General features: G+C 55.7%; 2 protein-coding genes across 2 annotated transcripts; one reads left to right on the top strand and one right to left on the bottom strand.

Annotated features, from left to right (window-relative positions):
• Window positions 1–22,348: 22,348 nt before the first annotated feature.
• ACOX3 (acyl-CoA oxidase 3, pristanoyl) lies at window positions 22,349–70,426 on the bottom strand. Its single transcript, XM_082838967.1, has 18 exons — window positions 70,305–70,426; window positions 63,320–63,475; window positions 62,779–63,009; window positions 61,795–61,869; window positions 61,215–61,304; window positions 58,702–58,845; window positions 53,914–54,002; window positions 48,443–48,539; window positions 46,438–46,620; window positions 44,651–44,773; window positions 42,995–43,115; window positions 40,803–40,925; window positions 40,448–40,561; window positions 35,653–35,768; window positions 30,084–30,258; window positions 28,890–28,957; window positions 26,296–26,382; window positions 22,349–23,084 (listed from the first exon to the last, which is right to left on the bottom strand). Exons 2-18 carry the CDS (start codon window positions 63,461–63,463, stop codon window positions 22,965–22,967), a joined length of 2,100 nt encoding a protein of 699 aa, XP_082695093.1. The 5' UTR covers window positions 63,464–63,475; window positions 70,305–70,426; the 3' UTR covers window positions 22,349–22,964.
• A 3,908-nt stretch (window positions 70,427–74,334) lies between these two features.
• TRMT44 (tRNA methyltransferase 44 homolog) lies at window positions 74,335–99,132 on the top strand. The gene is made up of 11 exons (XM_082837854.1): window positions 74,335–75,538; window positions 77,182–77,296; window positions 80,198–80,417; window positions 82,341–82,409; window positions 83,210–83,317; window positions 84,626–84,697; window positions 87,794–87,900; window positions 89,192–89,375; window positions 91,266–91,668; window positions 94,050–94,166; window positions 98,671–99,132. Exons 1-11 carry the CDS (start codon window positions 74,836–74,838, stop codon window positions 98,898–98,900), a joined length of 2,328 nt encoding a protein of 775 aa, XP_082693980.1. The 5' UTR covers window positions 74,335–74,835; the 3' UTR covers window positions 98,901–99,132.
• The last annotated feature ends 41,390 nt before the right edge of the window (window positions 99,133–140,522 follow it).

Here is a 140,522-nt window from a genome sequence, read left to right as displayed (position 1 = left end):
ACTCTCCCAGCTGTGTTTTCTTCATCAAACCTCCGGATACCTGCTCTGGGCCCAAGGAGAGAGGGGCTCGGGGAAGTGGCAGGTGGCCTACCTGGGTCCTCAGCCTGCCTTGCATCAAATGTCGCTCTGGGCTAGCATGGGGGGCGCAGCCTCTGGGGTCCCGTGGTCGCCCCAGGACACGGGAGGAGGCGTGGTGATGCCCCATCCCCACCCCTAGGCCAGCCCACCTGCCGACGGTCCCGTCACTCCAGCCAAAGGCTGCCTCTGTCTGCCATTTCAGGCCAAAGGACCAGCCTGCGAATGTGCCAGCAGGTGCCCAGGCAGGACGGACATGCCTGGGAGGCTATGCCCAGGAGTGGCCCGCAGCCAGTGAGGGATGGCCGCCTGCAGGTGATGCCAGCTTCCTCATGCCTGGGTGGGACCACTAGAGGTGTGCTCCACAGTCTCCCAGGGGGCCGCACTGGGATTGAGCCCCAGGAGCCTGCAGCCATGATTCTTGATGCACCCCCCGTCCCCCACTCACTTCCTCACTCCCCTGTCAGGGGTCACTGGGGTCAGCCTCATCCCCTTCCCTAGTTTCCTCCACAAGGAGAAAAAGCTCAGTGACCCAAGACAGGGCAGGTCAAGCACACTAGGATACCAGGCAAAGGGGTGAGCACTGTGGGCCCAGGAAACCAGAGGGGGCTTCCTGGAGGAGGTGGCACCGGAGAAAGGCCTTAAAGCCAGAGCAGAGTCCAAGGAGCAATGCCCTCACAGTCCTTGGGCCTCCTTGGGGCCTTTCCGCTGCAGGCTCTGTGAACAGGGGACTTGACCGTGAGGAATTGCAGTTGGGCTTTTCGGCAGTATCTGTTCCATCATCTATTTCAAAAGCCTTTTAAGAGAAAGGACCCCAGCTGGAGAAATAATCCCCTCTCGGCCCATCCAGACCATAGAAAATGGATGCTTCCCAGGTGTTCCATCTCCACAGATGTAAAATGCAGAGAGGCCCAGACCCCAGGCCAGTCTGAGTTGAATTTCACTGTGGGACTATCTCTCCAGCAAAGCCCTTGGATGGGGCAGGCTGGGGGCGGGGTGCCCAGACACCGGGAAGGAGACGTATGACAGCTGGCCCCAGTGACACTCCTGGGTCCCGTCCAGCCAACTCCAAAAGGCTCTGCTGCTAAACTCCTCTGCCCGGCCCCTCTCTGCTTACTTTCTTTCTTTCTGCATTTATTTCTTTTAAAAAATATATAACTTCATTGCTCTTTTCTAATGTTAAAAGCAGCATATGCTCATGGCAGAAAAATCAGAAAAGCACAAGTAAAAAAATTAGATCACTCGTAATGTCAGGGTGCAGTGGCAGTATCTGCCGACTTTGGTGTGTCCTTCTAAGTCTTTTATCGACGTCCACAAAAGAACAGGCTGAGATTTTAATTGGCTCTCTATGAATCTATAGATCAAGTTGGGAAACTGACATCTTGACAATATAGAGGCTTCCTGTCCACGAACGTGAAATATCTCTCCGTTTATTCTCTGATGTTCGTCTTTTTCCTACGTCCGAATCATTGCATTGAGATCACCCTGTAGGTAAATTTCAGTCCCTCTTTCCCACTTCATATTATGTAACGTTAAGCCTTTCTTCAAGCACAGATGCGAATTCCTGCCTAATTTTCCGATATGTGGAGACACCAGAATGCACTAATCATCCCCCATTATTGTACCTCTAGGGTGTTTCCAGACTTGTTTTGAACTATAATAACAATAATGAAGAAATGCTTGTCTTCTGTTCACTGGAAACAGCTCACGCGCGCTCTGTCAGCTGTCCTTCTCGCCACGCAACCTGCACCCACCCTGTGTGATCACTGAGACCTGCTGTGAGCAGGGCCACTCAGAGCACAGAAAAGTCCTAAAAGCATGGGGTCAGGACAGGAGACCCCTTCACGATGCTCGACCAGCCTGAGGGCACGGGACTCAACTCCCCCTGGACATAGATCTTTCTGTTTCCCAAGCACCTCAGATTGATTCCCTTGGGGGCTCTTTGAGAATCTACACACCGTGGGCACCCTCAGAGCTCGCTGTTGACGAAGACCCTGAAACGTTACGACACGTCCTTCATCCTACTTTCCTGTGATTCCTTTGTTAATGAACCTTTTCCCGGCTATAACGTACATACAGAGAAGCTCTAATCATAAGGGGACAGCTGGTGACTTTTCACAAGGTGACCATGCCATGCACCCAGCCCCGGATCTGAAAGAGAACAGTACCAGGAATGCCTAGGGGTAACCTCTAGTCCAGGGGCTCTCGGCTGGGGCAGTGTTGACCCCGGGGCACGTCTGGCAAGGAATGCAGATGCTTTTTTTTTTTTTTTTTGCGGTACGCGGGCCTCTCACCGCTGTGGCCTCTCCCGTCGTGGAGCACAGGCTCCGGACGCGCAGGCTCAGCGGCCATGGCTCACGGGCCCAGCCGCTCCGCGGCATGTGGGATCTTCCCAGACCGGGGCACGAACCCGTGTCCCCTGCACCGGCAGGCGGACTCTCAACCACTGCGCCACCAGGGAAGCCCCATGCAGACGCTTTTGATTGTCACAATTGAGAGGGCGCTGCTGGTATCGAGTGGGCAGGGGCCAGGGACGCTGCTCAAAACTCTGTTCTGCACAAGTTGGTCCCCAAATGGAGGACTTTTCAGCCCCAGGTGTCCACAACCCTGAGTTTGGGAAACGCTGCTCTCGTCTATGCTGACTTCTAACTGCATAGACTAGTTCTGTCTGTCACTTAATTCAACAACCAAACCTGGTTCAATTTGGTCTTTCCAGAATCAGTTCACAGTTATCCATTCCTTCCCATCCTCCCCGATCTCTGAGTCCAGACTCTCCTGCCTGAGTGAGGATCAAGTCTCCCCAGCCCAGACTCGGACGGGGCCTGACTTAGAGGTCAGGAGCGAGCGAATGGAGGAACGATGCCGGCCCCATCAAGCGAACACTCCCCAGGGCTGGGACAGGTCACCAGGGTCCCACCTCTGAGCAGGACCCCAGTGCCAGGCAGGCCCCCAAGTCGGGTTCTAAAGAAACCCCAGGCCCCTGGGAGGAACAGCAATACCCCAAGGGAGGAGGGGTGGTCAGGGACTCTCCCACGCTGGGCACCCAGAGATGGACCCAGGAGGCCCGTGCCCCCCAGGAGCCCCTGTGCCGAGCCCGACCAGGAAGCAGTCAGGAGACCTGCAAGATAGTGACTCTGGCCAGTGGCTGGGGAGCAGCAGAGGCAGATGGAGAAGCGGGAGGAGTGTCAACCTGGGAGGAGGCCAGAACTGGGGAGACCAGGAGAGATGGGGGTGTCGTGAGGTCTCGGGAAAGCAGGAGGCTAGATGACGGTCCTGGGGGAGGGGGCAAGCCAGGCCCAGGATCTGGACGCCGGGAACAGGGGGCAGGCAGGCACACGGGGTGTGGGGGACAAGGGAGCCTGGAGGCTGCCCGAGCCCAGGTGCAGCTGAGCAGCCGGACCCCCCCCCCCATCAGGCTGCACCTATGATGCCCAAATCACCCCTCTGCACTTGCACATCCCCGAGAGCGGGCATCTCATTAACCTGGGCACTCACCCTAGTCCAGCCCTGCGTGAGCCACTGGGAACAAGGGTAGGGCCTCACCCTTCACCTCCTGAGCGCCAGACCCAGGAGGACGGCACCCTGCACGGAGCCGGCACACGAGGGAGCCGTGTGGTGGAGACACCCAGGACCTTCCGGGGTGTCAGCGTCTCCCCAGGAGCCGGCAGGGAGCAGAAGCGGGGGTGAGGGTTCGGAGGAGGGCAGGTTTCAGGCCCCCGTCCCCGTCAGCCGGGCTGCTGTGCAGACCGCAGGCTGCTTCTCAGGGCGCTGGAGGTGGCACGTTTGATGAGACTATGTTATTCTTCAAACCAGAAAGAAACAAATCGTATCTAAACAAAAATTAAAGTCTGAGAATACTTTAGCACTACAGCCCTCTGGGGAGAATTGCCCCTGGAACCAGAGATCAGACTCCCCAGCGTGAGATTAGACCAACTCCAGAACATCAAGGCCTGGAGTCCTGGACGCCTCGGCTGGCCCTCGCATTCTTTTTTTTGGCCGTGCCGTGCGGCACGTGGGATCTTAGTTCCCCGACCAGGGATCGAACCCGCGCCCCCTGCACTGGAAGCGCGGAGTCTTAACCACCGGACTGCCAGGGGAGTCCCCTGCCCTCGCATTCTAAACAGGTCCTTGCTGCCCAAACCATGCCTCCCAGCCCCCAGCCCACCCGCTACCTGGGGGGGACCAGCAAGGAAAGCGAGGAGCCCAGAGCAGCCCTGGAGGAGGCGCCGCTCGCAGGCCGACACCCGAGAGAGAGAGAGAGCCCGGCCTCCTTAAATGTGGCCCCTGGTGCCTCTCTCCCCTCGCCTGCCCCACCCTGGGCTCAGGCCTCGACCTTGACTTAGGGACCACAGAAGACAGCGACCTGTCACCTCCTCACCAAGTGAAAGGCTCCAGCAGGCTCCACACTCAGCCTGAGGCCCGTTGGTGGCATTTCAGGAGGTCACTAGGCCTGCTGTCATCAGAAGGCAGGGAAGGGCATCCCGGCCCCTCCACCCGCGGCTCTGAGACCCTGAATTGGTCAGTTTACTTCTCAGACCTCAGTTTTCTCATCTGTTAAATGGGTACGGGCTCTGCCCCCCAGGGTCACTATGAAGAGTCTCTGAGAGCACCCATGGGCGAGCCCCCCCATCCTCGTGACGTGAGCAGCAGGGTGAGTCTGAGGCGTGAACCACACACACACCCACCCCACCCAGATCCCACACCCAGCTCGAAGCAGACTCAGGAACTTCGGTCCCCTCTCTTAGGCTGGCCGGCTGGCCGTGGCAGTGGTCCTGCGGCTGGCAGCCCTGGGTGGGTGAGGTAGTGTCTGTGCCGGGCCCAGCTCTGGTGCCCGCACGATGAGGGTGCAGGAGTGGGGGGCTGGCGGTGCAGAGCGCAGGCCTTTGGGGAGACTCGGGGCACAGCAAGCTGGCTCCCCCAGGCAGGGGCCCAGGTGGAGGGCAGTGGGCCACCCCCCAGCCCCTTCCCCTCGTGGGACCACCCCCCACCTGTGCGGCAGGAGAGAGAACTGAGCTGGCCTCCTGCCCGGGGGACTGAGGGAGGTGGGCAGAAAGATGAGGTCACAGGGACAGAGGGCGTCACTTGTTTACAGTCAAACACCCATAGCCAGAGACACCGCGCGGACACACACGCAGTCCTGTGGACAGACGGCCCTGCACGGAGAGGGTTGGGCAGGTGGGGCCTCCGTCGTTAGCCGGCTGGCATGTCTGGACAGCAAGGAGGAGACACGTGCAAGCAGCGGGCTGTCAGGGCTTCAGCCACATGGCCCAGTAGGAGCCGTGCACAAGGCTCCCTGCTGGGCTCCGCCCGAGGGGCCCAGGCACGGCCAGGAGACTTGCACGGGGAAGGGGCCCAAGGGCGAACCTGGGTGGCCTCGGACCCACACACAGAGAGACCCCGAAGGCCTCAGAGGGACCACAGGCCTCGGTCTCCCTAGGGCACCTAGGGGACCAGATCACAGCCGTATCAACCACTCCTGGGTTTTTTTGTTTTGTTTTGTTTTGTTTTTTGTTGTTGTTGCTTTTGGTTTTTGGTTTTTTTGGCCACACCGTGCAGCTCGTAGGATCTTAGCTCCCCGACCAGGGATTGAACCTGCGCCCCAGCAGTGGAAGCGCAGAGTCCTAAGCGCTGGGAACTCCCAACCCCTCCTGTTTTAAAGCAGGAGCCACTAAGGCATGTTAAACGGGAGTCAGGGGTGACCAGGAGTGTGCCAGGTGGCCTGGCCTCCCCTGCAGCCCTGGGAGAGGGGGAGGCGGGCAGCTCTGGGGGCTGCAGTGGTGGGCAGCCAGGAGGTCACCAGCCAGCAAGTACACACACCCCTACTGAGCTCACAACCACACTAGGCGGACTCACAGGTTCCCACCCACTGAACTCACGCTCACACACACGCACACCCCGTGCAGTCCAAGCCCCAGGAAGACATGGGCGGCCCTCCTCTCAGCTCACCAGCAGGCACCGTATCCCCCACGCAACATCTGAGCCTCCGCCGCCCAGAGGAAGGGAGTGAGGACACCACGTCCACTTCAGCCTGGCGTCAGGACCTGTCCTCACCGCTCAGGACACGCACAGCCACCTCCCACCCAGAAGCTGCCGGAACCAAGGAGGTTGCCCTCAGACGACCCCTTGCCTGTGGTTGGCAGGAGGAGATAGAAGGAAGGGAGCAGGTTGGCCCGCCCACAGGTAAGATCAACGCATTGCAGCCCCTGAAGCACTGCTTGAGCACCATTTATGCACCAGGCCCAGTGCCTGTCCCACGAGACAGAAACTATGACTCACTGCTAACCAGGGGCTCCCAGGGCTGGTCTCCACCACTGGGGCAGCCGAGTTGGCACTGTGGGACTGCTGAGAGAAAAGAGAGCCCGTCTGAGAGGCACGGTGAGGCCTGGGCCCTGACAACACTGTCTGAGCCCTGGACCCAGCAGTGCCTGAACCCTGACCTGCACATAGACTTATCAGTCACTGAGTCAATCAGTCACCCTGTGGCTGAAGCTGGTTTGAGCTGTGTTTCTGCACCTTGTGACCAAGAGGGTCCAGATGAACCCAGTAAATGTCTTCTGAAGCGGAAAGTCATCATTTGAAGGCCTGTGTCCTGAGGAAGCACAGGGGTGCACCCACGTGCACCCCACTTAGCCCACGTGCCTACTTCGCCCAGGGCTGTACGACGACCTCCGTGGTGCTCAGTACTTTTGCTTTCGTGGCTTCCTTCCTTCATTAAAAAAATTAACATTATATTTTACAACTGTGTTGGTACAAGTATGAATGTGATCCAGGCCAGATTCATTCTTATGTATTTATTATTATTTTCACTTTTTATTCTGTTTTTAAAAAAATTAAAATTGACCATTTCCAGGGGCCCCTAGGAGCCTGTCAGGCCCTCAGGTATGTGGGCGCTATGTCCGCTGGAGAAGTCGGCCCTGACCGAGCCCAGCAGAGACTGGGGGCTTTGCCCACCCAGCCGTGCACCCTAAATGCGGGGCGAAGCTGACACAGAGGAAAACCGCCCTCCTGGCAAACTGTGTTCGTGGAGGGGGCAGGAGGGGGCAGAAACGCTGCTCAAAACTCCTGCAAAGGCACCAGTACACGAGGACCCCGCTGGCTTGGACCCGTGGAGAACCAGGGAGGGGAAAGTCCCGAGGACGGAGACCCGAGAGGCGTGACCCAGGAGACCCAGGCAGGCCTTGGGGACACAGAGGGAGCCCTCTCCCCAGCACCTGGCCAGGTACCCAGTGACCTCCTGGATCCCTCCCCCTATCAGCCCCACCTGCCCCATCCCAGTCACAGAAATCATTCTGGACACCACCCGCTCCCTCAACCCCACGTCCAGGAAATGCATACTGTCTGGCGGCCCCTGGGGTCCCCAGGGTAAGGGCCGGTTCCTTATTCCAGGGTTCCAGCCTCTGCCCATCTCTGCTTCGGGCCCATCCTCTGTAGCCGCGCTGACCTGCCTGCAAGAGAGGCTTCCGACGTGATCCTCACCCATGCCTGGAAGGCCCACGGGCCACCCGGTTCAGCGCCCGTGGCTCAGCCCAGGCCGGCTCACAGACCCTGAGCCCACGTCAGGCCCTCCTCCATCTCCTTTCTGGGAGGTGCAGGTCCCCTGGCTTGACCCTGGTGAGCTGACGGAACTTGGGCTGGGACGGTCCCAAGGGGACTGTAAGCCATGACGCTGCCCAACAGGGAGGGTAAGGGAGGTGACAAGTCCTAACGAAAAATCAGAGGGAGCGGGTGGCCCAGCCGTTCCTGGCGGGAGTCCCCCGCCTCCCAGAATGCCGCAGCTCCGGGTCGGGGACAAGGGGTCTGTGGTCTGCATCAGACTCCAGCTCCCTGGGGACAAGCCCGGCCCCTCTCTAAGTGGAGCCTCAAGGGCATGTATCCCAAGTGTTAGGCCCACCAAGGACCCCTGGCTCCTTGTCCGACGGTGAGCGTGAGGACCCCCTTGTGCCACTAAGTGCTTATCAAACTATACCTCGTTATTGCTTTAATTTTCAAAACAGCTCTCCTCTCCCCATTTTATAAGTGTGGAAACTGAGGCCCAAGGGATCAAGCCCCTAACCTTGGTTTACATGGCTGTGAGGGTGGCCCTGTGATTTTCACCTTCTAACCCATGCTCTAACCCAATCCAGCATGATCCCACTCAAACCCAAGGCAGACGGGAGGAGGGGACAGAGTCTGCCTCCCTCCGAGTGTCGCCTGCAGCATCGGGGGCCTCATGTGCTCCCCACTCCACCCCGAGTTGGGAGAGATGCACACAGTCAGCTACCTGAAGGGCCGCGGGGACCCCGGAGGGGGCTGATGCAGAGGCGGCTGAGCCAGGTGGGCGCTCCCGCGGGTGGATGGGAGGAGGACGCAGGTGCCCTGCTGCAGGGGACGATGGCGCTGGACGTTCCCCCTGCCAAGGGCCACTGCATGCCGGGCACTCCATGCAGCGTCCGCGGCCAGATCTACAGTACACAGACCCACAGGAGTAAGATTCGTGACAATAAGGTTCAGCCCCCTCACATCACAGTACCCACTGGCTCCACACTAGATAGCACCTAAAGCCAAGACTTACTCCTGTCAGCTCCCCCGGACATACATAAAACCAAGACTTGCTTTTGCCTGTTTGAAAGATGCAGGCGTGAGGGCCCAATGAGAGCGTTCACAATTATTTTTTTTAATCACTTTAATTTTTGAATAAGTAATGGAAGAGCAAAAGGTCACACATGAAGTATTAGGGATGGCTTTGGACTTGACAGCGGTTATACTATAGCAACTAGAAGATGATGGAGAAGTTCCTGCAAAATTGGCCTCTGCCCACCCTTTGCTGTAGGAAAATGATTTTCAAATTAGAATTTTATACCCAGTGCGATAGACTGAATATTTGTGTCCCCCACCCCCAAATTCACAGGTTGAAATCCTGAGCCCCAATGCGATGGTGTCGGGAGGTGGGGTCTCTGTGAGGTGATTGGGCCACGAGGGTGGAGCCCTCATGAGTGGGATTAGTGGTCTTATAAAAGAGACCCCAGAGAGCTCACACACCCCTTCCTCCACATGAGGACACAGCAAAAAGATGGCATCTACGAACTGGGAAGCTGGTCTCGCCGGACACCGAGCCTGTTGTTTCTAAGCTGCCCAGTCAATGGCATTCTGCTGTAGCAGCACAGACGCCCTGGGACAGCCAGCCCAACTGTCGATCGAGTGTAGGATGGCATGGACCTTTCCAGACAGTTGAACTCTCCCCTGCACTCTTGTTGGAAAGCCAGCAGACTACAGGCTCCCAAGACAAGGGAGTAAATCCAGACCAAGGAAGGTGCAGGACACCCAATGTGTCTGCGGTCTAGAGATGTAGACGAGAGGCAGAGGGTCTGAAGCTGGATTAAAATAAGCACATAAAGAAAAAAAACACAGATAAAACGACATAGCGATTGATAACTATAGGGGAAAAAGGTAAGGCAGGAAAAGGAATGATAGTATATTACCTGGCTCTGCCGTAGGCTCCGTTTACGTGATCGTGTGAATGTAACTGAAACCACGCTCTCTGCATCGCAGGGCTGGTGCTGGGAAGAGGTGGTAGGGGTAGGGGCAGCGGATGAGGGAAAATTTATGCCTCTTCTCCATAGGGGAAGTCAGTAGATCCTGATTCAGCTGAAAAAACAAGAAGGAGCAATACAAGAATGTTATTTAGGAATACAGGAGAAATACCAAAAGAATTACTTTTTTAGAAAAGAGGAAGTGACTGCCTCTGGGGAAGAATAACTGGGGTGGGTGGGGTGGGAGGTAGGGGTTGTTGTTTTTTTATAAGAAGCCCTGGGAATTATTTAACTCCTTAGATTATACACACATACAACTGTGATTTTAAAAGACTTAAGAAAAGGTTTTCCTGTGAGCTGTGGATAAGCGAGAGCTCAGACTGCAGCTGGAGGGAAGTTGGCCCGGGGAGGCGGATGGAGACCTTGCCTTGCCTGAGAGGTACGGGGGAGGGAGGACGAGTGAGAGGCAAGGGCCCTGGGTTCCCTGGTGGAGACGGGGATCTCAGAGACCACCAGGCAGTGTGGCGGGTACCCGCTCCATGGGGCACGTCCACCTCCCGTTGCAGGTCCGGAGGAAGAGCCTTGGCAGGAGGGCCCCGAGAGTCACAGCGGCCAGGCTGTGCGGGGTGGGACCCAGGGCTTCCCCACCTGGTCTTGCCTCCCCTTAGATCCTATCTGGAGACCCTTAGGGGAGGGGACACAGGCCTGGGCAACACAGGTGCCCCGAACTGAGCTGACTTGGCCGCCCTCAGGCCATCCCGGGGACTCTGTCCTCCCGTTTCCAGATGCAAAACGAACACCGGATTTTTGCCATTTGGAGGACGTGGGAGCGAGGGCCGAGATTCCTTTGTGCTCTGAGAAAAACACAACATCTGGCCCCTCTGTCCCCAGCGTGGGAACAAGCAGCGCTCAGAGCGTGTGGGCGTGCGTGCGTGCGTGCGTGTGAGCAGAGTCACGCTTCTAGGCCCCATCTGTCCTTCGGGCTTTAGGATCGTTTCCTCCATGTTGCTGGCAAATTCTGCAGTTCTGACAACAGCTGTGAATACTCCGCTTAGCCTCTGTGAGCCCCATGGCCACACAAAGGGTTCAGTCTGCCAGTCCCTAAACCTGCCCCCAGCAGTGACATGGGGGGTGGGGGGCCAGCTCAGGGGCCTCGATGTGCTGGGCCCGTGTCCTTGCTGCTCAGAGTGTGACCGCAGTTGGGCAGCTGGCTGTCACTTGAGAGCTTGTTGGACAGGGGGCTCGCCAGCGGCACCCCCAGATCTACCCACTCGGGACCCGCGCTCAAGCAGATACCTGGGAAGTTAAAGTTCACGGCTACCTGGTTTATAGGACTTAATGCACACCCCAATCATGTAAGGTTGGGGTGTCACCTGCGGGTGAGAAAAGTGAGGTTCAGTGAAGCTGGGTGACTGACCCCCCCTCACCCAGCCATGAGTAAACGCACTGGCCTTGACCCCAGGGCCGGGCCAGCTGGGTTCAGAAGGGCTGCCGGCTGGTCTGGACATGGCCTCTGGTGACATACAAGGGACACCAGCTGTCTGGGGCTGTTTGCTCAGCTGGAAGGTGGGGAGCGTCGGATCTAAGGGCACCTGCATCTCACACACGGTTATGAACCCGCGCTCCGCCGTGGGCCAGGCAGGCCTGGCCAGAGCCTCCGAGGGGTCAGACACACTCACAGGGGAGACAGGCGGTGGGCGGGCAAGGACCCAGGCGGCCTATCTGCCTCCTGACTCTGCTCCCGGCTGGCTGTGTGACACTAGGCAAGCGACCTGCCCTCTCTGTGCTTCAGGTTTCCTCCTCTGTGAATGGAGAGTAACTGGAGGTGAAATACTTTACTACCTGTAGGGTGCTTCCAACGGAGCCTGGCCAGACAAGCACTCTAGACTTGTTTCTTAAACAGATATTAAAGAGAAAGCACTAGGCCAAGTTCAGCTCAGGGGCAAGGGGAGGGGCGTGAGGGGGTGGTACCTAACAGCCAGAAGGGAGGTGGGATCAGGGGAGGCTTCTGGGAGGAGGAGACCCCCAGGCTGAGATCACCTGGGACAGAAGGAGCAGGGGTGAGGGTCTGGTGGAGAGATAGAAGACCAGGGGCCCCTCGGGGACGGGATGCACCCGGGAGCTGGCTGGTCCCAGCGGGGTGGGAACAGACTCCAGGGCAGGTGGGGAGAGATGAGGGAAGGCGGGCCTGCCGGACCCAGTGCCCACCTGGGGGATGAGATACCAGGTCCTCAAAGTCAGAAACGTTGCCCGACCCCTACGTGAGGTGTTTCCAAAGAGCTTCCTTTGTCTTGTAGAAAGAGCTGAATGAAGGACGTTGCTGGGAGTGAACGCTGGGCTGGGGTCTGGACTGCTGACGGCTGCAGCCCAGGGCGCAGCTCACGGGAAGGATCCCAGGCCACTGTGGACACAGAACCACACTCCATTACGGGCACCCCCTCTTTGGGCGCCCCTCCCAGCGTCTCTTCCTTCCCAGGTGGGGCAGGTGTGGACCGGGAGATGCCCGGGTGAAGGGCCCCGAGGCCCAGGGACACGAGCTCCGGACTGGGCAGGGGCAGGGAGTTCTGCAGGAGCGAGCTGGGCCACGCTGGTGGAGCTGGGGGACCAGAGTGACCCCTGGGAGCCCCAGGAAGCGGTGCCCGGGGATGCGGCAGACGACCAGGCTTCAGGGGAACGGCACCAAGCACGGACCTGTAGGTGGAAGGCTTCCCGCGCAGGGGATGCGCCCAGACCTGTCCAGCGGCATGTGTGTCTCCTGAACTGTCAGGAAGCGGACTCAGGACTCGTCACCTGTCCCAAGTCACAAGGTAACAAACGGCTGGGCTCAGGCCCATCCGAATCTGCCTCCTGGCCCCCCTCAAAGTCAATCTATCCCTTCAGGGTCTACCTCCTGGAGACTGTCACTGACCGGCTGTCACCCCTCTGTCTACCACCATCTGAAGCATCTGAACACCCGCAGACCTAGAACTTTCCCACCACCTCGCTCGGAGCCACCATCAGCTGGTGGGTCCCTGTGGGACCCTCTGCCTGTCTCCCTGCTTCCGCCCTTGCTGCCCGAGGCCTAGCCCTGCCCCGCCTTTACTTTCCCCAGAGCACACGGCACGCTCTGTTTACTGTTTACACTCTAATCTAATTGTCCCCACGGGGATGTCAGCGCCGTAGGAGCAGTGCTCTCTGATTTCTCCCTTAGTGCCCCCATCTTACAGCAGCATCAGAGAGGGGGCAGGCGCAGGCAGGGAGGCCAGCCGGGGGGCTGGGGCTCTGATGGAGAGAGTAGGGGTGCTGACCCAGGGGCCCAGGAGGGCTCCCCGGAGGAGGTGTGGCTCAGTCGAGTGGGCTTGCCTGTGCACCCTCAGTGACTTACATCAGCAGAGCCTCAGGAAGGACGCCTCGCCTCCCTGGTAATCAGGACGCCGCCGCTTCAAAGGAGCATCTGCAGAGGCCGGGCCCTGGCCACTCAGCTTTACGCCTCAGGAGTTATCAGGTACCCCATGCGGTAGCGCTCCGTCCTGCAAGTGTTAAACGGACGCTGTCATTCACATGCCAGCCTAGAGGAACCTGGAGGGGAACCACAAAGCCGACTTCCGCGAGAGAGCGCGTCTTCCACAAGAGCGCGTTTCCGCGAGAGAGCCGTCTGTGGAACGCAGGCGGGCCACCTGGGGCACGGATATGGGGAGGCAGAGCGAGGGTCGGTCTGGGAAGAGGAGCTGCTGGGAGGACGATGAAGGGAATGGTGTGGGAGGCAGAGGGAACAGCCTGTGCAAAGGCTCTGAGCAGGAGACCCCAGCTGCCCCTCTGTCCTCCCAGGGACCTGGCGGGATTGTGGGAGGACAGCCCTGGGCCCGCACACAGCAGTTGCAGCTGGAGGCGTGGGTGCAGGGCCCTGTCAGGTGGACTTTCTCCAGCGCAGCTGTTGGCTCTGCTCACGTGTCCGCCAGCGGCCTGGCAAACGTGCCGCTGAAACCCCACTCGGTTGTTCTGGTTTGGGTTTGGGTTTTTCTTTTTAAGGAAAAACAGCTGCAAGGCCAGGAGAGAATGGCCGTTCTGGAGAAACTTCCGATGCCACGGGCCCGGCTTATACACTCAGGGCCAGGCCCCAGAGCCACCCCCTCCCGCAGGCCTGGGGGAGGCCGTGCTGCCCCGTCCAGCAGGATGCCCACCCTGCCCTCTCAGGCCTCGGGCTCAGGCCGGCATGACATCGAGCTCCCTTCAGCCTTCTCAGACGAGGGCCTCCCGCCGAGCCCAGACCAGCCACTCAGTGTGCTCTGTGGAGCCCAGCTCGCCAGGCCGGGCTGAGCCCAGGGCCCGTGCACAGCTGCCCCAGCTGGGGCTCCACCCTGAGCATCTGCCAGGCCTGGGGCCGCCCCCCATGCCCCCAGAGCCCCAGATGGCACCGTCCCCCCCGCCGTGACCCTGCACAGCAGCAGCTGGTCACCACCTGCTAGACGTCTCACAGGAGCCCGGCCCACTATCTCCTCAAACCCTCACAGGAGCCCTGCCATGTAGGCGGGGCCGCCCCATTTTACAGGTGTGGAAACTGAGGCACCAGCGGTTCGTGTCGCTTGCCTGATCCCAGGAGTGGGGGTCGGGACCCCTGATGTCAACACACAAGTTCTCTCCCCTCCGGGTATCTGGGTCCAGCCTTTCTAGAAAAGGGGCGAGAAGCAGCGGGATTGGGGAAGAGGTACGGGCCCGGAAATACGGGCCTGGGATTGCAGGCTAGGCTCTGACGTCACCGCCGCCCGGAGAGGCTGGGGATGGAGTCCCCACCTCCCTCACCCTCCACCTCTGCTGTCCCACGACCAGTGCTGGAAACAGGGTCCCCACGTGCCTCTGAGATGAAGCGGAGAGGGAGGGGCTCTGGTGGGTGCCCTGGGGGGCGGAGGCAGGGGAAGGTCTCAGAGAGGGTCCAAGCCGGGCTGGCCAAGGGCTTGGTGAGCGGCCAGAGGTGACTGGGCTGCAGGGGCAAGAAGGGGAGAAGGGAGGGGGGCCGTGAAGGCTGCCATGAAGGACCCTGAATGCAGTCCAAGGAGCTCTCCTGTGGCCCCCAGAGGCGGGGAGTGCGGGGAGTCCTCTCCGTCAGGCCCAGGTGATGGGCACTGGCTCAGAGAGGTGCATGGGTGGGCATGGAGAGGAGGGGCTTCTGAGGGAGGGGGCACCCCGGGGCCTCGTCAGGACCAGGTCGCTAGGGGCCAGCGGTGACCCCAGGGTGTCTGGCTGGGGCTCCCACAGCTGTGCCCTGCCCTGGGGCGGGACCTGGGGAGCAGAGGGGTAAGCTGACCATAGCCACCGGGGTGGGTGAGATGGGACCCCGGGGCTCCCGGCCGGCGCAGCGCTCTCCACGTCCACCCTGCCTCCCTCTAGTCCTGGCCCACCTATTAAATTTAAATGTCCTGCAGCAGCAGTGCCTGCACTGGGAGGGTAAGCTGACAGCCGCACACCCAAGCCTCACTGCTGACTTGACAAATCGGGGTTTAACAAGTGTGAAAAGCAAACGTGTATGAGCCGGTAAACATCAAAAACGTGCATGGACCTCGACCCAGGAGTCCCACTCTGGGAGGGCACCGTATAATCCCAAATACACAGGGGAGGACACGCACATGACCTTGTCCAGCCCTCGCTGGGCCATTTGTCATGGGGGGAATCAGAAAACAGCCTTCACATCTGACCACAGGGAACTGGCTACAGCAACCGTGGCCCTGCGTGCTGGATGGAATATCACGCAGCCACTTGAAAAGATGGGTGTGAGCGCTGCACGGTGCCGTGGAGAACACTTAGAATCGAATCTTAACAGAGGAAACAAGAAAAACCACGTGAGCCCCGGAGTGTAACGACGTCCAGAAAACCCACCGCAGGTGCAGGTGCAGGTGCGGGATAGAACGGCCCACGATGAAGGATTTGCCGTTTGGAGACGTGTGGCTCAGGCCGTGGGGGGGTTCTCTTCCTTGAGCTGAGGATTTTATAGGATGTGTTTATATTGTTTTTCTGATTTTAAAAAGAACCCTTAACAGAGAGAGATGATGTCAGCTGGAAGGCCCAGGGTAGAGCTTTGAGTTCACACTCGCTCCTTTGGTAGACGGGGAAGCTGGGGTGCAGAGGGGAGGGGAGGTCCGCTCAGCCCCGTGGTGCCGCTCCAGCACGGGGGCCTCCCTCTCGCCCCCCCCCGCCCTCCGCTGGGCCGGGAGCTGTGGGGGCCCCCAGGGGGCCTGACCTGGAGGCAGGGATGGGGTGGGGGAGGGATTAGGAGACGCCCCAGGGAGGGGGAGAGTTCAGCACTCCCGGGAACCCGCTCTCCTCAACCCGGAACCACCTGCTTCCCCGACGCTGACAGGCAGGCAGGTGGGCTAGGCAGAGGGGCTTCCCAGAGCCTATCCCTCTCTTAAAACCTCCCCCAGAAACCCCACCCCCAAACTTCTGATTACACCTCACCGCCCAGACCCACCAGGCACGGTGTGCTGGTAACCCAGAACCAGACTGAAGTTTATTTCCTCACAGTCTTGGAGGCTGGAAGTCCGAGATCAAGGTGTGGGCAGGGTTGTTCCTTCCCTCTCTCCCTGGCTTGGAGACGGCCACCTTCTCCCTGTGTCCTCACAGGCTCACCCCTCTGTCCCTGTCTGTGTCCTAATCTCTTCTTACAAGGACACCAGTCATACTGGACTAAAGGCCTACCCTCAGGACCTCGTTTTCCCTTAATTACCTCTTTAAAGGCCCTAACTCCAAATGCAGTCACTCTGAGGTATTGGGGCTGGGGCTTCAACATATGGATTTGGGGACAGAATTCAGCCCAAAACACACAGCCGTCTCCAGCCGCAAGGGAGGCTGGGAAAGCAGGCCTGTCAGGCCCGGTCGCAGAGAGGAGACGACAGCTGTAAATCGCGCACACGTCGGTCCACGAACCAGCCCCGAGTCTGGTGAGAGGCTCACGAGAACCAGGAAGGCGGCCGCGGCCCTGCGTGTCTGCGTGACCCTTCGCGCCCGAGGCTTACTATTGATCCATTTAGGCTAGGATTTCTGTTACAATGCCGTGGTTTCACCTGGACTATGTTCGTGGGCTCTGCCGCGGTGGGAAGTTTGCACAAAGGTAGCAAGTCGTGAAATTCCATCAGCTTCCTTCACAGCCAGAGCTTCTGAAACTCCGCTGCTGTTGACAGAGCCCCTAGCTTGTGGCCGGCACGGCAGAGCGCTGGGAGCACAGAGGAGGGTCCCCGAGAGTGGCTTTCGCGAGGGTCCAGGGTAAGCCTGTGCAAACAGTCTGCGGAGGGGCTGGAAGGGGCGTTGGCTTGAGGGCAGGGGGAGCCCGGGGGAGACAGGAGTCGGGCTAGGTGGGGGTGCAGAGTGGAGGCGTGAGGCTGGGACAGAGGGACACTGGGCCAGAGCCATGAGCGGCTGCAGTGAGAAGGGAGGCGGGGCGGGTTCGCCCGGACATCTGGCGCGAGTCGATGCGTGGTCATCGTGGCTTAGTTAAATTTTTAAAAATTGCTTTAAGAGGCCCCATGGTGCCAGCACTGCAGGGCAATGGCGCTCCCTGCAGGTCCCCGTCCTGCTGCGTGGGGCCCTCTGTCTGCCTCTGCAGGCTCTCGGGGTGGAGGCACGCCTGCCCACTCACCACAGTCCTCCATCCTCCCGGCGCTGGCAGGGAGGGAGACACAGGCTGCCCGGCCCTGCCCACCCCGTCCTGACGCTGGCTCTGGGCTGAGCGCCCGGCAGGTCGGGACCCGAGGCAACAGGCCTTGTCACGTGACCCAGGGTGAGCCTCGTGGCCTCGCTGAGCACACCTACTGAAATCTGGGGGAGTGGGGGATTCAAGCGGTCGCTTAGCTCAGGGGCCTGGCGCAGCCTCGGCGCACCAGGTGGCAGACCGTCTGCTGCAGCTCAGCTCTGGGCCGGAGCTCGGTGGCCCCTGAGTGGTTAATGTACTGCCTGGCAGGAGGCTGGGAGTTCGCCAAAGGAGTTGTCAGAGTTTACCAGGGGGCCTCTCTTCCCTCGCTCGCCCTGGGGGCCTGGGCCGTCTTAGAAGCCCCCCCACTGCAGGCACCCCTGCCCGCCTCCCAGGGTTGGACCTGACCCACGGTCGGGCCGACTAACTGGACAGCCGTGACCTCACAGGGCGGCTCCCACAGTGCCCAGGGCTCGGTGATAAGGGACGGACAGGGTCCCGCATCTGGGATGGATCAGCCGCCCTGGACAGGCCGCGGGCCCCGGGTCAGGCCGTGCAGAGACCGCCTGGGCTGGAGAGCGGATGCCGCAGTGCAGGAGCGCGCGGCACAGCCGAGGGGAGCCGTGCGCAGAGGAGTAGCCTCCCCTGGCTGCCCTGGGTCAAGGGCTGTGTGTGGCTCTGCTAGATTTGGAAGTGCCAGGCGACCGTGCCGGTGGCAGATGTGCTGCATCTCCTCCACGCCCACTGCCTGGGTGCACACTGTGTCCCGGACGTTGCCCCCACAGCACCCAAGAGCCCGTCAGCCGCAGCAAAGGGCACCACGGCGGCCAGCCCCCTGCTGGGCAGTTCCGAGCACGGCGACCACGGAGCACCTCCACTTACCTGCTCAGAGACCAGCACACAGCAAAAGCTTAGCGGTGTTTGTTCAATAAATGGTGGATGTTGGGGAGGGGTTGGATGGAGGTGGGGGCGGGGCTAAGGGCGGTGGGGGCGGGGCTGGATGAAGGTGGGGGCGGGGCTGGGTGGAGGTGGGGGAGGGGTGGAGCTGGCTGGCGGGTAGGGTGCCCATGGCTGTTGGCTGCCCCAGTCCCGCTCATGGCTCTCCGAGCCCATCACCCTGGAGTATTCAAGGTTGCTTCAGGGAAGCGTGGGACCTGGTCCAAGGCTGAGATTTGTTGAGACCACTGTGGTCCTGGAGCAGAGCAAGGAAACCTCTCCCTGGTGACCGGACCGCGGGGGTGCTTCTCCAGCCTGGCTGTAGGAAGACGTTGTGCAAACACAGACCAGACACCGTCTGAGGCCTACAGCTGGGCAGGATGCCCGCACCTTCTTCCCTCCCGTCCCCACAAAGGGCTCTTGTGTCCCCCTGGCTGGGCCGGTGTCACCGCTTTCTGAGCAGTGTTGTCTCTGCTGCCTCTGGCCCCTGCGGGCCAGCCAGGCAGGGGTGGGGGGAAGGGGGTAGGCGTGGGGCAGGTACCATCGGCAGAGCTGTCACCGTCATCGTGGCTGCAGACGGAGAGGTGCCAGCAGGCCCCCAGGCCTCCCGCCTCCCCGAGGGCACCCCTGGGAGCAGGGCGTCTTCCTGGAAATGCCCACCCTCTCAGGGAGGATGTTTGCCTGGCCCCAGACCTGCGCTCCCCACGTGCGGCTCTCCCGACCTCAGGCTGCGAGCACCCCCTGGGGACCGCCCAGATGCCCGTGGTTCCTCACCATCCTGGGGAGGATCAATCATCCCAGATCACTCGCTTTCCACTCCTAACATGGTCACTAGTGTGACTCTGAACACCCGCCCACCCAGCGCGCCAGAGAGAACAAGCACACTGGTCCTGAGGCCCCTGCTACGGACGAAGGAACCTTCTGGAAGGACGATTTCACCACAGACCACCTGGACAGAACGCAAAGCAGCCGGTCTCCTCTTCCACCCTCTTCTTAGCGCACGACGGTTCTGCTGCCACCTTTGGACTCACAAAGTTAGCCCTGGAGGGGCTGCAGCCCCCAGCCCGGGAGCCCCTCCCCGAGGGACGGTGGAAGCACTTGGGACTGCAGGCTGGCCACCTGAGCTCTCGAGCAGCAGTGTCCTCACCTGGAAAATGGGGACGATCCCTACCTCTGGAATCGGACGTACACGGCCTGCAGTTTCTCCCCAGTGGCAGGCCAGTGCGCTCTGGAGCCGGGGAACCTGAGTCTGCTTCCCAGCCCCTGACTGTGGGCTGCCTGACCCGAGAGCCCACTTCCTCACTGTGGCCACCATCCCCGGGGCTGGTGGAAGAGAAAGGCAGGCAGGGGAACGCCGGCTGTGAGTCAGTGCCACCTGGACACCGGTCCCCAGGCCAGCCCTGCACACGTCTCCTCCTGGCTTCCCTTTCAATGTCCCACGCCAGCCAGCGCCCACATGCCCACGATTTCCCCGGAAACACACACACAGTCCCTGTCCCCTTAGCCTTTTCCTTCTGCGCAGCGGAAACACAGGCTGCAATCTGCACACTCTGGGCGCAGAGTGCCCGCTGCCAGAGGAACCCTGGACCAGCCACCAAGCCACCGGCTGAAACAGGTGGAATCATTTGGCCCGTCTGGGCTCACAGAGATCATACGGGAATGGGTCCTGTGCGCTTCCTTGCTTGGGCTTCCAAACCACAAAAACTGATTTCCTCACAGCCCTGCAGGCTGGAAGTCCAAGATCAAGGCGTGGGCAGGGTTGATTTCTTCTGAGGCCTCTCTCATTGGCTTGCGGACGGCCGTCTTCTCCCTGGGTCCTCACGTGGTTACCCCTCTGTGTGTGTCTGTGTGCTGACCCCTGCTTCTCATAAGGACACCAGTCTTACTGGATCAGGACCCACGTGTATGACCTCATTTTACCTTAATCACCTCTTTAAAGGCCCATCTTCAAGTACAGTCACATTCTGAGGTGCTGGGGGGAGGACTTTGGCATATGGATTTGGGGGGACACAGTTTGGCCATAACATCTTGCGTGGCCATTACTTTGGGGAAGAAGGACATCAAATCCAAGGTGCAGTAGCAGTGTGGTCACAAGGGAAACCCCCGGACTCCAAGTCCTCCCTGCTGAGCTCCGCCAATGCCGAGGACGCCCCTTCCCGGGGCTGCTCTTCCCACCCGGCCCTCCCTTCTGCATTCCCCTTCCCGTACGTTCTCGTGGAGGGTCAGCATCTCCTTGCTGAATGACCGAGGCTGAGCGTGACCACTGCTGCTTCCCTGGCCAAGTCGCGTTTGTGTTCACAAAGCCTTTATCCAGCGTTCTGTCATTTGATACATGATTTTCTACCTAGGAGTAGAAACACACTCCTTAAAAAAACACTTGGTTACTGAGACGGGCAAGTGAGTAGCTCTGGAAATAGCATTTGCTCATTTAATAGGGCTGGAGGGGAGCAGTGGCTTTGGCTTTTTTCCCCCTTGTGATGATTTTTAAAGAATTTCAACTGCGGTGATACTGCAAGATGAAAAACGGATTTTTCAGTGGCTGGTGGGCTCCGTCTGGTCACACTGTACTCCAGCATTATTTCCACAGCGGTCCACACATCCTGTCTGCTGTAGACGGGATGTCATTGGTCTTCGGTGTGAAGGACGTGCCCACCCCTCTGCTCACCTCTCCCTCCACGGAGCACCTCACTGGTGGCGCCCTGTGAGGGGCAGAGCTAGGAGACCACCCCTGGTCCCAGGGATCCAGAGGGGAGGCAGCCCCACCCAGGGTAGAGAGCCCTGGCTACTGCCTTGGAATGGGGCTGAGCAGGAGCCGCAGCCGGTACCGGAGCTGGAAAGGTGGGCGGGGGTCAGCATGGGCTCAAGGCAACAGCACAAGCCCCGGGTGGAGACAGGAAGGCCCGAACCTCACACGAGAAGGCGAGCAGCCCCACTCGGTGGAGTGACTGGGACCACAGCTGTACCTGCCATCGCTGGGCACTGGGGCCAAGATGGTGCTCCTTCCTTCAGCAGCCTCTAAATCCACCCCGATCATTCTTTTACTCATTCATTCATTCGCTTCTTCACTCATTCATTCATGAGTTTTTCATGCAACTCATTCACTCATTCATTCATCATTCCACCCACTGATCCCCCCATCCCCCCATCCACCCATCCATGCCCCTCCAGCACTTGCCAAGCACTTCCCGTGTGTGGCCTCGAGCTGGGAATTGGAAACAGGTGATTCAGACCTGGTCCCTGATCTCAAAGAGCTTCCAGACCAATGGGAAGACTGACTACAAGCCAGTCAGCGCTGTGCTGTCCAGGGAACCGGGCTATGCACGTGGTAAAGGCAGCATGTCACATAATTCCTGCTGGCAGACGACTGACAGTTCAGCAGGGCAACGGACAGCCCCCCCCCGGCTCAGATACCAGGTGGGAAGGGAGTCCGCTGCCAACACCACATCCGTGTCCACACAGAGGCCGCTGGTCGGTCAGGGAAGAGGGACACGCCAAGGAAGGACGGAGGGAGCCGGGGCTGGGACGCCACGTAGGCAGCCCTGGGACAGAGCAGATCGTCCGTGCGGCCCCTGGCCCTCAACGGCCAGGTGTTGAGGGCGCTCACAGACAAAGACCACGTGACAAGGGCTCCCCCGGAGGGCAGGCTTCTGTGCAGCCCAGTATTTGCAGAGAAGGGCCGGCCTGGAGCTCCTCCTGAGGCCCCGCTGGCCCCTGGTCCTCAGACAAGACCCTCCGCCCAGGCAAGAGGACTGGAGGCCGAAGGCAGAGCCGGTCCCGGGCACACACAGGAGGTGAGGGGGCCGCACCTGGTCAGCCTCCATCCTCCATCTCAGCCTCTTCGTGAGGCCACAGGACGGCCCCTCCCCTGCCCCCGAGGCCAGGGGCAACGGAGACGGGGTGTCGAGTGAGAACCCACCCACCAGCCATCGTCCTGACCTGGGACACTCGAGTGACAGGTGGAGACACCCATCAACCTCCTCCATCTGTCTCCCCCAGCCACCCCATCAGGGCGCTCAGGACCCGGAGAAACGCACTCCCACCCCCACCCGCGGAGCCAGGCAGCAATGGGTGTTCCATTGCCTGTAGGAACAAACCACTTCACGTAACAAAGTGACAAAGTACACAGCTGGGAGGGCGGAACTTAAGGATGACCAGACGTTCAAATCATTATGCATTTTTTTTTCCTTTGGAAACATTTCTTTGATGGAAGCTTCCAGTTCCACACAACAAAGTAATAAAACTGATTTTCTTTTCCTGCAAAATCTTCAACTATGTCATTCGGGTGGTCCATGGTGCAAATGAGTAAGGTCAGAATTTAATTACATGAGAAAGTCAAACCAGAGTGAACGAAGAATCAGACTGGCATCGTACAGGGCGTAGTGTTACAAGCACAGCCTTGTAAGAAAGCTCAGATGAAGGTAGAATATTGCCCGACCCGAATCGCCAACGACCAGTTTCACAAGCAGCATATGAAAATAGAACGTACAAAGCTCTAATTATCAAAAAGTGCTCAGTCCATCAGGAAGAAATGATCTTACAGGTTTTCTTTTCACCCAGCAAATCAGGATGGACCCAAATCAGCCCTGCCCTTCAGGCGTTACCCGTCCTGCTGGGACTCGGGGTGGGGGGCAGGCCAGGATGAGCCAGGCCCGCCTTGGGCTCCACGGGACGAGCAGCCGGGCAAGGGCAGAGCTGTGGGTTCGGAGAGCGGCAGCCGTCTCTGGGGCCTCCAGAACTTGAACTCGAGGTCCACGTCTTCACGGCTTCATCATGGTTAGCCAGTGCGGCTACAGCTTGGATTTCAAGCTTCCTATGACGGGCTTGTTGGCAGAGAATTCCGACCACCACGAGGCCCTCTCTAGCACCTTGCTTTGCTGAAGCACAGCGCTCCAGAGGTTCTTATAGAGCTGCAGAAAAGACAAACAGAACCTTGCTTTCCTGAAGCACAGCGCTCCAGAGGTTTTTATAGAGCTGCAGAAGATACATACAGAACACACATGTATGTAACAAGAAAGATTTTGAGTGTGCCAGTGCAACTGTGAACACCCAGGAAGTTCTCTCCGGTCACTCATGGAGACATTTTAAGATGATTTAAATTTAATCTATGTAAATCAGTCTTTGCGGGTAGAGAACAATTGAAAATGCAACTATGAAGGACAATAATGTGCACTTAACGATGAAGACATCCCGCTCGCCCTTTGCTTTGGGAATTCTCCTGGAAGGTGGATTCTGCAAGTCGACGTTTCTCTCGCACCCACGTGGCTGCTGGCTGGTAGGCGGCGGGGCAGCCCAGCAGCAGCGTGACGGCTTGTCCCCTGGGCCACAGGGCCTGGGCACGCACTGCCCCCTCTCTGCCTGCCCCGTCAGACTGTGCAGACCGGGCCAGCTAGCCGTCGCCTCAGGGCCCCCCAGGAGGAACTGCTCTCGGTTGTTATCTTCGAGGAAGGTCCTGAGCGTGGCGGGCAGCCGCCTGACGCCTCCCTGCTCCCAGCACGGCCAGCGTCCAGGCTGAGGTCCGTGGAGACAGGGAAGGGGCCGGTTTTGTATCTGGCTGATGCTGGCAAATGTTGCTTTTAAGAAGGCAGCCTCCCCCGCACCTGCTAAGCACACTCAGCGGTTCTGCCCACGCTCTGCTATTCTTGGCTTCCGGGGAGACGCAAGGACAGGCTTTGTCTCCACAGGTCATCAACCCGAGGCGACACTGCACCGCCTGGAGCGTTACGCTTCACTTACTGATGATCTCAATCTCCTACAGCTGTGCCTGCTCATCTAAAGTGAGTGTCTGGGGCGTCCCTGGCGGCGCAGTGGTTAGGAATCGGCCTGCCGATGCAGGGGACACGGGTTCGAGCCCCGGTCCGGGAGGATCCCACACGCCGCGGAGCGGCTGGGCCCGTGAGCCACAACGACTGAGCCTGCGCTCTATAGAGTCCGTGTGCCGCAACTACTGAGCCCGTGCGCCACACTACTGAAGCCTGTGTGTCAAAACTACTGAGCCCGCGCTCTAGAGCCTGCAAGCCACAACTACTGAACCCGCGCACCACAACTACTGAAGCCTGTGTGCTACAACTGAGCCTGCGCTCTACAGCCTGTGAGCCGCAACTACTGAGCCCACGTGCCACAACTACTGAGCCTGCGCTCTACAGCCCGTGCGCCACAACTTCTGAAGCCCGCGCACCACAACTACTGAAGCCCGCGCACCTAGGGCCCGTGGTCCACAACAAGAGGAGCCACCGCAGTGAGAAGCCCACGTGCCGCAACGAAGAGTGGCCCCCGCTCGCCGCAACTAGAGAAAGCCCGCGCACAGCAATGGAGACCCAACACAGCCAAAAATAAGTAAATAAATAAATTTATAAAAAGTAATGCCTGACATTAAAAATAAAATAAAATTTCTCACCTAGGAGCACCTAGTTCAAACCTCAGCCCTTAACACTAGGAGGAATGCACACTGTGTCAGGCACCCTGTTGGGTGAAGCCTCGGGCTGGCTCTGGTGTCAGCGTGGAACCCGGGGCCCCGGTATCGGGACAGGACGGGATGGGACGGCCCTCCCCTACTCCTCCGCCGCCCGCCTGCGAGCCAGGGCTGTGTTCTGCAGAGCCGCTCGGCGCTGCCTGTCAGGGCTAACGCTCCTGTGCACCTGTGTCGCAGAGGCCAGCCCCCTCCCGTGGGCTTGTCAGCACGTCGTCCTCGCGCTCCCACGGGGGCCCTAGCCAAGAGCAGGGTTCACTCTCTCCTGCCTTCCCTCCAGACGGTCCATCTCGGCCCCAATCCTGGCTCCGCTACAACCCGCCCGGCCCCTCTGGAGGCTGCGTTTCTCCCTGGCGAAGTGGACATGGTAACACACACCGTGAGCGGGGACACCCCGCCCAGCTGTGCAGCCAGAGGACGGCAGGCCCTCCACAGATGTACGGTCCCCACCGTCCTGATTCGATGGGGGACTCGTCCGAACTGCCCACCCCAGTGCCTGGTACTCCTGTCCCAACCCCAGGTGTGGCTTGGGCTGGTCAGAGGTCCAGGCGCCTGCGCCCCCAGACTGATTGCAGTGTCCCCTGGGGACAGACGGAGGGTTCCTAGCACCCTACGTTCAGTCTCCTGGGTCAGCAGAAGTCTCAGCAGAAAGAACACGACAGCCCTGGAACCTCAGCACGTGACTTCAACACTGTGAAATGCCACGTCTCCATGGAAACACAGGGACAACCACCCACAGGTGGTGGGAGGCACTGAGCAGACCCGCGGGTGTCGCCCAGCACGGGCGTCTCCACGTGGTGGAGGAGGTCAGGTAGGGACACCCGTGGGCACCGTGAGGGTCCCACAGCAGGACAAAGTGGGGCCACTCTTGGGGGTGCCCCTTCAGCTGGAGGCCGGAGAAGACCTCTCTGAAGAGGCGGCATTCCGCTTCGAATGAACACAAGTGCTCCGGCAACAGGAACCCAGGTGCAAAGGCCCTGGGGTGGGAAAGCGCCCAGTACGACGGAGAAACAGGAGGACAGTGAGACTTTAGTCCAGAGGGTGGGAGGGGCGCGGTGTGAAACGACCTTGGAGAACGGGGCAGAGGTCAGGCCGCGTGGGCTGGGGACGCAGGAAGGGATTTGGGTGCCATTTCAGGTGCAGGGCTCCATCAGAGCAGCTGTCTGGCAAGGTCTGCTTTCAAGCCATCGTTGTGGAGCGCGGGGAGGAGGCGCGAGAGAGGAGCTTGGGAAGCCACGTGCGGGCTGCCGGCGAAGCACAGGCAGAGGGCGAGGGGTTACGAGCCAGTGCCGTGAGCCGGTCAGAAGACCCGGGGGTGGAGAGGCTCCCAGGAGAGCGTGAAAAGAGCCAGACAGCTGCAGGGCCCCGAGCGTGGCACAGGCTCGGGCTGACCTCGGCATCACGGCCCAAGCGGGCGGCAATGCCATCCCCTTTCTCGGAGGAGGGTAGGCTAGGGGACGGCTAACCTGCCCGTGACCACCCCCACGTCTCCCAGCCACTCCCTCCCTGCTGCCCACGTGTGACCAGAGACTCCCGGGCCACGGCATCATCTCAGGCTCTGCAACGACTACCATCAGGCCCCAGAGAGCCCCCCGCTCGCGGTCCTGAGTGCAGCGGCCCCAGCCGCCATGGGAGGAGGCTCTGCTCTTTACCTCGCCGTCAGCTCTGCCGATCGGTGAGTTCAGGATGGAGTCAGGAGGGGCGATCACATCAACCAGGGCAACAGCATCGTCTTTCAGCTGTTGGAAAACAAAGTCCATACACTTGGCAACTCCCGGCATCTCCATGGCGACCACCGAGCAACAGAGCCTACAGCCCACTAGCAACGGTAACTCCAGCGGGCAGGCGCATGGGGCTCCGTTACTAAAGCGCTATCTTTTCATTGGCCTGGATTTTAGGTTCGCTGAGTGTGTGTCTGAATATTTTCACCATGTTGCTATCCACTCAAGACTTCCAATGTTTTATTTTTTTTCAACAAGGTACGGACAGCTCGTAAAACTGACGATTCTCTGGCTCATTAATTGGCAACTGTCTTCAGAGGTTTGTCTCTGAACCCTGACTTATCTGGGCAATTACTGTTCCAACAGAGGAAAATATGTCCGGAAAAAAATGTAAGAGAAAAAGCATTTATGAGCACCTGGAAAAGCCATCATTCCAACGCTCTTCGGTTCCCAGTAGTTTTATTACTCTCCCGTCCCATTATACAAATTATTCTTCAATATGACAAGTGGAATTTATATGAGAAGACTCCCAAGCATTTTCTTGAAATGCAAAAAACAATTTTCTTAAAATGACTGTGAAATGCCGTGGCTGAACTCAAGAGAACGCTGGAACGGGGGCGACTTGAACAACGTATGAAAGCAACCGTTGAGCAAAGAGTCACAAGAACAGGGAAGTGCAGCCCGCTCTGTGGTTCAGAGGCTGCTCCACGGCTCCGCACACCCCCGGCACCGCGGTGGGTGAGGGGAGACGAGCCTGGACCGGGGTCGGCCAACGTTTAATGTAGGGGGCCCACAGGAAAGAGCCCGGCTTTGTGGGCTGCAGGGTCTCTGTCTCACGCTCCCCTCTGCTGTGACGGTGAGGACAGCCCCACAGACGATGCCCAAGGGAATGGCTGGACCAGGGACGGAGCTGGCGCCCTCCACCCGGCCGACCCTGGCCTCCCCGAGTCAGGACGAGCCTGGATCTGCCAGGCAGCTCGGGCTGCATTATGGCCCAGGACCGCCAGCCACCAGCTCCGTGGTGTAAGTGTCACGTTTGAGAGCAAGGAAAACAATGGTTGTATTTTTTTTTTTTGCGGTACACGGGCCTCTCACTGTTGTGGCCTCTCCCATTGCGGAGCACAGGCTCCGGACGCACAGGCTCAGCGGCCATGGCTCACGGGCTCAGCCGCTCTGCAGCATGTGGGATCTTCCCGGACCAGGACATGAACCCGTGTCCCCTGCATCGGCAGGCGGACTCTCAACCACTGCGCCACCAGGGAAGCCCTGATGGTTGTATTTTTAATAATGGCAACTCACCACCTGTGGAACACACGAAGGAAGACCCCCTCCTGTTTAAGTAAATGTGGTCTGTGTACACAGCACGATCACAGAGACACCCTTACCCAGAGCCCACGTGGGGAGAGATGGGCGCTTAGGAAACAAACCCGGGGAGAGCCTTAATGTCAACCACAGAGGCATCACCTAGAACTACATCAACCTGAAAGCCCTGAAAGGGGAGAAACGGAGCGGCCTGTCGCCCGTCGTGTGAGACACTGGGCAAAATGCTGGGGACTTTGGTTCATGTCTTACCATCAAAAGTAGAGAAATGCCTCTAACTGCACCCCCCGATACGGCAGCCACAACACATGTGACTGTTTCATTAAAATTAAAGAAAACTGGACTTTCCTGGTGGTGCAGTGGTTAAGAATCCGCCTGCCAATGCAGGGATCATGGGTTCGGTCCCTGGTCCGGGAAGATCCCACATGCTGCAGAGCAACTAAGCCCGTGCGCCACAACTACCGAGCCTGTGCTCTAGAGCCCACGAGCCTCAACCGCTGAGCCCATGTGCCGCAGCTACTGAAGCCCGCATGCCTAGAGCCCGTGCTCCGCAATGAGAGAAGCCACTGCAATGAGAAGCCCCCACACCGCAACGAAGGGTAGCCCCCGCTCTCCGTAACTAGAGAAAGCCCGTGCGCAGCAACAAAGACCCAAGGCAGCCAAAAATAAATAAATAAAATATAAATAAATTGGTTTAAAAAAAATTAAAGAAAACTAAAAATCCTTGGTCACACTGGCCGCCATTCTAACAGCCCCAGGTGGCCAGTGGTGATGGTATGGGACAGCGCCGTCCCAGAACACGTCCACCCCCACACAAAGCTCCAGTGGACAGAGTGCCCTCAGAACGTGACGTGGCACTGGGGCCATCTGACTTTTCTGGGCGACAAAGGTAGAAGGATGCAATAAAAAAGGAAAATACCGTGAAACGAACTAAAATTGGAGGCTAACATGAAATGCTGGAGAGAATTATCGATATCGCTGTAAAAAATTATTAGAGCGAGCTGAATGTGTACAGATTCTACGACAGTCTCTGAAAGTGACGCTTCCTGAAATTTCTGACATAAGCACATTCTGTAAGTTTCCCGGCTGTGCTAACAGTTGCCCGCACACAAACGAGTGGGAAGCTAAGGTCAGTGAACGTTAATATACGGGTGATCGTGTGTAATGTGGAAATCGTATAAGGATATAAGGGGATTTCAACTCACCTGGGCACACAGGGCCAGGATGGCGTTCTCTACCGTTTTACCTGCCTGTTCACCAGAAAAGTAGCCACCTGTAAGCAGAGCGCTGGTTACTCTGGGTTCTGCTACCCTAACTCCCAAGTTACCCACAAATTGCAAACATGCTGAAACAGCTTTCCAAAAGAGCCCATTCTGTGTGAAAATGCCTCGCTACTGCTGCCCGAGCCCCGCTGCGACCCCTTCACAGAAAGGCACCGGCCAGGGCTGGGCTCCTGTGTCCCCCTTCCCGCCAGCTCACTGAGCTTGTGCTGGGGGTCAGAGCCGGGAGCTGGGGAGGCTGAAGCCCAGGAAGGCGGCCTCGGGGGGCTGGGGGGAGACCGCGGGGCAGGGCCGGCAGCAGGCAGAGCGCAGCGCGGGCGGTGGCAGGAGGCTGTGCCGGGGGCCGACAGGGGCTGCGGGCACACAGCTGCACCTGCGGGCATGTGGGCGTCTGTAGCCACCAGGGGCTGGGCACGAGACCCAGCCCCTCAGCCTCACCTCCTACAATGCGGTGGGCTGTGCCGTGCCGTCCAACAGGCCTAAAGAGGTGGCCCCGACTTTGCTGCGGGACTGGCTTTTGTCTGACTTTTGCCGCAGAGAACGGCGCCCGCTCACTCGGAGTGGGTGGGCGCCTCGCCCCACATCCCGCTGCTACCCGGGAGCCCTCGGGCACCACCTCCCAGGGGCAACACCAGCCCCAAGAGGGAAAACATGGGTTCCTGGCAAGGGGAAGGGGAAAAGTGTACTCCTCACACAGCTCAGATGTACGCACAGAACGTGAACAGATACACAGAATAGCTGTAGTGTTAACACGTCATGGGGGTGGTTGGGAAAAAACGTCTAAAAGCGCTCCTTGGGAGATAATAATGAAAATGAAGGCTGAGAAACACAGGTTTACCCCCTTCCCACCAATCTTCCAGGAATCAGGCCATTCATCACCGCCTCCAGGAAGCCCTCCCGGATCCCCAGTCTGGGCATTCCTGGGGGTGCTGCCCCAGCAACCCGGGCTCGGCCCTGTGGGCGCCACCCTGCTGCCGTGCTTTTCTTCATGTGGCCTCTGGGCTCCTCACTCAACGTGTGATGAGTGCTCAGAAAATGGCACGGAAGGAGCACCACACGGGGAAAGCACAGTCTCCTGCGTAAAGCAGAGGGCGCCCAGCTCCTGGGCAGGGGGCTCACCTCGGTAGAGCAGGGCCGTGTGCTGGTTCAGGGACCACAGGGCATAGAGAGCGCTGAGCCGCCCAAGCACAGCCCGCAGCGGGGGTGGCACGTCGGGCTGGTGCACGTGCTCGTGGAACCTCCGCACGACTGTGAGCTCCAGGAATGCCAGGGCCAAGGGGCGGCAGCAGTACACCTTCAACAGAACACAGCACACGGCGTTCGGACACACAGCAAGGTCTGCGTGCCAGCAGCATTAGTGCAGCAGGGGACGGACGGGGCCGGGCAGTGCCTCTGGGGAAGCACCACGGAAAGGCCTGCAGGAACACAAGCCCAGCTGCAGCGGCTCTGGACCTCAGGCCCGGCGACCTCTCTCAGCTCAGTCCCATCTGGGACGCGGGGTGACCCCACAGCCAACACACAGGCACGGCGGGCTTGTCCAGCGCGGCCAGTGGCGTCCCCAGGAGGTGGGCTCCCTGAGAGCACAAGGTCAATTCTCTTGTACCCGGGGCCACGGACAAGGCTACTCCGGGGACTCACCTGAGAGTGACATCAGCTCCTCCAAGGGCGTGGCCACGCCCCTGCCTCCCAAGTTTCTAAAGATCAGCCTTTCTCGCCCACTCTCCTATCACGTCCAGGAATAAGGCCACCACTGAACAGGGGCCAAGACGTGCAGCCGTTCCCGGCCGAGTTTGACTTGCGTGTGAGTTCTGATGCTGGCTTTGTGTGTGGAAGCAGGAAGTCACCACGGATCTTTCGGTCCCAGCTTTTGCTTCTTTAACCAATTTCCAAAACATCTGCTGCTAATCATTAGCTTTGCTCGTCAGCTTTTCTTTCCCCATCTCTAATTGATCGGTTTACTGCTTTTTTATTAGAACAATTATAGATGCATTCCTCACTTATTATAGTGAGCATATGTTGCTTGTGTAATTAAAAAAATAATCCAGCAAGGAGGTGACCGGGGACGGGGCAGGGTGAAGACCTTTATTCAGTGCCTGCCTACTTTGCCCCCGACCGTCGACCAGAATCAACAGACTGCGGTCCAGAGTGCGGTCCGGGGCGGGGCGCGGGGGGAAGGGGGTGCAGGCACCAAGGGGCAGGGGCTATGATTTCAAGGCCTGCTCTCGACTTTCAGAGCAAACACTGGGTCGGCCCTTGGTCACTTCCGAGGCCGAGGCTCTCCCAGGGCCTGCCCGAGACTAGGCGCCCTCAGGAGCAGATTCAAGGGGAGGACGCTTCCCCGGCCTCGTGCCAGTCTGCCTCGTCCGACCCAACACCCCGCTGGGCTTCTGAAGCTGCAAGGGCACACGTCCTGCGTCCCGTGTCCGGCCTGGACGGCCAGCCCGGGGCCTTCAGAGCGGCTTTGTCCCCTTCCCTCTCGCACACGCTGTGGTGTGTGCGCCCTTGGCTTTGGAGGGTGAGCGCTGGGGGAGGCTGGGGGAGGAGACCTCACAGGAGGGAAGCTGACGACGGAGGTGGGCAGGGAGTACCCCACCCTCACCCCAGGCCAGGCACTAAGCTCACAAGAGCCAGCAGTTTATCACCTTGATCCTCCCCGGACCCCACGGATGAAACAAGCTCACGCAACGGGCAAGAGGTGGAGACATAGCTGAACCCAGGCAGGCTGGCCCCAGTGTCCACCCCTTCACTACGTCGCTAGAGCGTGTCATTACAGGAACCACCCGCACCCCTAAACGTGCTCACGCGCTGTGGGCTCCGCTCTGCGTGAGGGCCCTTGCGAATCCCGGAGGCCAGGCTCAGAACTGAATCCAAACTCTCCGTGCTCTCCACTTTACTCTCTCCTGTTCAACCACGTGGATTTTCTAGTATGAAATCACACTGCGTTCATCTTATTTCCCCGTGCAAGTGGCGTACGTCCATTTCAGCTATGGCATCGGCTGGTGCAGGCCTGGTAAGGCAGCGCCACCTCTGACCTCGCCACCCGGAAAACACATCCTGAGCCCCGCTGAGCTCTGAGTCACTGACGCAGAAGTGATTCAGGGTTGAGGGGACCAGCTTCCAAATCCACTCGGCTTTTCCAGATGTGCACGTGTGGACAGGCGGTTTCCGCCCCAAGCCCAAGCTTCTTGGTCTGAAAAGAGGGGGCGTCAGGGTGCAGCCTCCAGCGCTGCCAGGAGGGGCATCAGACAGCATCTCACGTGTCCGGCACCTGCTCGGGGTCCTAGAAGCTGCTCTGTGATGGCGGCTGCTCTTCTACTCTGTCTCGATCCCAGGACTCGGACACGCGTGAAGCTGCTACGTGTGCTTCTGGAAATGTTCAGATGAGGCCATCGGCCACCTGGGGGACCTGGGCTTTGGGGGTCTGCCCCACCGCGACCTCTGCACCCAGGACGCCCGACGCAGCAGCGGGCTCAGGAGCCCACGTCTACTTCCCCACCCCACTCACTGGGCACCAGGGGCTGGCTGGCTGGCTCTCCTGGCCGCTCGTCAGGCCACCTGCCCTGCTGCCTGAGAACCTGCATTAATAGCCGTGGAGAACACAGTGCATGGGCAGCATATGTGCTGGGCCTGGGTGGTCACGTGGGTGCAGGGTGACGGCCACGCCAGGCCGTGGGCAGGCAGGAGGCGTCTGAAGGGAGACATGGCAGAGGCGAGATTCCACGAGCCACAGAGAACGGATCTGCTTCCGCTTCCCATCAGCTCCCCGCTCTAGACGGGAGGTTCCACTGACTCAGGGGTCCTTGACTGGGGCCGGTTTGCGCCCTGGGCATCTGGCACCGTCAGGAGACAGTTTGGTTGTCACGACTCGGGGGTGTTGTTGGCATCTTAGTGGGTACAGGCCTGGCGTACTGCTGGGCACCCCACAATGCACGGACAGGTCCCCCAAAATCACACAGCCCGAACATGCATAGGGGTGAGGACCTCACCGCAGCTCCCACGCCCTCCACTTCCCGCCCAAATCCTTACACGCAGTACCCGTCCTTGGCTTCTCCCGGACAGCCTGTCCTTGCCGCCAGCAGATCTGACCACGCTATTAACAGACAAGGGCCAGTGCCCACAAAGGGTCCTTATGGTGTCCACTCTGGGGCCGTGGTGGGGACAGAAACACGCAGGGGTGGTCCTACCCCCCATGGCACAAGCTGGTCCACACTCAATGTTTCTGCCGCTCTGTAACCACGAAAAGCTCCAGAGAGAGGCCAGCAGTCCGATGTGTGAGGCCAGGAAGGTCCGTTCCCCTCTCCCTGCACTGGTCCCAGTGCCACGGTCCTCCCTCCCATGCATCCCCACCCCCACTAAACCTACAGCCCCAGGGAAAAAATTCGGATCCAGGTATCAGTTTCTGGTGTGCTCTGATTTCTGAGTATATTTGCATTTTACCAAGTAATAAATATTTTAGGCAAAAAACAAACTCTGAACTATTCAAGCGTGGACATCAGCCGTGCAGTGTGGGGGAAAGAGCTGGGCTCAGGGGTCACAGCTGGCTTGGGTTCAATGCTTGGGAGTGCTTACTATCAGGAGCAGATAAAGAAAAGTTTATCAACTTCCCCCCCACCCCCCGGTGAGTCAAAGCGTGAGCACACTTATATTTTCACAAAAGCAGCCAGTGACCTCCCCCAAAGGGCACAGTAGTTCACACCCTCGGCTGACAGCGCATGGAGTGGCCCTCGTCCATCAGACACTGTCCTCTGACCCGCGCATCCCTGGCCCTGGTTCACGGTCAGCGACTGCTGTGGCTGCCACCTCGGGCCAGAGGCTGGTTTCCAGGCCAGGCTGACCCTCAACCTGTAGGAACTCTTTGCTACCGTCGGTTACGTACGTCTCATGCTTCCCCAGCCTGGAATCTGTCTTCTGACTTTGCTTGTAGTATCTTTTGCTATTTAGAAAGGGTGAACGTATGTGTAGTCAGAGCTGCCAGTTTTCTCTTCTTTCAGTCTCTGAGTTTCCTGTCATACTTGAGCAGCTCGTCCCGCCGAGGGCACGTCAACATTCGCTGAAGTTTCCCTCTCGTGCTCTACTGCTGTTCCCATCACCATACGGGCGGGGACCACATCTCTACAGGACCCTGGACGTCTGTCCCAGGGCTCTGAGGCGCTCTCAGCTGTCAGGATGACCCAGCGCTCACGCTTAATGCTCCGTGATCCAGACCAGGTCTGGAGAAGGCAGCCCCCCTCTCGGGTCACCCTCCCCTCCAAGCCCCGCGGCCGCCTTCCAGTACACATCAGGGCCACTCCATCTGGCCGCACCTCAGCTCTGAGGCTCTCCCCAGGGACACCCGTCTTGGCTGGACCCAGGCTGGGTACGCTGGCCCCTCCTGTCCTCTGCCACGAGGCTCACTGAGGTGCCGTTGCCAAGTTCTCAGTCGAAGGTCTAAATGTGAATTCCTTCTCAAACGACCAAGCCACACACTCGGGTTCTGTTGTCTGTGTGTGCAGGTGCCGGGCACAGGCCGGTGGGCATGGCGGTGTCGCAGATCGGCTCAGACGAGACCTGTGGTGACCTTCTGGGCAGCTCTGCGGGATTCGGATGTGCTGGGAAGGGGCGACCTCTGTGTCCTCCATCTCTTCGAGGTCTTGGGCTAGAATGCAGAGAAAGGAGGAACTCCGCAGCCGTCAGTGTCCGAGTGACCGAGGGTGCCGTGGCCCCAGCCCACGTGGAAGGATCGTGTTCACACCTCCTCTCTCGGGTTCACACCTCCTCTCTCGGGTTCCTGGACTGAACTAGGGTTTCACCCACCTTGACGTCTGCTGAATTCATTGAAGACACAGGTTTGATCCTGGTTTATTCGCCCTCGGTCAGAGCCTTTCCAGCGAAGCCCCATCCCTGTGTGCTCCTCCCCCTTCCTGGGGCAGACACGCCCGGCAGGTCCCGGATGCCTGCTCCGCTCTGACTGCACCTGCTCAAGGGGGTGAAGCTGTCCCTCGCAGCACAGGGGGCGGGGCCCTCGGAGGTGATGGGCAGACGTGGCCCCAGGCTATCGGGGGAGGCTCCATCGCCCAGTGTCCAAGGCGAAGGGACGACACCAGTTTTAGAAGCTTCCTGGGCTACGTTTTTCCCGAACGACACCCGTCACTGTATGCACGGGGCCCACGGAGCACAGCAGGCCCAGATCCCGCGTAAAGAGGTGTTTAGAGCGGCTGTTTTCGTGCTGGGGATTCCAGACACGAGAGGCAGCCCTGTCCCAGAGAGAACCAGAGCTGCCCTTGAGCCAATCTCACCGAGCCTCCTTGGAGAGAAGCACAATGACTACGGAAGCAAATGCAGACAGAGCGCGGGTGGGACCTCACAGGAGTCACCGAGCCGTCACTCTGCTGGTCGGGAGGGACCCCGGTGGCTGACGGGCTCCCACAGCCCCGGGTCCCCCCTCCAACCAGCACAGCTCTGGCCGACGGGCCACACACTTGTCAGGGGCCTTAGATATGATGCCCACAACCTCTTCCACACGGGGCAGGGGCGGCGCCACCGTCCCAACAGCAAACCAAGGTGCAGAGAGGTCAGGCCAAGCGCCCGAGGTCACAGGGGCTGAGCAACGGGGCCTGCCATCACCAGGACATGCAGCTCACCAAGGACACGACGGGGCGGGAATTAGGAGCGAATCATTAGGAAAGCAACTTTTAAAACAAACACGCACCTGACAGTTGCTTCTTGCTTCAAAGTCGTTGCTTCCCGATTGTTTCTCTTGATTTAATTTCTGATAACTCTCGCGGAGCAGGTAACAGACCAGCCACTCGTATGCCGCCAGCGGGACTTCAAAACGAGAAAGGGAGAAAACCGTAAGCGATGTCACCGTAGGGCGCCTCACCCTCGTCGAGAACTCGGCTCTCCAGTTTACAGGTGCGGAAACTGAGGGACTGCCCACGGCACAGCCCGGGTGGTGGCCGGGCTGGGACAGGCGCAGGTGAGGGTATTTCCTGGCTCTGCTGTGAGGCCAGCCCGTGTTCTCCATGGTTCCGGAGCCACGGAGCCCACAGGGTCACGGAGGCGCTTTGGGGGCAAGCACCTCATTTACGATGAGGATACACAGTCTGGAAGAAACTCGGATCCGCACGGACGTCAGGACGACTTTCCAGCAGGCGGTAGGAGGAGGGGCGCCCTGTCCACCTGGCCAGCCCGGCCCTGGGGCCCTGGACCTCACACCGGCTCCCCTGACGCCTCGCCCCCCTCACCCGAGAGCCCTGAAGTGCAGAGAGAAGCACACGGCAGGGGTGTAGACAGACAGGGACGGGCTGGAAGGGGCTGGAGGAAGACCTCCGTCCTCCTCCCCAGGCCCCAGCGCCGCGCCCGCATCTGTGGGTCCTTCTCGCCACATCTCCGCTAGTTCCGAGGACTCGGCGACCTCAGAACAGCCTGCCCGGCAGGACTGCTACCGCCTCTTCCGTTAAGGACACAGGGCGTGAGGACGAGCCCAGGCACACGGCGAGCGCGCGGGGTAGGGGTGCGGAGTGTGACCCGGCCACGTGGCTCTGCGTCCACGCTTTCCCGTCCGACCCAGGCAGAGGGCCCAGAGCCAGGGCGCCCAGGCCCGCGGGGCCCGCAGCTGCTCCCGGCTCCAGACGCCCAGGTGGGATCTGGCCGAACTGGGTCTGGGCACAAAGGCGGGACACGGGGCACCTGGGATTTCCTTCGATGTCACACAGCCCGTTCCCTGGGAAGATGACGCATGGTACCCACCGCTACGGGTCCTGCTACGGACCCCCGACCGTTTCACGCTGTCGTATCCGTCATCTCACAGCACAGCTGAGAACTTCGAACTTCATTATAAAGAGCAAACGATCCAGGTCACTGGGCTGAGGAATCGGCTCAAAGGCCGCAAGCTGCCCGAGCTCACACAGCTGTTCTCAGGGAGCCCAGGAGGCGGGGGTGCGGACCCGGGACCCGCACCCCTCCCAGAGGCCTGCCGGGTGGGGTGGCTGGAACGGGGCATGTTCTAACCCCCTGAAACCTGTGAATGTGCCCTCACTTGGGCACAGGGTCTTTGCAGATGGAATGACGGGACAACACGGGGTCATCCTAGATCAGGGTGGCCCTGAATCCGATGAGAAAAAGGAGAAGCGCACACACAGAAGAGAGGCCGTGTGAAGGCAGAGGCAGAGATGGGGGACGCGGCCACAAGCCCAGGGATGCCTGCAGCCCCCACGAACTGCGGAGATGAGGAGGGAGCCTCCCCGGAGCCTCCGGAGGGAGTGCGGCCCCGCCCACACCGGGGCAGTGAGCTTCGGTCCAGGACACATTCCTGCTGTTTTCACACCCAGTCCTGTGCCACGGGACACCCGCAAACCAGCGGCCCAGGGCGCTGCCCTTCAGGACATCCCTGAAAAGCCAGGTGGACACTGGAAACCAGCTCTGATGCCGACGGGGCCCGCTCTGACGCGTGTGTGTCCCAGGGTCTTTGTGGCTAAACTCTTCCTGCCGGATGGACCGTCACCAAGACGGTAACAGGTGGGCGCCACGGGGACTCAGATTTTCCATGATCTATTTACGTGGCAACAAAACCCAGGAAGTCGCCAAGGCCAGCAGCCGCTCAGGCTAACTCCTGACCCCAGCCAGGGGCCCCACCATCCCACGACGCAGCAACCGCGGCTCCTCCGGACTCTTCCCCGACGCTGCCCGGGCAGGCGACCCCCTGCAGAAGCGACCCGGCTCCCCGAGGGCCCCGCACCACGTGGAGCCCCCGTGCTGACGTCAGCAACCAGTTCACGGTTTGCTCTGTGCTCCGAGTGAGAAGCAAGCTTGATACGTGAGTTGCTGGACCGTTTTTCCTAGAAATTCCACTTTCAGCCTTTAGTGTTTCACAGAGAAGCGGGTCACCCTGCTCCGTGTTCACACGGAGGGGCGGAGCCCCCAGCGAGCACACAAAAGGTACAATCGCAGCCGGCGGCGTGCGGGCCACTCGCAGAGTCCGTCTGGGCGCGAGGAGTCATCGGGAACGAACTGGGGGAAACCGGCACAGGTGGGCGGTAACGCTCTTGCTTGGGGGCTGCTGACGGCCCAAGACAAATGCTGCTTCAACTTCAGTCCCCAAGTCCCTCCCAGGCTCCTGGGTCACAAATGGCCTCCTCGGGGCTCCCCTGGCCGCTCCCCTGCACCCCTCGAAGGCCCTGAGCGCTGCCTGTCTCCCCATGCCGGCTCCCCCCACCCAGGCGCACTCCCAGGGCGGCCACTGTCACTACGGTCAATCACTCCGAGGTCTGCCCACCCGCCTGGCCTCTCAGTGTCGGGGCTCCCCGACACGCCCACCGGGCACTCAACGTGGGACCCCTGAACTCCCAGTTTCACCAGCACCCCCCCCGGGGGGTCTCTCACCTGGCCCTCCATCGAACGTACCACCTGACCATGCCCCCGACCGTCCCCCGTGCCCTCACCCAGCTCCCGTCGCTCTCTCCTGTGCTGCCCCTGCCTGGGTTCTGGTCCTCTGGTTGCTCTCCCGAATCCAGCCTTGCTCTGCGTCGGCACCAGAGCTCGCCTTCCAAAGTGGGGCTCTGGCCCAGGTGCGCCCCAGAAAGCAAGGCTTGGCCACCTGGCCCAGATCCTCGGCTGGCACACAGCCCCAGGTGTGGGAGCCACCTGCTCTCCCACCATGCCCACCCCACGGCTCCTGTGCGGCTGACTGCTCCCCAAACACACCGCTCTGAACCTCCAAGACCCACCTTGCAAGCCGCCTTCCTGGGAAACAGCCAACTCACGCTACAGGGGTCACTCTGCACCCACCATTCCCAAGGGAGGGCCCCAGCTCATGGCGGTGAGCCGCCCACGAGGGCGGGGGGTACCGCATTCCCTCTTGATACCTTACAGGGGAAACTGAGGCCCAGAGAGGTTAAGCATCTAGCTCGAGGTTACACAGCCGACTCCAGACCCTGAGCTTCCAACCTCTGGGCGGTGTGCTGACCGCACCATGTACCCCTCTGAACACGTGATGCTACACGACCCTACTGTCCCGCGTGTATACACAATGGTCAGAGCAGCCAACACGCTGAACTCCAATTATTTAATATTTTTGCAAATAAGCCAACTAAAGGAAAAAACTGGGCCTCAGTTATTAAGCGACGTGCAGCTCCTCAACACTCAGGACCATTTGTTAAACCCATCCTCAGCACACACGCATCCTCAGCACATAAATCAGAGGAAGCAGACGGAGAGCTGCCCCACCCGGCCCCTCCCTCTCCAAACAAACCTTTTAATCCCTGGAGGAAAAATCTCCTGACCTTGCAGACAGCCCTCGCTCAATACTGGAAAGGTCTTGAGTGTCCAGCCCTACAGAGCCCCAGGGTCAGATGTCATCTGTGGACTTTTTACCAAAGATGCAGCTGAGACAAAGGCCGGCCCCGAGGTGTGGGATTTCATGATCGAATGCCCTGGAGACGAACGGCTGGCTGTGGGCTCCCGATCGTCAGTGTTGGATGCCAAGCCCCTTTTGTCAAATGAATTTTGTTTGCGTTCTTTGCTCCAGAAAATGTTTTCACTTTGTTGGAACGAGCAGAAATTAGAGCACCCACAGGAAAAACAGATGACGCCGCCCTGGCGCGCTTCCTGATGGCCGGCGCGCAACACAGCTCCTGCGCCCACAGCTCCCGCGAGCGGGGAAGGGCACAGCGGGCACAGCGGACGCCTCCTGAAGCTGGCGGACCACGTGCTTACGTTCTGATTTTACAGTGGGGGACGGTATTAGGGGAAAACATTCCGGTGGGGTTGATGTTATTAGAACGATTAGGTCATTTCCGGGGGCTTCCTGGAGCAACATTTGGGGAGCTCTGTAAGCATCAGAAAGAGATCTTCAAGTGTGTCCCTGTGTCCCCTTAGCACTTTAAGAAGGGAGATAAAGGAGGTGCGTTATTGTCAGAAAAGCTGTAACGAAGTGTGGTGAGGGAGCCGAAGCAGTTACTAGCAGCAGTGTTTCTGGATGATGATGGTGATGAAGAAGGTGGAGGAGAGACGGCCGGCAAGTCAGCCCAGCCCGGGTCTGACGCCTGCTCCGGCCGCTGACATGCACTGGGGTGCACTGGGGTGGACTGGGCAGCCGTGGTCTCCTCTCCTGGAGACGTGAGCAGCGGTGCAGCCCGGCGGGGTCCCCCAGAGACGGCACGCCCAGTGGCCGCAGCTGCTGATGCTGCGATGTGTCACATGCTCTCCATCCTCCGAGTAAGGGAGGGGGCGGCTCCTTCACCCGGAGGACCCAGCGACCTGCCCCCGGGGGACACAAACACTCTGTAAAGCCAGGTGCCCTCCTGCCACGCCAAAGGCTCTCCGCTAACAGCGTTCCGTGGAACACACAGCATCTCGACAGCGGTTTTTGCGATTAAAATCACAACCGTTAACACGGTGGGGGGCCAGGAACAGACCCAGCACCCCTTGCTCTCTGGCAGATGGGCTGCCATTCCAGCTTCTGCCAGGCACAGTGCACCCTGGAGACACGGAGGGAGTGTACTTACCTGAGGAGTCCAAGCAGTCCTCAGGGCTGGAAGCCTCGAACCTGTGGCCAAGGAGGTTGGGATAGGCTTCCAGAAAGTCCACGGTCTTCAGCGGGCTCTCAATGCGGGCACCGTCTAGGAGCACAGCCAGTGACTCGGGAGAGCCAGGGACCCCACCCCCCACCCCAGGAGATGTCTGGCGGAAGGACCCCACCTGCCCCAGCCCATCACTTCAGAAGCTGGTCCATCCCCATTTGATCACACATTTCCTTCCTGCAAACCCAGAGTCCATCCCGACAGAAGAGCTAACTAAAGGGGGCCTGGGAACCTCACCCTCCCGCCCCCAACTGGGCTGCAGGGGCGCCGGCCTCCTCACCTTGGTCCCGGCGCACCAGCAGCCCAAGCAGGTAGTTGCTGGTCTGCTGCAGCAAGACGTTGTTGTCGCCTTCGTATGTGCAGTTCGGGTCGTTGTCATCTCTGAGGTCTCCCAGACGGTTCACTGCAAGGAGGCCCCAGCGTTCTCGTCACTGGGGGTGCACATGTGGGAAGTGCCCCCCAACCCCCAGCTGCCACCTGGGACTCTGAGGTCCCAGGCCCGGCTTGACCGGATGAAGCACTTCCCGCCCTGCTCCCAGTGCCAGCTCCACCCCCGACCCGCGGTGTGCCGTCTCCATCCGGCTGCTCCCTCTTTAAGGACATATTGGTGACACCCGCGAGGTCCCCGGGAAGAGAGGCGGGTGGCTCCCCGGGAAGCCCCAGGGCCACGCTCAAGAAGCATCCGCTGGCGTCAGCATCCCTGTCCCTACCACGAGCCTCTCGGGTCACCTGGCATAGCGCCCTCCAGTGGGGTCACTGACAGAGCTGACTACCTGAGCGGCGGGAGGGTGCCCTTCTTCCTTTTCCAACTGAAGGAACCCTTCTTTGGACACGAGACATTTCAAATATCTGAAGACAACTCTCATTTTTCTCTTGTCTTTCCCACCAGCGAAATAACCCAATTCCTTTGCAGATTTGATAAAGTATGCTTCCCAGATCTTCACCACCTAGGTTTCCATCCTCTGATGGAAAATGTTCTCCAAACGTGAGGCTGAGATGGGAGAAAGGGTAGGACCCTAACTTCTCACACTCACGTATTGCTATGAACAGCCCAAGAGGGTGTAAGACGTTCAGCAGCAGACACGAGGCTTGTGGTCACCTATGACACCCTGATCATCTTCCTCTGAATTGCTGCCCATGCCACAGTTAGACCACTGAACGTGAAGGGCTAAGAGTGCCCTTAGAGAAATGATTTGCAATTGATATTTAAATCTAGATAAACGGCTTTACATTTATCCCTGCTGAGTTGGGCCTCACTGGCTTCAGCCCTGTTTGTATTATGTGATGACACTTCCTTTAGTCATTTTTGTTGTCTGAAGGGCTGCGTGATTCAAGTTCCTCCTTCTAAACTATTTATAGCGTCTCTATATGAGCTATAACAACAAACAAATACTACACAGCATTGCACAGAGGACAAAACACATGGATGAGTAACGTCTGCAGCCCTACGATTACCCACACGTCAGTAAACGTGGAGTGTGGAGGAGGGGAGGGGCCCCCCTGCCTGCCGCCCCCGCACGAGGAGTAACTGGGAAACATCCCGGTTACTGAAAGCTCCTAAAAGGCTTCCGGAGGAATAAACTGTCAACTCTGCCAGCTCTGTTGCCTTCTTTGAGTAACCAGACTTTAACCAATCAGTTATTGAAGAGACTCGCACACGGGGAGTTAGGCAGGTAAGCTGCAATGATGATGACGACCACGATAATAACGATAATGATAACAGACCAAAATGACGGGGCACACGCCCTATGCCAACACTGTGCTCGACCCTTCATGTGGGTTAGTTCACTTACCCGTTGCAAAGCCCCCCGTTGTGCTATCCTATCATCAGTCCCATTCTACGGAGAAGAAAGCTGAGGGGCAGTGAGGGTGGGCAGCTTGCCTGTGGCTACGAAGCCCGTGACCAGCAGAGCCGGGATCTGGTCCCGGGCTGTCGGTCTCCCCCTCTCTCCACCATCCACCAGCTGACCGACTGCCAGTGTCAATAAAAGCAAACTCTCTTTTTCTAAGTTTCAGACTTTTTCTTCGGAACAAAACTTGCTGCCAGTTTACTGCCAAAGCCATTAACTAAAAAGTTCCAATTCAGATGAACAGATAAGCTCCTTCCTCTGCTGGTTTTCGGTCTCCACGCTGCTTCGTGACACCCGGATTTCGACCGAGGAACGTCAGGTGGCGGCGAGCCGAGGGACTGGACTAGGGCAGGGGTTGGCAAACCCGCTCTGGAAAGTTCCAGCCAGTCAATGTTTTAGGCTTTGCTGAGACGGCTCTGCTGGGCGGGTGGGGCGGGAACACGGCCACGGGAAGTGTGTAAGCAGATGGGCGTGGCCGGGGGGCCAACAAATCTTTATTCACAAAAACCTTTACCCACGGAGACGGCCTTTGGCCCGCAGGCTGTCGTTTGCCGACCCCTGGCCGTGAGCCACATGGTGCGGGAGAGGACAGGAGACCAGCCCACGTGTCCCCAAAACCTACTGGCCAGATAGCCGTGTCCTCCGCACGCCTCCCGGCACTCCTGGATTCCGCGCTGGGCCGTCCACGAGGCCAGGGGCTTGCCGGCCGACGCCAAGGCGTGGATCTCGCGTCCCAGCTCTGCCTTGGGAGAGAGAAGCCAACGAGAACAGGTGAAAAAAGGCTCCGACCCCAGAGGTCAGGGGTCAGTTCAAGCACAGCCTCAGAGGCTCATGTCCCCTCCAGTCTAATCCGAGGTACCCGACGACTACAAAGGAAAGAAACCCCATTTTAGTTTAAAAAACAGGATTCAAGTAAACAGGGATACCCTGCAGTACAGTCACACAACTTCACGACAGTGAAAACAAACGACCACAGCTCTGCCTAGCCGGTAAACACGGGGTGGGAGCGCGGGGGAGCGGGGAAGGCTGATGGCAGAAGAGCATGACGTTATGACTCCGTTTACACGAAGTTCGCAGCCGAGACTAAGAAGAAACCCAAGGGGTGGGAGGCGGTGCCGAGACACTGCCCCCAGGGGAGAGGGTGGCAGGCGGCCCCAGAGGACTGCACAGACATGGCCACTCGGTCCACACTGCGCGGAGGCCCAGCCAGCATCCCCAGCCTTAACACGTCTGGTAAATACTCTTTCGCCTCGACTCGATATTCAACGCAAACAGTTACAAGAGAGACACACACACACACCCGCTAAATAACGTGATGTGTTTTACCAGCATTTTCAACTTCAAAGAAGGGCTACTTTATAACCTGTGCCTGGGTTGAAGCACTGAGTATCAGAAAGAACAGAGCTCGACGACACGTCAAAACATTTTTAACAGGACAACTCCATTGTCCGCTGGCAAAAGTTTCAATGACTCATGCTGGGGAGAAAAAACACGCGTAACCCTGCACTCCTGATGAAACGGTCTTCAGGGTCACGGTCGTCACGGTTGGCCTGACTGCTCAGCGGTGCACACTGCCGGCAAGCCCCGCCGCCCCCCGCCTCCCCCACCCCACCTCTGGACTCCTGAATGTTTACGCTGAATATTCCAAAACGTGCTAATTTGATACAGGCTTTTCAGGGCGTGGTGCGTAACCCCGATCTGCAGCATTCCTAATCAGTTTTCAGACGCCCTTGGTGTGATTCCCATTTCACCGCTGCCCAGGAGGCAGCGTAAGGGGGGAAAAGAAACAACACATGAACCGTCCACACAGAAATTAGCGGAGGACCCCTTTCTACGAAGGGGCCGACCTCAGTGGATTTGCACGCTCATTTCTGGAGCAAAGCCCCGCCTGTCAAGTCAAATCCAGTCAGCTGGATTCAGACCTTTGTCGCGTTGTTTACAAAGGGATCAGAATCGTGAAATCGACTGAGGGGCCGGTAATGCGGATTTTGCAAAACCATCATGTTCTCAAGAGGAGAACAGCAGCTGAACTCACAGACGGGAACCGGGAGACGTGTCAGCACATCCTTGAGAATCGGGAATGTGGACACGTGCCTGACACGTTCCCATCGCAGCGAGGGCTCCGAGAGGACACAGCCCACGGGTCAAGTCGGACGGAGCCTCCGTCCCCGCGAATCCACGCACCGAGGCTGTTCTGAAAGAAAGGCTGAATCTGTGCTGTCCAACCCGTGAGATTTAAAGGATGATAAACGCTGTGGAGAAAAGCGGAGACCCTCACCTGCCTGGCGCTCCGGTCTTTCCCCAGAAGGCCTTGCTGAAGCTCCACCAGATCCAGGAAGAGAGATTTGGAGAAGTGGTCCAAGGCATAGGCCGCGGCCAGGTACGGAAGTAAACGCCATTGCTGAAACAGACAAGTCCCTGCCTGGAGGCCTCCAAGTGCCCCCAGGGGCCGCCTGCCTTCCGGGGCTGGAGCGCCAGGAACCCGCTGCCCACCGCCCCCACTCGTTGCAGAAGGTCCCGCACGTCTCCCGGACCCACCCCCGTGACGCCTGCCCCCCGACGCTCTTCCGGTGCGGCCGGGTCTCCCGCACCACCCTGACGACCCCACTCAAGGAGAAACTGTGCCGCGTGCACCACCCTGCACGGCCCCCTCACCGCTCTCCCATCCATGTGACCCGAGCCAGAGCAAATGCTGATCTACAAGAGAACTAAGAAAGCCAGGCGGCCGTGCCTGAGCGCGGGGCCCACCCGGCGACGCCTGGGCTTTGGGAGCCTACGGGGAATGAAGCGACCACCCCCAGAGCCAGACGGGGAAACAGGCTCACGGAGAGCCGAGGGAGGGTGTCTCTTTCACCAGCGCACATCCGCTGTTGCGTGGATGGAGGGGGCGGAGCCTGAAAGGACCTGGGAGACAGGTGCCACCGTCGGCAGCCCCGTGGTCACCTGCCGTTTCCTGGGTGTGGTCACGGTGCCAACTGCTTCTCATGCACTAACGTATTTAATCCTTACAGCCACTCACAGAGAGGTATTATCAGCAGTCCCAACTTACAAAGGAGAAAACTAGAGCACAGAGAGGTTCAGTGGCTTGCCCAAGGACACACAGCAGGGAGGGGGCAGACCTGGGGTCAGAAGTCCAAGCATGTGGCTCAGGTGGGCTCTCGTGACCGCTGAGCCAGGCCTGATGCCCAGTCGGACGTGCCGTGACCTCACCAAGGCCACGGGGTTGGTGGTGTGGTGGACACTGTGTGCCAGCCCGGCATGAGCCAGGCACTGGGCTTTTCCTTACTTGTTTATTTGGTATTAAAACAAGTTCACGGCCATAGTAAAAGAAATCTTAAAAGAAACAACTTCGATTCAGTTACAATTACCTGAAACTTGCGCTCAGATACACCTTTGCTCGGGCCTAACTGGCCAAGACCTGGGTCCGACTTAGCTGCTGACTCTGGCAGGAGCCACTGACTACTCGAGCCTCGGGGACCCACCTGGATCCCCAGCCCACCTGGTGTGCAGGGCAGCTGCATGGTGAGCACGGAAGGGCTGGGGACGCAGGGACACCGGTGGGGGCTCGCTGTGATAAAATGCGTCCCCCGCCCCACCCCGGCGTCCAGGTGATGCCCAGCCTGAGTTGCACCTTTGCCATCGAGGGCTGCCTCATCTCGGAGGACCCGGAAGGCGAGCGTCCCCCCTGCTAGAGCACGTCACCACGAACAGTGCTGCCCCCTCAGCCGCTGTGTCCTGGGGTCACTTCCCAGGGATGGGACGAGCGCGTTGGAGTGTGGCCTGGACGTCAGGGTCCCGCAGGTGGGACGAGCGTGCGCACCTGCTCCCTCGGCCTCACCAGAGCGCTCCTGCTGGTCGTACATACTCCTGTTCAACCAAAGACCATTTATCGAGACCACGTGTGGCCCCAGACGCCGCACTCCTTCCCTGTGAGTGTCACGCCCTCTGTTAACTCCTGAAGAGGCCTGATCAGCAACCAGCAACCCAGGTGCAGCGACCTAAGAGAGGAGGTATGTCTGCACGCGGAGCAGAAAGAAAGTGAACCCACGCCTGCGGAAGCTGTACCTGCATCGGATACTCCAGCACCGGTACTTCCTCCTCGTCTGTTGGTCCAAACTGACGCCTGGTGGCCGAGAAACGCAGAGCTATGGACACGGCCAGCTTTAGGTTCACGACGGACATGCCCGCGATGGCGACCCGGCCGGAGGACAGGCTGCCCAGGGACTCGCTGAAGTGCTGCCTGGCGTCCTGCAGGAGGAAGACAGGTGAGGGCGGACCTGGGACCCGCAGGCTGCCTTGGGGACGGGCACAGACGTGGAGGGGTGCTCCTTTATTCTTCCAGGCCCTGCCCCCAGGGCGCCCCAGGCATAGGCCCCTGGGCCCAGGAGGCCAAGCTGCATGGGGGCCGGCGTCCCCATCACGGGATGCTGTGGGGAGGCACGGAGGATGCCTAGTGACAGGAGGACGGGGCCCCGGGCAGATGTACCATCTGCAGAGACCTGCAAACGGCCACCTGGAAGTACGAAGCCCCGCTCCAATCCCACCGAGGACCGGACAGCTGTGCCGAGAGCGACGCGGGAGCCGAAGTGGAGGGCGTGGCTGGCACCGACAGTTCGTTTATAAACCAGGCTCCTTCCCCCAGCCCCTCACCCCCACCTGGGATTCCTCCCGGTCCATCAAACCACCATTCTAAGCGGTGTGATGGCCAGCTGCCGTCCTCTGTGATCTTTGAAACTGGGCAATTGCCCGTGTGCGTCTATTTTTAATGTGTTGCAAATCGCAACGCGCTTATCGCTGTTTCCAACAGTGGCTCGTGCTTTAAGGGCCGTCGGCGGCGTTCGGGTACCTCTGCCCGTAAGGCTCACCCAGTTATCCGATCACGTGCACCTCCCTCACCCCCTGCTGCTCCTCCTGGGTTCACTTATTTTACTATTCGGACTTTTCTTCCAAAAGTATGTCCACGCTGGTATTTGTGTGGCAACACGTCAAGCCTCTGGCCGACAATATTGATTCTGTTCTCATGCACGAATGACAGTCCAGTTGGATCTAGAAGAAGCGTGTTTACAGTTGTTTTCCCTCAATGGTTTGAAGTGTCATCTCACTGACTTCTCGCGTGCGGCGTCGTGCCGGAACTCTGAGACTAAAGGGGCTTCCATTCCGTGGGAGTTGGCCCAGCATCCTGTCTCTGGAAGGTCTCAGCATCTTCTCTACGAGGTTCTGACATTTCTCTGCAGTGAGTGTGGGATGGGAGACCCTGACTCCCCCTCTATGGGCCCCTCTGTCAAGGTTTTCTTCCTTCTTTACTTTAAAGACATTTATCTTCATCGTTTCTGCAAAACGTTGTCTCCGTGGTTCTCTCCATCCTTTCCTGCCGCCTCCTTCACTCTGATTTCCAACCGCTAATTCACTCTCCCGCTGTAGGTACCCCATCTGTTGGGTTCTCTCAATGACTTACTTTCGTACTTTTCATTCATTTTTTATAGCGCTGTTTCCATTCTTGAACGGCTTCCTGTGTCACCTCTAGCTTCTCTCGTCCTCTGAAGGTACCCGTCACACTCGTTGAAGCCCTGTTCTCTCGGCTCCAAGCAGCTGATGTCAGGCGGGGTTCTCACACGCACACGTGCTGCCGGGACGCGTCATCCCGGCTGTGGGTTCAGGCCTGGGAGGGCTCAGCTACCCTGACTTGGCCACGTCTGGAAAGCGCCCGGGGCCGTGCCACTGCATGTCTACACTCAGTGAACTTAGGGGCGTGGTCAGACACCAGAGGACACTGTCACCCCCGTTGGTGCACAGCCCACAAGGCGACCCTTCACTCTTAAGCCCCTGGTGGGAAACAGCGCCGGCGGGGGCAACCTCCCTGACTGAAATGCCGGGGGGCTGGCAGGGGCGGGGTGGGGGGAGGTCATCGTGCTCGGGGCCCTGGGGGTGTGGCCGACCCAAGCACTCCCGTCCCTGTTGGCGGCGCTGGGACCTGGTCCTAGACAGGCTTGCACGGGCCACGGGCTCCTGTGGTGACTCTCTCCCCTGAGCACAGGGGGTGGGTGTCCTGTGGGCCTGGAGGCAGCTGTACCTTAACATGGGTGACGTAGGTGCCCTCGGGGGTGATATCTCCTGAGCGGTTCAGCAGGTCCTGGCGAGGAATCCTGACCTTGTGGAACATGGCAAATCTGTGTGGAGACACAGCACTTCTGGTTAAACTGGGGTCGGCCCCTGGGGCTTATCTCCTCTCCCTCCTGAAACTCAGTCAAATAAAAGCAAAGGACAGGGCTTCCCTGGTGGCGCAGTGGTTGAGAGTCCGCCTGCCGATGCAGGGGACAGGGGTTCGTGCCCTGGTCCGGGAAGATCCCACGTGCCACGGAGCGGCTGGGCCCGTGAGCCATGGCCGCTGAGCCTGCGCGTCCGGAGCCTGTGCTCCGCAACGGGAGAGGCCACAACAGTGAGAGGCCCGCGTGCCGCAAAAAAAAAAAAAAAAAAAAATGGCAAAGCACAGCTCAAAAGGTGACACAATCCCCAAAAGACCAAAAAAAAACAAACCCAACAAAACCCAACAAAACAAAAACACAGGAGAGAGAAGGCACCAGTAGACAAGACATTTCAACTAATTTTTTTATCCAAAAAAGTAGGCGTAAGCAAAAGGTGGTGTGAGTGATGGGCTCTGCGTGAGATAAAGCGGCCGTCTGTTGGTAATGATGGAGGCGAGCCCCCCCACCCCCACTACCGCCGGCGCTCGGGCCTCAGGGCTGCACGCGGGCTCCCGTACACTACACGCTGGGAGGAAACGTCCTCGCTCGCTGCGGCCAGAACACCTGGGACCGGTCATTCAGCAGAAAAGGAGGGACCGTTTTCGTAAAGACGAGAATCTCCGGTTCTCACACTTGACTCCCACACCAGAGTCCACACACGGAGTGACAAAGTCAGCAAACTGGGGTTTTAAACGTCCCGAGTCAAAGAGGGGTACTGCACCATCCCATTAGGGCTCCAGGGACAGGCGAGTCAGCTCCCCTGAGCAGCTGAGAACACGCGTGCACACGCATCCCTGGGGATCACGCGTGTGTCAGTAATCGAAGGTGTTCTCTGTGGTTGTCAGGAAGGAAAATCTATCTCACGACAGTGCAGGGAACAAAGTTATGTGAAGTAACGGGTGGTACGGACACTGTGCGGAAAAACCCAAACCATCTTAAAATATCAATAGTTCCGACAGCGCCTTATCTGATTTCTAAGCAGTTTCGATGTCACACGGAACATTCTTTTACTGAACCACAGGAAGCAGCTCTGGGGAGAAGGGCAGCGCCCTGCGGAGAAGGGGGGCAGCTCCGCGTACCACCCCCCAGCTCCTCCTTGGATCCCAGGCTGTGTGGCTCCCCAGACACCGTCCCGAGCCACGGTGCTTACCCCCACCCCGAGCTGTGTCCTGATGGTCTGTGCCTCTTCTTGTCCCATTTCCTGCAACAGTCTCCCCCTTGGCTCTCTCCAGACCCCACCTCGTCCCCCTGTCCCGCACACGGGAGCAGAGGCCTGTCTAAACCTCAGCTCGGAATGGTCACACCCGGCACGAGAATCTTGGGTCCCTGGGACCAAAAGAATCTAAACCCGTAGGGAAACGTGGTGAGCCCTCCGGCGGGACCCCTGTCAGCTGCTGCCTCCTTGTAGCCCGCAGCCTGTAGCTGGGTCACATCTGCCTGTGACCGTCAAGCCGGCCAGGCCCTCTCCTGGCCTCGGGGCCGACGGCCCTCAGAGCGCTGCCACCTCCTCCAAGATGCCTGCCACGATTCCCACCCCTGCCCCGAGGTGAGCACCCAGGGGTCCCACAGCACCATTAGATGGCGGTCCTGGCCACGTTGCCCACTGAGCCACTTGCCTTTCGGTGGCCGTTAGGGACCCTGTCATAAGGGGGCCACATGCCTGGCACCCAGCAGACACGTCCTAAGTGCCGGGGATGAATCAACAGTGGCGAGACATCGTCCTTAGGGCGCTGGTGCACCTCCACAGAACCCCGAGTCCCGGGGCAGCCTTGAGGGGTGACACAGCCAGTGCACCTGGGGAAGAGCTGAGACCCGGGGCTGGGCGTGGGGCGGCTGGAGGGGCCCCTCCCAAATTCCTTCGGAAGCGACTAGGATTTCTGCACGTGAGGCCACCAGGGCCCCAGCAGCATCCAGGCCAGGGTCTCCCTCCGGCGTGTGACACACAGGCCCGGCCCGAGCACCCGAAGGCACTGCCTGGAGGGAGCCACTCATCGGGGCCTTCGTGGGGCGGCTCTGACTGGCCCCGGGACCCACGCCTCTAGAACGCCCGGCCTCAGTGCCGACGTCCCTGGTCTGGTCCAGCTCATCACTTGAAAGGCGAGGAATGCTTTCACAAGTCTGATGCTGTCAGCTGAGAGCGCCCTTTTTAAGGAGTGGAAAATCTTCACCCTCCCCTGCCACACAGGGATGGAACAGGGCGGAATCTATTCATAGTCGCAAAACTATTCGCTGGAGTTTAACTGAAATCAAAATTTTACACATTCTCTTTTGAGCACTGCCATGTGGCAAAGGCTGTTCCAGGAACAGTCGATGCTGGCCAGCCTGGTCAGAATCCCCAGTGTCCCCAGAGGGCAGGGGGCGGGGGACCGCACAGGTCGTATCTGACACGGGGTGTGCGTGTGACACGATAGTGTGAGCATACGGCAGGGCTGGGGGGCTCGCGGGCGGCAGACCCTGCCCCAGGCCCCGCACCCCCTTCCTCCTGGGCCACCCGTTCCACGTCCCGGTGGCCTCCTTGCTCCTGGGGCCTCTCACTGCTGCCCCAGCCCCACCTGGGCCCCAGAGCCTCATGGGACGTCCTCCCAGCCGCTCTGGAGATGCCTCCCCGCCTCACCTCTGAGCAAGTGTGAGGATGCCCGCAGCCCACCTTGAAGGTGAGGCCCAACAGTTCACCGGAGGGATCTCTACTGATTTGCGTTTAGAGTTATTTGGCTAAAAGTAATCCGTGCAATTTACGTCTGCCTCTGATTTCTACACAGTCTTCCCACAGACTCACGAATCCTTGTGACCTACCTATGAACTGCTGACCACTTTTTCAAAATAAAAGATCTCAATCGCGACCCTGCTCTGCAAGCGGCCTGCAAACAAGGAAAGCCAGGGATTCAGACCCGCGCGCCCTCTGCTGGGCGTGCGCCCCGAAGCGGGCAGGGACAGCTGCGTTTCTGGCGGGGCGGGCACCGCCTGCGTCACCGCCCCTGGCCCACATCCCAGCCCCAGCCCAGCGGCCGAGGGACCCCAGGCACCACTGAACCTTCAAAGGCTCAGGGTACGGCTGCTTCCACGTCCTGTCTGCCGGCCTCCGAGTGGCCCCATGGGAACGGCGACTCTGGTTTGGGGGGGCCGCTCTGAGCCGGCTTCAGGGTAGTCGCCATGCTGCCCCCTGGCGGCACCGGGCCGGCACTGCCGAGTCTCAGAAGAGCTTTGCCCCTCGGACGCGACATGTTTATTTAGGAGGGCCTTTGCTACGTTGGTGTGACGCCCTGGGACCATCGCAATAGGAAACAAATACTCGGTCTCTAAAACGGGACTAACAGTCTCTGAGACGAAACTAACACACCATTGTAAAGCAATTATACTCCAATAAAGATGTTAAAAAATAAAATAAGTAAATAAAACGGGACTTGATTTGGAGGACCAAGGGCAGAGTTTTTCACGGATGTCCCAAAACAGTGTTAAAGGTTCTAACGTGTAAAACCAAATGAACGGGGACTGGAGATCTGTGACCTCACCCAAGGCCTTCCTTGGACAGCAGTGACCCAGCAGCACTTGTTCACAGCTGGAGGGTCATTTCCCACCGCCAGGCGCCTGGAGACACACCTGCCCGGCCTTACGTGTGAGCACAGACCCTTCCACAGATGGAGTCACCGTACACGCATTTTCCGGGTCCCACAATGGGACGCGTGGATCTAATAAAAGGACGCTCGTGCTCAGGGCCCAGAGCAAGACGGGGCCTTGCACCTCCACCTCCCGCATGGTCCTCCTTGACGCTGCCTCACCTCGGCCAGATCGGGTCCATCTTCTCAAACACTCCAAGCCGCGAGGCGGCCTCGCCCTGAGGGCTGCAGAGCTTCCCCTGCCCCAAGGACCACAGGCCACATGACCCATCCCTGCCGGGGGGGGCCCCATGCACCCGCACAAAGCAGTGATGGAAGGGAACTGACACCCTCCTCCCCCCACCCCAGGCTCCACGTTAATTAACAGGCTCTTTTCACAGGCCAGCGAGAGAGGCACTCAAAGCTCTAGACAGGTATAGGTTAGGAGGGCTGTGTGTGTGTGTTTCTGGTTTCACTTTTTAGCACCATCCTTCCGTTTTCTCCTCCAGCTACACAGAGTGAAAATCGATGGTTCTCCCGCCCTCTCTGGCACAGGCTGGGGCCCCACCTGTTCTGAGGGTCCAAGCAGAGGTTTGAGACACTCTCCGTGCCCCCAGCTCCCCTACCCCTGGGGAGGGGGGACAGCTGAAAGGAGGCTCCTCCACGCTTAGGGTGGTGGGAGACCACCTGGCCCAGCTTCCGTCTCGGAGATGAGCTGCTGCCTCCTGACTTACACTCAGAATGACCGGGGTCAGGATAAGCAGCGGGCTCCAACTCCGGCGAGGCGGGCTCCTCTGTTCTCTGCCCCCCGACGAAGCGGCAGGTATGCGAACGTTCCCGAGACGCAGCGTGAGATGCACGACCAAGGAACCCCCGGCTGTGCTTCCCCCCCAGGTAGAAAGCGTCTCAGGAGAACAGAGGGGCGCAAAGCATGGCAGCCAGGCTTTCCGGGAGACGGCGCGTGAGTCCCGCCCGCAGGCGCAGGTGACGAGAGCACTGACAGGTAGCAAAGGTCGGTGAGACCACACCTGGCCCCCAGGCAGGGCTACGAGAGGGCCCGGCTTGGGGACATCATGCCCACCTTACAGAGGAGGAGAGGGCCAAGAAAGCTGGTCAAGATAACACAAAGAGGCAGAGGTGGACCCAGGATTTGAACCCAGATCTGATTCCAAAACTCATGCCATGAATGAGCCCGGGAATCCCTCAGGGAGACTCCAAGGCCCTTCCTGACGTGGCTGCCCTGCCCACCCGCCCCACTCCAGCTCCCCAAGCCCAGGTCTCATCTCAGGCCACTCTGCCCCCGCTACCCGGCACCCGGCTCTGTCCCCAGAACCAGCGTGGACACCTGTTGGGTGCCTGAGCTCCAGGACGGGGAGCAGGGCCCGGGTCACAGGCTGAGGCCCCCACGGGATACGGGTGTCCAGCCTGAGCCTGGCCTGACAGCTGGAGTGGCCACCTGCCGGGGAGAAGTCTGTGTGCTCTGCACTTGGGGCCACTTATGTCTCCTGAGGTTGGAGTACAAACAGGACCCGGCCCTTCCCAACATGATCTCAAGTGCAGAGGTAAGGTGCATCCTGCAGGAGCCTGGGGGGGTACGGGGACAGCACTGAGGGGGCCGGTGGGCTCACAGGGGGGACGTACTGAGCAGGCAGCCTTGAGGAACGACCCCTGGAGGAGCGACCGTCAAGTACAAGGTGCGCGCTCACCCATTGTCCAGACCGTTCTGTCCAAGCTTCCTTCCGATGTCGCCAACCATCACCCCTGGCATGGGAAGAAGGGTCTTCGGGTCCCGAATCTGCACAAACCACAGACGGCAACTCTTATGACCACACGAGAATCAAGATGAAAATGTTCGAAACCCCCAGGGACCGAGCCACAGGCGCCCTCTGTGTAGCTGCCGTGGGTTGAAGTGTCCTCCAAACATGCGACCTTGTTGGGAGACAGGGTCCTTGCAGATATAATTAAGGATCTGGAGGTGAGGTCACTCTGGGTTACCTGGGTGGGCCCTGAATCCAATGACCACTGTCCTCCAAGAGTCAGAGGAGGAGAGGGCACGGAGAGAGGGGGGGCCACGTGCAGATGGAAGCAGAGACGGGAGGGAAGCGACCACAGCCCGAGAACTCTGGGGTCACCAGAAGCTGGAAGAGATAGGAAGGACGCTCCCATGGAGCCTCCGGGGGGAGTGTGGCCTTTCTGACACCTTGATTTCAGACCTCTGGCCTCCAGACTGTGGAGAGTAGATTTCTGTGGTTTCAGGCCCCCAGTGTGTGGTGCTTTGTTTGGTTATGGTGGCCCCAGGACACTGACGCCTCCGTCAGCAGCTGATTAGTACGTGCTGCCTGGAGGAGGCCAGGTATTTCCCAGTCACGTTGTAGATGGAGGACTTTCCACTGGCTTTTAATGAAATGACAAAATGGTTGTGCACATACTTGCTGTGGATTACTTTTGTAAATCTCTGCTCCCCCAAATGAGCTTCCAGTAGATATACTTACTAACACACACAGAGACAGCTGGCTCCCTGGTCCTCGCCTCGTGCGCTCTAAGCGGACAGTATCGAGTTTCGTCCTCAAAGACCTTTAGTGATTCCTACCAGGCGTGACTGCGCCACCCTCCCCTCCCAGGGTCATCTGCCGATGTCTGTTGATATTTTGGGTCGTCATAAGTGGCGGGTACTATAGGCATCCAGTGGGCAGAGGCCAGCGATGCCACTAAACATCCTACAGTGCACAGGGTGGTCCCGCAGCATGGAATTATCCAGCCCCGAACGTCAACGGCACGGAGGCTGAAAAAAAACTCCGTGTTAAAGAACTACTGAATTTGTACTATTAGAAATTTAGCTATTTGTATGAATTGCTAGTTTTTCTTTCTTTCAGTGGAACAGTTAGCTAATTTAGTTGAACTTTATAATACTGATAAAATAAAATTGAAGGCTAGCGACAAACAATAAGGCTCAGTGAAGATTCAGATAAAAACTCTTGAAATCCTTATGAAATAGAAAAAAATAGTTTTTAAAAAAAGATGGAGGGCTTCCCTGGTGGCACAGTGGTTGAGAGTCCGCCTGCTGATGCAGGGGACACGGGTTCGTGTCCCGGTCCGGGAAGATCCCACATGCCGCGGAGCGGCTGGGCCCGTGAGCCATGGCCGCTGAGCCTGCGCGTTCGGAGCCTGTGCTCCGCAGCGGGAGAGGCCACAACAGTGAGAGGCCCGTGTACCGCAAAAAAAAACAAAAACAAAACAAAAAAGATGGAGAGGAGAAGAGATATAAAAAACAGTTAGTGATTTTCAAGTAATCAAACAGAAAAACACTGCTAATGCCAGTTTTCAATTCATCTAGAAAGAAATGATAACATCGTCCTTACAAACTTCACGTTAACCTCTCAAATCAAGGAAAGGACGCTCACTAAAGTCAAAACCAGAATTAAGTTAACGGTCTCCTCTTCTCAAAAGTATTAAATTTTATCAATTCACATATAACATTTCCCATAATATTTGGAGACTGTCCACCTGATGTGATATAACAAACCTGCAATGAATTATGCCCTCTGGTAGATACACCCTGCTACGTGTAAAGTAAATAAGCTACAAGGACACGTGGTATAGCACAGGGAATGTGGCCAATATTTAATAATAACTTTAAACGGAGTAAAATCTATAAAAATTTTGAATCACTGTATCGTACACCTGAAACTAAAATAACGTTGTAAATCAAGTATACCTCAATAAAAATACCACAAAAATTTTTTAATTAAAGGAAAAGAAGTATTGTACCTAAATAGCATAAGCCACTACACTGTTGAATTTTCCAATAAAAAAAATTATACCCCTCCACTTGTCAGCTAATGACCTGTGGCACATATCACATTCTAATTAAATAGTTTTGTGATGACTTATTTCAACCTCTCTTTCTGAGTAGACGGTAAACTCCACGAGGACAGGATTCATGCCACCCTCGAGCCTCCACTGGATATGCACTAAGTACACAGAGAGGATATGTCAGATGGAGGGCCGCAACATCCTACTGAGTGTTTAAAGCACAACGTGTAACAGAATCCAGAACACCGTGGCTCTACAATCTAAGAGCCGAAGACACTGAAAGACATTACATTCAAGTCCGATTTCCATAAGAAGTTCACTTCGGGTACAAATCTGTACTCCAGAAACAGTGTATGGTTGCCTTAGGTATCAAAAACTACACCTGGTCTGCAGGGGTTCATTGCAAATTGAAAAATAAGGACATGAGCACCAAAGGGAAATGGGTCAACTGGACGTCGTCAAAATTCAAGCCCTTGTGCGCAGAGGACGTTATCGAGAAAGTGAAGACAATTTTAGAACAGGAGGAAATATTCGCCCACCATCCATCTGATAAGGCTTAGTATGCAGAATATATAAAGAACCCTTGCGACTCACCAAAAATCACAAACAATCCGATTAAGAAAGGAACTGAGGGTCTGAACATACTACAACTGGATGATGACCAGACCACGTGCGAAAGCAGGGCTCTGACCCTCGGGCCGCAGCCGCCAGCCCCGGGAGCCAGCCTGCTGGGAGTCGGACCTGCAGGAGGGCAGACTGCTGTCTCTAGTGACAAGCCAGGAGGCCAAACAGCCACCGCTGGACAATCGGCCAGGACTCGATCAGTACTGACGGCCTCCCTAATCGTCGTCCTGCCTCCGACTCGGGACCAACCCCAGAAGGACCCGCCTGACCCCTGATCAGTCACCCGGGATGCCCCCCCTTCTAGACCCCCCCAGCCCTCCAGGCCTCCAGTCCCATCAAGCACCCTTAGCCCCCTTTTCTCCACTGGGAAGCTCGCCCACGCCTCTGCCTGCCTCTGGGTCTCTGCCAATAACACTCACGAAGGCTGACCCCCGGCTCAGCCAGCTCTGAGCAAACAGCCTTTGCTTTCTCAGTCCCTGCTTGGTTCCACAGGGCAAAGGATTTGAATAGACATTTTGACAAAGAAGATAGGCAAATGGCACAGGAAAATATGTTCCACATTGTTGGTTATTAAGAAAATGCAAATCAAAATCACAACCAGATACTGCTTCGTACCCACTAGGGTGGTTATGGGGGAAAAAAGGAAAATAACAAGTGTTGGTAAGGATGTGAAGAAACTGGAGCCCTCGGCATTGCAGGTGGGGATGTAAAATGGTGGAAACTAGTACGGGATTCTACAAAAAATTGAACACAGAATGACCATACGACACAGCAATTCCACGCCTAGGTACATACCCCGAAGAACTGAAGACTGGTGTGCAAACAGGCACTGCTCATGAACGTTGACAGTGACATTACTCCCAACAGCTAAAAGGTGAAACCACCCAACATCCGTCAACGGACGAATGCATACACAGACTGTGGACCGTCCACATAATGGACCATTCAGGCTCGAAAAGGAAGGGGGTTCTGGGACAGGCTGCAACGTGGAGGAACTTCAAAAACACGTGAAGAGAAAGAAGTCAGACACAAAAGGTCACACAGCGTGTGATGCGCTTTATATGAAACATCCCGAAGAGGGAGATGTGTAGAGACAGAAAGCAGACCACTGGCTGCCGGAGCCGGGGAGGGGGGCAGGGAGGCGGTGCTGAATGAGCGCGGGGTTCCTTCTAGAAAGGAAACGCTCCGAAACTAGAGAGATACAACATCGTGAATTCCCTAAATGCCACTAAATTGCTCACTTTAAAATGGTTAATTTTGGTAATTCCCTGGTGGTCCAGTGGTTCAGACTCTGCGCTTTCACTGCCGTGGCCGGGGTTCAATCCCTGGTCGGGGAACTAAGATCCCGCAAGCCACACAGGCGAGGCCAAGAAAATAAATTAATTTAATTTAAAAATAAATAAAATGGTTAATTGCATGTTACATGAATTTCAGCTCAATTTAAAAAAAAATGATGATTTTCTTCTCTCATGAGAGCACCGCCCCCGTCAGAAAAGTCTCTGAGAAGAAAAAATGTCAGAATGGGTCTGGGGGTGGGGGACGCAGGGTGTCATTCAGTATCCAGTCAGCCCAGAGAGGAAGGTCCTGGAGAACCCCCCAGAGCTCCAAGTCCAGGGGCACTGCAGCCGCCCTTGGCAGCGGGAAACAGGCCGGCCATCCCAGGCACCCCCGATGGCCAAAGCTCCGTTTGTGACCCAGGAAGGGGCTACATGAAAGCCCCCAAGTCAGACTTCACGTCGGGACTCCTGGAGCCCCTGAGACCAGCTACCAGAGCCTGGGGGGTGGGGACAGGCGTCCCACCATGCCAGTGTGGCCCCCAGGAGGATGGAGATCCTCCCCCAGCTGATCCTGGGCTCAGGGTTTCTCAGCGGCAGCACATGGACATTTGGGGCGGGTCAGGCTTCTGGCGGGGGTTGGCAGCAGGGCTGTCGTGTGTACTACAGCGTGTTTAAGGCACCCTTGGTCTGGACCCCAGATGCCAGAAGCACCCCGAACCCAGCTGTGATGAAAATGTCTCCAGACTGGCCAGACACCCCCTGGGTAACACCTGCCCTTACCTGCACGACGAAGGGGTGCAGCCCGTGGCACTGGCCCCCCGGCGTGTACAGCTGAGCAAACACCACCGCGTGCGTAGCCGTCTTGCCCAGATTGCCAACCCAGAACTTGGCGGCTTCGAAATCAGGGGAGTGTATGATGAGTTCCTGCACGAGGGAAAAAAATGAAAGTTACAGCTGGAGACTGGGGAATACATGGAATTTCTTTCTGTCTTTGACACACTCGATTTTCTCTGTTCAAAATCTCTTGAGGCAAGAGTAAGAAGAGGCTGCAGGTCATCTCCTGCGTGGCACAGGTCGCCCTGCTTTTACACAGAGCACGTCCTGGGTCTTACGACTTAAAGAAGCACCTTCCTATGGAAAACGACGACCAGTATGTCGGACAATAAAATATAAGCAAAATATCTTGGAAGCTGCCAACGCCCGACAGCATTTACCTTCCCAGCAAGCCCCCCCTGAACACGGCCTTTGGGAGGAGGCACGGGTCCCCTCCTCTACCTCATGCCTGCCTGACCCCTCATCCACCTCTGATTCACGACGTTCTGTCCCTCTGCTCGCCCTGTCTCTCCCACCTAAAGGCTGGGAGAGATGACGGGGGGATGACACCCCATGAGCCCAGGAGCATGAGGCAGACAAGCACAGGAATTAAAGAAGGAGCAGACAGGAGGGGACAGGTCCTCCGAGGACACAGCCAGGGCCTTGGGGAGGCAGGACAGAGCACGAGAGCAAGAGGAAAGCAGGGCTGGGGGCTGCCCCCAGGAGGCGCCCCAATGGAGGGCCCGGGAAACACTCCAAGGAGAGGGCGTCCTGGTCACTGGACAGACCGCGCCTGCGGGCAGCGGAGAGCGTGTCACCTCCCGCATAAATTCCCGAGGCCCCTGGAGGCCGGTTCCAGTTCAGCTCCCCTTGTTCTTGCAGGGCTCACAGGGAGAATTCCCTTCTGTAACCGGCGGTGTGTATGATTTTATAAACTGTACGTGTGCTACTGCATGAGATAATACACAGACAGCTTCCCCGCACCCTCCACACTCTCTCCTCACCTCCCCCCACCCCCGCGTCTCCACAGCCCTGGCACATCCAGCTTCTCCATGCCGGTGACCGTCGGCATCTCCCCTCCAGCATAAGAGTCCCACCGGCCTGCTCACCGCTGTGAGTCCAGGCCCTCACCGCAGCTTCTAGCGCACAGTAGGTGCTCAACAAATACCCGTTGTCTAGACCAACACAACCCGCGGCCCGTGGGAGGCTCGGGGATCCTAATCTTGACCCATCTGCACTTAAGGACAAACGCCAAGAGGAACGGGGTCAAAAACAACTGGCCTGTCCGCGTTCCACCCAGGCCACCAGGCCACCAGGCACTGACCTCTCTGCGCCAGAGCTGGAAGCCCCCCGTCCCCCCTACACCGAGAGCCCAGGGGCACGGGAGCCAAGGAAAGAGAAGGCCGAGAGCCAGAAAGACCTGGGTGCAGACAAAGGTATGTCGTGGCTTAAATGACGGGTAAGAACCCAAGAGGCCACGCGGCCTGCTCTCAGCCCCGAGAGCGTGGCTGACCCCCGGCTCTGCTCCCAGGCACCGCCCGGCAGCCTGCGGGGCGCCCACTGTGACCCCTGTCCACTGCTCCACTGTCCCTGCTCTGCCGGGGGCTCCTCGGGTTCATCCTCGAGCCCCCAGCCTGCAGCACGGCAGGCACACAGCCCACACTCGGCCGGCGCTGTCCCGTGAACGATGGCCGCGTGCTGAGCAGACGCACGGGACACGGCTTCGCTCTGCTGCACAGGACTCTGCCGACCCACACGACCAACTGGGCGGGCGGAGGCCAAAGGGTCCCAGGATCCCAGCAACGTGAGAAAGTGGCAGAAGGATGCGGGCCTCTGCGAGACATGGGGGCAAAGGGGCCGCAGGATGCGAGCAGCAGAGGTCACAGATCCCCTGCACGCCCCGTCCTCTCCACCTCCCTCCCTGCCGTCCGCCCCACACACCACGACCCCATCTGTTCACAGGCTCGCCTCCTCTAGAGCACGCGCCCGCTGACAGCAAGGACCGCCAGGGTCCCCCGGACATGCGCCACGAGAATCCACGAATGCAGGAGGAGTGCCAGGACCGGAGGGGCCGGGCCACTGCCCGAAAGAGCCTGGCCACAGGCAGGGGGATGCAGACAGACAGCTAGAGAGGGACAAGGGTCACAGGGAATCTTCTTTACTGTTTGTTCTACAAAGCAGGAGCAGACTGAACGGTTTACAAATCAAACACCAAACCTGGTAAACAAAGAAATAAATTGTACCAAATGGTAGCTCGTGCTTTCACCACATTCAAATGCCACCCAAATGCAAACCAGGACAGACTTCCGCGTGGGACTGGGTTTCACATCTCACAGCCTTTCTCTCCTAAGCTCCAGTGTTCTGCGTGAGAGAGCTCAGTGTGCACTCACGTAAAAAGACGGGTTTCCTGGCCTTACTACATGACAACACCACGTTTCATGCGCCCGAAGCCCAGAGGCAGACGGGCGCGCATCACCTGCCTCGGTGGCGGGGTCGTAGCGTGCGGTCGTCCGCATGGCCTTGGTATTACTCCCGTGGCTCACTTCAGTCAGAGCAAAACATCCAAAAATCTAATGTGGAGACAGAAAATGATGTAAGACGGGGGCCCCCTCCGTGGGGGGCCTGCCGACACCCCTTCCCTTACGGCCTCAACCCCCATCAAAGCCCCGAATCTCCATTTCCTATCTAACAACCAGTGACCTTACTGACCCATCCTGCCGTGCCGGCCGCCGGCCGCAGCTCCCGCCTGTGAGAACAGCGGGTTGGAAGAGCTGACGGCGGCCTCACTAAGTCAGCACGGCGGCAAGAACGGCTCCCGGGCAGCAGAAGAGAACGGAAGGCTTTACCTCGATAACGAAAACCTAAATTCCTGTAATGCTGGGGATGTGGCACACCCCAGTTTGGTAAACAACAGCCTTAGCTGTTTGGTGAAAAGTCTAAAAACATCATGAGATAAGAGGAGCATCCCTACCCCCTGCTGCAAGCTGTCCCTTCCACAAACCTCTAAGGGGAACAGGGAACAGGACGCGAGCTCACAACTTACCACGACCCTCAACTGACCTCCATACTGAAGATCTTTGGAAGATATTTGAAATGCCTTTCAGAACCAGAGCTGTAGATCGCTGATCCAAAGGTCTGAAAACAGAACACCATGACGTGAAAAGGTGGAAGCTAATGAGTGCGGCCGCCCTGGGACTTCACACCCACCCTACCATGGTCCCTCAGCACCACAGCATCCCACAGCGAGGTCATCAGGTTCCCAGAGGTAAGGGCACTGGTGTCCAAGGTCCAGGGTCCCCTGAGACACAGCCTTGAGCTCGTGGAGTGGCGAGACCTGGGTCCTTGTCCCAAGCAGTTTACGTGAGTTACACTGAACTGTGAGGGTCCATGAACAGCAAGGAGATGGGGCTTGGATGAGGGATGAGGGTGCAGGAAGGGCAGAGTGAGCCCACCTTTCCTTCACACAGCACGTGGATGAGGCCGCCTTCTCAAGTTCAGCTCTACCCACGTATTTGAGGCAGAAACACAGGCTTCACCTTTGACCTACTCTCCCCCCCCCTTCTTTCTCTCTCTCTCTCCCTCCCTTTCTTTCTTTTTTGGTATAAAGCAAAATTCCCAACGCTCCTGTTCCTATGGGGCTGTAACTTCACAGCACTGCACTTTATCCAAGGACTTAACGCGTAAATATTTGCATAAATGGCTGAAAAAACATTGGACTTAACGCGTAAATATTTGCATAAATGGCTGAAAAAACATTGGTCTTCTCACTAAAAGTCACAAGATCTGCCCCCACATTCTCATCTCTGCTTTTGCTTCCTATCTTATTTTCTAGAAATCTCTTTAAATGAATATTTCCCCAACGCACAGATCTCCCAAAACTTTAGAAGCAGGCAAACGCTGACAACCACGAACCCACAAAGGCACCTGTCTCCCTCTCACAGGCTGAGTGAGTTTTAGGTCCACGTGGACAGAGAGTCGTCGTGGCCCCGGGGCGCAGGGTGAGAGCGGGGATCCCTCTCCTCTCCTCTCCCGGGGCCGACTCACCAGCGTGTGCAGGAAGAACTTGGTGGCCAGGGACCAGTCGTACATGCCCAGGCACTGGATCAGCGCCAGGACCCTCAGCGGGCTCCCCAGCAAGTCCTCCACGCGGAGGAAGTCGTATTCGAAGACCCGCTTGCAGCGCAGGAAGTTCAGCTCCCGGTACTTCTCCAGCGAGAGACTGCCGGGGGGATGGGCGAAGAGGGGGTCGTTCTCCAGCGCCGAGAAGATGTTTTTCTGGAAACGCAGGGGGCGCGGAATGGCTGATTTGGAGGTAAAGTATGGAATGTCGCTATGCTCTGGCTTATGTGGACTTCTCGTGGCCACGTCTCATGGCCTCAGACGTGCAGTGTAACCCAGAAATGCAGGGACAGAGATGAGAGTCCTTCCCAGGGGAGAGCGGAGGGCCCCAGGCCTCTGTGTTCATGCATTCCCGGCTCCCTGTGATTCCCCGAGGGCCCGCCCCACCTTTCTGCCGAGGACCCAGCCACCCAGCAGACCCTGCCCGACCGCGAGGGTCCCCAGGCGCCGCCCAGCCCAGCCTCACCTTGAAGCGCAGCATGTCCGGCCCTTCCCAGAACAGCGCCAGTTCCTTCCAGGGGAAGGAGGCGCGGGCGCGGGCCGCATGCAGGGGCCCCCGGGGCAGGTCTGGCAGCACGGGGTCATCGCTCCCTTCCCCAAGGGGCGCCATCGCTCCCGCCACCTGCACAGACACATGAACCAAGTCAGCTCGTGTCCTACTCACACCATCACCAACAACGGCACGTGTGCAGCAGGCTGTGAAGGGCAAACGAGCTCTGACTGTGAAGGGACAGCCGGCGGGGGCCACAGAGCTGACGGCCATCCTCCCGGAGAGGAGGTGAGCGCTCCGCGTTTCTATTCCTGAACCAAGGTGATGAGGCGTTGGACGGGGGCAAAGGGCAGCCCAGGGCCGGCGCTGTGAAGCACCAGGGTCCAGGGCTCTGTGTGCTACAGCCTGGCCTGAAGACACCTCGCCCCCGCCGGGCCATCTAGACCGGTGGCCCGGGAAGCCTCGCCCTGGAGTCGAGCCAGCGCTGGCCAGTGCACTCTGGCCACACCCTTAGGGTCCCCTTGAGCCCGCCTGGACGGGGGATGCCCGCCCAGAGCCTGGACGGGGGATGCCTGCCCAGAGCCCGGATGGGGGATGTCTGGCTTCTACTAACAGAGCAACCCAGCTCTCTTGACCAAAGGTTCGATCTGGAATTTTCTGAGCAGACTGGCTCCTCTTCCACAGTGCCTGGGCCAATGAAGCCAGGGACGGGAGACGCTTGTGAACACAGACCTAGAGGGCCACCAGGAGAGCAGAGTCCCCAGCTCAACTCTCTAGGGCCCAAGGGAACCTTTAAGTCCTTCTAGTTAAACATTAGACTAGTCTAGGATGTCGGACTCTGAGTATGACGGTCAAGGTTGCTGATACACAATGGGAAAGTGGTCTCTACTGGTGAAGCACCTCTGTCTTCTGTGTGTGTGACAGAGGAAAAGATGGGAAGGGGCACATCTGACCGCCCACTTGTGTGTCAGGGATGATGCCTCGACAGACTGCAGCTTACATCGCCCCCCAAACTGTGAGCCAAGTACTACTGGCCCTCTCGAAAGATGCAAGAACCCCAGCTCAGGGAGGCTTGCTGTCTTTTGGGAACCCCCACCGCTGAGAAGTGGTAGAGAAGGGACCTGAACCCAGAGTCTGAGCCCAAGGCAAGCTCTTCAGGCACCGCTTTAAGATGCTGGGGAAAACCACAGACTAAACCTAGAGCAAGCAGAAAGGAAGAAAATAAAAGATTAGAGCCCAAAGTATGGGATAGAAAAGAGAAGATCAACAAAAACAGAAGTTGGTTCTTTGAACAGACTGACAAAAAACTTTCAGCTTTTTGACCCAGTTAAAAAAGAGGGAAAACACAAATTACTCACTTCAGGAACCAAGGAGGGGCTATGACTACCGACCTTAAAGAAATAAAAAGGATTCTAAGGGAATCCTATGAACCACTGAATGCCAACAAGTCCGGTACACTCCATAAAATGGACAAATCCCTCAAGAGACACAATCTACCAAAACTGACTCATGAAGAAACAGAAAATGTGAATAGACCTATAACAAGTAAAGAGATTGAATTAGGAATCCATAAACGACACACAAAGAAAAGCCAGAGGCCTTCGGGTGTGAATTCTACCAAACATTTGAAGAAGAATACCAGTAATCTACAAACCCTTCCCCCCATTTCCCACCCCCCGCAAAAAAAAGAGGAAGGAACGTGTCTGTAAAATGTTCCATTAAGCCAGTCTTCCCTTGAAACCAAAACCAAAGACATCACAAGAAAACTACAGACCAACACCCCTCGTGAATATAGCAGAAGTCCTCAATAAATCTTGCAAACTAAATCCAGCAACATACAGAAAAGATTATACACCATGACCAAGTGAAATTTATACTAGGAATGTAAGGCTGATTCAACATTTGAAAATCAATTCATGTAATACACCATATCCACAGAATAGAGGACAAAAAACACATGGTCATATCAACAGTTGCAGAAAAAGCATTTGACAAAAGTGAACACCCTTTCATGATAAAAACTCAATAAACTAGAAATAGTTTGATAAAAGCTATTTAATCTGATAAAAGGCATCTACGAAAACCCCATAGCTATCATTGTACTTAAATATGAAAGACTGAATGCCTTTCCCCTAAGATCAGGAACGAGACAAGGATGTCCACTAACTCTTCTAGTCAACACTATACTGGACGTGCTAGTCGATGTAATTAGACAAGAGATGAAATTAAAGGCATCCAGATTAGAAACCTATCTCTATCTGCAGATGACATGCCTCTGTATACAGAAATTCCAAAAAATGGTTAGAATTAATAATATCAGTTCAGCCAGTTTGCAGGGTACAAGGTCAGTAAGCAAAAGTCAACTAGTTTCGGGACTTTCCTGGTGGTCCAGTGGGTAAGATTCCATGCTCCCAATGCTGAGGGCCTGAGTTCGATCCCTGGTCGGGGAACTAGATCCTGCATGCATGCCATAACTAAGAAACCCACATGCAGCAACTAAAGAGCCTGTGTGCTGCAACTGAGACCTGGCGCAGCCTAAATAAATAATAAATAAATATTAAAAAAAAAAAGTCAACTGGTTTCTATATACTAGCAACGAACAACTCAAAAATGAAATTAAGAAAACAATTCCATCAACAACAGCATTAAATATGATAAAATACTTGGAAATAAATTCAACAAAAGAAGTGCAAAACTTGTACTCTGAAAACTATAAAACATTTTTGAAAGAAATCTAAGACCTAAATAAGACTGCCCTGGTGGCGGAAGTCTTGTACCCCTTGTTAACGGATCAGAAGACTTAATATTGTTAAAATACCAATATTCCCCAACTCATCTACAGATTCAGCGTCATCCCAGTCAAAATTCTAGCTGGGCTGTTTTGCAAGAATTAAAAAGCTGACCCTAAAATTCATATGGAAGTGTAAGGAACTCAGAATAGACAAAAACACCTTGAAAAACAAAGTTGGAAGGTTCACCCTTCTTCTTGATTTCAAAATTTGCTACAAAGTGACGATAATGGAGACACTGTGGTACCGGCATAAAGATAGACATATTTATCAATGGAATAGGATTGAGAGTCCAGCAATAAACCTTAACATGTAGGGTCAATTGCTTTTTGAGAAGGATGCCAAGACAATTCAACGGAGAAAAACAGTCTTTTCTCAAATGGGGCTGGGGCAGCTGAGTAACCACATGCAAAGGAATGAAGTTGAACTCTTTCCACATACATACACAAAAATTAACTCAGAATGGATCACAGATCTAAATGTAAAAGCTACAACTATAAACTCAGAAATATATATAAGAGTAAATCTTTATAATTTCAAGATAGGCAAAGCCTTCTTAAAGATGATACCAAAAGCACAGGCAACATAAGAAAAAATATACATATTGGACTTCATCAAAATGAAAATGTTTTGCTGCAAAGGACACCATCAAGAAAGTGGCACATCAAAACTACAATGAGGTGTCACCTCACACCGGTCAGAACGGCCGTCATCAAAACATCTACAAACAATAAATGCTGGAGAGGGTGTGGAGAAAAGGGACCCCTCCTGAGCTGTGGGTAGGAATGTAAACTGGTACAGCTGAGACAGGCCTGGGACCTGGGACCCTTTGCTGCAGTGCTGGCACCTGGACAAACGTCTCCTTGGGCCACAAAATACAAAGAAACTATAAGGGACTAAAAATAACTGTGTGTATGCCCATTTGGGGCAAATTATGGACAACAAGATACAAAAAGCCCGAAAACCCAACTGCCACTTCTGAAGAGCCGGGAGCAAAAGCAGGGTACCGAGCACGCCCCCTGCACTCAACCCCCGCTAAGGGGTGGGCAAACCTCCTAAGCCACCCCTCCGGCTCGACCCCTGTACACACCCCTACCCTCACCCCATATAAGGAAGCAGCTCGCACCCCCTCAGGGAGCGAGCCAGCAAGGGTACCTGTTTTTTGCTCCCCTCTGCTGCAGCAGGGGTCCCAATAAAGCCTTGTTTGAATTTCTTGTCTGGCCTCTGATTAATTTCTATTGGTTGGGGAAGGCCAAGAACCCTGGTCACTCTCACAGCCACTATGGAAAACAGTATGGAGGTTCCTTAGAAAACTAACAGAGTTGCCGTATGATCCAGGAATCCCACTCCTGGGCATATACCCGGAGAAAACCATAATTCAAAAAGACACACGCACCCCAATGTTCATTGCAGCACTATTTACAACAGCCAGGACATGAAAGCAACCTAAATTTCCATCAACAGAAGAACGGATAAAGAAGATGTGGTACATAGATACAATGGAATATTACTCAGCCATAAAAAAGAACAAAATAATGCCATTTGCAGCAACGTGGAAGGACCTAGAGATTGTCATACTGAGTGAAGTCAGTCAGACACAGAAAGACAAATATCATATGATATTGCTTATATGTGGAATCTAAAAAAAAGGTACAAATGAACTTATTTACAAAACAGAAGTAGAGCCACGGATGTAGAAAACAAACTTATGTTACTGGGGGCAAGGGGGAGGGAGGGATAAACTGGAAGATTGGGACTGACACATACACACTACTATATATAAAATAGATAACCTATAAGAACCTGCTGTCTAGCACAGGGAACTCTACTCAATACTCTGTAATGGCCTATATGGGAAAAGTATCTTAAAAAAAAAAAAAGAGTGGCTATATATACAACTGATTCACTTTGCTGTACACCTGAAGCTAACACCACATTGCAAATCAACTATACTCCAATAAAAAAATGTTTTGAAAAGTGAAATGACAACCCAGAGAATGGGGGAAGAGATCTGAAAATCATATATTGATAAGGGACTTGTACCCAGGCTACACGAAGAATCTTAAAACTTAATAATAAAGCCAAATAACCCAATTTAAACGGCTCAAATAGACATTCTCCAAAGATATACGAATGGCCAACACGTTCATGAAAAGACTCTCAACCGCATTAGCCATCAGGGAAATGCAAATCGAAACCAAAATAAGATACCACTTTGCATACCCTAGGATGGCCATGGATCAGAAAGATAGATAATAACAAGTGTTGATGAGGATGCGGAGAAACCGGAACCCTTATACATTGCTGGTGGGAATGTAAAATGGTGCAGTGACTTTGGAAAATTTGGTCATCTTTCAAAAGCTTAAGTATACTGTTACCACATGACCCGGCAATTCCACTTCTAGGAATATAGCCAAGAGAAATGAAAATAAATATCCAAAGAATATGCCTAGCAGCATGTATAATAACCCCAAAGTAGAAACAACCCATATGTTCATCAATAAGATGTAGTCTGTCCGTACAATGAAATGTGATTTGCCACAAAAAGGAAGGCAGTACTGGCATATGCTACAATGTAGACGAACCTTGAAAACATGATGCTGAGTGAAAGAAGTGAGACTTGAAAGATAACAGACCGCATGATCCCATTTAAGTGAAATGATCAGATAGGGTAAAAAGAGAGAGACAGAAAGTAGGTTAGCAGCTGCCAGGAGCTGGGGAAGTGGGAAGATAAGGATTGTGACAACTAATGTGTCCAAGGTTTCTTTTGGACTGATGAACATGTCCTGGAATTAAACAGCGGGGTTGGTTGCACAACTCTGTGAATACAGGATAGGGAAAACCACTGATCTGTACACTTTAGATGGGTGAATTGTACAATGAGTTATAGCTCAATAAACAGGTTAAATTTAAAATAAAATAAAATAAAAAGTAAGGCACAGCTCTTGGCAGAGACCAAGTGCCCCCAAATATAAGCTACAAAGTCCAAGGGAACTTTGTATCTTTCTGGACTTCCCTGCAGGTGGCCCCACCCCTTGGTTGGTCCAGAACACCACATTTCTCCTGCCTCTGCAGCTCCTCTTCTGTCTCCTTGCAGACTGGGCCTCAGCCACTCTCGCCCTGCATCATCTCATCCGTTTACACTGACTTAATTCACCAAGGGCTCCCAACTCCACACCTCCAGCCCCATGTGCTCACTGGCAGCTTCCTGGACACCCCTCTCCTCTCACGTTCCAGAGGTCCTCAAACTCTGAATGTTCGGCATGGAACTCACCCTCAGCCCCTGGCTCTACCTGTCCCCCTGCAGGGCCAGTTCTTTGCTGCCAGTGGCCCAAGGGTTAGTTGATCAATAAACCCAAGTGTCATCCTGGAATTCCCTTCTCCTTTGTGCCCCATAATCCAATTAGTTTCCAAGCCTTCCTCCCCCCCCACCCCCCATTGCACCTCTTTAATGCCAACGGAACCCTTTCGTTTCTCGTTGCTCCTATTACATCTATCATAATAACCTCCAATTACTGAGCAAACATTGCGTGTGGGTGGGTGTGTTAATCTCACACGTTGCTAACAGAGACTGAATAGTTGATCTCCACGGTGCTGGCAACCCCAGTATAATCAGTACTCTCACTTTACACATGAGGAAACCGCAGCTTGTCAGAGTGGAGTAAATTGCCCAAGGTCTTAACGCTGTCATCAGGCACATCCCACCCCAAATGCCAGGATTCTAAGCAGCAAAATGCCGCCTGAGGTCACCAACAGTACTGCATGATGGTTCAGCTGTTACATACGAGGATCTGAAGCCAGACGCCTGGTGTCAGATCCCAACTGTAGAGCTTACGCGTCGGGCGAATTTGGCAAAGTCACGTCACCTCTCGGGGGTGATGACAACACGGTAAGGCTAGTCCTGTATCTAGTCTGCAGGCTGTTGCCATTCACGGGGGCACTTGGAGCAGTTCCCGGCATGGAATGTCCATACCATTATTGTGGCAACAGCCGCTCGCAGACAATTTCAGAGATGGCCCTACCATGCGGATCCGATCATTCTCCCTTTAGGTGACCTCAGGGGACAATGTCGTAACTCCTCAAAACGTCTCGCGCAGTTACCCGCCCGGCCGCCGGCCCTTGCAGCCTCTGCGCCCAGCAATCCCGCGCGGGACACACGTTTGCCCCCGGACCTTTGCACGTGCCGCCCCCACGCTCCCGGGCTAAGGCGGGCTGGACCTTCGGAACGCGCCAGGCCCTCCGGCTCGCGAGTCCTCGCACCGCCCAGCGAACACAGAAGGCGCTCACCGCTCGTCCCCGGGACACAGACCGAAGTCCCACACGAAGAAGAGCGCGCGCAGCCGCAGACAGGCCCTGCCTTCCGCACCGCCGCGGTTCTCCTCCCCCGCCCCCTGACGTCATCTCACCGCGCCGCCCGCCCCGTCGCCCGGGAAACGCAGGACGCGTCCGCGCGCGGAGGCCGCTGAGGCTGCGCGCAAACGGGGCACTTTCCTCCGACGGTCCCTGGCGATCTTCCCAGTGGACCTTCCTGCAGAAGAATCCCGGGGATTCTGTTCCCTCTCTGGTTTTAGGACACTGCTTGACGTGCATTTGACAGGGAACGTGCTTTGGACATCTCTAGGTAGAATTGGGTGGACATAATGACTTTTTGGGCAGTGGCGAGGTGGGGAGAGAAGGGGTCACACGCTACTCAGGGTTGTTTTGCTGGGTAGGTAGAGATGCCCTGGAGACCGACATAGGAGGAGCCACCTGGGGGAAGAGAAAGGGAGTTCTGTCTTGCATATGTTTTCTTAGCTACTTCCTGGTAAAGCTGCCAGGAGCTGGTGTGAGCAGTAGGGTTAGGGTGCAAGCTCTTTCGGTAACTCAGCTGACGATGATCTGGCTGTCCTCTGCTGGGGCTCTGCCGTCAGTCCCCATCCGCCCACTCTTGTCCTTTTGACATCTGTCCCACTCCACCCTGTTAGGCACACCCATTCCCTGCTCATTTTGAGTCATTTGCTCTGTTGGCCATTGTTGGTAACTGCAATTATCCGAACACATTGTTAACACTAAAGTCTCCTCCAAAACTCTGGCCACTTGTCTCTCCTTATCCCCTTCCTCCTTTCTCTCCCACAACCACCACCTCCCTTACCAGTTCAGGATCCAGAGAAGAGTGGTTGGAAAGGAGTCACCAGGTCACTGGGTTGGGATGGGCCGTGATGATTTGGTACCAAGTATGGTCCTGTCACAGCTCTGCCAGGACCACAAGCGCCAACCTCCTTCCCCGTAGTAAATCTACATCAAGTAGTAGGCAGCTGACAATGGTATTGGGAAAGAGTTATGCAATTCACTATGGTTTTGTATGAGATGCACACAGAAAGCGCCGAAGCTTTGATCTTCATGGCAAGTGTTACACGCATGAGTCAATGAAAGAATTTATTTTTGGAAATCATAAACCTAACAATTCAATCCAAAGGGTTTAAATACTGAAGGAGGCTTGGCATCAGGGGAGTGTCTGGCTGAGGACCTAGAAAGTAATGGGGAGGATGGGCTCCTACTGAAGTGGCGTGAAGCCCATGTTCAGTCAGCACGATAGGGCTGGCACTCAGGACACTCAGAGCCTAGAGGGCCTTCCCACTGAAGCCTCAGCCGCTGCTTTCCCTGAGCTCCACCGGCGTCCGGCACTTAGATGTTGAGGACCCAGTCTGGAGGGTGTTTGGGAGTCCCACCTGGGTATCTCTAGAGTCACACTGTCCAGTACAGTAGCCACTAGCCTCATGCGCCTGTTTTAATTCAAATGTGCATTAGTTAAATACCTTTCACATTAAGTTCCGCAGTTGCATTAGCTACAGTTCACATGCTCCATAGCCACATGTGGCTGCTGTTTCAGACAATGCAGACATAGAACATTTCCAACCTCACTGGAAGTTCTCTAGGCTATCAGTATCCTGAGACCACTCCCAACCCCAGGCCACGGCTTGCAACCTTGACCTAAGCATGGCTCTGACACACTGCCTTCCCTCACGGACATTTTCACTCAGAAATTATCACTGGGTGTGTCCAGTGTGCCAAAAACTAAGCTAGGGCTATGGTGGCAAACAAGCCAGATAGAGTTCCTGACCTAAGGACGCTTGTGTTCCAGAGGAAGGAAACAAAACACACTACAACGCTTGGATAATTACAAGAAAACAAAACCGGGCAATAAGATATGAGGTGTCTGGAGGGTTCTTTTTTTGGTGGGGCGGGGGTCGTTCGGGAAGCCCTGTCTGAGGAGAGGACATTTAATCTGAGCTCTTAATTGGGAGAAAATAGGGAACGAGCATTCCAGGCAGAGGGAACAGAGTGGGAGAGAGGGGAATGAGCTTCCAAGTTCCAAGGACGAGAAGCACCCCGTGCAGGACTTAGCAGGTGAGGGAAGGGAAATGAGGTGGCAAGGGAGGCAGGAACCAGCTCGTGTGGGACGTCGGAGGCAGGAGGCCAAGAGGCAAGAGCCCAAGAGGCAGGATACGTGCAATTTTGATTCAATGTGTGGGCTTCTGGCAGGGAACTGGCATGAGCTTATGCAGGGATACCGCCCCCATCGAACTGGAATTTTCCACCTCCCCCTAAACATTGGTCTCTGGATTTATGACCTCTCATTGCTGCACTCAGGTCCAACTGCTTGCCACTTGAAAGCTGATACTTGAGAGGCAGGTGTTGGTGTAAAGGAAAGTTTGCTTTATTCAGGAGTCAGCAACCAGGGGAGAAGGTGGACTCCTGTCCAAAGGCCAACTATCCACAGCCAATCAGCAGGCAAGGCCTTTTATTTTTACTTTTTATTTAATTAATTTACTTTTGGCCGCGTTGGGTCTTTGTTGCCGCGCAGGCTTTCTCTAGTTGCGGTGAGCGGGGGCTACTCTTCGTTGAGGTGCGTGGGCTTCTCATCGTGGTGGCTTCTCTTGTTGCGGAGCACGGGCTCTAGGTGTGCGGGCTTCAGTAGCTGTGGCTCACGGGCTTAGCTGCTCTGTGGCATGTGGGATCATACCCGACCAGGGATTGAACCCACGTCCCCTGCACTGGCAGGCGGATTTCCTACGCCACCAGGAAAGTCCCAGAGGAGCCTTATAGTGTAAAAAAACCTTCCCTCCTTCTGCAGCCTCTGCACCCCGTTTATCTTGACTGTTGCACTTTTCATATTCCTTGATCATTGTCTTACCTGTCTGCCTCCTCTGTCGCCCTGAAGGTTCCTCAAGGGCAGGATCTTCCTTCGCCCTGCATCCTCAATACTTAGCCCAGGTCCCTCCACCTGTTAGCAACTAATAAGGTTTGTAATTATTAATCTTTTGGCTATCCCATCTGGCTAAACATCTTTGGATAGCGGCGGAGGTTGAATTATGTCTCCCCCCAAAGACTTGCCAAAGTCCTAACCCACCGTACCTGTGACCTTATTTGGAAACAGGGTCTTGGCAGGAGAAGAGACGCAGAGAAACACAAGAAGGCCACATGACCATAGAGACAGCGATTAGAGTTAGTGGCCACAAGCCCAGGAACACTTAAAATTGCTGGCGACCCCCAGAAGTTGAGAGGCAAGAAATAGATTCCCCCTCCGAGCTTTCAGATCTGTGAGAGAATAAATTTCCGTTGTTTTAAACCATCCATTTTGTGGTAATTTTTTATGGCGGCCCTGGGAAAGCAATACAGACAGCATGAAAATCAACTCCGTGGTCAAAGACTATGAGGTTTAGCATTCATTTATCTTTTACGTAATTCAACAGATACTTGGTTTCTGCTCTTCTCTCTGGTAAATCACATGATCTGAGTTCGTTTTCACTCCTCGATTCTGACAGAGACCCTTTAGGGAAAATCCCAACTGAGGGACTATAATGTACAAAAAGAATGAAGAATCTTTGAGGTTTTCGGGATATCACTAGATTCTGCAGACTGTGCAGTTGACGTTGGCCTAAACCCGCAGGACCCGCCCTTCTCTGCTCCTCCTGGGAACACGCAGGTGACAGCTGACGTTCACCTGTCCTAACAAACACCCCAGGGCAGCGGTCAGACGCAGGAACGCAGCAGCTGCAACTCTCCCACACGAGAAAGCACGCCAGAGTAAAAACGGAGACGCGCGAGCTTTCATTAGAAGACAACCCTGGACATTCACAAACGTAGGCTCCATGACTTTGATCGGTAACAATACGGAGACAATCAGACGTCGGATGCAGGATTGACCTTTATGATTCCATAAATACACCACCTCCAGAATTCTCCAAAACTCACCTCTGGTCATGTTACTATCCGGCACCGACACCCTTGGATGTTTCCCCGGAGAATAAAGCAAAGGTTAAATTCCTCAGCCCCCAGAGTGAAGTAAGTCAGAAAGAGAAAAACAAATGGCGTATATTAACGCATATATGTGGAACCTAGAAAAATGGTACAGATGAACCGGTTTGCAGGGAAGAAATAGAGACACAGATGTAGAGAACAAACGTATGGACACCAAGGGGAGAAAGCGGCGGGGCGTGGAGCTGGTGGTGTGATGAATTGGGAGATTGGGATTGACATGTACACACTAATATGTAAAAAATGGATAACTAATAAGAACCTGCTGTATAAAACAAAATAAAATTTTTAAAAAAATTCCTCAGCCCCGAACTCCCCAGCCGAATAACGATAGAGAACCCAAAGCAGGAAAGGAAGTGGGTCTGTCTTCTTCCCTTTCACTTCCGGCCGCGGCGTCCCGCCCCCATGACGCAAACACGCCGCGCCGTAACGTGCGTCATCCCGGCGCGCCTCCGAGGCTCTCGGCGGAGACAGAACATGGCGGAGCTGGGAAGGGTTGCTGTTCGCGACCCGGATTCGCTGCTCCCTGGGGGCTTCTGGGCGGCGGTGGCCGTGTGGGTGGAGAGGCCGCAGGTGGCCAACAAGCGGCTGTGTGGCGTTCGCCTAGAGGCCCGGCGGAGCGCCTGCTTGCCCCGGGTCGAGCATTCCGGCCCCCGGCCGAGCTCAGGCCCCGAGCCGGAGGAGCGGGCCGCGGCGGGATGCGGGCCCAAGGAGGGGCCGGGACACGGCCAGTGTTTCCCCGAGGGGGGGCCGGGCCCTCGGCCGGGCGCAGTCCCCGAGCAGGGCCCCCAGGAGAACCAGGGCCGGCGCCAGCAAGGGGAGGACCAGCGGGAAGCAGCCAAAGCGCGTCTGCTCTCTGGGGCCCCTGGGCAGCCTGGCAAGGCTGGAGCCGGGGAGGGCGACTTCCCCGCCCCGGACCTGGATTCGCTCTGGGACGATTTCTCCCGGAGCCTCGCCAGCGGCAATCGAGAGATGCTAGCCTTCTTCACCCGCTCCGGGGCGGAATCGCAGCTAGAGGCTCAGCACGAGCTGGACGTGATTCTCAGAACCGTCATCCCAAAAATGAACGCGCATTCTTGTGCTCCGAAGAGAGAAATAGTCGTGCAAGGTAAGAGTATTTCTGATAGTGGCAGGTGTCAAAGATACACAGAGCCGGACACTAGTGAAAGTGGCAAGGACAGGTTTTAATTGGTAATGCACTATCACAGTAGGGTGAAGAGTCTAGCGTGAACTGAACTCCACTGCGATTTGTGCAGAGGTGACTGGGTTTTTTACAGGGAGAATGAAGGAACAGGATGGAGCGGTAGAGCCCGGGAGGTGAAAAATTAACCAGAAGCAGGAAAGGTGGGGATCAGTCCCTGTGACACCATCTGGGTTTGCCAACTGGTGCCTGTGGATGTTAGGACCTCCCCTCCCACGGAGGCGGTCCCAGGGGCTCTTGCTCAGGTGTGGGCTGGAACAGTCTATTCTTCTCTCAACTTTGAGTTTTTTCAGGTGGGCACTTTAAGGGGGCCTAGGGTCATGCTAGGGATGTGGCCTTGAGCTGTGACAATGTTTGTTCAGGTCTTCATAGGCCAAGGTTGAACCCTAATTGAGACAGGCCTCAGAGGAGCCTGCCTAAAGTTTGGTCCCGGGGAGAATCTCTCGCAGAGGCTGCAGTTAGATTAAAAACCAGCCAGTAAGTGAAAAGGCACTAAAGGCACTTAGTCTGCCAGTTTCCTTGCCATGCCCCAGGGAGGTTGCAGATTTTTCATTGTTTTTGGAGGGGGCACGTAGAAATGTGACTCCTTAGTACAGAGGGTGGGGTTGTGGATTGGGGTGGTGTCTGGAAGGCTTGGGGAAGATGGTGAAAGAGCGCTGGACCATGAGTGGTAAAGGGATAAGGGAAAAGGCCAGCTCCTGGGGCAGCTCTGGAGGCCTCCCTACATCTCAGAGCCGCACCCGTGCCGAATTTGACTCATGCTCAGAGCCTCATTGACTTCCCCTGCTGCTGCATCTTTTCTGCCTCTAGCTGGAGACGGTTCTCAGCTTTTCAGGGCTCACGTGGCTAGACGGGGCCCACCTGTGTAGTCCAGGATGCTCTCTCTCTCTTCCGAGGTCCATAACCCTCTTCACATCTGTAGAGTCCCTTTTTGCCATGAAACAACTCCGTGTGGTCACAGGTTCTGGGTATCAGGGTGTGGGTGTCTCTGGAGCCTGTTCTGTCCACCACAAGCAGCGCTGCTGAATTACTACTGGTGGGTGCATACCCCCTCCCCGCCCTCCAGTACTGCGGGCCTCTGTGCCCCTGTAAGACTCTTCGCAGGTGTTCCCTCCTCCAGGAGGCCCTCTCTGACCCTGCTGCCCAGACTAGTTTAGGAGCCCTTCCAGCTTTTATCACCTTTTAAACTTCACCTCTCCTGGCCTGAGGGGATGAGCGCATCAGTGCCCACGAGGCCTTCAGACGTGGATGTCTGCATTCTCACATGGGCTTCACAGAAGAGCAGGGTGGGCTAAGCCTGTCCTCTTCCTCTTGGTGAGCACCGCTCCTCCACGGGGCGGGGGGGGGGGGCCTTTCAGGACTACGCTCAGCTCGGCGCGGTGCAGGCTTGGGGATGGGCCGTGGCCAGGACATTCGCTGATGTAAATCGAGTGGGGAGAAGCCCTGGGGGTTGAAGGCACGGTGGATTCAGTACTGTTTTTTTAAGACCGCTTTTGATGAGACTCTGAACTAAGCACTTTAATCGATTATCCCTATCTTTTTTCTCCCAGATGTCCTCAATGGAACCGTAATTTTTTTACCTTTGGAAGAAGACAGTGAAGGGAATTTAAAGGTTAAGACGAGCAACGTGTATCAGATTCAGCTCAGTCAGAGCGAAGGAGAATGGTAAGGACCGAATAACTTATTCTTCTCTCGGTGACTGATGCTTTAAATCAATGATTTTTTTAAATTAATGAATTAATTATTTTGGGGGGCTGCCTCGGGTCTTGGTTGCTGCACGCGGGCTTTCTCTAGTTGCGGCGAGCGGGGGCTGCTCTTCGTTGCGGTGCGCAGGCTTCTCATTGCAGTGGCATCTTTTATCGCAGAGCACGGGCTCTAGGCGCACGGGCTTCAGTAGCTGTGGCTCGCGGGCTCTAGAGCGCTGGCTCACTAGTTGTGGCGCATGGGCTTAGTTGCTCCGCGGCATGTGGGATCTTCCCAGACCAGGGCTCGAATCTGTGTCCCCTGCATTGGCAGGCGGATGCTTAACCACTGCGCCCCCAGGGAAGCCCCCAGTCAGTGATTTCTTTAGGCAGCTGTGAGATTCCGGTCACCAAGGAGCAGCAGGGACTCTCTCTCAGGCGGTTCGGGTTTGTGGGAACGTGCTTTCTAGTTGGCATTTCCCTGACGCGTCCTTGTTCCTGTTGGCCCCTGGGTGGTCATAGCCTGGCTGGAGGGCCCGTGCATTCTGTGTAGCCTTGATGGTTAGTAGCACCTGGTTCTAGCACCGAATCCAAATAAACACAGTGCATTCGTTGTTCTGTTATTTCTTACCCCTTGGTAACGGGTAGTAAGTGGAGCCTTCTTTTTTGTTGTCCACTGAGGCTCACGGGGTCTTAGACGTAGCGGGTGTTCTGTGATGTTTATCATAAAAGCAGCAGTTTCATCCGTTCCCTTAATTCCACGTGGTGTTTGGGCCTGTCTGGACAGTGTGAAATTTGACTTACTTCCATTTGGTATTTTTTAAATGAAAAAGTCAGAGGAGGGTTAAATCACTTGCTGTTCTTCTGCTGGTGTTTTCCTAAGAGCCACACGCGTCTATTCTTTCAAGACAGCCTTGGGGATGGGCTTTGCACGTGGTTTCATAGAGAGCTGAGGGGTACATTGGGAATAGCTTGGTTTTGGAGTCACATAGACCTGCGTTTCCCCACCAGCATTGAGCTTGGGTACGTTGCCTCTGTGGCCCTCAGTCTTCTCATCTCTGAAACGGGTTTAATCATCTTTGAGCCCCCCAGGAGGGGGCTGGGCCGGGCTTCCCAGGGACCTGTTGTAGGCTTACACGCTGGGTGGGGTGCTCAGGGTCGGCCGGGGTGAAGCCTCTTGCCGGTTGTTAAATGCTCCCCGAGGGGCCTTGCCCCGAGGCCCTTTCCTCTCCCCTGGAGAGTGAGGGCAGACCCCGTGGGAAAGCTGGGTGTGCCCGTGTGGGTCACCCAGGGGGTGCCGATGGCGGAGCTGTGGGGTGAGCGCTGGAGGCTGCTGTCCCCTCACCTGGTTGGGGAAGCCTGGCCCGACTCCGGCCGCGGCAGACGCTCAGTGTGGTTGATGCGGTGGAATCCCAGCCCCTGTTCTCCATGAGCTTCCGAGTGCCCGGGTGGCTACTCTCCATCTTTCCCGGCTGACATCTCCTGTCGTTGCCCTGCCGGGCAGCTGTCACCTGCGTTGCGTTGGGAACTGGCCACACCGTGGGGCCAGGTATGGGGCCTTCTCAGCAGAACACGAGTTAAATGGACGTTTGGTGGTTGCCACCGTGGGATGCAGCACTCCTGGTCTGTGCTTGGCTTCAGCAGGACTTCGGTGTGCCCACCGTGTGCTTGTGCTGGGTAGCTGGGGGCCAGCAAGGCCCGGGAGAGACAGATGAATGCTCTAATGCCAGGTGGTGCTGAGTGCCGGGCAGAGAAGAGGCCCCTATTCCCGGTCCCTTCATTGGCAAGGGCAGTGCTGTGCCCATCGTACCAGGGTGGGCGGGAGAGGCCCCTGAGGCCTGAGCGGGTGAGGGGGTAGCCGTGATGACGCCGGTGACACCTGGGAAATAGCGTGGGGCCCAGGAAGAGCAGAGGAAAGGCCCGAGGCCATCAACCCCAGCAGGATAGCTTCCGAAGGGAAGGGACGGGAAAGGTGAGCGTCTTGGGGCGTGTTTCTCAGTGGACACTTGGCACCTGTTACTTCTGGGAGTGAGCTGTGTCCCTTTGATGCGCCTGGTGGCAAAAGCCTGACAGTCGTAACTCTCACCAGACCGGCGACCCCTTGCCCCTGCCCCTGGCCCGCGCCTGCCTCCAGCTCTGCCCCCTCACCCAGCCGCCTGTGCTTCTGGACGCCGCCTCCTTTTCTGTGCGCCAGCAAACTTGGTGCTTCTCCCCTTCATCGCACTGCCTGGGCCGCAGCCTCGGTGGATGTGTTGTCGTGACCTAGGCCCGCGGGTTGCGCGTTCACTCGGTGCCCAGACAGCGAGCGCCCGCCGTGATCAGGCACTGCTGGGGCCGGGGTCGAGCGGCGAACAGAACAGACAGGGCCGCAGCCTCTGCATTTTGGTGGCAGAGGACACACGGTGACCTAGAAGGACTGTGAGCCACAGGGACTGTGTATATGTCCTCAGCTTGGTGACCGAGCGTTCAGCTTCCTGGATAGGAAGTACTCAGTGGACCAGCGTTCTACATCTGGGTAGCACATGTGAAATGTATAAAACCTAGAAAAGTTAAAGAAATCCATAAACGTTTTAGCATCTAGCTAATCGGTGCATGAAGTGGGAGGTGAGAGGAACTTTGTCGTTGGGCTGATGGGCTTCGTTAGATGTGTAAATGCATTTTAACAACGTTTTCAAGAGAAGAGGAACTCTTTCTGCTTTTTAAATGTGTTTTTCTCTGTAGGATGAAAATTCTGTAACTAGTTCCAGATTGTCTTGTGTTTGGGGTACCATATTTTGTCATCGTAGCTGTCTTAATTTCTCTCTTCTTTTGGCAAAGAAATGTGTAATTTGAAAATAAGAATTGAAACCAGCTGTGCTCACTCATATTTCTCTTATTTTCAAAGGTTCATATCTGTTTTAATTTTCTGTCCAGAAAGATGGCATTCAGATGGCATTGTGTATCCCAAACCCACCTGGCTTGGAGAAGAGCTGCTGGCCAGATTGGCCAGGTGGTGTGTGGAGAGCAGGCAGAGTGGGTTCAAAAGCACCCTGTCCCTCATTTCCATCATGAAGTACAGCACGGTTCACCAGGCGCTTAAAGAGAAGTATAAAGACATGACCAAGGTAATTCTGGGCAGAGACGTCTGTGACTTCCCCCACCCCCATTGAAACGAGGTGATGTCCCAAGCTGCTCCAGGTGACGTTGTTTCGCCTGTGAGCTACAAATGCAGACATTAAGTCAAAACATACCCACCTAAGGCCCCACATCGCAGCCTGGACTTTGACATAGTGAGGGATGCAGACCATGAAAACATTGGCAGTTACGCTGTGGAAAAGGATTTGGTTTTTGTGTCTTGTTTTGTGTTGGCACGTTACTATTTTTTTTCAAGAGAACAAAAGGAGAATAATTTAATTTAAAATAATTGAATATTTAAATACTAAGTTACCATAATTCTTTAGTATAAACATAAAGGTATTTGAAGAAAATATATGAAAAATTAAAGTACAAAAGCATATACTTCCAAAAAGGAGACCAATTTTGTAAAATGTCCTTGACTTGAAGATGTAAAAAGAAGGTAACCACAAACATCTGTGTATTCACACCCAGCTTAAGAAATAAAGTATCGCAAGCATATCTCCATTTATTGTGCTTTGCAAATATTGTAGTTTTTACGAATTGAAGGTTTGTAACGGCCCTGCACGGAGTAGGTCTTTTGGCGCCGTTTTCCAACAGCGTTTGCTCACTTCGTATCTCTGTGTCACATTTTGGTAATTTGCACAATATTTCAGACTTTTTCATTATTATTATATTTGTCACGGTGACCTGTGATCAGTGACCGTTGATGTTACTACTGTAACTCACTGCAGACTCAGGTGATGGTTGGCATTTTTAGCGATCAAGTATTTTAGTTTTTGGCGGCACCAGGCGGCTTATGGGATCTTAAGTCCCCAACCAGGGATTGAACCCACGCTCTCTGCTGTGAAAGTGCTGAGTCTTAACCACTGGACTGCCAGGCAATTCCCAGCAATAAAGTATTTTTTAATTAAAGTACGTCCATTGTTTTCTTAGACGCAACGCTATTGCACACTTAATAGACTACTCTGTAGTGTAAACGGAACTTTCATATGCACTGGAAAACCAAAAAATCTGCGTGACTCGCCTTACTGCAATATTTACTTTGTTGGGGTGTCTGGAACTGAACCCGCAATATCTCCGAGGCGCCTGTGCTAACAGAGTTGAACCTACTTTGTACTCTTCCTGTTCGTATCTCCCTCCCTTCTCCTAGAAGTAACCACGGTTCATCGTTGCCACGTGTTTTTGTGTCAGTCCCCTCTTGCTGTGTAGCAGAGCATCCCCAGAGTCTCAGGCGTTCCTGCTGGGGCTGGCTGGCCTCGGCTGGCCTCGCCTTCTCTCCCAGGTCCTGGCCTAGTGCTTCTTCATTATCTTACTGTTTAGTACCTTTAAGAAGGGACTTCTTTATTCTTCCAGCTTTTAAAATTGTCCTTGGCGAGATGGTTCGTCCAAACTCTCTAATCCACTAGACTGGAAACAGAAATCTGAACGTTTAGTATTGGCCATCAGTTTTTTTCTCATCTGCCAAACTCCCGTTCTGCACGTTACTGATGTTAGTAATGAGGCCTCACACTTGCACAGCCAGTATTTTCTAGTTTCACAGTACCTGCTGGTCATCCTGCGTGGTAATTGAGGCAGAGTCAATCCCCGCTTTACAGATCGGGAGACGGGGACAAACAGCTGAGTGACACTCCTGACAAGTGACGGCAACTCACTGACAGACCAGAGGATGCAGCACTGACCTCCTGACCCCTGCGCCTTTGCTTCCTCGACCCCCACCCCCCGCCCCTCATTTCCTTGTCTGTCATACTTGTCTAGATGAGTGACGAGGGTAGCATAGCTCAGCATTTTCCTCTGATGCCCAGCGGCCCCACCTAAATGTCTTACAGACGATGTCTTTACTCCACAGTCTTGCTTCAGACTCCACACACAGATGCGGTGAAAACTTACACATGCCCTTGAAAATGTTGTAGGTGTGGCCTGAAGTAACTGACCCTGAGAAGTTCGTGCATGAAGACGTGGCTCTTGCTGCCTACCTGCTGGTAAGGCTCTGCGGGCTGAGTTTAGGTGGAAGGGCGGGAGTTGCTCCGGGGAGCTCAGGACTTCTACGGTTCTGTTGGCCAGGGTTGGTTACACAAGGGATTTTTTTTTTTTAACTTTGCATGGTGCTTTTGCATGAATGTAGAACGAGTCTGAATTGTGAAGTGTAACATCAGGAATTGAACTGAAGCAGTGCCTTCCTGATTAGTAGTCAGCACGGAACACGGAGATGCTGGCTACGTCTGGGAGCTGCCGTCGGGGCCCATCTGATACGCACGTGCCTACCTAGCAGTCCTCGCGTTCGGTGTTTCCAGTTCTAGACCTTCTCGGCTGCCTTACTGACCACCTGGATCTGGGCAGGCCTTCAACTTCGTAGTCTTGATTTTCTCATCTATGAGATGTTTAGAGGAGATACCTTGCAATTGCCTTTCAGCCGTAATTCTCTTAGTCTTCGAAATAACATTGCTTCTCAAAGTATACAACACTTGAAGAATTGAGAGAACGCCTGAAGGAACTGACAGTAATCTGTACAGCTCTTGCCCAGAGACGACCACGTGAACGTGGACTCTGGGTGGAAGGAGAAGGCTTTGATGCCCGCGCAGCATCCGGCCAGGGCCGTGGGCGGATCCCACCTCACTCTGCTCACCCAGGCATCACATGCGCGGAGGCCCAGGGCCTCGGAGGAGGCCGCTCCTCCTGTTGTGGGAGAGGATCTGCAGTTCCAGGTGGGGTTGTGTCTGAATTACTCTGGGGTGAAGTGAATCACAAACTGACTTTGGTCTTTTTTTTTCTGTTTGCTTAGATTCTATGGGAAGAAGAGAGAGCTGAGCGGGGAGAGACAGCCAGGCAGTGCTTTGTCGACCTCGGTTGTGGGAACGGCCTCCTGGTCCACATCCTGAGCGGAGAAGGGGTAAAGCGCGCTTGGGGCCGTTTCTTGTACCTTCGCTAGAGCGTCTTCAGACCCAGCACAGGGTCTTTCTCTGCGCGCTTGGGGCCGTTTCTTGTACCTTCGCTAGAGCGTCTTCAGACCCAGCACAGGGTCTTTCTCTGCTGGTCCGATCGGGATTCAGAGGTGGCCTGGCTGTTGGCATAGTGGCTGGTTGCGAACTCTGTGGGGCGGGCAGCTTGTAAACAGGACCAAAGACAGCGGTCTCGTGAGACTAGAAGAGGGTTCTCAGACACTCGGCCTGCGGAACAGCACGCTTTCAGCAGCTCTGATGTTTTTGTTGTCAGTATTTTCTTTGGAAAACCCACCATTTCAAGGCACAGAGAGGGGAATAAAGGATAAGGTGGGTTCTGCCCTAGAGAAGTTTAGATTCTAGCTCAGAGGACAGTCAGGCACCCATGTATTGTATTGATACACATACACATGTAAAACTGTGATAGTCAGTCTTGCACCCATTTTCTGGATTGTGAAGCAGAGGCATTGAGAGCTGAGAACAGCCCCGGCCCTGGGAGCAGTTCAGGACTCGCAGGTGTCAGCTTTCCCCCAGCGTCTCGCGGCGTCCGGCGAGGCCAGTGCACTGGGTGCAGCAGCGCCGTCACCTGGCCCAGTGAGCTTCATGCTTGAGAGTGACAGTGGGGATTGAAGCCCAGTCGTGGTGACCCGAAGGCTGGTTTTCTTGTGACCGTAGCATCCTGCCTTATGGACAGACACATTTGTCCTCACCTGTGGGACTTTGGAATGGGGTTGTTAGGCGGGGCTTTCTGAGGTGCTTTGTAAAAGAGTGAGGCTGCAGTTGTGACCCCTGTGAACAGGTTGTCTGTGGGGTGTTAGCGCATCTGGTGTTGACTAGGAGCCAGTGGGTGGGGACATGGGGGTGGGGCCCCGGGAGAGCTGCGTGTGGTCAGGGTGCGCTGGATGAGAACGACCCTGAGGACGAGGCTCGTCTGGGGGCTGGAAGAGAAGGTGAGCCCGAGAGCTGAACTTGACCAGCTCAGAGGAGCCGGCTCCCTTTCCGGGCAGGCGTATTTCCCAGGGCTCCGTGTGGCCGTGGAGGTGTTTGCACGCCTTGGCTCTGTTCCCCTTCACGAAGCCGCGGCAGCACAGGTTCTGTCTGTGCCCCGCAGGACGCAAGTGTCTGTTCTCAGCAGCCGAGGAGCTGAGGGTCTCCTGCACTTAACGCAGGGGGTGATACCTGCAGAGTTTGATCTGTTCTTGCTAATTTATTGTGGTGTACTGACCTGGACCTTTGATTCCTGAAATTCCTCGTTTCAGCATCCAGGCAGAGGGATTGATGTCCGAAGACGAAAGGTTTGGGACATGTACGGACCAGAGACGCACTTAGAGGTACTGGCGCTGTCCCTGCCCTTGACCTCAGCGCGGTTATTTGAAGGGGTGTCTCTGCATACGGGCCAGTCAGAGATGCTCATAACCACAGCAGTCCACATTCGTCTCAGTGCCCTGAGACTGTAGAGGCGGATGAAGCTTTAGACCTCCACAGCCTTCTGGTTAAACCGAAGGAGCGATGCCGGAGCCGGAGGCGTGTCTCCTCCCCCGGGTCTGCCGCAGGCCCTTTGCATCTCCTGTGGGTGCCCGAGGGGGCTATTGGCTGCCTGGGTGGCGGGGGCGGAGGACGACCCCTCCTCTGCATCTCCTCTGGTGCCTGGGACAGGCCGCATGTTCAGACTTCCGCTAGGCAGTGAGTGCCCACCCTGCCAGGACCGGGCCGGGGCGGGGGCACCATGGGTGGTCCCACTCTGTGAGCAGCGTGGCCAGGAGTGGGCTCCAGCAAGACGGCGAGCTGGCGAGGAGTCAGCGGAGGGGAGCGCAGTGGAGTGGCCGGACCGGGCTGCACACGTGCAGCCGTCCAGCGGGGACGGACAGCACCCCTAGCCTCAGTCGTGACCGCGGGGCTGCAGGGAGCCCCGTCCGCCCTGCTGTGGTCCAGAGCAGCTCCGAGCCATCAGAGAGGGGGGTCTCCTCCGCAGCACCCCGCGGCAGGTCAGGGCTCTAGCGTTTCCCGGCGTTGGTCTCTAAGAGCCCAGGCCTCCAAGCCGGCGGGGGAGCGTGGCGGTGGGGCTGCACCCTTGGCCCCAGGGCGCCATGGGGCCTCTGCTGTCCAGCTGCCCGCATCGCCTCTAGACCCTGTCCCCGAGCGAAGACGCGCGGGGGTGACCGGGACGCGATGTCTCATCCGCCCGAGGGCAGGATGCTGACTGGAGAAATGAAAAGGGCATTTGCTTTTCGTCGTGGAGAGATGCCCGCGTGCCAGACCCCAGCAACTCATCGGCCGCCTCAGCGATTCTTTTGTCTCATCCCTCCCCCTCCCCGACCACAGCATCAGCCCAGCCGTGGTTTCCAAGCAGATCTCGGGTATATCATTTCATCTGTGAAAAGAAAACGAAAGTTTCAAGACCTATTTGGATATTTTCTCTTTGCCTTTCTATTAAAGTTGAGAATATTATTGCAAAATATAAAAACATTGGAGGAAGGGAGGTTCATTGCAGCTGCCCGGCAGCTTTTTATTTGCTCAGTTTCTCATTATATATTTATACTTTGTTTTATGCTACGAGAGTTTACATTTGCTTGTATATTCATATATTACAATAAATTAGAACATTTAAAAAAAAATCTCAGGTTTGAGGAATGGTGGTAAACCAGATGAAGGACCAGGGGAGGCTCTGCGGCTACATGTACAGACCACGTGTCCTCACACAGGTAATAAAGTTGGGCTCTGAATTTCGATGAGGCTGACGATCAAAGCTAAGGGAATAACGTGGTTGATTCCCAAATACCCTGTGTCCCGGGAGAAACAGCAAAATAATTTCTTTGGGTAAAAAGTTCACACAGCAGTTGAATAGGCTCTGTTTAAATCATGACCCCAAGGAAGAGCTGGCTGGCACAATGTGCCCCTTGGAGAACAGGTAGAAGATTCTGGTTCTTTATTCGAGGTTCCCCGTGGAGTGGGGGAAACCCCACCCATCACTCAGTGAAGACCTGCTAGTAGGAGTGCTGTGTCTCACCTCTTGTGCATTTTTTTCTCGTTACACCTGGACCTCTGGTCGCCGAGCTGGAGGAAGAGTCCTGCATCTTCCCGTGTTAAATGTGAGGGTGGAGGCTGGCAGGTAGACAGGTAGAGCTTTCTTGTCTAGCATGTTGTTGGAAAGAAAACTGTAAACGTGATTGTGATAATTACTAAGCGTAATTCGTTCTTGTAAATATAGACCGTTTAAAGAGGCAGGCAAATTTAAATGTAGAATGGGTGGGAAGAAAGAGTAAATAGTATTAAAAGTTTGTTTTTGATAGTATCAAAAGTTTGCCTACTTTCGAATTACGCGTAGACCATTTTCAGTATTTCACTGAAATACTGTTTTCAGCATTTTAATATATGTGAAAATAGAAGCACATATGCTTATTCAAGAACGAAAAAGATGAATTTAAATTCAATTTTTATATCCGTCAGCTTTGCAAAACACTCCCGTGGCCTTCAAAGTGAGGGTTAACGTTGTGTCTTCCCCATTTGTTCTGACCGAGAACTAACACGTCTGCTTACTTGCCGTGGGGGTTCATTCTTCAATTCTAAAATTAGTGGATTTTGAGTGGTTATATAGTCTCTCTTTCCAGTTTTTTTTTTAACCCTTTGTTTTACATTGAAGTATAGTTAATTTGCAGTGTTGTGTTAGTTTCGGCTGTACAGTCTCCAGTTCTCACTGACATCTTCACCATTGAGACTGTTGACTTTGATAATTAATGACGGCCTGCTGATTAGCAGAAAGGATAAGGTGTTCACTTAAAGTTCTTAAATCCTCAAAGCAAGCCGTTCCCAGCTTAACTACAGACACAATCACAGTGGTGAACATGCCTGTTCAGTGGGTAAAAACTTGCTGTCTGAGAGTTCACAAAAGGTAATAGTGTAATAGCAAAGGCTGGTGCACACTTCTGCAAATTCCTCCTATATTTTCTCTTTTCATAGATGCGCTCATTCCGCGGGTTGTGTAAGTGCATCAGGGTCTATGTCAAGTCAGCCTCAGACCTCCCAGCTTTCCGCTCCCCCCTCTGCAGGCCGTTTCTTGCCCCTCCTCCTGTCAAAAGTAAAGTGGTTCACATGTCCCCTGTCTCCTTTAGCTGTCTTATATTTATGTAAAAAGGCTATTTTTAATAATCAAAAGAAGATGAGCGTCCAGAAGTGTTGTTGGCTCATCGGCGCAGCGATGATGCTAAAAGTTGTCAGGAGCCGTGCCCTCGGGCAGGCCGGGCTGGGCACACACTTCCTCACTCCTGGCCCAGCTTCCGCCTTTTGCAGATGAAGACCTGCAGCCCAGAGGGGCTGAGACCGGGCCAGGAACAGCTGCGGTTCTGCAGGGGTGGTTGCGTTTGTTGTTTCCCTCCGTGCTCTGATTTTATTTACTACACGTTCAGTCTTGTTCTGTGTCTTTCTTGTAGGAAAGTGCAATCACACCAAATGACAAGACCCTCTTCCCGGACGTCGATTGGTTAATCGGAAACCATTCTGATGAACTAACGCCATGGATACCTGTGATTGCGGCCAGGTGAGTAGGTGGAGGTGTTAGCATAGTGGTGGCTGGGGATGTTTTGTTGCCTAAACCTCGCTGTCCAGAACCGTAGCCACTGGCTGCTTGGGGCTATCGCGTACTTGAAATGTGGCTGGTCCAGATTGATGAGACGATAATCTGTTGGATATATTGGGTTAAATTTAAAATAAATTCCACCTGTTTTATTTTGCTATTGAAGATACAGATACTAGAAAATATAAAATTATGTATGTGGTTCACATGTTCACATTATATTTTCGTTGTGATTACTTCCACAGTGTTTATATCCAGTGTTGAAACGTGTGTTTTTCCTGATAGCAGGAGGCTTGTCTTTCAGAGTAGAGACCTCTGCTGAAATGTTCTGTCTCAGTTTTGGGCTCTCTGCCTCGGTCAGACTTCTTTAGAATGTGCGTTAGCTTGCTGCCCTTGCACATTTCATTGCCGGGTCTCTTTTATCCAAGGTTCTTTTGGACTGTTCTATTTATTTATTTTTTTAATGCCCTCCCCACCCCTTTTCTTTTAGGTACAGTTGATATACAATATTATATAGTTTCAGGAGTACAACGTAGCGATTAAAAATTTTTTGGTCATACTCTATTTGTAGTTTTCATAAAATATTTCCTGTGTTCCCTGTGCTGTACAGCATATCCCTGGGGCTTATCTGTGTTATACATAGTAGTCTGTGCCTCTTAATCCTCTACGCCTGCCTCGCCCCTCCCCGCTTCCCTCTCCCCACTGGTGACCACGAAGTCATTCTCTGTATCTGTGAGTCTGTTTCTTTTCGGTTATTTTCATTCGTTTTATTTTGTAGATTCAGCAGACAAGTGATAACGTACAGTATGTGTCTTTTTCTGTCTGACTTCATTGCACTAAGCATAATACCTTCCAGGGCCATCCTTTTGGACTGTTTTAGGATAATACAGGTCAAGGAGCAAATCATAATCTTTTTTGTGCTTACCTCTGAAATTTCCTGTCCAACAGCTGAAATCTCCAAGTACTTCAGAAAGTTTTAGATTACAGTTGATGATCATAATTGCAATAGAAAAAAATATTTTTAATAAAAGTAATTAGATTCCTATTTTATTGAAAAGATGCTATGCTGCATTGTTTCTAGAAATTAAATTGGGGAAGGCTATAATTCCTCTTTTTATATAAAAAACAAAATGAGCCAGTAGCACATCGTTTGCGTTTTCCCCGCGCACACTGTTGCCGCGTGGCTTTCTGGGGACTTTTCTTCATTGAATCTCTTTAAGACTTTGGGTTTCCGTGTCGCTGATTGTCTTTGAAGGTCCTCCTACAACTGCCGCTTCTTCGTCCTGCCCTGCTGCTTCTTTGACTTCGTTGGGAAGTATCAGCGGAGGCAGAGTAAGAAGACCCAGTACCGAGGGTACCTGGATTTCATCACCGAGGTGGGGTCGACCTGTGGCTTCCACGTGGAGGAGGATTGTCTTAGGATTCCTTCCACCAAGAGGGTGCGTCCTGGTCACCTGGGCTGTCCTCGGCGGGTGACACCGAGGTGTTTAGATGGAGAGCTTGGGGCCGTCCTTGTCACAGAACCGTAGACGACACTGGGACGGTTGCAGGTGTGACTGTCCCAGAGGTGCCCTTGCTGATCCCAGCATCCCCGTCCGTCACTGGCGGGTCCAGAGGCTTGTTCTGTGCCTGCAGATCCCTGCTTTGCAGGCGCTCTGGCGCTTCCTTCTCCCGCCCTGTGGCAGCTCTGCAGGAACCCTCAGCAGGTCTTCATCCCTTTTCCAGAAACTGTGACTGCCCCTCGGGGACCCTCCCAGAGTGGGTGTCAGCTTGGCTTCTCTACAGGTTTCTGGCCGTAGTGCTGCCTGGGGCTGAACGCTCTAACTTCTGACTTAGGGTCCCAAATTACAGGCTGAAATTCTTCAGAAGTTCAAAAGGATTTCACATTTCCTCATTAAGAGGCTTATTAATTCAGATTTGCTTGAAATGAACTTTTCCAGGTAGAAATTGACCCTTGCACTGCCTGTGACCCTGCCAGGTGGTCGGGGCCGACCTGCTTACCACGCAGGGGGCTTGAACTACTGAGAGAGTCAGGGGAACCATTGACATTGGTTTCATTAATCTCTGTTAACTTTTTTTCATGAGACTGTGGACCTCAGTGCTTTTTGTGAAAAACTAAACACAAAAACCTGTCACCCGATCTCAGCTTGATTGCGTGACGGTGGTGAAAAGGATCGAAGGTTTGAGCTTGACTCTCGACTTGCCACTTCCTGGCAGTGCGTTCGGGGCCACATCACAGACACTCCCTGCCTGTGTCCTCACTGCCAACTAGGGAGCAGCAGCTCGCCGGCCGGTGCCGGGCCCTGGCTCGGGCTTAGCTGCCTGCGCTGGGCCCCTCTGTCGGCTTCAGGTACACTGCTGTCGCTGCTCAAGGTCGTTTTGGAAGTGTCCTTTAGGGCTCACCTTCAGAGCCTTCACGTCATGCTCTTCCATGTCCTCTCTTTTGGCAAGTCAGTCTTCTGAGGTTGGAATGGAATTTTGCTGGAGTTTGGGTCACGTAGGTACGAGGATCCTACCGTTTTGATGTTTGCATTTGCTATTCCGTTACTGGTTGCTGGAGACCACGGAGCATTGCTTAATCTCTCCGAACCTCAGGTTTCCTATAACTGGAAGGTTCGGGGGTCAGGTGCAAGTGCGGTGTCCACACACAGCAGCTGTTAATTGAGGACTGATTACGTGCCACGCCTTATTCCACACACACAGAAGTTGTCACCTGCCCGAGATCAGACATTTAGCAGGTGGCACAGCGGGAGAGCAGTGAGGGATGGCTCTGATGCAACCAGATTCGCCTTCATTGGGTTCAGGCCCGGAGAGGACGTCCAGAGACGCTGTACCCACTGCGGCCTCACCGGACGGGGCCTGGCTCTCCCCGGGGCTCCTGAGGGCAGCCTTCGTCTGGACGTGCGAACGGGGAAGGGGACAGCGTGAACTGGACATCCCCGCCGTGCCAGGTGCTCTGCTAGGTGCACACGTGCTCTCCTCGCTCTGGCAGCGCTGCCCCTTGAGAGCCCTGCAGGGTTACCGTCAGGGTCTGTGTGGGGGGCGGAAGAGGGGTGCAGTGGGGTGCGGCTGGTTGGCTCAGTAAAGGTGACCTTGATCTGTCGTGTTTGTTAGGCGCTGTGGAAGTCAGGTATGAAGCTTCTTGTGGGCTTTTGCTGATAGTATATTAAGTCATTGGTTGGTATGACTTTTTAAAATAAGGATTCCTTTCATGATAGGTGTCGAAGACTTTCGTGGAATTTATTCTCCAGAATAAGAGAGTTCCCTGGAGAACGTTGAGATACTATTGGAACCTGCTAAAGTACTTCCTGTGCTCTTTTCACGTGTAGGTATGTCTCATTGGGAAATCCAGAACATACCCACCCGCTGGAGAAGATTCTGTGGATGAGCGGAGAACCCGCTACATTAACAGCAGGCGGGGTGGTCCTGTGAGCCCACCTGGCCAGGTCCCTGCCCCTTGTCCACCCGGGGCTGCCGGTGGTGCCGATGGCCCCGAGGGGCATGGAGCCCTGGACGCCGGGGCCAGGCACACACTGGAGTCCCCCGCCGAAGGACTCTGGCTGTCTGGATTTCGCCCCAGAGAAAAAGCCAAGCGCTTGAGGAACTGTGCCGCCCTCCCTCGAGATTTTATTGGCCGAGTGGTTTTGCAAGTGGCGAATCTGTTGTTGGGCAGAAAGCAGTCAAACGTGACAAGCTCTCAGAGCAGGAGCACGACGGCCTGGAGTCGGGGAGGTAACGGGCACCCTGGGTCAGAGCAGGAGCGCGAAGGCCTGGAGTCGGGGAGGTAACGGGCACCCTGGGTCAGAGCAGGAGCGCGAAGGCCTGGAGTCAGGGAGGTAACGGGCGCCCTGGGTCAGAGCAGGAGCGCGAAGACCTGGAGTCGGGGAGGTAACGGGCGCCCTGGGCACTGGCTGGGCTTCAGACCAGGAGTGTGAAGGCCTGGAGTCGGGGAGGTAACGGGCGCCCTGGGTCAGAGCAGGAGCGCGAAGGCCTGGAGTCAGGGAGGTAATGGGCGCCCTGGGTCAGAGCAGGAGCGCGAAGGCCTGGAGTCGGGGAGGTAACGGGTGCCCTGGGTCAGAGCAGGAGCGTGAAGGCCTGGAGTCGGGGAGGTAACGGGCGCCCTGGGCACTGGCTGGGCTCCAGGCAGGGGCTCTTCTCTTCTCAGAGCCAACTTCAAACTGCGGTACGTGGGCCTCTCACCGCTGTGGCCTCTCCTGCTGCGGAGCACAGGCTCCGGACGGACGTGCAAGCTCAGCGGCCGTGGCTCACGGGCCCAGCCGCTCTGCGGCACGCGGGACCCTCCCGGACTGGGGCACGAACCCGTGTCCCCTGCATCGGCAGGTGGACTCTCAACCACTGCGCCGCCAGGGAAGCCCCCTTTAGTCATTTTTTAAATATTTATTTCGCCGCACCGGATCTTAGTTGCCCACCTGCGGGATCTTCCTTGTGGCGTGCGGGATCTTTAGTTGCAGCAAGTGGGCTCTTAGTTGCGGCATGCATGTGGATCTAGTTCCCTGACCGGGGATCAAACCTGGGCCCCCTGCACTGGGAGCGTGCAGCCTTAACCACTGGAGCACCAGGGACGTCCCTGTGTGGTCATTGTTAAACGTCAAGAGGAGTCTTCATCATCTTTGTCACGTCACTAGGAGTGTGCAGATGGGCTGAGGGAAGGCGCTTGTTGGTGGGCTGCTGCCCGAGGGTGCTGTAGGGCTTCCTGAGCAGCCAGGCGCTCGCCCTCTGAGTTTCGGGGTCACTGGAGGAGATGGAGGCCCCACCCTCAGCCTGTTGGGGATGCTGCCCGCTGGCCCCGTGGGTGGGCCGGCCCAGGGAGGGGTGAGCAGTGGGTCCTTCTCCCCCCACAGCGTGGATGGTGCTCTGCTGAGTCTCTCTTCATCCTCACGCCCCTCCCATCCCTCGTGTACGTGTGATGCGGCAGTGCCCTTGAGCTTGACCCCTTCCAGGGATCACCTGACCCTGGGAGCATCTGGTTGGGAGAGCCTCTCTGGGGACCCGGTGGCGGCCGTAGCCAGTGCCGCCCTGGTGGAGGGGTCTGACTGTCCGCATAAGTGCGGACAAGGCCCAGCTGCCTGGGGAGTTCTGTGGGTCGGCACCCCTTCCTCGGTGCGCCCTGCAGAGGCGGGCCAAGGTGGAGAGGGAGGACGCTGCCTCGGGGCTCGGACCTGCGGGCGGCTCTGAAAACGTGGACTCTGACCTTTAATTCCCAGGATGGTCCTTTCCTCTGCGGGGTCCTTTGGGAATGACTGTGCCCAGGAAACGCTGGCCTGTACCTGGGGTGGGACGCCCTGATAGTGAGCAAAGATGGGGGTCTCTACCTGGGCTCAGTTTGGGTGGGTAGCGGTGGCTCCGATGATGATGGGGTCTCAGGCCTGCCCGCCCGTTGGAAACGTCGGGGAGCTGGGGTGCCGTCCTCCCCGGGTGGGTCTCCAACAGCCGGGCCGGTCTGAGGTACTCCTACGGCCCCAACCGGCGTGAGAAGCCTATCCCGGCGGGGGCTGGGGGTACCCTCAGCCTCGCAGCTGCACGCTCCGCCCTTGGTCACTGGACTTAGTGACCCCTGCCCCAGCGTCAGGCTCGGGACCCCCAGTGTGTTTGAGCCCTGCGCGACGTCAGTGAGCGGGTCTGTCCCCAGGACCTCACTCATCCCAGGCTGGGGTCTACCCTCTGCCAGGCATGGCGGAGGGGACGCCGGGTGGGAGGTGGCAGGCTCGGGACACACGCACGTGGAAGGGTGAGAGGCAGCGGTGTGGAGCTGCACGTGCGAGCCCGCGTCGTGGGGCTCTAGACTGGGGGCTGGGGGAGGAGGGCAGGCTTCTGGGCCAGGATTTAATTTTCCCCCGGACTTCCCATCTCCTCTCAGAAGGGGTTCCAGGTGGCTGCGAGGCGGGCTTGGCGCGTGGAATGGCAGTCCCCGCCCCGAGCAGCGGCTGGGCCACGCGGCAGGGCTGACTTGCTGTGTCTGGGAGGCTCGGGGGTCAGACACGGCGCGTGCGGCCTGACATCTCAGGTGCGATGGCTCTGCCTGCGGAGTTCCAGCAAGCTGTGAATTCAGTTTAACTAAAGTTCTCACGTGGGGGAAACCCTGTCTTCAACAGGGAGCCTGTCCTTGGCGGAAGTGGCCGGGGAGCTGGACAGGGAGACGCTGCAGAAGCTGAAGCGGGAGTGCGGGGGCCTGCAGACGCTGCTGAGGAACAGCTCGCAGGTGTTCCAAGGTGAGGGATTGGGCCGGGCCTCCCTCGGTTCTCAGTGCCTGAGGACGGGCTCCACGCTTCCCGAGGCAACGAGAAGCTGCTCTCGTGCAGATTCTACCCCCGCCCTCTCCTGCCTTTCCCCCCACTTTTTTTAATGAAATAAACCTTATTTGAGAGGAGTTTCAGAGCTAGAGGATAGATCCCCTCACGTGCATCTCAAGTCGCGGCAGGATGTGGGTTGCCCCTCTGCTTCTCTGATGCTGCCAGCCTCTGCCCGGCACCCCCGGGCCCAGCCCCGCCCCGTCCAGGACGCGCCCCCTCCTCCCGCGCTGGCAGGGCCTCCCGTGGCTGGGGAGCTTTTCTGGGTGGAGCTTCAGTACTTGCTGTGCTTTGGCCTCTGGCTGAGCTCCCAGCCAGGCCCTGAGCCTAGAGGAGGGAGGCCTCCCTACCCCGGCCCATGTGCCTGCACTCCCCCTCCCCACACACACTGGCGCCCTGGGATCCAGGTGGGCGGAGGAAGGAGGGCCCGGGGCCTGCGTGCTCTTCCACGCTGCAGAGCGCTGCAGAGCGGGGCGCCGCCGCCCCTGCCCTCCTGGAGTTTGCAGCCTGACAGGGAGGGGAGACGTCGCAGATGTTTACATGGGCACCTGGGGTTCAAGAAGTTCTGTGTACACATCCGCCAGAGGGTCCATAAGTCGTCGTGTTTGCTTCTTAAAGCTTTTTCCCCTTTGTCTTTGTGGAAGTATTTTAAAGCACATCCCATCTGACACGCTAGTCACCCCTAAGTACTTCTGTGCGTGGCTTTAAAAATAGTGGGTGTCTTCTTGCATCACCCTAGTGTCGTAGGTGACATTCTCGCCCTGGGAGGCCTGGCCTCACCTCAGACAGGCATCAGGAAGGCTTCGCTTAGGAAATGACATCTGAGCTGGGACTTGGTGAAGCGAACAAGGAAAACGCTTCAGGCAGAGGGAGCAGCGTGTGCGAAGTGCAGGATGGGGCCTTGCTGAACGGGGTGGGGGCGGGGTAGGTAGGGCTGGCGGGCCGCAGCCCCCTGTGGCCGTGGGGGACCTGGGCCTCTGTGACGGGCAGCGGCGCGCTGGCTCGCTGTGGTGGTGGCAGGAGCAGGCCCAGCTGCCCCGTGAGCTCGTGCAGGCGGCCCGAGGGGCGGCCGGAGAGCAGTGCCTCAGGCTCAGCAGCTGCGTGGATGCAGAGCGGGGCGTCCGGCAAGGAGGCCGTGCCTGCCTGGCCCCCTCTGTCCGTGCTGGCGGCTGCACGCCCAGATGACAGCCTCCCTGTCCCCACCCGTCCCCAGCGCCCGGCGGGTGGGTGGGCACTCCCTTGGGACAGGTGCCTTGGGGGTCTGTGTGGGGAGGGGTTACGGGCCCTGCTGGGCTGGGGCCTTTGCAGAGGTGGGGAGGCCACTGTGGCAGCACGGAATAGAAGTCTGACCCGAGGGCGCTGGCCAGCACTGGGCCTGAAGGCCTTGTCCCGCGCCCCGGGATGTGGGCCAGTCCCTCCCCCCGCACCTTTGTACTCCTGCCGCCAGCGTGGTTGCCCGGTGACGGGGGGCGTGGGTGGAGGGACCGCGCACGGAGATGCAGAAGCACATCTGTCCGCTCCTCGGCCTGTGCACCTCCTCGGGAGGCGAGTGCTGCCGCCTTGCGGTCCCACCTCCACGTGTGCACCTGAGAGCTCCGTGCGCGCCGCCCGTGTGTGCACCACCCCGAGGCATACACACCTGTACCACCTGCCCCTGTGTGTGCACCTGAGAGCTCGCGTGTTCACGCCCGCAGCACCTGCGGGGGGCCTTCCAGAGCTAACGCTGGTTTTCATTTCAGCTTGACCTCAGTCGGCTAAATGCTGCTGTTGCTGTGGCAGTGAGCCCCGCAGTGGAGCTGGCGGGTCCAGGGTTGGGGGCTGTGGAGGGCAGCCCACTGGTGGGCGGAGAGGCAGGGGGCGGGTGGGCCTTGCGGCTGGGAGTCCCCGCCCAGCTGGGCTGCACTGCGTGGAGCTTTCCTGACTGACATTCGCTGTGCCCAGGGGGCTGCTCTGCTTCCTGCTGTTCCCAGCACGGTTTTCTGTTTGGTTTCATGAAAGAGTGTTCTTTTCTCCCCCATCGTAAATATGCATATGTGCGATCGGTTTTCTGTGCGGTTTGCATCGCTGAGCGCGTTTATTTTTGGAAACGCTGAAGCGTACGAGGCTTGGGGGTTGAACTCCAGTAAACATTCTACACCCAGTCACGCAAAAAATAAGCACCAAAGCTGGGTCTTATCTCATAGGAGATTATTTTTTAAACTAACGTGGTTTAGTTTTACATGAGTGAGGAGGTGAAAAGAGTTTCAGATGCGTCAGTTCCACCTGCCCTGAGCACCTTGTGGGCTGGGCACGCGCCCGCGCTCAGCCTTGAGGACACGGACGCAGCTCAGCGAGGTCGGTCCCTGGCCCAGGGTCTCCGGCGAGCTTGGGGGCTGGGCCGGCCCCCCGGGTCGAGAGGGACCCTGAACCGGTGCTGCTGAGCGCGCCGCACCGTCCCGGTAAATTTACCTCCCTAGTGGGATTCTGGAAGAATCCTCAGCCGCTTCCTCAGGACATGTGGCTCAGGTGACATCTGTGGTCAGAGACAGCGGGGGAGCCCGAACAGCAGGTCCACCGAGTCTGAGGGACTCACGCTTTGGGGAGGAAGTGGGCTCACAAATGTCGGGTGAGAAGTGAGCTCCGTAGAGCACATTTTGTGCCTGTGATTCACTTAAAATCGGGAAGTCTGCTGGTCTGGCCTGCCAGCCGGCTGGAGGGACGCAGGCAGAGGGCACGGGCCTGCCCAGACTGGGGCCGGGGGCCTGTCAGCCGGCCTGGCCCCCCTCCGCAGGGCCACCCCTCATCACCAGTGCCTGCTCCACAGGCCCTACAAATCCTGCCTGGGTCCCCTTCCCCCGACCCTGCAGGGATTGCTCCGGAAACGTGGTACGGCCGGTGGAGGGCCCACTGCGAGGCAGCCCGCCCTGAGGGAGCGTGGACGGGCCAGCCTCTGTGGAGGGTGAGGGTCTGCACTTGGCTTTGGCCCCAGCGAGCTCCTCACCCTCTCGCCCGGACTTCTCTTGAGTCTGTCCAGGCCGTCAGGGGCTCCTCGTCTTTCTGGGGCACCCACGGCGGGAGTCTGGGGGAGTCTCACCTCCCAGGCTCCTTTGCACACGGCTGGGGCGTGTCGTTCCTGGCTGCGCCAGGAGGGGCTGCTGTGGGAGCGCCTGTGGAAGGCGGTGGCTGCTTGCCCAGCTCCCGGGCCAGGGCAGCCGAGCTCTCAGTGTCTGCCTCGTGGGAAGCAGGGCCGGCCTGGCCCTTCCTAGGTGCTTCTCGGCCGCCCCCTGAGGGTGAATCCCTGCGTTGTGTCCCTCGTGCGGAGAGGCACCTCTGCGGTTCCTTCCTCTGGTTTCAGGGGGCAGTTTTCAATAAGCATCAGTCTGCAGAGACAGACAGTCTCGTATTGCTGCGACACGAGGCAATTTGAAAGCGAAATTCAAGCATGAATGCACACTTTCGAGTTTTCCTTAGAAGCTGGAGAGCCAGATTTGCTCAGTAAGCTTCCTTTATTTCTGCCGAGCCTTTCCGTCTCCAGGCGGCTGTACAGCTTCCAGGGAAAAGCAGGGCGGGTTTGGTTGCTCTGGCCCCGTCCCACGTGGGGGTGCTGGCGTCTCGGGAGGAAGCGGCCAAGCGGAAGCTCCCAGCGCGGCTTCAGCCGAGTTGGGGCGACTGGTTCAGGAGGCGTTTGGGCGGCCCCGGGCCCTCCCCGTGCACCGCCCTGGGGTCCTCCAGCTGCCCAGCTCTGCGGCCACCCCGCCCACACAGGTCCCCCCGCCGCATCTCAGCCCCCTGCTGCTCTGTGAGGGCCTCCCGCCCTGCCCCTGCCGACAGGGCTGCCGCGCCCCTACCCCTACTTCCCGTTTACGTTTGGGGGCTCTGCCTGTGACCCTGCTGGCCCCTGCAGCCTGCCCCTCGTCTCCACCTGCCTGAACAGGGCCTCTCCCCCCGCTCGCTCCGCTCCCTCCTTATGATGCGGACGCGTGCCCTCGAGGGCCAGTGCCGCCACGCGGACGTCCTGCCCGCGTCGGGACCACGCTCGTGGTCGGCGTTGGCCTTGTTCCACGAGCCGGTGCCCACGAGTGGCCACGCCCGGGTCCCGTCGCCCAGGACCTCAGGCGCCGGCTCCTTGCCCCCCACCTGGCGTGCGGCAGCCCCTCCTGACGGCTCCCAGCCCCGGCGCCTGCACCCGGTCCTTGCTCCCCTCGGCCCTCCCTCGCGCTCCTGTGTGTGTAGGTGGGACCGCAGGCCGTGGGCGGGTTGGGGGCTGGGGCTGGGGCCACGGCCCGGGATCCCCGCGCCTCTCCCCCTCCCGCCGCCGGGCCTGCGGGGGCTGCATCTCCTGTGGCCGCACCCCGGCCCTGGACAGCTGTCCCCACAGAGCCCGGCCGCCTGCCCAGCTCGCAGTTCACTCCTCGGCTGTGTCTTTTCTCTTTGTTCCCAACCCCAGTTGTGAACGGGCGAGTTCGCATCCGCGACTGGAGGGAAGAGAGGCCTCGGAAGGAAAAGGAACCAGAAGCAAAACGGAGGCAGTTTTCGGAAACGTTCAAAACCCGCATCTGTTGGTTTTTCGCTCATCACCCTGACGGTTGTGTTCTGCCTTCCGACCGCTGCCCATTTGCCCACGGGCCTGGGGAGCTGCGGCCGGCCACCACCAAGAAGAGCGAGCAGCCTCTGTGAGCTGCTCCGCCTGCGGGAGGCCTGGGGCGGGGAGGCCGAGCCCGAGGGCAGCTCCCAGCTCCCCCCACCACCCCGAGCGCTGCGCTTCTGCCCTGGTGGCGTTCAAGGTCGTTTTCCTTCCTCCTCGCTCCAGCTTCTCACAGGGGACGTGCTCACGCCCCACTGAAGCTACAATCACTCACACCTCCCCCCGCCCCGTCCCAGTGCTGGGTTTGTTTTAAATGTGGTCGCCCTTAAATGTGTTCAGCATCTTTACATCAGGAAGAGAGAGTGACAGTCTCGTGGTGTCTCGTGGCTCAGGAGGTGCAGGAAGTGCTTGAACTGGCCCTTCTCCAGCAGGGTGGCCGTCCCCGCCAACCACTAGCCACTCCGGGGTTGGCCGCCTCTTCCTGCCGTAGATCTTCTCCCCACAGGTACCGTTAATTCTCATTCCGGGAAGACAAAAATAATCCCCAGATCCCGATGTGCTTCTATTTAAAATTGCGTTTGTAGTTTTACACAAAAGGCCGTGTCAGTGACACTGTTCTGCCCCTTGATTTTCCGTGGAACGTATCCGGCGGCCTTTTCCTTGTGGAGTGTTCTTCCTGCGGGATTCTCCGTTCATTCGTGAGTGATGAGAAGGAACCCACTCCCTTCCGCTCCGTGCAGCATGGCTGGGGCTGGGGCTGCTGCTGGGCACAGGGCCCTGCGCTCGGGAAGCCCTGGTCAGCTGGGAGCCCCCGGTGCCAGGTCGAGGTCAAGGACAGGCCAGCAGGCGCCTGGCCAGCCTCCAGGAATGGGCAGCGTTGGCCGAGTGGGCACATGGGCTGTGCCTGCCTACCACCCGCCCAGCCTCTCCCTTGCGCGAGGCCCCGCGAGGACCTGCTGGAGGGCCCGAGTGGCTGCAGTGACGCCGCTCCGGCCGTGGTTGGCTCGGCCTGTGCAGATGGAGCCGTTCTGACCAGTGAGGTGGGTGGGGGACCACTGGGGCTCCCGGGGGTGGTTTCCTGCCTGTGGAGACCCCTCCTGCTATAGCAAGTCAAGGGGGCAGAGCCAAAGCTGGGAGGAACCCAGGTTCGCAGAGTCCCTGAGCTGTTACTCCCAGAGCCGAGGGGCCTCCATGCTTGAGGCCGCTGAGCTGAGGCTGCTGTCGCTTGCTGCCCGGGACGGGCTCCCTGGCCTCCCTGCGTTGGGATCCTCCCCCTTCTCCTCTTGGAAGGGGAGCATCCCTACGGGGTGAGCCCTGGGGCTGCCCCAGGCCCGCCCCACGTGCAGGGCGTGCCCCCCAGGCAGCCCGTCTGCCCGAGCCGGCGAGCCCCCGCTCTCATTTTCCAGTACGAGGGTGATGCACTGTGGCCACCGTAGCCTGGGTCTGCAGGATCTGGACTCAAAACCCCATCCAGAGCTGCCTGTCCTGGGGCAGGCGGGGTGGCCGTCAGGAAAATGAGCTGCACCCCTGCCCCCAGGTCCCGGGACAGACATCTTGTCCTGAAAAGCCCCAAGGGTACGTTCTCAGCCCCGCGTCCTGATTGGGGTCAGGGAGATGACCTCAGCCCTCCCTGTTGCCCCGGGGACACCTGCCCCAGCTGGCGGCGTGGTCTCTGCCTGTCCCGATGGGGGCTGCCCGGCTGAGAGCTGCGCTGAGCGGGGCGCCACGCCTGCAGTTCCCCCGTGTGCCACCCAGCGTTGCCGAAATGGTTGCGCTGGGCCGTGTCACCCAGATCCAACCTCTGGGTTCCGGGAGCCATTTCTTACCAGCCCCCAGGACCGCCGAGCCCTCTGCCCGAAGGTCACCGTGGCGTTGGGCGTCACACACGCTATAGCGTCGCAGCAGTGTGCCACGCGTCTGTGGGTGCACAGGCCAGGCGATTGCTGAGCATGGTGGCCTGGCTGCGGCCTGCCCCGAGGACACGCCAGGTGATGGCTCTGAGCTCTCGTGAGCGCTGCACAGGCGGCTGTGAGGTGGGCTAAACCAGGCCCACGCGGTCTAGCCGCAGGCCATGTGGCGTCAGGGCCCACAAGCGGCCTGTGTCCAGGTGGCCCGGCCTGAAGTCCCATTTCCTCCGAGGACCCAGGGAGCCCTGTGGACTCATAGGTGCGTGGCCCTGCAGCTCTCGCCCGTCCCCAGAGCCTGGCTCACCCCGTCTGCCTCGGAGGAGGTGCACCAAGGGGAACAGAGTGGTTACCGTAGTGACTGGCCTGCCACCAGCCGGAGCTGGTCGGGGTTAGCAGGGCAGGAGGTGACCTCCCAGTATCCCGAGGGCTGGGTGGCTGTTAGTCTGGTGGCTGGTGCGTTTAGAGGCCGTGGGCTGAGTCGGTGCTGGTGGTGGAGTGAGACCCAGAGGGGAGGGTCCTGGGGGGCTCCTGTGGGCAGGGGAGTGACCTCAGGTCACGTGGCACATCTTCCAGGTGCTGTCCAGCCTCTCTCCGTCCTCCACCCTGTTCTGTGTCCCTGGCCGGTGGGGGGTGTGCTCCCCTAGGCAGCCACCTTCCTGTCCCACCCAGAGGTGACCCCCACCCCCGTCTCCCCATTAAAGACCGCTGTCACCTCGAAGGGGATCGGGAGCTGAGGCTGTGCTTCGTCCCTCTGGGCTCTGCTTCTGGGATGACTGCCCACCAGGGTCACCATGGAGGCCCAGGGCTGCTGCAGGGCGAGCCCCGGCACGGAGAGGCGAGAGCGCCCTTTAACCTCCTCCCCGCCCGTTTCCGGCTGGCCCCTTCCTGGGGTCGTTTTTCTTGGGGGCTCTGTGGTTAGGGGAAGAGGCAGCTCACAGGAAAGTGCATTAGAAGTGGGTGAACAGTGGGCCTCCACTCAGGAAACGGTTACCATAGCTGCTAGGAGCCACCCGACTCATCCCGGACGGAGCCCTCAGTCCAGTGGGGGTGACAGGACTTTTGGGGAGTCCTGGACCCGGCGAGGCTGGGCTGCCTGCAAAGAGATTGCTCTCGTCCAGACAGGAGGCGGACAGGACAGCCACGGCCGTCCCCCGAGTCCTGTTGCACTTGACGGTTTGTACCTGTTATCATAGTTAAACCTCACCACCCATAGGCCGTCAGTGACCTGGTGCCACAGAAAGCAAGTTGAGGCTCAGAGAGGTTGGGTGACTTGCCCCAAATCACACAGCAGCTGCCAGAGTCGAGATTCAAACCTGGGACCCCCTCCCAGGTGGCTCTTTCCTGGGGGGCCCTTGAGCCGAGGGGCCGAGCAGAGGTTTAATCTGGGGGTGTGTTTAATTCTCACCATTTAGGGCAGGCGGTGCTGGCCTCCCATGGTCAGTGGTGAAGTGTATTTTCAAAATGAATCCGTTTTAGTAAAGAGCAAGTCAATATATAGTACAAAATGTTAAGCAGATGAGTTAGTTGGTTCGGGGATGGGGCCAGCCTCACAGAACTGGTATGGACGCGCATGGTCCCAGTGTGGAAATCGCTCCCCTCTAACTTCCTCCAGAATCAAGGTGGGGCAGCATCCACGTCTCGCTGTTTCGCAGGCAGAAACCGCTGATCTCCTTGTCCCCGCCCCACCCTGAGCCGCAGTGGCAGTGGTTGTTTCCTTGTCTATCAGGCTTCAAGGATGCAACTAAGGGGGGAGGAGTGGATGGGTTTTCAGGGTCACCGGCCGGGCCCCAGGCAGGAGCTCTGCTGGCTGGTTGGTATGGTGTCAGTTGCTGCAGTGGGTTGGACTCCAGGAAGCCTCGATGGCTCAGGACCGGCTGGGTTAACTGAAAGCGCATGAATCCACTCGGCCTTCACAACCAGTAGATTTCCGCCTTGGGTGACTAGCAGTCCAGTGATTCTTAGTCTGCAGAGGCCGACGCAGGCCTTTGTAGTAGCCCCTGCAGCCCCCCTATCCAGGTGGTTTATCCAGCTGACGGCTGCCAGGCGTTTGCCCACTGGGGCTTTTCTGCTTTTTACCCCACACCAGGCATCGTGGGCTGGATGCACCGTTCGGTAGAGAGTCAGTGGGGACGGGTGCGGGGCAGGAAGAGACAGCCAGGCCGGTTTTCTCAGCCAAGCTGAGAAAACAATAAACCAGCCCAAACAGACCTGGGCTTGAATGTGGGCTGCACCGCTTAGCTGTGTGACCTCGGGCAGGTTAGGGAGCCTCGATTTCCCATCTGTAAAATGGGAACGTGAACGCCGGCAGTGAGAGGGGCTCACGTGGTCCACCCAGTGCAGACCCAGTCTCTCCCTCCACCTGAGGCTCAGTCTCTCCACGCCTGGTGAAGGTACACGTGATACATTTCTTACTATAAATCACAATATCACACCTGCCCACCCGCAGCTGATGGGACCAGGCCAGAGGATCAGACCCCAGGGAACCAGCCGGAAGCAACAGACTCAGTCACGTGGGAATGTGAGCCCGAGAGGTGCGGGGTGTGGGCTCAGGGGGAGGGTCCCGAGCAGAAAGGCAGCAGGGCCACGTGCTGACTGGCGAGGGCAGGGGACTCTTCTCCTGCCCAGTAAGATGTAGGTCGTGGGTGGACGTCCCGGGTGGGGGGTTAGCTGGCCGTGCTGCAGCCTCGGCTTGTGAGACTTGGGGTGGCTAGAGACCCCCCATGGCCTCCTCTGTGGCTCTGGAGAGGCAGCAGGGTGGGCGGGCTGGGGTCACGGGGTGAGGTGGAGCTGATGCAGGGGAGGTGCAGGAAGCTGGCCGCTCATCCTCAACCCCCAGAGAAGGGTGTCCTCATCGTCCCTCTCTGTGTACTGATGAGAAGTCAGAGACAACAGAGAGGTTGAGACACTTGCCTAATGCCACACAGTTGATGGCAGCACCAGAGCTGGAACCCAGGGCTGTCTGGCTGGAGTGCACGTGGGACGTGAAAGGAGAGAGGGCTCCCTGCTCTAATGGGTACTTTACGAGGAGATGGCGCTCAGAGGGACGTCCAGGAGCCGAAGGAGGGTGTCACAGAGCTCCAGACGGGGCAGTCCCCCGACTTTCAACAGCAGGGGGTGAAGCGAAAGGAATTTCTCCTAAACCCTCAGCGCCCCAGGAAACGACTTTGCTGGAATTCCCTGTTTCTTAAACTGCCTTTTTAACCATGAGAACTTGATGCCACTAAAAGCAAAGCAGAGCCCTCTCAGCTGGGCCTCGGCCAGGGACCCACAGCGCCCAGCGCCCGCTTAGCCTGATTTAACCTCGGGCTCTGTGGCCCCTGCCTGTCTCGGGCACTTCCCTCCCTCGGCCGGGGGTCCCTGCAAGCAGTGGAGCGAAGGCTCTGCCCGGGGAAGCAGGCCAAGTGCTGCATTGCTCTTCCTCTTGGCGCCACCCCTCCCCAGCACCCACCCGTCCGAGGCTCCAGCAGAGGCCCAGCTGGGAGTGCTGGGAGCCGTTTCCTGGCACAAGTGAACACCCCAACTCAAGCTCCCTCTGGCCCCAAATGAAAAATGTGGCTTGGTTAGCAGGGAAGCTCATGCCCGTGTCCCGGCTTACTGAAGGCCTGGCTGCAGCCGGGAAGCTGGGGGCCTCGGTACCGGCTGGCTTCTCCTTAGATGGGCCGACGGAGCTGCCCTCGAAGCCCCCCGGTGCCCGGTCCACGGGTCAGCCCACGGCCTGGCAGGCCTGAAAGGCCTGTGACCATACCAGCTTCCCCTGCCCGGCCTGGGGCCAGCGAACCCCTCTAAGCGCTCCACCACCAGCACTGAACTCGCCGCAGAGCCGGACTGGGCTGGGAGAGGAGGAAGGTGACATTCCAGGCACTTAGGCTGTCAGTAGCCAGTGGCTAGGGGCTGCAAGGGCAGGTGAGGGCTGCCGGCCCTGCCTGTGGCCGTAAGCTACTGTTGGGCTGGTGAGGGCGGCAGGAGCCCCAGAACCCCCTCCCCAGCTACTCCCCAGCCAGAGGGACGCCTGATGCACCCAAGGGCCGCTGCATGTCACCTGTTTGTGCAGGCGGACACTCGGAGGCCCCAGGGGGGCTGGGTGGAAGGGAACCCTGTCTCAGTCCCTCAGGACCTTGGGGTCCGCCAGTCCTGACTGTGGCCATGTGGTTTTGGTGACCCGGACAGTGGCTGTAACGTAAAGTGCTGGCTGTGAGCCTCAGACGATGTGCCCACAACACAGTCATGTTTGCCAGGGTCCTGAGACTGGTCTGTGGGGTTTGGGGCAAGTCCCTTCCCCTCCCCGAGCCTCAGCCTGCTCACCTGCCTGTAAAGTGGGGGAAGAGCCCCTCTCCAAGCCAGTAGCTGCTTCTGAGACCTCGGGCTGCCCGTCTCCTCTGGGCCCTTCCCTTTCCCAGATCAGGCGCTGGCTGGCCAGCCCCACACCCCATCCCGTGAGGCCATGAAGGGCTGGCGGCTGGGAGGGGGCCCAGTCAGGCACTCCTCTCCTGAGCACATGCCAGGTAACGTTTGGGGTTTCCATGGAAACTGGGAAGCAGAATACAGGTAAGCCTGAGATTGTGATTGTACCTCTCCTAGAGGAACCAAAGAAGCAGAGGCGATCGTAAATCGAGCTCTAGCCTTTGGGGTTGGGATTGCTCCACAGTCCTGAGCAGCGGTGCTTCCGTGAAAGGGGAGCCCGAGGAGGGAGGGAGGGAGGGAGGGAGGGGCGCCCGTGTCCCTCGGTGGACGCCCACCGGCATTTCCCGACGGGAAGGACAGCTGAGGGCCGCAGCCGCTGACCGCTGGGCCACCCTGCACAACTGACGCTTGGGAAACACCAGGCGGGCGGTGGCTACCTCTGCACCCAGCCTGTGCGAAGCGGGGGGCTAGGTCCCCCAGAAGCGGAGCCCGAGACAGGGACCCCGGGACGTCAGGACCAGGTAGGGCAAGGAGTTAGGGCAAGGTAGGGCAGGACCAGGTAGGGCAAGAAAGTAGTCTCGCTGGAGTCGTGCTGGGTCCCTCGGGAGCTGTGTGTGAGCAGTGCCGTCCGGCAGGCCCAGCTGGCAGCAAGGGCCCTTTTGTACCTTCTGTGCTCTGGGCTGGGCGGGGAAGCAACCCCCCAGGGGTGGCTGTGCTGAGGGCGATTTCCGTGGAAAGAGGCAGAGCCAGGCCTTCCCTGCCCGCTGCACTGCTCTTATGAGCTCTTATGAGCAGGAACGCGTTTCAGCCTGGAAACCACAGCCCGGGCGGTTGGGCCCTGCGAGGAGGGTCTCACCGGCGAACCGGAGCAGAGGCGTTTGACACGTGCCCCCCCATGTCAAAGCCCACCTCAGGTGGCTTCCAGTCATGGTGTTTGACCCAGTGTCCGTCACTCGGGATGCGAAAGGGGTGGCACGGTGGCTGGGTGGTGAATTCATTCTTGGATGTGCTGAGTTTGGGGTGACATCCCCGTGGAGACATTGGGGGCAGTTGGGTTCATGTGTCTGGACTCGAGCGGGATCTGGGCTGGAGCTGTCCTTTGGACCACCCAGGTAGAGATGGAGATGTTAGTTAGCTTCCTTTTGCTGCTGTAACAAACTAGCACAGAAATGGCGGCTTATACAACCCCAATTATCATCGGGTCTCACGGGCTAAAGTCAGGTGTGGTCAGGGCCACACCCCGTCTGGAGGCTCAGGGCGAATCCACTTCTCACCTTTTCTAGCTCCTAGAGGCGCCCGCACTCCTTGGCTTGCGTTCCCTCCTCATCTGCAGAGCCAGCCCTGTCACATCCCCTGCCCCATTTCCGCAGTCACGTCCTTGCTGGTGACCCTCCTTCATCCACACTGAGGGACCCTCTGATGCCATCGGGCCCGCCAGACAGCCCAGGACCATCGCCCATCTCAAGGTCAGCTGGTGAGCAGGTTCCTGCCGCCTGCACCCTTTGCTCCCCCTTGCAGCGTGACCTGACCTCATGGCTTACAGGGATTCCCGCAGGGACGTCTTGGGTGGAGGGGACACTATTCTCCTGACCCCAGATGGTACCTGGGGTAGTGGGAGGGGATGAAACCAGCAGGGAGTGTGTGCAGAGGGTGGAGCACGGGGGCCATCAGAGAGGTATAGACGTGGATCTGAGGTGGGACTGCAGTGTGGAGCTGGCAGGGCCAGCGAGGGGGCTGAATGGGGGTCCCTGGGGCTCTGGGACACGGAAGCCGAGAAGGGAGCCATGGGGCTGAGGGGCGCAGGCCCCCAGGGTCCCGGGTCTGCTTCAGAGTCTGTGCTGCTCCCTGGCCTCTGCGCTCTGCCTGGCCACCTCCGCCTGCGACTGTGACCGTAGGCTACCCAAAGAGGACAAGCTGACCGCGGCCGGAGGCTGCTAGGGAGTGAGCTCAGCCCAGGGTCTTGATGAGGAAGGGTGAGCGTGGAGATGGAAGCAGAGGCTGCTCCCTGCGGTCGTATGTAACCAACTGTGGGAACTGCCTGAGCGTCCCACCGGGGAAAGAGGCTGCAGCTGCTGCTTGTGTCCGATGGGCGGGGTTCCGGGGGGGCGGTATCCTCACAGCCGTACAGGGCCCTGTGCTGAGTGTCACTGAAATGCCCCGGACGCCCTGAGCTTTCACAATAGCAAGTCACAGAGAGCATGGGTCCCTTCCTGAAACCACGTGCGCTCAGAGAAAATCAGGAAGGACACGTGGGAAAATGCTGAGTGATGATTTCCGGGGGACTGATGCCGGGGGCTGCTTGCTTTCTCCCCGGTGGTGGTCTGTGATGACGGCCCCCCAAAGATGTCCCCCACCGTGGGGACCCGAAGCCAGCCGCCCTCCTCGCTCCCCCTGTGTGGGTGGCCCCCAAAGAGCACGGGTGTGTCCATCGGCCAGGCGGCTCTGCACCTGACCCTGACAGAGGGACAGACCCAGGTACGTGGGCACGTGAGCCGCCCAGTGATCTCAGAGGTTCGAGTGCTAAGTCGATGGGAACCTCCAAGGAACCGCTTCAGGGGGCATGATGGCAGGTGACAGTCCGGCAGAGACAGGAGCGGGTGAGGGAAGGGGTGCGGGGCCATGACCTGGGAGAGGGGGCAACAGGGCCAAGCCCCGGGGGGAGGGGGCTCGTGCCACTTCGGCAGCACAGAGCAGGGGCCTCCGGGAGCCCCGGGCCTGTGAGTGGAGTCGAGGCCCACGGCGGCTCCTGCGGGTGACATCGTCCCTGTCTTGGCCCTGCTCAGAAGCCTGGGGTCCGCCCGGTATCTCCTCCCCGACCCCAGGGCCGGTCAGCAGCCTAGCCCTGTCAGCGTCGCCACCACTTCTCTCTCAAGTCGCACCCCGCACCCCGCCCTGCCGGCCAGTCCCCACCCTCACGTGACTTTGGGTGCTGGGGTCAGCCTCGCAGCACGAAGCTTGAAGGACCTTGCTGGCGGGGTCCGCTGCTGTGTGCTCAGCACGAGGACCGGGTGGGACAGAGAGTGGACACAGCAAACATCGTGGACGAGGGGGCGGGTGCTGCTGGCCTGCATCTGCCACGGCGCAGCCCAGGCTCCCTCCTCCGGGCCCTCGGCTGTGCTCACGGTTGCTGATGGCCTCTGTCTGCGCAGGTCCCTGTCTGTGTCCTGGCCCCGCTCCCGGCTGGCACAGAGGGAAGGAGGCACTGCGGCCTGTGCTGGGTGCATCTCAGGGGCCAGACCCCTGGGGGAGGCTGTTGCGTGCCTCCCATGGCCGGCAGGACCTGGGGGCTGGGAGAGCAGAGCTGGGCGGGCGTCTGGCTCAGCACCTTCCTCCAGCCCTGCAGTGGCTCCCTGCCCCCAGCGACACGCCTCCCGTCGCCTTCCCGGAGGACACCTGTTGGGGCCTGGATTGGGGTGGTAGGGACGGGTTGGGGGAGTCACTGCTGGGGTCGCAGATGAGGGAGCCAGGCGGACCCGCCCGGGGTCTCGGCTCAGCCACTGAGAATGCGTTCGGGAAACTCCCTCACCAGCCTGCTCCTCAGCCTCTTCATCTGTAAAATGGGGCACTGGCCTCCCCCGTGGGATCTCGGGAGGGCGGGATGAGAGGCTGGTGGGATGCCGGTACCTGCTTGCTAAACGTGCGCATTCTGGGTGCACCAGGGGCTCACGATGACCCAGCGTTTGAGCTCCCGACGGGGAGCCTTCCCTTGGCGTCATTTTCCCGCAGGGATCCACCTACACCAGTTTAGTCTGACTCGGGCGCAGAGAATTGCCTGAATTGGAAGAGCAGCCCCGGGCGGCTTTAGGCGCCCTGGAAGCTGGTTTGTGCCGAGTCAGCTCCGCGGCACGTGAGCAGTACAGCCCCGAGGGCCGTCTCCCTGGGTCTTGGCTGTCCAACCTGTGCGGCGCTGTCCCCTTCCTCGACACGAGTGATGGAAACCGGGAGAAACGGGAGCGACCTCTGTGAAGGGCTGAAGGAAAATAACTGCCAATAAAACCCCAGTGGTTCCTTCCTTCTTTGGGAAAAATCAACGGGGGATGTCAAAGGTGCGTGGAAGTGTGAAGAACCTAGAACAGTCATGGCGATCTTGCAAAAGCAGACTACGCTGGAGGGACTCACTGACAGGGTTCATCCCTGTGATAAAGGGGCGTAATCGAGCCGGGGAGGTGTTGGCACCCGGACAGGCAGCCAGACCAAGAGGGCGGGACATCCAGTGCAGCCCCCAAGTCCCTGCGCTGATGGGGGAGGAAGGCGCCTCTGCAGGGGAAGCGTGCACTTTCCCGTTCAGGTGCGTGTCTTTGGGAAAGTGAGCCTCGCCCCCGGCTCTCCGCACACCCCAGCTCAGTCTATGATGGACGCAGATCCGAACGTGGAGGTCAGAACAGGAAGCCTTTTGGAGGACAACGTAGAACACCATCTTCAGGGCTCGGGTGGGCGGGGGGGGAAGGCAGAGGTTTCTGCACCGGGACACGTACGTGAGTCCTACTCATAAAGACAGCATTGTAAGTTGGGCTGTAGTAGAATTAAGGATGTCGCCCATCAAAAGCTACTGGTAAGAAAAGGAACCAGCGAGGTGAAAACGGAGGTGTTCACAGTACGTACAATGGACAAAAATATCTGAATCTACAATAAAGAACAACTGCAAACCATTAAGAAAAAGGCAGATAAAACATACAAACGGGGAAAAGGCTTTAAAGAGACACCTCAGGAAAGAGGATATTCAAAGGATCGGGAAACCTGAAGAGATGCTCAGCTTTCTCAGGCTGCGGGGAAATGCAGATTGAACCACATGCAGGGTCATTCAGCACCCAGCAGAAAGAAGTCCTGAAATACACCAGACGTTCCAAGTGCTGCGGCAGCTGGAGCTTGTGGGGCGCCGCTGCCGCTGGGGCAAGCGGGTTCTGGCGCTTTGAGCCAAAGTTTGGGTCACACCATCTGGCAGCATCTGCTGGCCGGCGACTCAGCACTCCCACTCCCGGGTGGACACCCAGCAAAAACGCGCACGTCGGGCACCCACTGGAAACCACTTAGGTGTCTCCAACAGCGAGTGGCCGACCTGAGTGCGAGGGAGAACCGCACAGCAGTGACACGGCCTCGCATGGCACACAGCGTGGGTGGGTCCTGGGCGCAGGACTGCTGCGCGGGGCAGCCGGACAGAGATGTGTCGTGTGTGCCGCCTTTGAGAAGGTCCCGCCCAGGCAAGGCCATCTGTGCCTGCGGGAGAAGGATGTGCTGCTTTCAGGAGGGATGTGGTGCTTGCGGGGGGCGGGCAGAGGCCTCAGGGCGCAGGTGCTGGTCTATGTTTTCTGATCTGGGCAGCGGCTGCACGGCTGTGGCTGCTTCATGAAACTTCGTCCAGCTGCCCAGTGAGCGTACTTTCTCTAGCTACTTAAGAAATTTACCAAATACTCCCCCCAACTCAGGGCTGCGCAGTGAGTCAATTCACAAGACTCCCCGGCACACAGGCATGTTGGGAGGACCACGTGAGATGCCCGTCCACATGCACCGGGACTTCGAGTTCGTTTATTTAACAAATACTCTCAGAACTCCTGCTCTGGGCTGGGTCCTGTTCTAGGCTCGGAGGAAGCGATCTCGAGGAATCCAAGCTGAGCCCCGCCAAGCTGACCGCTAGGAGCTCACCATCCAGTGAAGGGTGCCCGGTGACTCGCACCCTGGGTTCTCACTCTGTGCCAGGCTCTGAAATGGTGCTGCAGACACAGCCCCTGTCCCCACGCTGCTCCTGGGCTGACGAGGACTCAAAGGTGACAAGTGTCACCAGGGGCAGAACCAGGGCCGTGGGAGCCCAGAGGAGTGTCGGACCCAGGCTGGGGAGGGGTGAATCTGGGAAGGCTTCCACGGGGAGGTGACCCTGGGATGAGCCTGAAGAACGTGTAGGAGGCTGGGGCTGGACTGGGGGTTGGTGTTGCCTCTGGGCCAGGGAGCAGGGTGTCCCGCTGCCTGCAGTATTCTTTCACCAAAATACTCATGCAGCTCACTGCCTGCTCCCTCTCAGGCTTGGCTCAAATATCCTCCCTTGGGCCAGATGATCTGAGGCGGTTCACTTTTGCTTCTAGAAACAGGACTTTGTGTTCTGCCTGGCTGGACTCCAGGAGTCCGGCCCAGGGCCTGGTATGTCCTAGCAGCTCAAGAAATATTTGTCTAGCTGATGCTTGGTCAGCTGGCTGACGTAGCGGCCAGGACCTCCGTGCTCTGGGCCGGCTTTTCTGTGCTTGTGAGATGGGCCTTTCGGCTAAAAATATGCCAGATTTTGCTGCTGGTGCTCGAGGTCCCAGTCTCAGCACTAACACTTAAATGTTCTGTGATTTTGGTCAGAACATGTCTCTTCTCTGAGCCCTGGTTTCCCTTGTGTTTCAAGGGAGCTACACGTGCGCCCTACGCTTGGTCAGAGCCCGGCATACAGCAGGTGCTCAGCGGCTGCAAAAGACACTGTTATTTTGTACGAGGCCATTTATTGGAAGGATTGGGCTGCCTGAGTCTTGGCCAGTCAGGGCCATGGCCACCGGCTTCAGCATGAGCACCCCTAGAGGCCGACACGTTGACCGGCACAGCCGGCGAGACCCTTCTGTGCCGCTTGTCTGGGCTCAGATCTCGTGACCCGGAATACACCGCAGGCTGCCTGTGACTACCCCCGCCTGCTACCTACCACCCCCAATCCCCCGCTCCACCCGGAGGCCGCCAGCTGCACCAACATTGTCTTCTATTTGTAAACTGTCTGCTTTCCTTCTGCTGAAGACAAGAGAGACGTAAGTGGTGGGAGCCCGGCCCAGACTCTCTGCAGACAGGACAGACCCCTCCTGGCCTCTGTCCCTGACGGCCTGGCCTTCGTGCTCCTCTGGCTTCCCTGGGGCCTCTTACGCAGCCATCAGGAAGGTTCCCTGCGGGTGCCGAGGCTGAGGGGATCAACTGCTAAGAGGGAGTCTCGAATAAGCTGGTTTCTATTCCCAGGAGGTCCCTGAGCTGGGGAGTTTAGGGGTGGGGGAGAGGAATGGGCCGACAGAAAGGAGCCTGGTTCTGTGTGAGAATGAGACACCCTGAGTCCCCGTGTGGCGGTGCGGGGCTGCGGCAGCAAGGCCCTCAGGAAAATAGACCCTCTTTTTTCTTACGCGTTCAGATCGGCACTTCTCAAATGATCTATGGGGAAGAACGGTTTCAAAAACGTCCCAATCTGTCAGAGCAATACCTTTGGAAAATATAGTAAACTGTTAGAAAATGAAATAAAAAGATAGTCCTTCAAAAGACAGGCTCATTTAAAAATCATTGTTTTAAGATTTAACAACAAAGTCGCTTTGTCAAGCTGTCACAAACGTTTCTGTACTCTCGATCTCTCTGCCTTTTTCCCCGACAAGTCACAACGGTTTGCCGAGGGCTCTGGGCCAGGGCTAGCTCAGGGTCATGCTGGCCCAGCAGGGTCAGCCTCAGGAAGATAGCTTGTGCTTGGCCTGGGATGGTGAGTTGCCTGGAGCTGAGAGGCCTGAGGGCCCTGGGGGTTGGGCATCCTGTGGAGCTGCAGGCCCAGGTCCACCTGGGGCCACTCAGCGCCTGAGGGGGGTGGCTGGTGCCATTGTGACTATTGTGACCCTGAGAGATGATGGGGGTCACGGGCAGAAGTTTGCAGGTGGATGTGCTGCCTCTGAAGACAAGGAAGATGGTTGGGGAAGGAAGGCTTAACTTTGGGAAGGGGGTTCCCTTTGGACCGTGTGAAAAGTCAGTCTGATTAGACAGGTTTACATTCTTTGCTTTTTACGCTGTCGTGTCTTTTAATTTCTTAACCTTCGGAGGGAATTTCATGATTCTTTACAACTTAGGCAGGAGGACCAAAGAGGGAAACGAGGGGTGGGAAGATAAATGGCAGTGGGGTTTGCCCCTTGCCCCTCTGATAGCCCAGGGCAGCCTGGCAGCATCAACAGCACATCGAGAGGGGCTTGGATGGCTGTGGTGGGGCCTGGGCCTTGGACAGAATGTCTGTGAGCTGCCTAGGTAGGTTCACGGGGCCATAGGGAGCACTGGAAAGACCCCTCCTCCAGGAAGGGAGCAGTGGTTCCAGGGACAGGATGGGTCCTATAGGTAAACACCCCTATGTTTGCAGTACTCAAGAGGGAGGATAAAGCTGACAGTTGAGGCACATTCATAGAAGCTACCACTTATTGAGAGCATTACATTCTCTCATTCAATTTCCATAACGGCACTGCAAATGGGGACAGTTACTTCCATTGTATAGGTGAAGAAACAGACCAAGAGAAGTGAACTGACTTGCCCATGTTACACAGCAGGTAAGCACCAACACATTGATTTAACCTGATCAGACTCCAGAGTGCAGGCTCCTTCTGGTGCACCACACTGCCTTTTATTACGACTGAGCTCACAACACAAACGCAGACATGTTCAGCCAAGGTTGAAGTGCACTGGCTTATGCAAAAGGGGAAACTGCCTTCTGCATTCCTTCTGTGGAAATGGAGCCTGACTTTTTGTTCCCCTTCCAGTTCCAGGCTGTGAACTCCAGGAAGAGAGAGACTGTGTCTTTCTTGATTACCACTGAATCCCCAGTGTCTGGAATGGGTTTGGTGCATAACAGGTGCTCCATAAATGTTTGTGGAATGAATGAATGAATGTACCTGTGGGGAAGTAGGATCTATCCTCACAGTTACTCATCTTTCCAGCCATCCATCGTCATCCATCCATCCATCCATCCAACCACCCACTCATCCATCTATCCATCCATCCTTTATCTACCCACCATCCACCTGTCTATCCATTCACTCTCCCTTCCTTTCTTCCTCCTTCCCTCCCTCCTACCCTCCCTGCTTTCTTCCTTCAGTCCAGCAAGATGTTATTGAACCAGGGACCTTCCATGTGCTAAGCACTGTGTTATCCCAAGCGGTGACATTTGCGGTAATGTAACCTTGTAACGGTGTAACCCGCGCTACCAAGCAGACAACTTCTTGAGAAGCCTGGCGTCTCTCCTAGCTGATTTCAGACATTGCATGAGGGCTTAGTGTACAGATGGAGCATATTCTTGATGGCGATGCTCTGTCACCCAGTTCATCACTGTCTGGAAAGAGAACGAACTTGAACAACTGCAGAAGGTGCCTAGTACTGGGTGACCGGTCATAATTACAAGACAGCCTTCAGTGCAGCTCTAACTGGTTGGGTGGCCCAGCGTTGCAGCCGCATAGCATTTGTTCCAAATGAACCATTAGCAATGAGTTATTTCCAGGATTTAAAAAAGGAGACAGCAGGAAGCAGCTTGACAGGTGAGACGGGACAGAAGCCTCCAGCAGACACAGGCAGCTTTTGGTTTCCTGCTGCCATGATTCATCCAGAAATTTATTTTGAAATTCATTTCTATCCAGTGGAAATCAGGGCCAGACCCTGGGGAAGTTCTCTCCCTTAGTGCCAGGGAGGGAGGAGGGGGAGGGAGCTGAGGGAAGGGCTGGCCATTTGGAGGGGAGGGGCACAGTCTCCTGGGTTTGGGAGGCAGTGGCAGGCGTGTCCCAGCCCTCTCACCAACCTGCTGTGTGAGGTCGGGGCCCCCACCCTCTCTGGGCCTCCAAATCCTCGTCTGAGGACAGGCTGGGTGGCTCTCTCGTCCTTCCAGCTCAGGTGTCCTCTGACGTTGACAGTCTCCTGGGTTCCTGCTCCTTCACAGAGTCTGTTTTCAGCCCCAAGAGGTCATGGCCGGGGAGGGCACAGGCTCTGGGGTCCGGAACACCTGGCCTTGGCACGCACTCTGAGTAACCTGGGTCAGACCCTTCTGCCCTTACCTGCACAGGTGCCCAGGGCAGCACCTCCTGTCTGCAGGAAGGAGGGAGGGTATGGCGGGGCTGCTGGGGGGGGACAGGGGCTGGGATGGAGGCCCTGCAGGGTCTGTGCACCCCTGGGGCCAAATAACAGAGGGGAGCCCCAGGCGCCTGTTGAGGGGGTCGGCTCCGCTTCGTCTCCAGCCCCCTCACCCAGAAAGCCCCCAAAGACATCCTGGTGGAGGCTTGTCTCTCCGGCCAGGAGGGGCCCAGGCAATTTGGCCCCCTCGTCCTCCTGCTGGTGGCCAGGCTCGAGGCCACGTCAGCTGCAGGCCCACGGCTGGGAGGCGGCCCCCTCCTCTCAGGATTTTCACGAGGTACAAACTCCTGGCAGGACGCGAAGAGGGCGGGCACCTGGGGAGAGAGAAGGAAAAAGTGACTTCCAAGAACTGAGTTGCATTCAGGAATCTCTTTGCTTTGACAGTGCCCTTTCCCTGTGCTGGCCCTCACTGGCCTGGCTCTGCCCGTCCAGGCTTCAGTTGGGTGTTAGGGCAGAAGGGGGGCAGGAAGCCTGCCGAGGTTCTCCTGACTGGGCTGGTGTGGGGTGGACGGCAAAGGGGCTGGGTCAGGGGAGTTAGGACTCCAGGCGGGACAGCAGAGCAAGGGGTCTAAAGTACCTTGGGGCAGTTTAACTTAACTTCCCGTCTGCAAAATGAGAACGGGCCTTCCTGGTGCAGGGTGGCTGGGAGATGACCGACCGAGGGCACGGAGTAGCCTTTGCTGCGGACGCATCTCTGCTCACAGCCCGCCTGCACCCAGGCCCTGACTCTTATAGCACCCCAAGGTGCTTCTGGGACCCCCAGGCGGTCCACCTGTGGGCGGGGGACAGAAGACAGCATAGGGGGGGGCTGCTGTAGGATCGTCTAGAACTTTCTCCAGTTCTTTCCAACCCTGGTGATCTGAGTGTAGGGTGGGATTGTGCCCGTGCTCTGGGGTCATTTGCCTGTTTCTGTCCCCGTGCTACCTCGGCCGAGGACACGGGCAGGGGTGAGCGGTGCCCACCCTCTGGGAGATGGGAGTCGAGTGAGTCGCATTGGGGACTGAAGCACTGTTCTAGGAAGACAAAAGGACCCTCTGCTGAACCCTCATGCTCGGCACCACGTCTGACCTGTGTTGGGGGCTCAGCAGACTTGGGGAGTGGATGAGAGAACCCCCCCCCCCCCGTGGTCAGCAGGACCACAGCCCCGTTTCTGAAGGGCTCAGAGGCACCTGGCACCTTGGCTGTGAGATGACTCATTCAGCCGCTTACTGGGTGATCCTGGATCCTGCAATCAATCTCTTGGAATGTCGTCTTCAGAGAGCCAGACGGATTGTGCCAGCTAGAGCTCTGGGCGGGAGTAGTGGCTGGCGTGGTCGCCCTGGGGCGACCAACTTTGTGAGACCCTGGGTGAGCCCCTTCTCTTGGGGCCTGAGTTTCCCCATCTGTAGAGGGATGGGGAATGAGGACCATCCTCTGAGCCGCTGGTGGGAAGGAGATGCGGCACAGAACTCTGGTGCGGAGTCGTGTTGGGGAAGGAGTGGGCTTGGTGAGACCCCAAGAGACGGGCTGAAGGGAAGAGCAGGTGAAGTTGGAGCTGCAGGCATGGCCAGTGAAGTGGAGTGGAGGTACTGGAGTAGAAAATTAGGAATGTTCCTTAAAGGGGGACAGATAGCGGGTGCTCACCCCCTTAACCTCTCCTCTTCCCTTCTTCTTGACTGGGATGCATATGTGCTAGTCGGAGCTGTAGCAGCCAGATTGTGACTTTGAAGATACATACCACACAGTGAGTATGTGGAAGCAGGAAGGGAGCAGGCTCTGGGGTCTCCGCTGACCTCATGTCTCCTGACATCTTTTACCTGAGAAAGTAAACTGCTGGACTCTTTAAGCCATTTAATTCTGTTTTCTGTTGTGTGCAGCCATACCTGGTCCTACCTTGCTTGGCCATCCTTGGGGCTCAACTGGATACAGGACCAGATGGTACGAGCAGAAGGGAAGGAGGGGAGGAAACGTTAGGGGTTCCGGAAAGAATGTGAAGTAGCCACTGGAGAAGCCAATTCAGCATGTCTTTACTATTTTGTAGGAAATCCTGTCTGGGCTAAGCCTACCAGTATTACCAATATCAGGAATGAGAGAGGTGACGTCACTACAGATTTCACAGGTATTAAAAGGAAGATAGGGAATAGTACGTACAACTTCATAAAACGCAACAACTTAGCTACAATGGACACGTTCCTTGAAAGACATGAGCTACCGAAGCTTAAGAAGAAAAAGATTCTGTTTTCAGAGTGTAGCCCTATAGCTATTAGAGAAATTGAATTAGTAATTGAAACCTCCCCAAAGAGAAAATTCAGGCCCAGGTGGTTTCACTGGAAAATGCTACCAAAATCTAAGGAAGAAATAACACCAATTATCCCCAGACTCTTCTGGAAAATAGAAGAGGAAGGAATATTTCTCAACTCCTTCTATGAAGCCAGCCTTATCCTGATACCAAAACCAGACAACAACATTACAGAAAGTACAGACTAACTTCTCTTATGAACATAAGTGAAAAAAATTTAAACAAATTGAATGCAATAATATATAAATAGAATAATATGTTATGACCAAGCCAGATTTATCCCAGGAATGCAAGGTTGGTTTAACATTTTAAAAGCAATTGATGTAATTTACCACATTAATAAGCTGAAAATTAAAAACCACATGATCATCTCAATAGACACAAAAAAAGCTTTGATAAAACCCAACATGTATTTTTGATAAAAACTCTCAGCACACTAGGAATAGAAGGGAACTTCCTTCAGCTGATCAAGGACACCTATAAAACACCCCTGTTCATATCGTACTTTGTGGAGGAAGACAGACTGCCTCTGAGAAGAGGGACAGGACAAGGTTATATGCTGCCCCACTCCTGGTCAGCATTGTACTGAAGGGCCGGCCAGTGCAAGGAGGCAACAGAAAGAAATAAAGGGCATGCATATTGGAAATGAAGAAGTAAAGCTGTCTTTTTCACATACACCATGGTCATCTATGTAGGAAATCGGATGGAATCTACAAAAAAGCTATTAGAACGAATAAGTGAGTTTAACAAGGTTGAAGGATACAAGTTCAATATATAAAGCCATTTTTAATACCCTAGCAATGAATGATTGGAAATTGAAATATAAAAGAACGATTTACGAGAACATCAAAAAGTACGAAATACTTAGGAATAAATCTGACAAAAGAGCTGAAAGGCTGCTGCACTGAAAACCGCAAAATACTGCGGAAAGTAAAGACCTGAAGACACAAAAGAGGTTAAGATGACTCTTCTCCCCAAATTTATCTGTAGATTCGACGTAATCCCAGGCAAGCTCTCAGTGGGCTTTTTAGTAGAAATTGACAAACCGATTCTAAAATTCATATGGAAATGCAAAAGACCCAAAGTGTCCAAAACAAGTTGAAAAGAACGAAGCTGGGAGTTCCCTGGTGGCCCAGCGGTTAGGGCTTGGTGCTTTCACTGCCCAGGACGCTGGTTCAGTCCCTGGTTGGAGAACTAAGGTCCTGCAAGCCACGTGGTACAGCCAAACAAACAAACAAAGTGAAGCTGAAGTATCCACTATTTGAAGGAGGACACACACAACACGGTGTCTCATGGCATCCTTTCCACGAGCCCAAGAGGAAGCAGGTGTAGGGAAGTTGTTGCCTTACCCAGATCCCACAGCTCGTGGGTGCCGGGCTGGAGGCTCAGGTGGGCGGGACCGTGCCCGCTCTGCTCACTTCTGCATCCTCAGCTTCTAGCCTCGTGCCTGGCACATCGCAAGGGCTTAGCAAATAATAGTAGTAAGAATCTTAACAGCCAATGGTCAGTGTGCACCTTCTCCACACCCGGCACTGTCTAAGCACTTTATATCAATATCAACCCTGCGTAGACAGAGTGGGAGCGGCAGAAGGCATTTTTCCTCACCAGTCTCCTTAAGGAGGGATTTTCCTAAACCTGCCTGGAGGAGGGAGCTCTTCCCTGCTGGGGGAGCAGGCCGTGCATAAGCTTCTCCGCTCTCTGTCCCCTCTGAGTTTGCAGCGTGGTCGGACGTGTCCCCTCCAGGTTCGCAGCGTGGTCAGCTCCACCTGGTGGCCGGGTTTCGGGGCAGCCCCGACAGGAGGCCTGCAGGGGTCACTGCTGCCCGTGGCCCGACGATAGCCTAACTGTGGTGGGCGGCACTAGGAAGCCGCTGCTTCTACCCATCCCAGGATTGTTCTTCTGAATCCAGCCTTGTTTGCCTGTTTTAAGTAATAAAGCTGATGCTTTATTCCCAATCCCACCTGCCTGATTTCTTTGTCCCCAGTTGGCTCCAGTCTTGGGCAGGACACATGAGCTTGATCAGTGAAGACCTCCTCCCTCCGGGAAGTAATCCACATGCCATCCCTATGGGGCAGGCACCATTTTTTTTTTTTTTTTTTGGCTGCATTGGGTCTTCTTTGCTGTGTGTGGGCTTTCTCTAGTTGTGGCGAGCAGGGGCTGCTCTTCGTTGCAGTGCATGGGCTCTAGGCACGCGGGCTTCAGTAGCTGTGGAGTGTGGGCTCAGTAGTTGTGGCTTGCGGGCTCTAGAGCACAGGCTCAGTAGTTGTGGTGCACGGGCTTAGTTGCTCCGTGGCATGCGGGATCTTCCCGGACCAGGGCTCGAACCCGTGTCCCCTGCATTGGCAGGCGGATTCTTAACCACTGTGCCACCAGGGAAGCCTGCGGGTACTATTATTATCCTCATTTTCCAGATGAAGAAATGGAAGCACAGGGCTTCCCTGGTGGCGCAGTGGTTAAGAGTCCGCCTGCCAATGCAGGGGACACGGGTTCGAGCCCTGGTCTGGGAAGATCCCACATGCCGTGGAGCAACTAGGCCCGTGAGCCACAACTACTGAGCCTGCGCGTCTGGAGCCTGTGCTCCACAACAAGAGGGGCCATGATAGTGAGAGGCCCGTGCACCGCCATGAAGAGTGTGCCCCGCTCGCCGCAACTAGAGAAAGCCCTCGCACAGAAACAAAGACCCAACACAGCAAAAATAAATAAATAAAAAAAACATTGAAATAAATCACATTTCACTTAAAAAAAAAAGAAAGAAAGAAAGAAATTGAAGCACAGAGAGATGAACAAATGAATGAATGGATGGGTGAACAAATGAAAGGCCAGTTTGCCTCCTGGGCTCTGCCATGAACTATCTTGCCTTTGACGTGAAGAGCCGGGTTTGGCCGGAGGGAGGTGAGTGGGTCAGTAGCTGGCTCGGTACAGACCATCTGGGGGCTGGACAGCAGCTGCCTTGGGCCTTTTGCTGTGACTGGCCGGACAGAACCCCCCAGGGCCCGTCAGCTCCTCTCTCAGCGATGGGGTCTCGGCCCGGGACTTGGGTGGGCTCCATCTTCTCTGACCCCCTGCTCCTATCACAGGCTGGACACAGAAAGGGCAAGAAAGTCGTGTTGAAAGGACCGGTGGGTTTTAAACATGTCAACTTTTCCGTTCTGACTTTTAGTGCAGGAGAGGAAGCTGAAGGCCTGGGTCCCTATGCTGACGCTGCTTGGCTGTGTCCCCAGTGGGGCGACGGGAAACAAGGTGGCAATGAGCAGCCCACCCCCGGCGCCGGGCTCCGGGCTGCCGCCTCGGGAAGGAGAGCGCTCTCAGCAGGAATTCAGCTGCGCTGCTCCGGGGCCATCTGGAGAAACCCTCTGCAGGGCCCGCCCGCTAGTGCCTGTACCTCCAGCGGGAGGTTGCCAGGGCTGATTTTCCACTGTGAAAAGAGACGCCCTGGAAGGGATGGGGTGGCCACGCGGACTGGAGCCCCGATTCCAAGCCAAGCCCGGGCTGCTCTTCCTTTTAACTGCCTGCTCCCCGCTGCGATGGCCGAAGCTGTGTCCTCTTGCTGTCCTGGGATGCGGAGTCAGCAAACACAAACACCCCCCGGGGCAGACCCAGTTCCGGCCCCCAGGAAGCCTTCCATCTACTGGGGGAAACAGACAAGGAAAGAGATGGTCACAACACCCACAGGCAGCACTGCAGCTATAATGATCATTTATGGAGTTTTGTAATATTCTAGGAAGCTTATAAAGATTCCTTATTTAATTCTATTTTTTTAAGGTGTCAATTTATTTATGTTAAAATTTATTTATTTTTGGCTGTGTTGGGTCTTCGTTGCTGCACGCGGGCTTTCTCTAGTTGTGGCGAGCGGGGGCTACTCTTCGTTGCAGTGCGTGGGTTTCTCATTGTCATGGCTTCTATTGTCGCGGAGCACGGGCTCTAGGCGCGTGGGCTTCAGTAGTTGTGGCACGTAGGCTCAGTAGTTGTGGCTCATGGGCTCAGTAGCTGTGGCACGTGGGCTCAGTAGTTGTGGCTTGTGGGCTCTAGAGCGCAGGCTCAGTAGTTGGGGCGCACGGGCTTAGTTGCCCTGCGGCATGTGGGGTCTTCCTGGACCAGGGCTGGAACCCGTGTCCCCTGCACTGGCAGGTGGATTCCTAACCCCTGGGCCACCAGGGAAGCCCCTCCTTATTTAATTCTTACCACAACCTTTAGGGCATACATTATTACCCTTGTTTTATAGACAAGGGAACTGAGCTAATAGAAGTTAAGGAATTTTCCCAAGGTCACACAAGTGAAAGAGAAGGATTTCAACCTTTCACGACCTACCCCAGTTTATCAGACTTCATTTCTGTGTTTTCTGCTGTGGCAGAGGGAAGCAGAGAGGCTGCAGGAGCCCAGAGGAGACACCAAACCCAGGCCTGGCATCAGAGAAGTCTGCCTGGGAGCAGTGAGCACATCGGGTATTGAAGGATGAATAGGAGTTGGTTAAGGGGGAGGAGGGCATTCCGGATCGCAAGTCAGAGAGCTGGTCTTGGCTCCCCTCTGTCATTTAGTGTGGAAAGGGCACGCACTTTCACAGATGGGGCTGAAATAATTGCTTGTCTGTGTGGGCAATGAAGACGTAGGGCCCTATCGTACACAAAGCAAATTCTGGACGCATTGAAGACCTACATGGGAAAAGCAAAACTCCAAAACGTTGAGAAGAACATGCAGGAGAATGTTCTTGTGATCTCAGGTTAGAGAATGCTTTCTTCACCGGGACAGGAAAGTCCAGACCATAAAAGGAAATAGCGATGTACAGCGTGTGCTGCAGGGTGCCGACAGCACAGTCGGGGTCGTTCACACGGCACATGACTGCGAAGGGCAGCCTCTGGTGCTCACCGTGCCCTTCCGGAAGCCGGGTGCCTCCCTCGTCTCGGCCACGGGCCCCTTCTCCTGCTCATTCTTCGCTCACACTCACTCCTTTCTTCCTTCAATGCGGCTTCTGCCCGGAGGCCTCCTGCTGGGACGTGGCGCCCACTCGCTGCTCGGGGACTCAGCCTGGGATCAGGACACACCACAGCTGAGAGGCCCCAACAGGCGATTCTGCGCAGTTTGCACCATGGGGCTGTCGCAGAATGCTTGTCCCAGGTTCTCGGCAAGCGGTGGGAGACTTCATCGCAGTTTGCCTGGTAGCAGCACCCAGCACGTGCTCATCAGATGTCATCCTGATGCGGACATGCCAGTTTACATGGCGAATCCCACGTGGCACAGGCTGCACGCTCACGCACAGTAGGACCTGTAGGTTTTGGTCTGGGATGAGTTGGTTCTTCCCCATGGACGCCTTGCCCACGTGCTGTCCTGGGGTGGGGCTGGCTGTCAGGAGGGCTTCCCAGGGGAGGTGTTTCCCAAGGTGACACAAGGTTCAGAATCCATCTGCATGGAGGCCCATGGGACCCAAGGAGGCTGAAAACTCACAGCCCCTCAGTAAGGCCCCCCAGGGAACGCTGCTCAAAAGGACACAGGCCTTCCTATGAGCCAGAGAGGTTTCTGGGCCGCGGGAGAGGCAAAGGGCAGCAGAGAAAGCAGGACAGAAGGAAAATGCATTTCAAAAAAGGCTCAAGAATTTGCTGCTCAGGAAATATTTCTGGAAAAGTTCAACGGGGCACTGTGTGGAATCTCAAATATTCCCAGTTTAAGAGGAAGGAAGGATTGTGTTCCCAGGGTGTGAGGGCCGGAGAGGCCTCCAGAGCTGGCCTGGGGAGGGCCGAGGTCGGCAGTGGAGGGGGCTCGGGCAGGGAGGGTGCCTGGGGAGGGCGGATATCAGGCCAGAGCTGAGCTCAGAGCGTGGACACTTGGGGCGACCTTGCTCTGCCACTCACTCACCCCGCTTGTGCAGGGCTGCATGGTCCACAGCCCTGGGCCCCGGCTTCCTCCTTCAGTGAAGCCCCTGGCGGCACACTGCCCGTGTCAGCTGCAGGAATGATTAACCAGCACAGCGTCCTGACTCTTAGACATGGACCACTGTGAGACGCTCCCTCGTCTACCTGCCGCTAAGAGACAAAACCCGCTGCCCGGAAACCAGACCTGGCGCTTTCATCTCAGCGCCAGACACCACCTTTCTGGAGACACTCTTAGTGGCCGTGAACTGGGCTGCGCGCTGAGAGGGGTCTGGGCGACCGCCTGGCTGAGCTCGAGGGGAGGATGCGGGTGTCCACGGCAAAGTCGGGACAGGCAGTGAGGGTGATGGGCTCATTGCCCGGGTGCTGGAGTCTTCCTGGGGCTCCTTGGGGAAGCAGGGCTGGCCGCTCCATGTGTCCCCGGCTTCCTCCTGGACCCGGCGTGGTGCCCACACATCACAGGTCGAGTGTCAGGACTCTCGCCTCTGGGGAGCTGGCATTTCCTCTCCTCCTTGGCCCAGGGGTCCAGTCAGCCACCCCAGAGCTGCCCGTGGTCTCCCCCAGCCGTAACCCCTGGCCACCAGTGACTTACTTTCCATCACCACGGTTCTGTCGTTTCCAGAACATCTTATAGATGAAATAGGACATTGGGATGATCTGAAGAAGACTTCGAGCAACGACTGTGAAAGAAACCCAAGGGGACAGGGAGGCCTGGAGAATGGCTTCCTTCCTCAGCGAGATGCCCTGGGGACCAGCCCAGGAGTTTCCTGTGTCAGCGGGACCTTCCTTTGTCCACTGGGTGGCTCTCGTTGTACAGATGTAACCTCGTTCCTTTATCTGTTTACCCACTGGAGGACATTTGGGTTGTCTCAAGCTTATGTCTTGCCAAATGTGGGACGTTTTCAGCAACTATTTCTTGAGATTCTTTTTCCTGCACTGTGCCCTTCCTCCTCTCTGTCTGGGACTCTGATGACACAAACGTTCGACCTTACATTATTCCTCACAGGCCTGTGAAACTTTATTCAGGTTTTTCCTTTTTTTAAAAAAAAAAATTTGGCTGTACTGCACAGCATGTGGGATCTTAATTCCCCAACCAGGGATCGAACCCGCACCTCCTGCAGAGGGAGCTCTGAGTCTTAACCATGGGACCGCCAGGGAAGTCCATTTTTTTCCTTTTATTAAATTGCATTTTTAATTGAGACATAATTTATGTAACATAAAATTCACCTTTTTAACCATTTGAAAGTGCACAACTCAGTGGTGTTAGTATCTTCACAGTGTTGTGCGATCATCACCATGATCTAATTCCACAATATTTCTGTCATCCCAGGAGGAAACCCCACACCTGTTAGTGGTCATTCCCAATTCCCCCTCTCCCTCACCCCCTAATGACCCCTAATCTGCTTTCTGTCTCTATAAGTTTGCCTACTATGAACATTTATAAGTGAAATCCACTAACATGTGGCCTCTGTGTCTGTCTTCTTTCAGTCAGCATAATGTTTTCAAAGATTCATCCATGTCGTAGCTATGTCAGTGCATCACTCCTTTTAATGGTTGAATAATCTTCCATCGTCTGGATGGACCACATTAAAAAAAATCTGGGCTTCCCTGGTGGCGCAGTGGTTGAGAGTCCGCCTGCCGATGCAGGGGACGCGGGTTCGTGCCCCGGTCCGGGAAGATCCCACATGCTGTGGAGCGGCTGGGCCCGTGAGCCATGGCCGCTGAGCCTGCGCGTCCGGAGCCTGTGCTCCGCAACGGGAGAGGCCACAACAGTGAGAGACCCGCGTACCGCAAAAAAAAAAAAAAAAAAAAAAAATCCATTCGTTGGTGGACATGTAGGCTGTTTCCACTTTTTGGCTGTTGTGAATAATGCTGCTATGAACATTTCTGTGCGGGTTTTTGTGTGGACCTATGTTTTCATTTCTCTTGTTCTCTTCATTTTTCTTATATACTTAGGAGTAGAATTGCTGTGTCACATGAAAATTCCATGTTTAACTTTTGGAGGCACTGAGAACTTTTCCACAGTGGCTGCCCCATTTTACATGCCCATCACCAGTGCACAAGGGTTCCAATTTCTCCACATCCTAACCAGCACCAGCTGTTTCTGTTTTTGGTGACAGCCATCCTAGTGGGTGTGAAGCGATGTCTCACTGTGGTTTTGATTTGCATCTCCCTGATGACTAATGACGTCGAGCATCTTTTCGTGTGCCTGTTGGCCATTTATACGTCTTCTTTGGAGACATGTCTTTGAGATCCTCTGCTCATTTTAAAGTTGGATTATTTGGGTTTTTTATTGTTATATTCTAGACAGCAGATAGTTATCAGATACATGGTTTGCCAATATTTCTTCCCGTTCTGTGTGTTGCCTTTTCACTTCCTTGAGAATGTCCTTGGCAGCAAGTTATTCATTTTTTAAAATAGATCTTTATTGGAGTATAATTGCTTCACAATACCGTGTTAGTTTCTGTTGCACAACAAAGCGAATCAGCCGTATGCATACACATGTCCCCATATCCCTTCCCTCTAGGTCATCGCAAAGCACCGAGCTGATCTCCCTGTGCTATGCTGCCGCTTCCCACCAGCCAACTATTTTACATTTGGTAGTGTATGTATGCTGATGCTACTCTCACTTCGCTCCAGCTTCACCCTCCTACCCCATGTCATCAAGTCCATTCTCTATGTCTGCCTCTTCATTCCTGCCCTGCAACTAGGTTCATCAGTACCATTTTTTTTTTTTAGAGCCCATATATATGTCTTAGCATACGGTATTTGGTTTTCTCTTTCTGATTTACTTCACTCTGTATGACAGACTCTAGATCCAACCACCTCACTACAAATAACTCAATTTCGTTTCTTTTTATGGCTGAGTAATATTCCATTGTATATATGTGCCACATCTCCTTTATCCATTCATCTGTCGATGGACACTTAGGTTGCTTCCATGTCCTGGCTATTGTAAATAGTGCTGCAATGAACATTGTGGTGCATGTCTCTTTTTGAATTATGGTTTTCCCAGGGTATATGCCCAGTGGTGGGAATGCTGGGTCATATGGTAGTTCTATTTTTAGTTTTTTTAAGGAACCTCCATACTGTTCTCCATAGTGGTTGTATCAATTTACATTTCCTTCAACAGTTTAGGAGGTTTCCCTTTTCACCACACCCTGTCCAGCATTTATTGTTTCTAGCTTTTTTGATAATGGCCCTTCTGACTGGTGTGAGGTGATACTTAATTGTACTTTTGATTTGCATTTCTTTAATAATTAGTGATGTTGAGCATCTTTTCATGTGCCTCTTGGCCACCTGTATGTCTTCCTTGGTGAAATGTCTATTTAGGTCTTCCACCTGTTTTTTAACTGGATTGTTTGTTTTTTGGATATTGAGCTCCATGAGCTGTTTGTATAGTTTGGAGATTAATCCTTTGTCTGTTGTTTCATTTGCAAATATTTTCTCCCATTCTGAGGGTTGTCTTTTTGTCTTGTTTATGGTTTCCTTTGCTGTACAAAAGCTTTTAAGTTTAATTAAGTCCCATGTGTTTATTTTTGTTTTTATTTCTGTTAGTCTAGGAGGTGAGTCATAAAAGATCTTGCTGTGGTTTATGTCAAAGGGTGTTTTTCCTGTTTTCCTCTAAAAGTTTTATAGTGTCTGGTCTTACATTTAAGTCTTTAATCCATTTGGAGTTTATTTTTGTGTATGATGTTAGGTAGTGTTCTAATTTCATTCTTTTACATGTGGCTGTCCAGTTTTCCCAGCACTACTTATTGAAGAGGCTGTCTTTTCTCCATTGTACGTTTTTGCCTCATTTGTCGTAAATTAGGTGCCCATATGTGTGTGGGTTTATCTCTGGGCTTTCTATCCGGTACCACTGATTCATATTTCTGATTTTGTGCCAGTACCATACTGTCTTGATTACTGTAGCTTTGTGGTATAGTTTGAAGTCAGGGAGCCTATTCTTCCAACTCCATTTTTCTTTCTCAAGATTGCTTTGGCTATTCGGGGTCTTTTGTGTTTCCATAGGAATTGTAAGATTTTATGTTCTAATTCTGTGAAGAATGCCATTGGTAATTTGATAAGGATTGTATTGAATCTGTAGATTGCTTTGGGTAGTATAGTCATTTTCACAATATTGATTCTTCCAATCTAAGAACTTGGTATATTTCTCTGTCTGTTTATGTTATCTTTGATTTCTTTCATCAGTGTTTTATAGTTTTCTGAGTACAAGTCTTTCACCTCCTTAGGTAGGTTTATTCCTAGGCATTTTATTCCTTTTGTTGCAGTGGTAAATGGGAGTGGGTCCTTAATTTCCCTTTCTGATTTTTCATTGTTGGTGTATAGGAATGCCAGAGATTTCTGTTCATTAATTTTGTATCCTGCAACCTTACCAAATTCATTGATTAGTTCTAGTAGTTTTCTGGTGGCATCTTTACGGTCTTCTATATATAGTATCATGTCATCTGCAAACAGTGACAGTTTTACTTCTTCTTTCCCAATTTGTATTCCTTTTATTTCTTTTTCTTCTCTGATTTCTGTGGCTAGGACTTCCAAAACTATGTTGAATAATAGTGGTGAGAGTGGACATCCTTGTCTTGTTCCTGATCCTAGTGGAAATGCTTTCAGTTTTTCACCATTGAATATGATGCTTGCTGTGGGTTTGTCATATATGGCCTTTATTATGTTGAGGTAGTTTCCCTCTATGCCCACTTTCTGGAGAGTTGTTATCGTAAATGGGTGTTGAATTTTGTCAAAAGCTTTTTCTGCATCTATTGAGATGATCATATGGTTTTTATTCCTTAATTTGTTAATGTGGTGTATCACATTGATTGATTTGTGTATATTGAGGAATCCTTGCATCCCTGGGATAAATCCCACATGATCATGGTGTATGATACTTTTAATGTGCTGTTGGATTCTGTTTGCTAGTATTTTGTTCAGGATTTTTGGTTCTATGTTCACCAGTGATATCGATCTATAATTTTCTTTTTTTGTGATATCTTTTTCTGTTTTTGGTATCAGGGTGATGGTGGCTTCATAGAATGAATTTTGGAGTATTTCTCTCTCTGCAATTTTTTTGAAGAGTTTGGGAAGGATCGGTGTTAGCTCTTCTCTAAATGTTTGATACAATTCACCTGTGAAGCCATCTGGTCCTGGACTTTTGTTTGTGGAAGATTTTTAATTACGGTTTCAATTTCATTACCTGTGATAGGTCTGTTTATATTTTCTGATTTTTCAGTCTTGCAAAATTGTACCTTTCCAAGATTTTGTCCATTTCTTCATGGTTGTCCATTTTATTGGCATATAGTTGTTTGTAGTAGTCTCTTATAATCCTTTGTATTTCTGCAGTGTTAGTGTGATTTCTCCGTTTTCATTTCTAATTTTATTGATTTGCATCCTCTCTCTTTTTTCTTGATGAGTCTGGCTAAGGGTTTTTCAATTTTGTTTATCTTCTCAAAGAACCAGCTTTTAGTTGTATTGACCTTTGCTATGTTTTCTTCATTTCTATTTCATTTATTTCTGCTCTACTCATTATGATTTCTTTCCTTCTACTGACTTTGGGTTTTCTTTGTTCTTCTTTCTCTAGTTGTTTTAAGTGTAGGGTTAGATTGTTAATTTGAGATTTTTCTTGTTTCTTGAGGTGAGATTGAATTGCTATAGACTTCCATCTTAGAACTGCTTTTGCTGCATCCCATAGGTTTTGGGTCGTCGTGTTTCGTTGTCATTTGTTTCTATGTATTTTTAAATTTCTTCTTTGATTTCTTCCATGATCTCTTGGTTATTTAGTAGTGCACTGGTTAGCCTCCATGTATTTGTGTTTTTTACAGTTTTTTTTTCCCTGTAATTGATTCCCAATCTCATAGAGTTGTGGTCAGAAAAGATGCTTGATATGATTCCAATTTTCTTTACTTTTCTGAGGCTTGATTTGTGACCCACAATGTGATCTATCCTGGAGAATGTTCCATGTGCACTTGAGAAGAAAGTGTATTCTGCCACTTTTGGGTGAATTTTCTATAAATATCAATTAGATCTATCTGGTCTATTGTGTCATTTAAAGTTTGTGTTTCCTTATTTATTTTCTGTTTGGATGATCTGTCCATTGGTGTAAGTGGGGTGTTAAAGTCCCCCACTATTATTGTGTTACTGTCGATTTCTCCTTTCATGGTTGTTAGCATTTGCCTTATGTATTGAGATGCTCCTGTGTTGGGTGCATAAACATTATAATTGGTATATCTTCTTCTTGGATTGATCCTTTGATCATTACGTACTATCCCTCCTTATCTCTTGTAACACTCTTTATAAATTATTAATTTTGATGGAGTCCAGTGTATATATTTTTTCTTTTATTGATTATGCTTTTGGTTTTATATCTAAAAAAACTGTTGCCAAATCTGAGGTCACAAAGTCTTATACCTATGTTTTGAGTTAGTAGTTTTAGCTCTTACATTGAGGTCTTTGTGTTAATTTTGAGTTAATTTTTGTATATGGTGTGAGGTAGGGGTCCAAATTCATTATCTTTTGCATGTGGCTGTCCAATTACTCCTCCACTATCTGTTAAAAAGTCTATTCTTTCCCCATTGCGTGGTCTCGGTGTCCTTGTAGAAAATCAATTGGCCATAAGTGTCTGGGTTATTTCTGGTCTCTAGCTTCTACTCCTTTGATCTATTTTGTTAATCTTCATACCAGAACCACACTGTCTCAATGACGCTAGCTTGGTAGTAAGTTTTGAAACCATGAAGTGTGCATCCTCCAACTTTGTTATTCTTTTTCAAGGTGGTTTTGGCTATTTGGGCTCCCTTTCAATGAGTTTTAGGGTCAGTGTATCCATTTCCGAAAAATAGCAAGTTAGAATTTTGATGGTGATGGCATTGAATCTGTAGATCATTTTTGGGAGTATTGCCTAAAATATTAAGCCTTCCAATCTATGAACACAAGAAGTCTTCCCATTTACTTAGGCCTTTAATTTCTTTCATCACTATTTTTTATTTTAATATGTATTTATTTATTTGGTTGTGCCAGGTCTTAGTTGCGGCAAGTGGACTCCTTAGTTGCAGCAGGCAAACTCTTAGTTGTGGCATGCATGTTGGATCTAGTTCCCTGACCAGGATTGAACCCAGGCCTCCTGAGTTGGGAGCATGGAGTCTTATCCACTGCACCACCAGGGAAGTCCCTCAACACTGTTTTGAAGTTCGGTTAAATTTATTCTTTGTCAAGTATTTCATTCTTTTTGATGTTATCAATGGAATTATTTTCTTGGATTTTCCATTGCTAGTTTGTAAGAATACAACATATTTTTGTGTGTTGATCTCATATCCTACCACCTTGCTCCCCTTTTTAGTGACTCAGATGTTTCAGTGGATTCTTAAGGTTTTCTATATATAAGATCATGCCATATGTGAATCAAGATAGTTTTACTCCTTCTTTTACAATCTGGTTCCCTTTTATCTTTTTCTTGACTAATTGTCCTGGCTATAACTTCTAGGACGATGTTCAGTAGAAGTGATGCTCTTGGCTTGTTCCTGATATTAGGGAAAATCATCCAGTCTTCACCACTGAGTATGATGGTAGCCGTGCTTGTCTCATAGACACCCTTAATGAGGTTGAGGAAGTTCCCTCTGTTCCAGTTTGTTGAGTGTTTTCATCATGAAAGGGTGTTGGATTTTATGATCATTTTTTAATCTCTTTTGTCCATACTGGATAATTTTTATTGCTCTATCTTCAAGTTCACTCACTTATTCTCCCATCATGTTCGTTCTGCTACTGAGTCCATACAATGAGTTTTTTATTTTGATAATTGTATTTATTTTCAGTTCTAATATTTTCATCTAGTTCTTCTTTATATATTCTATTCCTTTGCCTAGATTTTTAATCTTTCTTTTCAGTAGTGTTCACCTTTTCTTCTTGTGTTATTTTTGCAATATTTGCCTTAAGTGTTTTTGCTTTTTGTTTTTTGTTTTTTTTGCTGTATGCGGGCCTCTCACTGTTGTGGCCTCTCCCATTGCGGAGCACAGGCTCTGGATGCGCAGGCTCAGTGGCCATGGCTCACGGGCTCAGCCACTCCGCGGCATGTGGGATCTTCCTGGACTGGGGCACGAACCCGTGTCCTCTGCATCGGCAGGCGGACTCTCAACCACTGCGCCACCAGGGAAGCCCTGCCTTAAGTTTTAATCGGACAATTATGACATCTTGGCATTGCTATCTGTTGCTGGTCTCTTCCCAGGTAAGTGGAAGTTTTCCTGGTTCTTCGTATGCCACGTAATTCTGGATTGTATCCTGGACATTCAGAATATTATGTGATGAGACTCTGAGTCTTGTTTAAGTCCTATGGAGAATATTGATATTTTTGTTGTAGCAGGCAATGGATCCGGCTGGGTCCAGCTCACAAGGATCCACCAGCTTTCTGTGGGTCGTGGTTTTAACATCAGTTCTGTTTTCCGTCTTTGCAGTGATTTATCCTGTGTGTGCGCCACCCAGTGGCCAGCCCAGGACCTGAGCGGCGGTCTACCTTAAATGGGTTCTCAATGTCTTCTTTGGCTGTTTACGGTCAGATCTACACGTGTGCAGCCCAGGGGGCAAGCCAGGGGTTCAGGAACAGTGTTATGATGTCAGAGTCCAAGTTCCTTCCTCTTCATGATGTTCCCTGAGGTCCCCTCCTCTGTCTTTTAGCTGAAAGGCTAGGGCTCTGTTCACCTTGTTTTGCTATACATTTCCTGAGACTACACCTGAGTCTAGGGCCAAGTAGTAGGAGGACAGGGGAAAAAGCAACTGATTTTGTCCCACCCTCTTGGGATTTCAGCTCCTCTGACTGGCAGAGGAAGGTGTGGGCACCTGTGGGCTCCCACTGCCACAGCTGTTAGTGCTGCCGCTGTGGTCTGAGAGAAGCCTGGGTACAGCCCACCTGCCAGCACGGGTGGAGGCCTGGCACCTGGAACTCCATCCTCAGATACAGCCCCCACATTCTCCCTTAGCCATCGTCAGTCAGGTGCCCACCCACAGGGGCTTCTCCCTGCCCTGCTGAAAGCTCTCCCTACATGCAGGCTTCGTCTTGTTCACCTGGCAGCTCGCTGAAGCTCTGAGACAGGCTGAGCCTCAGCTCCACTGCAGGACATCTGTTGGCTGACTCTTTTCAGGGGGAGCAATATTCCCTGCTCCCCTACCCCCTCTACTCCTTCTCTCCCTCCCCTGCTCCTCCCCCACAAGCTCTCCCCTCCTTCTCTCCCCCCTTAGCCCCTGCCTTCCATGTCCACGTGCCACTCAGTCTCACCTGAGCACATCTCACACGCACAGCCCAGGGCTTCTTTGTGTCCATCAGCCCATAGAGTCTGCAATTCTTAAGGAAAGACCTCTTAGAAAACCAAGGCTCAGAGAAGCTGAGGAAGTTACCCAAGGTTGCACAGCTCATCGCGGCCACAGCTGAGCCTACAAGCTGCATCTGCCAGACTCTGCCTTCCTTGCTCTTTGCACCTCAGGCCTCCGGAGAAGTCACTGTCTTCCCTTTTATACTCCACACTAGCTTCCTCCCCTCAGTCCAGGCTGCAGCTTCTAGATAACAGTCAGAGTGAAATACAGGAAGATGCTTCCTGCTGGTGTGCAGTGTCGAAGCAACAGGGCTACTGCTCCCTCCCTCTGTCCCTCCCTCCCGCCTTCTCTTCCTATCTTGTTTATCATTTGGATGCCGCAGCAATGGCTCACACCGTCCCTGACCTACCAGGGAAACCAAGAGAGATATTCATTCACTCACTCACTCATTCACTTATTCCGGAGACAGGGTCTCTGGGTTACAGCAGAAGACCAGGGTTCCATCTCTGCTCTGTCCTGTGGGACCAGGGCTGGTGGCTCAGAATTCCTGCCTGTCCCTCCCACTTGTCCTGGCTCAGCCCTCCTTCTCCCTGTGGAAGGTGCTCCTGGTGGCCTCATGGTGCCCTTGTCACAGCTGCAATTTTCCATGTGGGTGGACAAGTGTTTGCTAGGGCCCACCACCCCACCCCCTAGAACTGTAAGTCCTCTGAGGGCAGGCATTGGATCTGATTTTCTGCACCACGACCCCACCCCTGGCACATAGTAGGTGCTCAATAAAAAAAATGATTGAATTGGAAACTTATTTTGGGGGGTTGTGGGAAGAGGGGTCCTTTCTTGACCATTCTAGAAGAGGAGGGGCAAGAGTGGACCTGGACGCCTTCGGCAAAGCGTCCTGCCCCTTTCCCAGGTCATCCCGCAACCCTCACGCTCCACGCCCACCCAGAATCCAGTCTTTCCACCAAGCGTCTGAGTCCACAGGGCAGAACCCTCACCGAGACCGGTCCTGAGCCTCGCCCTTCCCACCGCCCACTTCCCTGGACAAGTGTCCTGGGGCCGCACGGCAAAGCCCCCCCTGAACTCGCTAGTCCCCCATGGATTCCTCCGCCTGCAGTGGAGCCTCAGCCTCTATCTTTTTATTTGGTTTTAGAGTCAGCACACACATTTCTCTGCCCCAAGAAAAGAAAAAAAATAACAATGAGGGTAATGACTAGTTACTGCTGCAGGAAGAGTTCTTAGCGCCTCCCGAGCTCTGTCTCACCTAGTCCCCTCGGCAGCCCTAGGAGGAGGGTTGTTATGACCCTGTTTTACAGGGGTGGGAAATGAAGCACAGAGAGGTTTAGAAAGTTGCCCAGCATCACACAGCACGGCAGTGCTGCAGTCTGGGCGCGTGGGCACTCTGTGTGTTGTCTCCACATGTGTGTCCCGTCAACCCCTCCCTAAGTAGCAGAAGCCTGGAATTTCACACTTGGTGGCATCTCCAGGAATTTCCCATGGCTTCAGTAACAAACCACCACAAATTGAACATCTTTTTTTTTTGAATTTTATTTATTGTTTTATACAACAGGTTCTTATTAGTTACCTATTTTATACATATTAGCGTATGCATGTCAATGCCAATCTCCCAGTTCATTCCCCCCCCACCACCACTTTCACCCCTTGGACAAACGGAGCATCTTCAAGGAGCAGACATTTATCCTCTCACGGTTCGGGAGGCCGGAAGTGTGAATTCCAGGTGTCAGCAGGGCTGTTTCCCTCTGAGCCCTCCCTGCCTCTTGCAGCTTCTAGTGGCTGCCGGCAGCCCTTGGCTTGTGGCTGCAGCCCTCTAATCCCTGCCTCCATCATCATACGGCCTTCCTCTCTGTATGTCTTCTTTCCTTTCCTTCTCTTATAAGGATTTAGGATGCATCCTAATCCAGGGTGATCTCATCTCAAGACCCCTAATTCGAGATGGGGTTGGTGGTCTGGACCGATGGCCTGGGCACCCTGGGGTGGGTGCCACAGGCTGGGCAATCCCGTTCTCTCTCCTGCAGGCAGCGGCGACTGGAGCGCCCATCTTCTGGAGAGCAGGTTGTTAAATACTCAGGAATGTCTGGAGCAGCAGTAAAGGGCTGGTGGCTCTGAATCAGCCTAGCTGGGCGTATTTACGCCCTGGAAATTGTCAAGCTCTACAGATCAGGGCTATTCCTTCTTCCCTTTCCTGAGGGAGTTTGCCAGCACCCTGCACAGGGAGGAGAGACGGGGTCTACCTATGCTCCCAGCACCTTCTCTTCTGCTAGGCCTCACATCACACTGCCACCAGCTTCCACCCCCCAGAGCACTTGTACTGCCGCCCATGGATTTCAGACAGCTCCATCCAGCAAGCACCTGTGAGCACAGTTCGTGTAATAGCACCTCACACAAAATAGGGCTTTGTAACTCTGTTGGTAAGTGAGCACAGTGAGATAGAGGCCCGAGCCCCACAGCTGGCAGGTGGCAGGGCTGCGACTCACTGCCCTGGATGGGGGAGGGCTGAGCTCAGACCCTTCTTGTGCCCGGACCTTGCCCCCAGAGCCCAGCGACCGGCCTGGCTGGCCATGGGGCTTGGTGAGTATTTGTTGAGTGGCAGGATAAATGGGTTGAATCCGCCACCTTGCAGATCCTTCCTGCCTGAGGTTCTCTGATTCCGAGTCTGTCACCTTCTGGAAAGTGTTCCCAGCTGTTCTTCCTGGAACTCAGAGGACAGAGAGCTGCCTGTTCTGAAGGCAGCTGGACCCCAGGGCCCATGGTTGTCAAGCGGTTCTACACGGGGGCCATGTGCCTTCTCCACCACACTGCATGTGGGGTGAAGGCCCGGGGAGACATGGGGGGTTTTCAGATTTCATTGTGAGCCCTTATCTGTAGCTGCTCCGTACCTACAGTGACGTCAGCTCTCATGAGCAGCTGATCTGTAATTTCCTGGTTTGAAAAACTGAAACCCATCCAGGTATTCAAACAGAGGGGATTTAACACAAGGTGCTGGTCACAGTGCTGGGAGGACTAGAGGGGCAGGGGAAAGGAGGTGATGCCCTGAGATCAGAAGCTGCTCCCTCCACTGGACAGAGCCCCGAGTCCCTGCACAGTGGTGAAGATGCTGTCACAGCTCTGGGTCGGCTGAAGCAGTGCTGCTTGTCCGGTGGGGACCACAGGCAAGGCTGCCACTGCTGTCAACTCAGGTGCCTAGAGACACGTGTGAAACTGGAACAGCAAAGAGTTTGCTTCTCCACCTGCCACCCCAGCCCCACCCCCATTCCACATCTCCTGCTGCTGGAGCTTAACTGGAGGCCACCTGGCCTGGGAGCCTGAGAAATGCCCCCATCACACAGAACAGGAGTGAGGCTGGGAGTAAAGCAGCAGGTGCCCAGCACAGTGGTAATGTGGTTGTTAAAATACTCCATTTCCCAGCTTCCCCTGTAACCCAGGGTGGTTAAAGAGATGTAATGGAGGTCACTGTATGTGGCTACTGGGAAATCTTAAAAGGGGGACAGGCTACTTGTATATATCCTCTCTCTTTCCTTTCCCCTTCCTCCTGCTTTCTGCCTGGAATTTGAATGTGATGGCTGGAGCTCCAGCAGCTGTTTTGGACCAGGCGGAGACCTAGAAGATATATGTCACTCTCTAAGGACAGTGAAACAGAAGGATGGTGCCTGGGTCCCTGATGACCATGGAGCTGCCTACTGCCCTGATTTTTCTTCCCTCTGGACTTTCATATGGGAGAGATGAAACCTCTGTCTTGTTGAGACACTGACTGGGTTTTCTCTCTTATGCAGCTGAGCCAAATCCTGATTGGTGTCTTGATTTTCATTATCAACCAAAAAAACAGAGAACCAAGTGCCCTTTCTATAAAATGGGGGCAGTGTATGTCCATGTAGTCAGTTTATTGGGAAGACTGCATTGCTGGTGGTCAGCCACTGCTTGGCCCCTGGCTTATGAATGCCAGTTCCTCTGGGAAGGGGAGGGGTGTGCAGCCAGGGAAGCTGGGCATCTTTTGTTTGGGAATAAAAAATGGCTCTCACTGGAACTATGTGAATTCACAATCAGGTTTCAGGGAGGCAGCTCTGGGCCTGGTGTGGGGATATGGTTCTGCCAAGATATAGGGCTTGGTGCCCAGAGTTTAGTGGGGGGAGGACACATGTGAGCAGGTGATTATACAGCCCTGACAGGACAGGGAGGGGCATGGAACCATTGGGCTCACCTCCTCCAGGCTGAGGAAGGGTCTGTGATTTCCAGGAGGTGAGACCTGAAGGAGGTCAGAGCCAGCCTGAGCAGTGGAGCCTGGAACAGACTGGGGAGAGCACACCAGGCAGAGGGCCTGGCATGTGCAAAGACTCAAGGTGAAGAGGAAGAAGCTCCGAAACATTCGAATAAGGGGATGAGCCGCCTTACAAGCAAGTGAGTTCCCCATTCCTGGAGGCAGACGAGTGAAGGCTGATGTCCAAGGAGATGCACAGGACCTGCGTCTGGCTTGAGGAACAGCAGAAGGGAGTAGGAGTCACAGATGCTCAAGGATTCTTGGGTGGTGGGAGGACGGGGCTGCCCTGGAAGGGAGGGAACCTGGGAGAGCCTGAGGGTTGGGGGACTGGGAAGGAGCCGTGCAGAGGGAGGAGGGAGGCTGGGGTCAGGACTCAGCTGAGAAGTACCACCCATCAGAGTCCTGCCCCTGGCAGGGGTCCAAGACAGCGGGGGTCTAAGAAGAGGCAGATCCTGGGGGGTGTCCACTCTCAGGGGAGGGCTGGTCTCCAGAAACTCCCAGGACGAGGTCTGTCTGGCCTGCAGGTGGTAAGATCTTCCAAGCCAAGGTGCCCTTTGCCACCTGGGGGTGTGTGTGCAGAGAGGTCCCCAAGTGGTCAGTGAAGTCTTAACGCTGCTTGTAGGCAAAGCTGCTGCTGGTGGGGGGGCTTGCCCCGGCCCTGCAGCCCCTCCAGCTGTGCTGGCATCACTGCTATGAGCGACTGAAGTTGGGGACCATGGTGCGTCTGCTATATGCCCTGGGCCCAGCGAGGGCCAGCCCGGAACACGTTTGTTGAATGAATGCAAGACCCTGATACTCATCCAGTAACTCACCAGAGGCTCAGCTGTTCTCTTCGCCAGCGGAGGCTCTGCTTTCTGGAGTATGAAAGGGGATGAGGCCCCTTTTCTTCCAGGGTGGTTGTGAGGATTGAATGAGAAACGCATCTAAGTAAGAGATCCTCAGGGTCCCCAAGTCCCGCCCATAAAAGGAGGGACAGGATGAGCCATGGCTAAGGGCGTGCTGTGGCATCCCAGGATTGCAGAGCTGGGGCCTGGCCCAGATTCCGGGGCAGCTGGGCGGGGAGTGAGCCCCACAGCCAGAAGCCAGGCCAGACTCTGCCACATCAGCCATGCTGCCCAACGTGGCGCTGCCTCCAGACCAGCTGTTTCCCACATTAGCTGCCCCCTGGGCAGCCTCCAACTCTTGACAAATGGGAAGGAAGGGGTCCCGGGAGCCTTGCAAGCATTCAGTGTGGTCTCGGGGGTACAGGTGGCTCGCAGTGAGGGTTCTGGGCCGTGACCGCCTCCACCAGGGCCCAAGGGTCACGTTCCTTGCAACCATACCCCCTCTGACCTCTGGGCCCTGGCCTCCCTGTCCGTGGGCTCTAGCAGGCCTGGCTGGGCCGGCTGGGCCCCAGAGACAGCTGCGTGGAGTCAGGGCCGTGGCCAATGCTGCAGGGCTGGGCACTGACCACAGCCCTGCTAATCAGGCCTCAGTGGCTGAAAACCTGGGCCAGTGTCTCCAACGACTGTGCCCAGGGTACGTGTGCTAATTCCTGCTAAGTGCTCAAGGTGAGGGGTGAGGCTGCATGAGTGAGTGGCCGGTGTGAAGGCAGAACCCTGAGGTGACCCCAGGATGACATTCCCTGGTGTGTGAGCTGAGATCATCAGCGCCCCTGGAATGTGGGCCCAGCCCATGAATCTGATAGGATTTCACTCTTGACTTCAAGAAAGGGGAAGTATCCTGGTGGGCCTGACCTAATCAGGGCTCCTCCTGAAGAGAGGGGTTCTACGTGATGAATGTCCTTTGTTACCGGCTATGGAGGTGGAGGACCACGTGGCCAGGACCCAAGAGCAGGCCCCGGCCCTCAACCCCATGAGCTCAGAAAAGGAGCCCACGTTCCAGGTGGGACTACAGCCCAGCTGTGTGAGACCCTGAGCCCAGGACCCAGCTAAGTCCTGTGCAGACTTCTCACCTACTGGAATGGAGATGATGAATGGATGTCGATTTAGTTGGGTAATTCGTTAGGCAGCGTAAACAATGAAGACATAACTAAAAAGGACCCGGAAGCCCCTGTTTCACCTCATGAAGTCCCACTCACCCATCCTCACGGGAGCCAACCAGGGCCCTGCTCATTTCCAGACCACCCAACCCCCAGCCCAGGCTCTGCCTTGAGGGTCTCCCATAGTGTGGATTGAATTAAGGAATTTTCAGAACTGCCTGGTTCCTGGAGCCCGCCCCCCAGGGCAGGCCTGCATCCGGGAGGGGGCTGCCAGGAGAAGCGGCCCTTGGCCGGTGAGGCTGGCCGGCCTGCAGAGGGTGCTGTGGTCCCATCACCCAGGCTGCAGAGGACGAGACCTCAAGATGTGCTTCAAGACTGGAAGTATCCATAAAAGAGCAGGTGCGTGTTTCTCCACGGCTTCTCTGCGGGTGATCATACAGAGAATTGTTTTGAAAATAGTATTTTTGTTTTTTTAAATAGGATCTGCATATCATTAAGAAGTAAAATAAATACACAGGAGATTAAAAACAATTCCTGAGAAAACCATAATTCAAAAAGAGTCATGTACCAAAATGTTCATTGCAGCTCTACTTACAATAGCCCAGAGATGGAAACAACCTAAGTGTCCATCATCGGATGAATGGATAAAGAAGATGTGGCACATATATACAATGGAGTATTACTCAGCCATAAAAAGAAACGAAATTGAGCTATTTGTAATGAGGTGGATAGACCTAGAGTCTGTCATACACAGTGAAGTAAGTCAGAAAGAGAAAGGCAAATACCGTATGCTAACACATATATATGGAATTTAAGGAAAAATAATGTCATGAGGAACCTAGGGGTAAGACAGGAATAAAGACACAGACCTACTAGAGGATGGACTTGAGGATATGGGGAGGGGGAAGGGTAAGCTGTAACAAAGCGAGAGACAGGCATGGACGTATATACACTACCAAACGTAAGGTAGATAGCTAGTGGGAAGCAGCCGCATAGCACAGGGAGATCAGTTCGGTGCTTTGTGACCACCTAGAGGGGTGGGAGGGAGGGAGACGCAAGAGGGAAGAGATATGGGAGCATATGTATATGTATAGCTGATTCACTTTGTTATAAAGCAGAAACAAACACACCATTGTAAAGCAATTATACTCTAATAAAGATGTAAAAAAAAAAATCAGACCATGTCCTGTTCCTAGAGAAATCAAAGTTGAACCTTTTGGTGAACCTCATGTCACCTTTTTATGGGTACACACAAATCACCCCCCACGTGCATGTGTGCTCGCCTGCTCACACCTGCACCACACACACACAGACATATGTTCACAGTGAAACCCTATCATAATATGTGATACGTGACTTCATGTGTCTTCTCTTTTTGTTAACTCAGTAATAAGCCTGGACAGTTTCCTGGGCCCATGTTGACCTGAACCACGGTTCCCTGGCTTCGCAGCTAATGGTGAGGAAGCAGTCTTTCCTTTTTCCCTGTGTAACTTTGATCATTAGGAACTTGGAACAATGTTTCACATAGTTATGGTTCCTGGCATTTGTATATTTGTATCTCTCTCTCTCTCATTCCAGTTTGTTTACTGCCAGTGTTTCTACTGAGTATTTTTCATCCCTTTAAAAGACTTCTGAGTGTGGAGATTGGTTCAAGATGGTGGAGTAGAAGGATGTGCTCTCACTCCCTCTTACAAGAACACCAGAATCACAACTCATTGCTGAACAATCATCAGGAAGACACTGGAACTCAGCAAAAAAGATACCCCATATCCAAAGACAAAGGAGAAGCCACAATGAGATGGTAGGAGGGGTGCAATGACAAAAAAATCAGATCCCATAACTGCTGGGTGGGTGACTCACAAACTGGAGAACA

This window comes from Leucopleurus acutus (assembly GCF_964270905.1).
Source record: "Leucopleurus acutus genome assembly, chromosome: 4".
Taxonomy (NCBI): domain Eukaryota; kingdom Metazoa; phylum Chordata; class Mammalia; order Artiodactyla; family Delphinidae; genus Leucopleurus; species Leucopleurus acutus.
The sequence above is the reverse complement of the archived record's forward strand: the minus strand, read 5'-3'. Positions and strand labels throughout refer to the sequence as shown.

What these genes read in the sequence shown, in the direction of transcription:
- ACOX3 (XM_082838967.1), bottom strand. Translation starts at nt 63,463, where the DNA reads ATGGCGCCCCTTGGGGAAGGGAGCGATGACCCCGTGCTGCCAGACCTG. An exon ending in AAGACCGGAGCGCCAGGCAG is followed by an intron (nt 43,116 to 44,650) that starts GTGAGGGTCTCC and finishes CTCTCTCCCAAG; the next exon opens with GCAGAGCTGGGACGCGAGAT. An exon ending in GGACTGCTTGGACTCCTCAG is followed by an intron (nt 35,769 to 40,447) that starts GTAAGTACACTC and finishes CTCGTTTTGAAG; the next exon opens with TCCCGCTGGCGGCATACGAG.
- TRMT44 (XM_082837854.1), top strand. Translation starts at nt 74,836, where the DNA reads ATGACGCAAACACGCCGCGCCGTAACGTGCGTCATCCCGGCGCGCCTC. An exon ending in GAGAGAAATAGTCGTGCAAG is followed by an intron (nt 75,539 to 77,181) that starts GTAAGAGTATTT and finishes TTTTTCTCCCAG; the next exon opens with ATGTCCTCAATGGAACCGTA. An exon ending in ACATCCTGAGCGGAGAAGGG is followed by an intron (nt 83,318 to 84,625) that starts GTAAAGCGCGCT and finishes TCCTCGTTTCAG; the next exon opens with CATCCAGGCAGAGGGATTGA.